The following is a 138785-nucleotide window of genomic DNA, read 5'->3' as shown; positions in this document are numbered from 1 at the left end:
TTCCCTTAGAGAAATTGATGTGACCCCGGGTTGGGGAAGGGAGATAGCAAGGGAGTGAAGAATCTGAATATTTGAATAAATCTGCCATAACTGGAGGATTCTAGAAGAGAAAATAAAATTTCAGTCCCCCTCTTCAGCCCAGTTCCTAACTTCCTCCGAGGGAATTGATCAGGAACACAGTCTGAGAGGTGGGTCGGGGTTTTGCTGTTCCTTCCTTCTGCCCTGGGCCCATCTTTCTCTTGCCTTCCTGGGGGCCCTGAGCTGATTTGTGACTTATTTTTCGTTTTATCTCTCTGCCAGTCCACCTATTTATACTTAGAAGCAAATAAGATTTGAACTTTGCCAAAGTCCCCATTTCTTCTAATCTATTATTCATCTCACTGTCATTTGTTCAACTCTGCCTTCCCGTGACTTCTCTAGCTCTGCCGTTCTCCTCCCGCATATCTGCGGTTCGCTGTTGGGGCATCAGCACTGTTTCTTTCATTACCTGTGGTACCTACTCCATCTTCATCTTCCTCTCCCATCGCCTGAGCTCCTGAGGGGAAGTGATATTTGAGTTTAGTGTGGGGTAGGGCCTGAGCAGACCTAGAAGCTAACCCTGGGTCACACTCACCCCTGAAACTTTGTGTCTTCTCAACACTCATGGCTCCTCTAACCAATTCCAGCTGCTTCTCATCTTTGGACAAGGGTGGCCCTCAAAGTGTGGTCCCCAGACCGTTAGCTTCAGTGTCACCCGGGAACAGGTTAGAAATGCACATTCCCAGGTACCACCCCAGAAGTGCTGAATCGGAAACTGGGGGATGGGGGGGTGACCTGTGATTTAACAGTCCTCCAGGTTGTTGTGATTCATGGAAGTCTGAGAATCCCCAGACCTGAGCTGTTGAGCTCAACCCTGAAAGTATTCCAGCCCAGGAGCAGGTCTTCTCCAATCCCGTGTTCATTCTTTCCTTGAGCTTCTCTCTAGTCCTAAGAAAGACATTAATTCCATGGCCAAAAAAAAATGAATTATAGTCAAGTCATTCAATATCTCTTTATTGAATATCTATTGTACTGAGTCTGGAAAAACACCAAAACGAGTAAGACAGCCCTTGTCCTCAATGAGTTAAATGTGGAGCGCGCAGAGAGACACGTAAACAACTAACCGTAATGCGATGTGATAAGTACAATACTAGCTGCATGCCGAAGTGCCCTGGAAGCACAGAGGAGGGAATGATCAACTCTGAGGGAGAGAAAGAATTCATCAGGAGCAGGATGTGGTGAGAGGAAGAATTAGGATACAAGGCAGCCTGTAGCCCAGGGTATAGGATTTCTAGCTTAACATGTCAGCTGAAAGAGAGGAAAACTGCCCTGGAGGATTGGCACGGTGAGCCTAGTCTGCCTCCAGCAGCGCCTGGAGTACATTCCAGCAGGACCCCAAGCCTGCAGCCGGCGGGGGTTGGCATTCTTCTAGCACTAACAGTGTAAGCTACTTGGGCCTGGCCTTGAGGTCAATTGCTAAGAATAAGGTATGATGTTACTGTAATCTGGATTAGCTACTGCACCACCCTATTGCCAGACTTCAGGAATCTGTGGAAGAGAGGACGATTGAGGATTCTCCGGCTTCAAGAGAGACAGGGGGTCATGAAGCTGGGGGGCTGCTGGCCGACTGAGGAAATGTGAGCATGGAGACCCTGGTCATAGGTGAGGAATGATCTACTCAGTGGCAAGAAACCAGCGCTGGATATGTGTAGGAGAAAAGCAAATAGAAATCAGTGGGAATCTAGAGATGGCAGCAGGGGACACAAACTGAGAACACAGCATATTGTCCAAAAGGCCAGGGAGCTACAGAGCCAGAATGCTTGGAAACCAAGACCTAGAGACACAAAGGTAACAGAGCCTCAGAGCCACATGCTGAACAATGCCAGAGAGCACCATTCACATGGAAGGCTGTGGAGTTGCAACATGGTGGCCCTGTGGGGGTCTGTGATCTAAGGACACCAGTGCCAGCTTGGTTCCTGATCCATATCACAGCATTTCTGGAAACTCAGGACACACAGCATGCATGCTTCAAATTCAATTTGGGGAGAGGAGCATTTAAGTGGCTGAGGTTTTATTTGGGGGAAGAGGAGGTTCTAGCTCCATACTTTCTCCTGGTAATGGTAGGAATCCGCAGAGACATTCTAACAGTTGGACTTCCCTGGAGGGTCTGGCTCCCAGTTGGGCCCCTTTGTAACTTTAACAAAACCTCCAATTCTGCATTTCTCCTGAGCCCTACTTCCTACCACCAGGGCTGTGGTCTTGGCAGTCTCTGGTTCTGGAAAGGAAGGAGGTATGGAGAAGAGAGAAGTGATGGGTGGTGAGACTCGGGTAGGTAGGGAGGTGTGTGCCCATGGACACACAAAGGCAGAACCTTTCTGGCTTCCATCATTAACTGGTTCCATGAAGCTGAACCTGACCTGCTTGAAGGCCAGGGTTGTCTGCCCCTCCCCTTGGGAGGACCAAGTTGGATCCCCAAAGATAAGCCTAAGCAGTCCATGTTTAGGTTCTGTGAAGCTTACAGGGGCCTCAGAGCTACTGTGGTTTGGAGACAGGGTCAGATGGTTAGCTTCTTTGAGTTTCTGCTCTTTGTGGAGTACAAAGATATGAGGCAGGGTTTGCAAACCTCAACAGTTGGGGCCAGGCAGGTAACATAGATATGTGAAGTGGCTGAGTCTGTAGACCATCTAAAGGAATCCAAATCAGTCTTTTTTTTTTCTGAGACAAATTTCACTCTGTCATCCAGGCTGGAGTGCAATGGCGCAATCTTGGCTCACTGCAACCTCCACCTCCTGGGTTCAAGCAATTTGACAGCCTCAGCCTCCCGAGTAGCTGGAACTACAGGCACCTGCCACCATGCCCAGCTGATTTTTTGTATTTTTAGTAGAGACGGGGGTTTCGCCTTGTTGGCCAGGCTGCTGTCGAACTCCTGACCTCAGGTGATCTGCCCACCTTGGCCTCCCAAAGTGCTGGGATTACAGGCGTGAGCCTCCGCACCCGGCCAAAAAATCAGTCATTTAAAAATAGCTTATTGGCCTAGCAAAACACTCCTGGGGGCTAGCCTTGGTAAGTTTGTGACTCCTAGTAAGGGGTCATGGAAACCGAAGTGGGGGCAGGGTGGAACTTGGGTGTAGGCATTTTTGTGGGCAGGTCTGTGCAGAGAGAGTTTGAGTGCTGGAGATGTCCATCCCAGAGCTGAGCTTAAGTGTGGCTGCTGGTTAGGAAGCACTAATCTGAGAGGCCGAGAGAAATGGAATTACACTTGGTCCTGAGGTGTGGACTACTTTCCCGTCTAGAAGCTGAGAGTATTAGGTGACGCTAGTTCAGGTCATGCCTTGCCCACAGCACTCTTTACTCAGGGTGATTCAACTCTGCCCTAGAATATATTTTTATATAAATATTTACAGAACAAATCCAGAGAATCTGTGGGGAGAAATGGTGGATTTTGAATGAGAAGAGTCCTAGGCCTCGTAGAAATTAAGCTCCCTTTCCTTCTACAGGGAATTAAAGCCCAAATCTACAAGCCTTAGACCTTAGCTCTCTTGCATCTCATTAATGCTCCTCCCAAGAAAAATCTTTGTGCACATTTTCTCTTTAGGAGAAAGGGGAGGGGCAGACAACCCTGACCTTCAAGTAGGTCAGGTTCAGCTTCATGGAATCAGTTAATGATGGAAGCCAGGTTCTGCCTTTGTGTGCCCATGAGTCTCACCACCTACCTGAGTCTCACCACCCAGCACTTCTCTCTTCTCCAGACTTCCTTCCTTCCAGAACCCGAGACTACCGAGACTACAGCCCTGGTCCTAGGAAGTAGGGCTAGGAGAAATGCAAAATTGGGGGTTTTGTTAAAGTTACAGACCCAGTCCCCTCCTCCTCTCTTGAATGCTGCTGAATGCTAAATTACACAAGAACTTTGGACAGTAGAGGTTTTTTTTTTTTTTTTTTTTATCCCCAGCAGATATTCTGAACCTCATTTTTTAGTTTTGAGGACAGAGTGTGTTTGCGTAAGTTAGAGCCGTAAGTAGTGCTGGTCCACATTTCCCCAGCCTGGGCCCTAGGCAGGAGCCACGGCTGCTCATCCGTCTGGGATGAGCCTCTAAGACGGTTGAGGAACCTGTGTATGTTCTATGTTCAAGAGGCTGCGATTAAGAGCGTGTCCCCCAGAGTCAGAAAGAACTTTTCAAAGCCCGGCACTGTTTCTTCTGGCTGTGTCACCTTGAATCAGTAACTTAATGTCTTTTTTTTTTTTTTTGAGGCAGAATCTCACTCTGTCTCTCCCAGGCTGGAGTGCAGTGGTGCAATCTCAGCTCACTGCAGCCTCCACCTCCTGGTTTCAAGTGATTCTCCTGTCTCAGCCTCCCCGGTAGCTAGGACTACAGTCGTGTGCTACCACGCCCAGCTAATTTTGTATTTTTAGTAGAGATGGAGTTTTACCATGTTGGCCAGGCTGGTCTCAAACTCCTGACCTCAGGTGAGCCACCCGCCTTGGCCTCCCAAAAGTGCTGGGATTACAGGTGTGAGCCAATGCCCCCAGCCAACTTAATGTCTTTTTTTTTTTTTTTTGAGACAGTCTCATTCTGCCGCCCAGGCTGGAGTGCAATGGCGCGATCTCGGCTCACTGCAAGCTCCGCCTCCTGGGTTCACGCCATTCTCCTGCCTCAGCCTCCCGAGTAGCTGGGACTACAGGCACCCACCACCACACCCAGCTAATTTTTTGTATTTTTTAGTAGAGACGGGGTTTCACCGTGTTAGCCAGGGATGGTCTCGATCTCCTGACCTTGTGATCCGCCCGCCTTGGCCTCCCAAAGTGCTGGGATTACAGGCGTGAGACACCGCGCCCGGCCAACTTAATATCTTTTGTGCAGCTTCCTCATCTATGAAATGGGGACAACAGTGGGCCCTCACCCCACAGGGAGTTATGGTGACGTGATGCATGTCAATGGCAGGGATATGTCACAGCCGACATTTATTGAGTACTTACTAACATTCTCTGTGGCAAACCAAAGGAAACAAAGCGGAGAGAACCATACTGTGTCCTCCTTTGAACTCCTGGGCACTTGCTAAACAGCGTATCAGTCTTCCTGGTGTATCATAACTTTTTCTTAACTCAAGAGCAGAATCTAGGTCTTTTTTTTTTTTCTACAAGTCTCACTCTAAGGTGCGCCCAGGTTCAAGCAATAATCCTGCTTCAGCCTCCTGAGTAGCTGAGATTACAGGCGCCTGCCACTACGCCCAGCTAATTTTTTGTATTTTTAGTAGAGATAGGGTTTCACCATGTTGGTCAGGCTGGTCTTGAACTTCTGACCTCAGGTGATCCACCCACCTCGGCCTCCCAAAGTGCTGTGATTACAGGCGTGAGCCACCGCGCCCAACGAATCTGGGTCTTTTTCTCTCAACTTGCCTACAGGGTATAGTAGGCCATCTTGGGTTGATCATGGGCTCAAAACAGTTTGTAGAAGGAAAGAATGCCACTTTCTAGTCATTATTGCCCATGGGGCCCCATATGTGCTGCCTGCATTACCCTGGGCTGCACCCTGCTGTCTGAAGCACTGAAGCCCATCACCCCTTTCTTCACCCCGCAAACCCGTCCCTCTCTGGCCCGAAGTCGTTGGAGCCTTTCCTGACCACCGCATTGCTCTGAGCTGCTGCTGCCTTCCTGCTTCACTTTCTGTGCTTCTGATGTATTCCCGTCCCCAGGCTTCCCAGGTGGCTTCCCCTCTTCCCCTGGGGGCTGATTTCCACTGAGCAGCCAACCGCAGCCTCTGGCCACAAGGAGAGCGGAGCACAGGTAGGGCAAGAAGACAGAAGGCCCCGGTGGTGAGTGGAGGGCTTGGTGGTCCCTGGACACCCCTCACTGGCCACATTCTCCTTGCAGGAGCAGGAAGCCGCCTACCACCATGAGCAGCACGCTGTCACCCACAGACTTTGACAGCTTGGAAATCCAGGGCCAGTACAGTGACATCAACAACCGCTGGGACCTTCCTGACTCGGACTGGGACAATGACAGCAGCTCGGCCCGCCTCTTTGAGAGGTCTCGAATTAAGGCTCTGGCAGGTGAGGTCAGAGGAGGGTCGAGGTGGGGGGATGCTGGAGGAGGCTTTGTCAGCTCGTCATGAAGAGCCTTTTAACTTTATGGGAAGACTGACTTTTCTTTCTAAGTGGGAGACCCAGAGCACTCTATCAATTCCCTGGTCCCCACATCCAGCCTCAAGAATAGGCTCCAGGCCATTCAGAACTTTCCCCAGCTCTTCCCCCCAAGCATAGAGACGCTTCACTGGCCCCTGGACTGGCTGAGCTGACTAAAACAGCTTCCCTCTCTGGCCTCAGCCCCCGGGTCATGTCCCTTCATCCTTCGGCACTCTTGCTCTTGCCACTCCTTTCTCCGCCTACCTCTCCCTTACCTGTCATGCCCTTGTTGTGTCTTCTTTGATTTCCACTGTCATTTCCCACACCTGTTCCCAGTCTATTATTCCCCTCTGCTCCCTCCCCACCTGTTCCTTCCACCTGCCGCCTGTTACTCCCATTATCTCATCTGCCTGTTCCCTGAAGCAGGTTCCCTCCACCCGCTGCTGCTGGTTTCTGCAGCCGCCCATTCTCCCGGATGTGCTCTCTGCCTGCCTTGGCTCCTACTCTTCCCTACAGCCCAGGGCCTGGGCTCTCCGCTCTGAGCGGAAACTCGTCCAACGGCCTCCCTGTCTTCCGGGGGAGGAGTTGTCATGGCAACAAGAGTGCGGCTGCCACCTGACACCACCAGTGGCTGGCATGGGGCTGACTCACCCACACACCCCAAGGCCACCCACCCCGTCTGGCTTCCTCCTCCATCCCACTCTTGTCATTGCCATTGACCTGCCGGCTGCCCAGCCCAGCCCAACCCAACCCAGTCTGAGAGGTCCCAGCTACTCTCACCGAGAGGTGGTGCTCCGAGTGGGGGTGGGGGTTGGCCACTAGAAGAAGAGAGACTCCAAGGGGGAGGTTCCCAAACCTGGCCACATGTTTTACAGGATCACCCAGGGATGTTTTTTTACAAATACAGGTTTCCAAGCCCCTCTCTAGACACAATAAGTTAGAATCTTGGTCCAGAACTCAGGATTTTTCAAAAGCTCCCCAAGTGATTCTTTTGAGCCAGCTCAGCACCAGTCTGAGGACACCCTTGTGGCAGCCATAGCTTCCCAGGACCCCTTCTCATTTTCTCCTGGGCCTCTCTGTCCTTCTGGTTGGGTCTTCAGGCCGGCTGTGAAACACTCCTACCAGTGCGTCTATACATCAGAGAAGACAGAAGGTGTGGGTTATGGAGAATGTCATGTTTGGGGAAAATGTTCCTGGCACTCTGGTTTTGGATTCATGTAGCCTCTAGAACTGTCATGATGTCTATGTGTGTACAACATGTGCCACCCACCATGTTTGCACACATGACAAATGCCATCCAGGACTGTCACCATGCCTGTGTACATAGGACACATGCCTCCTAGGACTGTCACCATGCCTGTGTACATAGGACACATGCCACCCAGGACTGTCACCATGTCTAGCTGCACATAACTTGGGCCACCCAGCACTGTCACCATGTCTGTGCACACATCTGTGCGTCCTCATGCTCTCATTGGGTGTTTATCTCCACCACCGAACTGGGCTCTCCTGAAGAGGCAGCTCTGCATGGGATTTGCCTAGCACTGTGTCTCCAGCCAGTAGGTGTCAAATAAACACTGAATGAATGAAGATGGGGAAGGGCAAGTGTAGGCTGCATGTGACAAACGCTGGAGCCCAGAGGAAGGGCGCCTGGTATATGTGCCCAGCAGCGGGGCGTCTGGGGGCAGGGATGGCCTGGTGGAGGATGGCCCTGGTGGGCCAGAGGGCAGGGAAGGGGCTGGCACTGGAGGTGGTGATAAGCAAGTGGAAAGGATGGTAACAGCCCCCGTTTCACAGATGAGGGAGTGAAGGAAAATGCCTCGCACGGTGCCTGGCTTTTCCTCTTTGAGGATTTCCTCGTTTCCAGATTTCTCTTTGTCTGTTTCTGAGCTGGGGCTCAAAGCCCACACATCCTGGAGAAGGACCTCCCAGAGTCACCCAGAGAGGGGTCGCCCTCGCTGTTCCTGCAAACCTCTGGGAAACAGGAGTTTGCATTGGGGGCCCCTCTCGTGGGTCCTGTGCATTGTTAGGTAACTTGGGGCCTGATGGGCGGGTCTTGAAGGCGCTGGCAGTGCCCTCCTCCGCCGCCCCGCAGGGCCTGGCCCTGCCCCCGCCGGCCACGCTCCGCCTCTCTCCCCTCCCCAACACTGTCCAACCTGTTTGTCTGGAGCCGCCTGTCTCCTCTCACCGCAGCCAGGCGTGCCCCCACTCTGTCTCAGGAGTTCGGGACACCCCGTAACTCTTTTTGCCACTCCTTGAAATTCCCACCATTCTTGAATCCCCTGACGCTGGACTCCAGCCTGAGGTTCCACTTGGGAACAGAAACTGGCCCCCTGCCGGCGGGGAGCATGGACTCTGGGCCCTGGGCTCTGTAACTAGCAGCTGGCAGCATGAATGGGAACGGAGTGAGCAGGGTGCACGGGAACGGCCTGCATGAGGCCAGCGAGTTTTACTATGAGGCTGTGGAAGGGGCCCACAACCCCGGGGGCCTCCTGCTTTCACCAGCTGCCTTCATCAACCCTGCTCAGTATGCCAGCGTGCTGGAAGGACGCTTCAAACAGCTGCAAGGTGAGGCCCGGGGGCCCCCTGTGGGGACGACTGCGCCTGGGCGAGAGGGACCTGGGTGTGGGGAGAGTGGCCGGAGCTGAGGACCTGGCACGGGACACAGTGTGACTCCAGTGTTTGTGTTGGGAGACAACGTGATGCAGCTTAGAGGGGATAATTACAAGAGGCCGGAAAATACACAGATGTCAACGGAATGGGGAAAGGCTTGGACCTGCTGGCAGGGACCGTGTATGATGGCATGGGTGGGTGTGACTGCCGGGCCTTGGGGTGCTGCATGGAGCAAAGGCAACCAGCCATGGAGGGCGTGGGGGTGCCAGCACCCGGGGAGGCGCCAGCAGTGCCTCTGAGGTGGATCCGGATCTGGCGGTGGAGCGCTCGCCAGGACAGTTAGTGGAGGCGGAGGGGTGAGCCAGGCCCAGGGACCTGGAGATTGTGTTTTCCAGGCTTCTGAGCGTGTGTCTGAATGTGTACACGGGGGCAGTGTGTGTGGAAGCAAAGGGAGTGTCTCGAAGGAGAGGATCTGTGCAAACAGGCCCAGGTAGATGTCTGCGCAGGTGTGTGTTCACTCTGGCACAAGTGCTTAGGTGTGTTTTTGGGAATCACTGTTGTGTGTGTGTGTAAGGATCTAGGGATGCTGTGGGCGTCTTGTGACGTGACACTTGGTTTCTGGTGCTTGGCTTTGCCCATTTTCCTCCTAGTTGCCACTAATTCTGTGTCTTCTGACTGTGTGCCAAAAGGGCCTAACCCCAGGGTGCCCAGCAGTAGGGCAGTGCCCCTGGATCCAGCAATGGCCTGTGACCCAGGCTCCTCCTGGCTCAGATGGGGCCTGTAGACCTGCCGGGAGGCCCCAAGGCACCTTGGTTTCATGGGTGCTGGGGAGCATGGGGCCGTCCCATGTTATTAGGACCCCAGGTTTGGTGCCGGTATAGTGGCTGGAGGTGAAAGACACGGAGCGACGTGGGTGTGTTGCTGTGTCTTATGGGTGAGGTGCTTAGGAATGTGAGATTAAGGGATGAGTCTTTCCGGTTTCTGAGATGCTGGTGCTGAGACGGAAGCAAAAGTGACTCTTCAGACCCCAGCCACTTGGGTTGGGTCCTTGCACAGGGCTCTCTGTGGGAAAGTGGCAGAAATCCTCATCACCAGAGCAGTTTCTGATACTTTCACTTTGTCACTTAGAACGTTCTTAATTTTTATTTTCCTACGGAACCTAGTACTTACTTCCCCTCTTCAGTAGCTCCCCTCCCCTGTGGGCTGGGCAGCAGGGCATTGCCTAACTTTTTTTTGAGATTGGTACCTAACTCTGCCTGGCTTTTTTTCCCCCATGTTTCCTGGTCTCACTGTTTTCCCAGTTCCCAACTCTCAACATCTTGTTCTTCTAAGCAATGGGGTGTTTATGTCCTGGAACTGGATCCCCTTGCAGCCAGCTGAATGTACCGTCCCCAACCCCCAGAAGCAGAGGAGCCTGCCTTTTCTTTAAGTTATCCAAGGACAGTAAGCTGACTCAGGAGGCCTGCAGCCTCTATACCATCAAGTCCTAATGACTGCTTGGAAGAGCCGCTGCAATAATTTTAGCCCACACCCTCTCCTTTGTCTGCAACCAAAAGAGAACAGCCATACCTCCCACCGGCCTGGGCAGCTCTTGCTCTCCTTCGGGCCAGATCACACCACTTTATAACAGCAGCTCACCAAGGAGCCATTTTGTGCCAGGCACCAACTAGTTGTTTTATATACCTTATCTCATTTAATCAACACAATGACCTGTTGAAGTAGAAAGTGATGTTCCCATTTTACAGATGAGACATTGGGGCTCTGATGAATGAAGTCACTTGACCAGCATTCCACTGCTTCCACGACTGCCCCATCCCAGCCCCTCCCTGCATGTCCCATGGTTTCTGAGGATGAAAGGTCTTCATCCTTTCTTCTCAAAGCCTATTTTCTTTTCTTTTCTTTTTTTTTTTTTGAGACGGAGTCTCGCTCTGTCGCCCAGGCTGGAGTGCAGTGGCACAATCTCGGCTCCCTGCAAGCTCCCCCTCCCAGGTTCACGTCATTCTGCCTCAGCCTCCCGAGTAGCTGGGACTACAGGCGCCCGCCACTACGCCCGGCTAATTTTTTGTAATTTTAGTAGAGACAGGGTTTCACCGTGTTAGCCAGGATGGTCTCGATCTCCTGACCTTGTGATCCGCCCGCCTTGGCTTCCCAAAGTGCTGGGATTACAGGCATGAGCCACCACACCCAACCTTCAAAGCCTATTTTCTGTCTTTCATCTTTCTTCTTTACCTTGCTTATGAGCTCATTGCAAGTTACGGGCTTTCCTCCCGGTCATCTTCCTTCCCTTCCTCCTCCTTAGAGGACCCCGCTTCCCATCTCTCAGGCTTCTCCATCCCCCACCCCTGCCAACTGGTGTTTAGAAGCAGGCATACTGAACTCAAGGGACAGAAATAAACCCATGTTACCACCACAGATGAACGAGAAGCTGTGCAGAAGAAAACCTTTACCAAGTGGGTAAACTCGCACCTGGCCCGGGTCACGTGCCGGGTGGGGGACCTGTACAGCGACCTCCGGGACGGACGCAACCTGCTGAGGCTCCTCGAGGTGCTCTCGGGAGAGATACTGGTGAGCTGTGGTCATGAAGGGAAGTGGGGGGGCCTCAGAAAAGTGTCCAAGGGGACCAGCTGGAAGAACAGCCCTCAGAGAGGGTGACGGCACAGGGCGGGAAGCAGTGGCTCCCTCTGCTCAGAGGATGGGTTCATTTCAAGTGCCTTTGCCACTTAGATTACATAGGAGCATTGCTTCATGGAGACAGGAACAGTGGCCCCATTGAAAACATTTCTTTTCCCACCTACTCTGGGTGCAATTAATTCCCTTGGGAATCTTAATCTGCCCAAGCCTCATCTGTAACCTCAGCTTTGGCTCCAGCCCTGGGGCTGTGCCTGTCTGTGTTCCTGAGGTAGGTCATGGGGAAGGTGTGCAAAGCTGGGCCCTGCGAAGGCTGGGGAAGAAGGTGGAAGCCCACAGTCCCGTGCCATTTTGCCCCCGTCCCTCCACAGCCAAAGCCTACAAAGGGCCGCATGCGGATCCACTGCCTGGAGAACGTGGACAAGGCACTGCAGTTCCTCAAGGAGCAGAAAGTGCACTTGGAAAACATGGGCTCCCATGACATTGTGGACGGAAACCACCGACTGACCCTTGGGCTGGTCTGGACCATCATCCTTCGATTCCAGGTACCCCAGCACACTGTCACACAGGGTGTGGTTCCTGCCCTGGCTCTGCACCGCAAGCCGTTCCTGCTGGCCCATGACACAACAAACACAAAGGTGGAGGATCTAGAACCTTATGTAGCAGCTGCCATGGCGGCGCTATCCAAGCACCAGATCAGTGGACTCCCCTCCTTCAGCAGGGTAGAAACCAGCTTGGGTGAATGTCACACCCCTGTGGCAAATTCCCTGTGTTCTGGTCTGTGTATTGGTCGTGTGCAATGGGACCAGGACCACAGGTTGGTCCACAAGAGACTGGAAGTTTTACCAACTGGTCCTTCACCACAAGGGATTTGGGAACTTCTAGAGGGTCTGGTCACTGGTACCAATCCCCTGCCATAAACTCTGCCTGCCTCCCCCAATGGAACAGTCACCCTCCTCCTCCTCATGCCCCAGTGTCCTCATGCCATCACAGCGTTCCTGATCACCCCCTTCCTTCCCGGGTTCTGTCGGCTTCACCTTGGAGAGCCAGCTTTTAGAGACCTTGGAGAGCCAGCTCTCAGAAAATGTTCACTCTTCCGCCTGCAGTTCCCCACCTGGAGGGACCAGCACCCTCCACTCAGACACACCCATTCTTCAGCATCCTACCCTAATCTGCTGCCTCAAATCCCTTGCACTCAGTGTTTTGTGGTCCCTGGCCTAGGTTGAAAGGACCTCAGGCTATGCCTGTCCACCCCATTACCACAGTCTAAAGAGCAGTTTCCTGCCATTTATCTGAGCATCTCTGATAACACCAGGAGTTCCTGTCCAGGGACTGAGGGCCCTGCTTGCTTCCTTCCTAGATCCAAGACATCAGTGTGGAGACAGAAGACAACAAGGAGAAGAAGTCAGCCAAGGATGCCCTGCTTCTGTGGTGCCAGATGAAGACTGCAGGGTGAGGACACCCTGGGCGTGTGGCACTGGAGGGTCAGTGACCCCCAGGCTGTGCTGGGCTCCAGGAACCATGAGCTGGTGACTGCCCTGGAGTCATAGACCAGGGCTCAGCCCTACTCACCATTTTCTGAATCTCTGTTTATAGTTATCCCAACGTCAATGTACACAACTTCACCACCAGCTGGAGAGATGGACTAGCTTTCAACGCCATCGTGCATAAACACCGGTGAGAAGATGGGGTTAGCAAACGCAGCAGAGCTGCTGGGTCGGCTAATGACCTGGGGTGCACATGTGGAGACAGAGATGAGATGAGCTGCACAGCAGTCAGACGGAAGGAATAGCACTCGGAGCAGAACCAGAACATGGGGGTGCAGGGCTGCGCAGAGCACTTGTGATGGGAAGCAGGGGAGGCGGTGTGGGGAGGGGCTGTAAGCAGCAGTGTGGGTTTGGGATGCCTACTTCTGGACAAAATTGGGTCGGTGACTTAGGGATAAAGATTGGTGTGGGTTTCCTCTTCCTCTTCAAGATCTCACATGTTTCTGATCCCTTCTGTCTTGCCTCCCCACCCAGGCCAGACCTGCTGGATTTTGAGTCTCTGAAGAAGTGTAATGCACACTATAATCTTCAGAATGCATTCAATCTGGCTGAAAAGGAACTGGGACTTACCAAGCTGCTGGATCCTGAAGGTGGGGCCAGAGCTATGTGAAAAAGAGGTGGTAGGGTAGAGACAGGAGGTGGACCAGTGGTTGCCAGGGGCTGCGGAGGGGGAAGACATGGAGTAACCACCAACTGATACAGGGGCTTCTTTGGTGGGGGAAGAGAATGTTCTGGAATTAGAAAGTGGTGATGGTTACACAACCTTGTAAATATACTGAAAAACACGTGGTTGCTCACACCCAGCACTTTGGGAGGCCAAGGCAGGAGGATCACTCGAGCCTAGGAATTTGGTACCAGCCTGGGCAACATAGTGAGACCCCATGACTACCCCTCCCCCCCCCAAAAAATGTATATCTTTACACTGAAAACCACTGAATTATATACATTGAAAGGTTGAATTTTATGGTATGACAATCATTTCTCAGGTTTTTTTTTTTTTTAACAAAAGACTGTAGGTAGGAAGAAAGGCAGCCCAGTGACAGAAAGAGCCCTGGACTGTGGGTTGTGTCCCAGGCAGAGCACAGAGGAGCTCTGTGACATACAGCCAGTGGCTAGCCTCTCTGTGGTTCAGTTTCCTCATGTCTTAAAAGAGAGAATTGGTCTCTAAGGGCTCTTCTAAAATTCTAGGATTCTAAATTAAGCTACATGTTGCTGGCCACGGTGGTACCTGCCTATAGTCCTAGCTGCTAGTGAGGCTGAGGCGAGAGGATCACTTGAGCCCAGGAGTTCTAGGCTGCAGTGGGTTATGCTGATTGGATATCCACACTAAGTTCAGCACTGGTGACCTCCTGGGAGCAGGGGACCAGCAGGTTACCTAAGGAGGACTGAACCAGTCCAGGTCAGAATGGAGCAGGTCAAAACTCCCACACTGATCAGTAGTGGGATCACACCTGTCAATAGCCACAGTACTCCAGCTTGGGCAACAGCTAGACCCGTCTCTATTTTTTTAAAACAAATTTTTAAGAAAAAAAATTAAGCTGCATGACCTTCCACTCTCACCCAGAACTGGCCTGTAGTCAGCTGACCTTGCTGATTGGTTCCTGTCATAATGCCGATGGTTCTGGTCATAATGCCGATGAGATCGATGAGATCAGTAACAGCGACTGGGCTCTTTTTTTTTTTTTTGAGACGGAGTCTCACTCTGTTGCCCAGACTGGAGTGCAATGGCGCGATCTCGGCTCACTGCAACCTCCGCCTCCTGGGTTCAAGCAATTCTCCTGCCTCAGCCTCCTGAGTAGCCGAGATTACAGGCGCATCCCACCACGCCCGGCTAATTTTTGTATTTTTAGTAGAGACAGGGTTTCACCATGTTGGTCAGGCTGGTCTCTAACTCCTGACCTCGTGGTCCGCCCACCTCGGCCTCCCAATGCGCTGTGATAACAGGTGTGAGCCCCCGCGCCCGACTGCGATTAGGCTCTTATTTGATACCTGGTTCTGCGCTTGATGTGCTTTAATCTTCACAACACCCCTTTGAAATCAGTACTGTTGTTATCCTCAGTTTATGGAAGAGAAGATGGGGGCCTATAATGGGTAAGCAACTTGCCCAGGTCCTCCGGCAGATGGAGCTCAGATTGGCGTTCAGGCAGCCTGGCTCCAGAGCCTGTTTCCTCCGCTGCCTCTGGGAAAGTGGAGACCAATCTTGGTGCAACCAGAACAGGGAGGAGAGAAAGGCTCGCCTGCTGGAGGTGCTCCTTAAGTTCACTGGGTGGATGTTCACTGGTCTTGGCCATTTTCTCCCTGTTTTCCATTCTACCTGTAGCCCTATCACCTGGGCCTTTTTACTGCAGAATGACACGTGTCAGCGAGCTAGCAACAGACATAGGCTTCATGCAGTGCTCCTTGGAGAGCCTCTGGGTAGCATGGCTGTAATTCAGAACCTGGAAATAAAGCTAAGCATTCTGTAACTTTCTGAGATGACTTCAGTGGCTCCTGCCTGCCCATGTATTTCCAGAAATAGGCAAGAGGCTTCTGGTCTCATAGTCTTACCTTTAGGATAAAATCTGGCCTATTTAAAAGAACCCACAGATTTCAAGTTATGGTCAGCCTCAGTTGTGCGCTGGAAGCCAATTCGGCTTGAAAGACACTCCCCTCCTTGGGCCCACAGCTGAGCTTTAGGATTGAGGTTAGAAACGGCGTGATCACACCTGGAGATGGTGCTGAGAGCTGGCCTCTGTCCCCACTGAGCTGCAGGGATCACAGGGCCCATCGATCTGAGCATCCTAGGTTCAGGAGGCTTAGTTCATACCTTCCGTCCCGCTGCCCCTCAATCCATTGACTTCTTAAACATTATTCTAGCCTAAAAGTCCATGATCCATCCCCACATAGCAATGCTGTTTCTTTTCTTGCTTTTCTTCCCCAAACAACTGATTTTGGTCTCCACGGGGAACTCTGGGTAAAAGCTTCCTTGTGCTTCTGGGGTTTGTGCTCTGCTTGGAGGGCCCTCCTTGTTTCCAGGAGAAGGGGAAAAAAAGATGAGCTTTTTGGTGCCCTTTTCATTTGAATGGGTAAGTTGTCATTTTGCTCTAAAAGGAGATGGAGAGATGTCAGCCTTGGAGGACTGGGCAGGCCCAGGGTTTGGGGTAAGTGATGCAAGTTATGGATGAACTTCTGGGAGGCCTGACCCAAATGGTCCTCTCTTGCAGACGTGAATGTGGACCAGCCAGATGAGAAGTCAATCATTACCTATGTGGCTACTTACTACCATTACTTCTCCAAGATGAAGGCCCTGGCCGTGGAAGGCAAGAGAATTGGCAAGGTACTGTCCATGGGCAGTAGGCATAAAGGCCAGAGGAGGCCCGGCTGAGGGGTCTTACTGCCCTAGTGCAAGGGCAGGGTGGAGCTGCAGGACTGGGCCAGGGACCCTGTGGCTGGGACTGTCACGTCCCTGTCTTCTGCCTCCCAGGTGCTGGACCATGCCATGGAGGCAGAGCGCCTGGTGGAGAAATACGAGTCCCTGGCCTCGGAGCTGCTGCAGTGGATCGAGCAAACGATCGTGACCCTCAATGACCGGCAGTTGGCCAACTCCCTGAGCGGGGTCCAGAACCAGCTGCAGTCCTTCAACTCCTACCGCACCGTGGAGAAGCCGCCCAAGTAGGTGTCCCTGGGGCCCCACCCTTCCCTGAGCTGTGCTCCCACGAGAGGAAGCCTAAATTAGCACAGCCTTCAGGGAGGGAAATTTGGCAGTACATAAATGCAGTGGAGATTTCCCGCACCAGAAGCATCCAAACAACATAGTTGATACAAAATAAAATTTTTTAATGATTAGTCGTTTTTAAAAATCATGCTGTGGGCCGGGCATGGTGGCTCACGCCTGTAATCCCAGCACTTTGGGAGGCCAAGGCGGGCGGATCACCGAGACCAGTCTGGCCAACATGGTGAAACCCCATCTCTACTGAGGTCGGGAGTTTGAGACCAGCCTGGCCAACATGGTGAAACCCCGTCTCCACTAAAAATACAAAAAAATTAGCTGGGCATGGTGGCACACGCCTGTCATCCCAGCTACTCGGGAGGCTGAGGCAGGAGAACCACCTGAACCCGGGAGACAGAGGTTGCAGTGAGCCAAGATCACGCCACTGCACTCCAACCTGGGTGACAGAGCAAGACTCCGTCTCAAAAAACAAACAAACAAACAAACAAACAAACATGCTGTGGAAATGATTGCTATGATGTGTTGAGTCAGTGCGATCCATCAGATAAGATTACTGATCAGGTGTCATGGCAACCCAATCCTAGCATAGGATAGAGGGGACTGGACCTGACAAGCAGGTCACAACCGGCAACATGGGTGTGGCTGGTAACGTGAGAATTGCAGAGGTTCTTATCATTTCAGTATTTTAGCAATTAACTGTTCCAAGTATGTGATTGCTGTTAGGCAATTCTGTTCAGTACCTGCCAAAACGTCTGTGTTTATGCTGTCATGGAGTTCTTTTGGAGTTAATATATATCAGCTCTGAAACTAATATTAGTCCAGAAAACAATTGTTTCTATACATTCCAGGGAATGATTTAAGGTGTACCCTTTAACCTAGGAAGTTGTCTTCTGGACATTAAACAAAGATGTAGCTTCAAGGATGTTCATCAACACAACCACTAGAAAAGAAAAATAAGTCATGGGCAGCCACTGAAAATAATATTAAAGAAATGCATTTATTGACATGGAAAGATGTTCATGAAAAATAAGTGGGGGAAATAGGTTATAAAAGAATTATTTCGGCTGGGCACCGTGGCTCATGCCTGTAATCCCAGCACTTTGGGAGAATGAGGCGGGTGGATCACTTGAGGTCAGGAGTTTGAGACCAGCCTGGCCAGCATGGTGAAACCCCATCTCTACTAAAAATACATAAATTAGCCAGGTGTGGTGGTGCATGCCTGTAATCCCAGCTACTCGGGAGGCTGAGGCAAGAGATTGGCTTGAACCCGGGAGGCAGAGGTTGCAGTGAACCCAGATCGCACCACTGCACTCCAGCCTGGGTGACAAAGCAAGACTCTGTCTCAAAATAAAATAAAATGATGTTCTTTTGGTTAGCCCATATTTTCTGGCTTCCACATAAAAAGTTTATATTGCTTTTGTAAGAAGAAAAGCAACACAGGACACCCATTTGGAAGAGTAAAGAGTCCTTGTGACCCTCGTGGGCTTTAATTCTGACCCCAACCCGGCCTCCTGCCTCAGGTTTACCGAGAAAGGAAACTTGGAAGTGCTGCTCTTCACCATCCAGAGCAAGCTTCGGGCCAACAACCAGAAGGTCTACACGCCTCGCGAGGGCCGGCTCATCTCGGACATCAACAAGGTCCGTGGCTGCCCACAGGCCACCCACCCTCAGGGCAGGCCCTGGCCCAGATGCCTTGCACACATCCCCAAACCCGGGGCCATGTCGACCTTCACCAAGTTCTACTATCTGCTGCCCCAACTTGAAACTCGAGCACTCTGCCCAGCTGCCCACACTGTGCCAGATGTGATTCTCCCATCCTCTCAGGCACACGGCTCCCTGTCCCTTTGTCTGACTCTCCATACGAGGTCACGTAAGGAAATTATGCCCCAAGTTCCTCAGCTTATTAAACCTGTCCCCAACTCACTATCCCTTCTTTTATTTTTTTCACAATATTGTAAGATTACTAAAAGTAAAAATAAGGTTCGCACACAGTCCTGCCAACACAAAGGAATCAGATGGTTTCCACTGTTCGTGCTCCCTCCAGTCCTTTTCCAGAAGCTTCTACATGGCTTCACAGACTCCCAGCGCTGCCCTGTTTCCTGTTTCCACGCCCAGGCGTCTCACCCACTGCATTCCACGGATCCACCAGACCGAGCTTCCATGGGACTTACCATGTGCCTCCAGCCCCACTGAGCCCTCCCCACCCTGTCCCTTCCACTAACCCTGTCCCCACCCCATAGGCTTGGGAGCGGCTGGAGAAGGCGGAGCACGAGCGTGAGCTGGCCCTGCGCACCGAGCTCATCCGCCAGGAGAAGCTGGAGCAGCTGGCCGCCCGCTTCGACCGCAAGGCCGCCATGCGGGAGACCTGGCTCAGCGAGAACCAGCGCCTCGTGTCCCAGGTAGGACTTGAGGCTCCTAGGATGCTTAGGCTGGTCAGAACTGGGAGAGAGACAGGGTGGATAAGAAGCCCCGTGGGGTGGAGAGACAATGAAACACAAAATCCGTCACCTGGGTAAAAAGGCCTAGAGGTCCGGGAGCCAGGGGCCAGAGGGTGGGACAGGAGAGAGGGTTGTTGAGACAGGATGGGGGTGGGATAGAGAGGGAACTTAGAGCCACTGCATGGAGCTGGGATCTTGCAGGCCAAGTGCCCTGCAGGACAGAGGAGCAGGCAGAGGCACTGTCCCTTGGTCTCCACACCTCCTCTCCCTGCCCCCGACACAGGACAACTTTGGGCTGGAGCTGGCAGCTGTCGAGGCAGCAGTACGGAAGCACGAAGCCATTGAGACGGACATCGTGGCCTACAGCGGCCGGGTGCAGGCGGTAGACGCCGTGGCTGCAGAGCTGGCCGCCGAGCGCTACCACGACATCAAGCGCATTGCCGCTCGGCAGCACAACGTGGCACGGCTCTGGGACTTCTTGCGGCAGATGGTGGCCGCCCGGCGGGAGCGGCTCCTCCTCAACCTGGAGCTGCAGAAGGTGTTCCAGGACCTGCTCTACCTCATGGACTGGATGGAAGAGATGAAGGTACCAGTGAGGCATGCTGGGTGGGGTAAGAGTGATCAAGAGTCGAGGGGGCCCCACAGTGGGTGCGTCCGCCCGTCTGCTCGGCCGATCTCTGTGGAGTGTGAACCAGCACAGGGCCCTGTCCCTAGTTGCAGGGAACAAAGTAAACAGGGCCCTGTCCACATGGGGTTCGTGTCCACATGGAGGAGGCTGATGACAAAACCCACGGACCTTTCCGTAAACAAAAGAGCAGGGGCCATAAAACCACTGATGAAACTGGAACAGGGTGGTGTGAGGGGCTGGTCAGACAAGGCCTCTGAGAAAATACCATTTAAGCCGAGACCAGAATAGTGCCAAGAGCCAGCACAGAGAGCTCTCAGGAGAGAACGTTCCGGGCAGAAGGAACAGCCGGCACAGGCCCTCGGCCTGGATCAGCATGGTGTGTTCAGGATCAGAAGGAAGGCCGGTGGGCTGTGAGCATGAGGAGTGGGGGCCGTGGACTGAGATTTGGGAGGGCACGGCCAGCCCACTAGGGCCTTACAGGCCTGGTCAGGGAGTTTGGATTTTATTCAAAGTAACATGGATCCTTTAAAGTGATTTGAAGGGGCCAGGCGCAGTGGCTCATGCCTGTAATCCCAGCTCTTTGGGAGGCCAAGGCAGGCAGATCACTTGAGGTCAGGAGTTCAAGACCAGCCTGGCCAACATGGTGAAACCCCGTGTCTATAAAAATACAGAAATTAACCAGGTGCGGTGGTAGCGCATGCCTGTAGTCCCAGCTACTCAGGAGGCTGAGACAGCAGAATCACTTGAACCCAGGAGGCGGAGGTTGCAGTGAGCCGAGATGGCACCACTGCACTCCAGCCTAGGTGATAGAGCAAGACTCAGCCAAAAAAAAAAAAAAAAGCAGCTAGGCAAGGTGGCTCACGCCTATAATCCTAAGACTTTGGGAGGCCGAGGCGGGCGGATCACCTGAGGTCAGGAGTCCAAGACCAGCCTGGCCAACATGGTGAAACCCCATCTCTGGTAAAAATACAAAAATTAGCTGTGTGTGGTGGCACACGCCTGTAATCCCAGCTAGTCAGGAGGCTGAGGAAGGAGAATCACTTGGACCTGGGAGGTGGAGGTTGCAGTGAACTGAGATTGTGCTACTGCACTCCAGCCTGCACTACAGGAGCGAGACTCCATCTCAAAATAAATAAATAAATAAAGTGATTAGAAGGTTTTGAGAGGGGGAGAGATTTGATTGTACCTTATGTTTGTAAAAAAGTCACTTTGGCTACTCTGAAGAAGGCCTGTGGGCAGGCAGCATGACAGCGAGACCGTTAGAGGTTGCTGCCATCTTCCAGGCGGGCAGCGGCTAGGAGGGTGGATTGGGGAGAGATGTGGAAGGAAGGCTGCTGGGTGCTGGGGCGGAGCGGTGGCGGCAGGAGGGTGTCGATGATTCTGAGGCTGAGAAGATTAGTCACAGCAAAGCTTCCAAGAGCAGGAGTTAGTTAGAACATTGTTCCACAGCAGGGGAATTCAGGATAAGGAGGTCGGGGTGCCAGGGCAGAACTGGGGTATCTCAAGTATGTGTGAGCAAGCAGGTTTCTCACCTGGGTGCAACACCTGGGGCCGTGGAGAAGTTGGAAGAAAAACGCAGCCAGGTTAGCGCGTCTGTGCTCAGGCGGGCATGTGCACTCCATGTGTGCCTGGCAGGGCCGGCTGCAGTCTCAGGACCTGGGCAGGCACCTAGCAGGAGTGGAGGACCTGCTGCAGCTGCACGAGCTGGTGGAGGCAGACATCGCCGTGCAGGCCGAGAGGGTGCGGGCCGTCAGCGCCTCTGCCCTGCGCTTCTGCAACCCAGGGAAAGGTGAGAAGTCAGCGAAGGCACTGGAGAGGGAGGGGCTTGGAAGGAGCACATCAAGAGCCGAGGTGGAAGGGTTGGGAAACCTGGGGACGGGAAAGATGGTGGCCAAACGATGGTGACTGAGCTAAAGCCAGGGAGGGAAGTCCAAGAGAGTGTGGTGGCAGGGAGCAGCCGGAGGGCTGGGTTAAGGCTCTGACCCTCTCCTGTGACTTTCTCAGAGTATAGACCTTGCGACCCGCAGCTGGTGTCGGAGCGGGTGGCCAAGCTAGAGCAGAGCTATGAGGCGCTGTGCGAGTTGGCAGCGGCACGGCGGGCCCGGCTGGAGGAATCACGGCGGCTCTGGCGTTTCCTCTGGGAGGTGGGCGAAGCTGAGGCCTGGGTGCGGGAGCAGCAGCACCTCCTGGCCTCAGCCGACACGGGCCGAGACCTGACCGGTGCCCTCCGCCTGCTCAACAAGCACACAGCCCTGCGGGGCGAGATGAGCGGCCGGCTGGGGCCCCTGAAGCTCACCCTGGAGCAGGGCCAGCAGTTGGTGGCCGAGGGTCACCCTGGGGCAAGCCAGGCCTCTGCCCGTGCAGCTGAGCTCCAAGCCCAGTGGGAGCGGCTAGAGGCCCTGGCCGAGGAGCGTGCCCAGCGGCTGGCCCAAGCCGCCAGCCTCTACCAGTTCCAGGCCGATGCAAACGACATGGAGGCCTGGTTGGTTGACGCACTGCGCCTGGTGTCCAGCCCCGAGCTGGGGCACGACGAGTTCTCCACGCAGGCTCTAGCTAGGCAGCATCGGGCCCTGGAGGAGGAGATCCGAAGCCACCGGCCAACCCTGGACGCCTTGAGGGAACAGGCAGCAGCCCTGCCCCCCGCACTGAGCCGCACGCCCGAGGTGCAGGGCCGGGTGCCCACCCTGGAGCGGCACTACGAGGAGCTGCAGGCCCGGGCAGGCGAGCGAGCGCGGGCCTTGGAGGCAGCCCTGGCGCTCTACACCATGCTCAGTGAGGCCGGGGCCTGTGGACTCTGGGTGGAGGAGAAGGAGCAGTGGCTCAACGGGCTGGCCCTGCCTGAACGCCTGGAGGACCTGGAGGTCGTGCAGCAGAGGTAGGCCCCTCAGGCTGCTAGTGGGACCAGCCTTGGGAGGTGGGGGTGGGGGGGCCAGGATGTGGGTGGTGAGTCCCTCCATAAACTTCCTGCCTCACCCCTTTGAGTCTTAATGGTTGTCCATTTCTAGTTTTAACAAAAAATGTTAACCATACTCACAAGTAGAGACATTTCACCACAAACCCCTCTACACCCGTCACCCAGATTCAGTCATTGCCAACATCTTGCTCTATTTGGTTCTCTGCCCTTTTAAAAAGCAAATCCCCAAGATTAGCACATCCCTCCTACCTTCTTCAGGGTGTGCCCTTTAAGAAATACAAGGAAGCGGCCTGGCACGGTGGCTCACACCTGTAATCCCAGCACTTTGGGAGGCCGAGGCGGGCGGATCACGAGGTCAGGAGATCGAGACCATCCTGGCTAACATGGTGAAACGCTGTCTCAACTAAAATACAAAAAATTAGCCGGGCACAGTGGGGGGCCCTGTAGTCCCAGCTACTCGGGAGGCTGAGGCAGGAGACTGGCATGAACCTGGGAGGCGGAGCTTGCAGTGAGCCGAGATCGCGCCACTGCACTCCAGCCCTCCAGCCTTGGCGACAGAGCGAGACTGTCTCAAAAAAAAAAAAAAAGAAAAGAAAAGAAATACGAGGAAGCATTCTTACCTACAATATATTATTTTCAAATTGTCTGTGTGGACTTAAAATAGCTGAGGCTTTGAAGTTATAAACCTTTTAGACAGAGACACTAAAATAGTTTTATTTACAGAATAAATCTTCAAATCATTTATTCAATAATAAATCTTAATTTTTTTTTTATAGAACCACAATACCATTATCACATAGAACAAAATTAGGAATTTCTTTTTTTTTTGAGATGGAGTCTCGCTCTGTCACCCAGGCTGGAGTGCAGTGGTGTGATCTCGGCTCACTGCACGCTCCGCCTCCCGGGTTCCAGCGATTCTCCTGCCTCAGCCTCCCAAGTAGCTGGGACTACAGGCACCCACCACCATGCCCAGCTAATTTTTTGTATTTTTTTATTAGTAGAGACAGGGTTTCACCATGTTAGCGAGGATGGTCTCGATCTCCTGACCTCGTGATCCACCCGTCTTGGCCTCCCAAAGTACTGGGATTACAGGCATGAGCCACTGCGCCGGGTCAGGAATTTCTTGATATGATCTATGATCAATGTGTAATCAAATTTCCTGGTGTTTAAAAAAATGTAATTAGGTCAGGCCTGGTGGCTCACACCTGTAATCCCAGCACTTTGGGAGGCCAAGGCAGGAGTATCACTTGATTCCAAGAGTTCATAACCAGCCTGGGCAACATAGTGAGACTCCACCTCTACAAAATTTTTTTTTTTAATTAGCCGGGCATGGTGGCAGGCGCCTGTAGTCCCAGCTACTGGGGAGGCTGAGGCAGGAGGATTGCTTGAGCCCAGAGGTCGAGGCTGCAGTGAGCTGAGATCGTGCCACTGCACTCCAACCTGGGTGACAGAGTAAGACCCTGTCTCAAAAAAATAAATAAATAAAAATAAAAATGTAATTAAAGATTTTTTTTAGTTTTCAAGGTATCCTAATGTAGAGGTTAACAAACTGCAACCCTTGGGCCAAATGCAGCCTGCTGCCTGTTTCTGTAAATAAAGTTTTTTTTTTTTTTTGAGACGGAGTCTTGCTCTGTCCCCCAGGCTGGAGTGCAGTGGCACGATCTTGGCTCACTGCAAGCTCCGCCTCCCGGGTTCACGCCATTCTCCTGCCTCAGCCTCCCAAGTAGCTGGGACTACAGGCACCCGCCACCACACCTGGCTAATTTTTTGTATTTTTAGTAGAGACGAGGTTTCACCATGTTAGCCAGGATGGTCTCGATCTCCTGACCTCGTGATCCACCCATCTCGGCCTCCCAAAGTGCTGGGATTACAGGCGTGAGCCACCATGCCCAGTCTGTAAATAAAGTTTTATTGGAACAGAGCTACACTCGCCCTTTTGCGTATTGCCCGTGGCTGCTTTCAGGCTACAGCAGCAGGGCTGAATAGTTGCCGCAGCAGCTGCATGGCTCACAAAGCCTATAATATTTACCATCAAGCCCTTCACAGAAAACATTTGCAGACCCTGCCCTATTAGAACATAAAATGTCGGCCAGGCGAGGTGGCTCACGCCTGTAATCCCAGCACTTTGGGAGGCCAAGGCGGGTGGATCATGAGGTCAGGAGTTCAAGACCAGCCTGGCCAAGATAGTGAAACACCCGTCTCTACCAAAAATACAAAAATTAGCTAGGCTTGGTGGCGGGCACCTGTAATCCCAGCTATTCGGGAAGCGGAGGCAGAGAATTGCTTGAACCCGGGAGGCGGAGGTTGCAGTGAGTCGAGATTGCACCACTACACTCCAGCCTGGGTGACAGAGCGAGACTCCATCTCAAAAACAAAACATAAAATGTCCCTGGAAGAAGTTATCCTTCACATTTTCATCACTCAGACAAATATTTCTGGTTATTACTTCATTTTCTAACACGTATTAGTGGGATGAGACCCAGATAGGCAGCTAAGGGGGAAGTCCCAAGAGGCTGAGCAGCTCTGATAAAGGGTTGGCTCCATGCCAGGGTCTAGTTTGACTTGTGTGTCTGTTCCTGACCTTTACCTTTCACCATCTTTTGAGCATTTCTAGCGATGACAGTTATTCTGCTTGTTTTGGGGGAGTTGTGGGTTCCTTCCTTGATGCACAGATACTATGAACCTCATAGGCTGAGAGGCAGAGAGACTCCTGCAGATAAGCCTCCTGGTGAAGGAGACACCCTCCTGGGTGTTTAAGAGAGGTGGACTTAGGTGGACTGGGCACATCGCTGCCTCCCACAGTTCACGCCTGGCTCTTCCACCCTCTCAGGTTCGAGACCCTGGAGCCTGAAATGAACACCCTTGCAGCACAAATCACCGCGGTGAATGACATTGCCGAGCAGTTACTGAAGGCCAACCCCCCAGGCAAGGACCGCATTGTCAACACCCAGGAGCAGCTCAACCACAGGTGGGTTTGGGAGGGCAGGACCGGGAAACTGACAGAAAAATGAAGCAATGGGGATGGCAGTGAGAGGCAAGTTTTGTAGGGCCTGGAAGGGTGGCTACAAAGGAGGAAGCAAACCAGTCTGGAATATGTTGGGGAAGGAAAAAGGATGAAAGAGATGAGAGAGGGGGTCAAGGTAGTCTGAAGCAGCTGCTGGCCAGAAAGGGAGGAGTGAAGGGGAGCTACCAAGAGAGAGAGAAGCAGGGAAGAAGCTTCCAAACAGGCCTGGCCAGGGCAAGAAGCTGAACCTTCTCCCTGCTCTCAGGTGGCAGCAGTTTCGGCGTCTGGCAGACGGCAAGAAGGCAGCTCTCACCTCAGCCCTGAGCATCCAGAACTACCACTTAGAGTGCACGGAGACCCAGGCCTGGATGAGAGAGAAGACCAAAGTCATCGAGTCCACCCAGGGCCTAGGCAACGATCTGGCTGGGGTGCTGGCCCTGCAGCGCAAGCTGGCCGGCACGGAGCGGGACCTGGAGGCCATCGCCGCCCGGGTGGGCGAACTGACTCGAGAGGCAAATGCCCTGGCTGCCGGCCATCCCGCTCAGGCAGCGGCCATCAACGCCCGGCTGAGAGAGGTGCAGACCGGCTGGGAGGACCTCAGGGCCACCATGCGGCGTCGAGAAGAGTCGCTGGGGGAGGCGCGGCGGCTGCAGGACTTCCTGCGCAGCTTGGATGACTTCCAGGCCTGGCTAGGCCGCACTCAGACTGCTGTGGCCTCTGAAGAAGGGCCGGCCACCCTGCCTGAGGCAGAGGCCCTCCTGGCCCAACATGCAGCCCTGCGGGGAGAGGTGGAGCGGGCCCAGAGCGAGTATAGCCGGCTGCGAGCCCTGGGCGAGGAGGTGACCCGGGACCAGGCTGACCCCCAGTGCCTCTTCCTACGACAGCGACTGGAGGCCCTGGGAACTGGCTGGGAGGAGCTGGGCCGAATGTGGGAGAGCCGGCAAGGTCGCCTGGCCCAGGCCCACGGCTTCCAGGGATTCCTGCGGGATGCTCGTCAGGCTGAGGGCGTGCTCAGCAGCCAGGTGAAAGTCCAGGGCAAAGTCCCAAGCAGGAGGAAGAGCAAAGTAGGGACCCGGGGAAATGTGAAGGAGCAGGATGGGCAGGAAGGACATGCTAGCAAAATGGGGCAGCGCAGTGGTTCACACCTGAAATTCCAGCACTTTGGGAGGCCAAAGTAGGAGGATCACTTGAGGCTGAGAATATCCAGACCAACCTGGGCAACATGGCAAGACCTTGTCTCTACAAAAAAATTTTTTTAAGAAAATAGAAGAATTTTTTAAAAAGAAAAATGGGAGCCAGACAGGATGGCTCACACTTGTACTCCCAGTATTTTGGGAGGCCGAGGCAGGAGCATAACTTGAGCTCAGGAGTTTGAGACCAGCCTGGGCAACATAGTGAGACCCCCATCTCTATGAAAAAAAAAAATTAGCTGGACATGGTGGTGCGTGCCTGTAGTTCCAGCTACTGGGGAGGCTGAGGCTGGTGGATCACTGGAGCCAGGAGTTTGAGGCTGCAGTGAGCTATGATATGCCACTGCACTCCAACCTGGGCCACAGAATGAAACCCTGTCTCAAAAAAAAGAAAAAGAAAAAAGAAAGAAAAATGAGAATGAAAAAGACGTGAATATAATTTACTAAAACTGACTTTAGAAGAAATAGAAAACCCAGTTTGTCATGTAACTGTTAAATGGAATCAGGAGCTAGAAGTGAGATAGAACAGGATTTGGGCTGGGGAATGGAAGGTCCTTCCCACCCAGCTTCCCTGTGACTTTCTGAGGCTCCCATGCTGGCTGGCAGCCTCCCTGTCTTCAGAGCTCTCTGGGCTACCCTCCCTGTCTGCTTGTTGGTCCCTGCCTCTCAGATTTGCCCCTGGGTGGGTCCCTCCTAGGGGGGTGAATTGTGCTGGGGAAAATGAGCTGAATGTCATCCCTCCCACACAGGAATATGTTCTGTCTCACACGGAGATGCCAGGGACACTCCAGGCTGCTGATGCTGCCATTAAAAAACTGGAGGACTTCATGAACACCATGGACGCCAATGGGGAACGGATCCGCGGGCTCCTGGAGGCTGGCCGCCAGCTGGTATCTGAAGGCAACATCCACGCTGACAAGATTCGGGAAAAGGCAGACTCCATCGAGAGGAGGTCTGATGAGGACAGTCCATGAATTAGGGTTCCCAGGGGGGAATCGGAGAAACAGGGTGACCTCAAAGATAAACGTGGCACAGGAAACCCACAGATGGGGCAGGAGCTGACAGAGAAGTAGAGGGGAAGAACTAAGTGGTTGGAGAGGGCTGGGAGATTCCACCCCCAACCAGGGCTAAAAGGAAGTCAGGATTCCTGGGTAGCCTCATTGTGCTCCCGGAAGGCGTTATTCCCCTAGAAGAAATGGAGGCCCCTAGGTTAGCCAAAGGGTCACAATCCTTTCACAGCAAATTCCAGAGTTTCACAAGAGGGTGTCGTTCCAGGCACAAGAAGAATCAAGACGCAGCGCAGCAATTTCTGGGCCGTCTTCGGGACAACCGGGAGCAGCAGCATTTCCTGCAAGATTGTCACGAGGTGAGCCTCCCTGGGGCCCCGGGATATTCCCTAGCCATCCCTTTCTCACCTTGAGCCTAGAATAAGTCCAGCACAAGGTACCGGAGACTGTGAGCCCCTTCCTGGCTTCTTCCCAAGGCGCCCACTTCTCCTGGCTCACTGTGGCCCTGCTTTTATGCCCCCCTCTCCCCTCCCTTGGAAATGTCCCTTCTCCTTTGTTCCTGTTTTATGTTTGGTCCAGCTGAAGCTCTGGATCGACGAGAAGATGCTGACAGCCCAGGACGTGTCCTATGACGAGGCCCGCAACCTGCATACCAAGTGGCAGAAGCACCAGGCATTCATGGCCGAGCTGGCTGCCAACAAAGACTGGCTGGACAAGGTGGACAAGGTGAGCAGTGCTGTGGGGGCTGCCTCTGGGCAGAGTCCCCCATGGTACGGGGGAGGGCCTGGCTCCAGGACGTGGTTTTTGTCATGGTTAGAGATTGTGGGGTTCTGGTGCCACAGCTCCATGGTGGAAAGTTATGGCCTCTGGGAAACAAACGTCTTTGTTGGAGACAAAGAGTGGGACAGTGAGTCCAGAACCTTGATAAAGTACAAATTAGCAGGTAGCGAAACTGCAGCCTGGATTTAACGCCATAACTGTTCCTGAGTTCAAAGCAGGATGGCACTCTTCAGCAGGCTCTGCAAACCTTGTCTGGAAAGGGCTTGGGCTGGATGGTCAATATCTGAGGCTTTGCAGTCCAAACAGTTTCTACTACAACTACTCATCTCTGTCGTTGTAGTGCAAAAGCAGCCTCAGAGAATAAGTGAATGAATGAACATGGCTGTTTCCCAATAAAACTTTATTTGTAAAAACAGGCAGTGGGCCAGATTACCCCGTGGGCTATATGTAGTCTGCCAATCCTTATTTTCGAGTCTTGCCGTCCCTGGTTCTTGGTCTCCCACCCAGCTGTTCCTCAAGAGTCAAGGACAGATAAAGCTTTATATCTGCTCAGCAAGTATCCCTACAGAACATGGTACGTGCTCAACAGTCTGCGAGGCACTGCAAGGTCTACGAAAAGACACTTTCCTTTTCTCAAGGGCATGATGGTTGGGACAAAAGGAGACCAGTGTGCTTTCAAGTGTTTCCATTCGTTCAGCAAATATTTACTTGGTGCTACTATATCCAAAGCATTGTATTAGGCCCTGCGTGGGGTCCGAAAGGGATCCCATGGTAGGCTCCACCCTGAAGGAACAACACTGTAGCCAGGATATGAGGCATATATGCAGGTAGCTAAATCGAATCCAGAGCAGAATCTGATGAGTGCTGTGAGAGTGGCCCCGTTGAAGCCTGGGGAATAAGGAGAGAGGAGACATGGAAATTCTAGAAGCAGCAACATCCAGGGCAGTCCATGGAGGATGAGTAGAATTTGGACAAGTGGAGATATTGAGGAAAAGATGTTTCCAGGTAGAGAAAACCAAACAGAAAACCAGTGGTAGCAGTGCCTGTTTGGGAGCAAGGGGGTGAGTGAGTCCAGCAGCAGCGCAGAATGTGTGCAGGGCCCCATGGAAGAAGAGGTGGGAGAGAAGCCCCGGAAAGTCCTGACCACCACATGCGTGTGCTTCCAAGTGTTGATTGTGCTCAGGGTTGTGAAGCTACCCAGGCAGTGCTAGCCTTTGATGCTCTCCATCCTGACAGCCACAGCCACCTGCAAAATGGCCTGAAGGCAGTGTCTGGGTTCAGCAGACCCTGAAACAATGATTCTAGGGAGGTGTCCCCGGGAAGCATCAGTAGGGGGGTGGAGCCATGAGAAGGGACAGAAGTCATGCCAGTTACCCCCATGGGCATCAGGAGCCCAACCCTCATGGGGCATTCTGCGGGGGTGTAGATGGAACACAGAACACAGCACTCTCACAGCCACGGCACAAGGATGCTGTGTGTTTATCCATCAGCTCCCTGTCTGTCACTGGTTGAGGGCTGCTTCTGGGCTTGTTAACTCTGTGGCTCTTCCAATTTGCCTTCCACACAGTTCAAGAGAGCACACTTCCCTCACCACCCCAGACACAGAAATCCTCAAGCAGAAAAGCTGGAAGTGGGGAAACCAGGTGGGACTCAACTTGCTATCACTGAAGTGAAGAGTAATGAGTTGAGAAATACAAAATGATGGCAAATAACTCAAGTCAATGTGCAGTGTGGTGCCAGAAACCACAGGCACCAAGGAACCCAAACTAAAGAGAGTGCAAGGGCTTCCTCGTTGAAATGCTGTTTGAGCTGGGTCTTGGAGGAGTGGGGTTCATCAGCAGTGAGGGAACAGCAGTTTAGAAGGGATTTTAAACCTCCGTGAAGAGTGTGTCGATAAGAACACACAAGGACTTGGAATTATTGCCCACACTTCAGGTCTCTACTGCCCGTAAGGCCCCTGGTCTGCTCTCAGCCTCTAAAGTTCAGGCTAATTTGGGCACTTTGACATTCTCTGTCCTGCCTTCCAGGAAGGGCGAGAGCTCACCCTTGAGAAGCCAGAGCTGAAAGCCCTGGTGTCGGAGAAGCTGAGAGACCTGCACAGGCGCTGGGACGAGCTGGAGACCACCACCCAAGCCAAGGCCCGCAGCCTCTTTGATGCCAACCGAGCTGAGCTGTTTGCCCAGAGCTGCTGTGCCCTGGAGAGCTGGCTGGAGAGCCTGCAGGCCCAGCTGCACTCGGATGACTACGGCAAGGACCTCACCAGCGTCAACATCCTGCTCAAGAAGCAGCAGGTGTGCTGTGGGCCTTTGATGGGGATGGTGAACAGCAGAAGAAAGGGGTCTGCAGCTTTCAAGATTTGGGAGGCCAGCTGAGGCCTGGCAGATAACACCTTCACTAGCATTTCCCAGAGTCATTTCTTTGGGCAGCCAGTATCAGAATCTCTAGGGATATGTCGCAGTCAGGGTTAGAGTTAGGAGACAGACCCCCTAATAATTTGACGATGAGAACTTCAGTAAAAAGAAATATTAATTAGGCCAGGCACAGTGGCTCACGCCTGTAATCTCAGCACTTTGGGAGGCCAAGGCAGGCAGGTCGCTTGAGTTCAGGAGTTCAAGACCAGCCTGGCCAACATGGTGAAACCCCGTCTCTACTAAAAATACAAAAATTAGCCAGGCGTGGTGGTGCACGCCTGTTATCCCAGCTACTTGGGAGGCTGAGGGCTGAGGGAGGAGGATAGCTTGAACCCAGGAGACAGAGGTTGCAGTGAGCCGTGATCATGCCATCGCACTCCAGCCTGGGCAGGCCTCTGTCTCAAAAAAAAAACCAGAAGTATAAATTAGTAAAAGGTGGTAAAGAGAACTCTATAGCAGGGGTCAGAAAACTTTTTTCAGTAAAGCACCAGATAGTAAATATTTGGGGCTTCATGGGTCGTAAGGTCTATGTCACAGCCCTTCAACTCTGCCCTTGTAAGGTAAAAGCAGCTGCGGATTATATGTAAAATAAGGGGTATGGCCAGGTGTGGTGGCTCACACATGTAATCCCAACACTTTGGGAGGCCGAGGTGGCTGGATCACTTGAGTCCAGGAGTTTTGAGACTAGCCTGGGCAACATGGCAAAACCCCATCTCTACAAAAACTACAAAAATTAGCTGGGCATGGTGGTGGTGTGTGCCTGTAGTCCCAGCTACTCAGGAGGCTGAGGTGAGAAGATTGTTTGAGCCTGGAGAGTCGAGGCTGCAGTGGGCTGTGATCGTGCCACTGCACTCCAGCCTGGGTGGCAGAGCGAGACTTGTCTCAAAAAATTTTTTAAAAAGGGGTGCAGCTGTGGTCCAATAAAAACTTTATAAGGCTAGGCAGTGGGCTGGACTTGCTGGTCCCTGCTCTGAAGAATGCAGAATGGGAAGTGTAGGGAGCAGCTGACACCTCTGGGGTTGAGGAGTCCCCCAGGAAGGAGCAAGATGGCTGAGTCTCAGACCTCCTTGGAGAGGGCGGAGGCCCACTGAATGGCCTGGAAATTTGCTGGGGTATCACAGGCCAGAGCATGTCTGAAGCCAGCAAGCCAAGGCTGGCCAGCAGGAAGTGGCCACTAGAGTGCAGCAAAACTTGCCAGAGAGTAAGAGCCACCGGATCTCTTGCGCACTGTGGACAGTTTTGCTGTAGGAGGAAGAAAAGCACCTTGGAACCGTGGAATGCCCCGCATCTGCTAGGCATTGTGGTGTCCCTCCAGCGCCCTCTGCTGACAAGGCCTAGATTGTGCCTGCTGGCAAAGGAGGAATGTTTCCAGGGGGGCCAGTTCCAGTGTCTCAAAGCAGGGCCACGATGGATTGGGGATGGAGAGACAATGAATTGATAATGGGCACAGTTATCACACTACCCTGGATTTTTAAATTTCAATCTTTTAGATTCGTGGGTGTGGGTGCAGGTTTGTTATAAGTTATATTGTGTGATGCTGAAGTTTGGGGTATAATTGAACCCATCACCCATGTAGTGAGCACAGTACCCAATAGGGATTTTTTCAACCCCTGCCCTTGGATTCTTGTGCATATAAAGTTCGAGATCCACTGATCCAGCCCATGAGGGGATGCTCTCCCTGGGTGAGCTGCAGTGATGAGCAGCCACAGTGGGCTGGATAGAGACTGGTTGGTGTCTCTGCTGGGCATGAAGGCGGAAATGCAGAGCTAACATGTCCTTCCTCCTGGCGGTTTGCAGATGCTGGAATGGGAGATGGCTGTGAGAGAGAAGGAGGTGGAGGCAATCCAGGCCCAGGCCAAAGCACTGGCCCAGGAGGACCAGGGTGCAGGGGAGGTGGAGAGAACCTCGAGGGCCGTGGAGGAGAAGTTCAGGGCCTTGTGCCAGCCCATGCGGGAACGCTGCCGGCGCCTGCAGGCTTCTCGCGAGCAGCACCAGTTCCACCGCGACGTGGAAGATGAGATTGTGAGTCACTGGGGCCAAGGACGGCAAGCTGCCCCCAGCCACGTGGTTCTCCAGCCTCCCTCCTGGATGCCAGGGAGATGCCAGCAGGGCTCTGTTCCCTCTTCTCTTTGGCATTGACCATCTCCCCTATAGGGAGACTTGGAGATGCCTCCCAGAACCAGAGATGACCGTTCCCCACACACAGGGTGGTAGCCCCAGGTGTCCCCACTCCCACTAATCAGTCCCTGCTGCTTGCCTTGCCCTCTGGGCCTCCACTGACCCCCTCTTCCTCTTCCAGTTGTGGGTGACAGAGCGGCTGCCCATGGCCAGCTCCATGGAGCATGGCAAGGACCTGCCCAGCGTCCAGCTTCTCATGAAGAAAAACCAGGTGAGGCAGAGGCTGAAGGCAAAAGAGAAGTTCCCAGGAGCCTGCCCAGACTTGGACGTGTTTTTTCTTAAGACCAGGTCCCCCTCGATGCTGAGTGTAACCCTGGACTTCAGTGGCTGTCTTTCCTCACCTCGGGAGGGTGGGTCCTCTCAGTAGGAGATAGTGGGGGCTGGGGGGCTGACGGGTGTTACCATCGCACCCCCAGGCTAGGAGAGGGAGCAGAGGACCCAGGAAGGAGAGAGGCACAGGGGTGAAGGGTGGTCTCCGGGAGCACGTGGGGCTGGGGCAGGACTTTCAGCATTTTCTCTTCTGTGGCCACCGGCAGACCCTGCAGAAAGAGATTCAGGGCCATGAGCCCCGGATCGCGGACCTGAGGGAGCGGCAGCGTGCTCTAGGTACAGCAGCAGCAGGTCCAGAGCTGGCTGAGCTGCAGGAAATGTGGAAACGCCTGGGCCACGAGCTGGAACTTCGAGGGAAGCGACTGGAGGAGGCCCTGCGAGCCCAGCAGTTCTACCGCGATGCCGCCGAGGCGGAGGCCTGGATGGGCGAGCAGGAATTACACATGATGGGCCAGGAGAAGGCCAAGGTGAGGGCCAGGACAGAGCCCAGTGTATGCAACCAGTTCTGCCCTCCCCCGACCTGATGCTGGATGCCACTGTCCCTTCCCCCAGGATGAGCTGAGTGCCCAGGCAGAGGTGAAGAAGCACCAGGTGCTGGAGCAAGCCCTGGCCGACTACGCGCAGACCATCCACCAGCTGGCGGCCAGCAGCCAGGACATGATTGACCACGAGCACCCAGAGAGGTGGGTGCAGCGGCAGCCCGGCCCAGCCTGGGGGTGGAGCCGGCTGCAGGAATAGGAAGATGTAGGGAATGTGGAGCCTTCAGTGCTGTGTGCACGGAGCCTTCTAGAAAGCTGGAACACAGGGTGGGCGAGCTGTTGGGAGACTCAGAGGGACAGGGCTCCACAGAACAGACCGGAGGTCAGAGCTACACCCCTAAGTCCCACAGGGCCTCCCTCACTCTTCTTGCAGCACTCGGATATCCATCCGCCAAGCCCAGGTGGACAAGCTGTATGCCGGCCTGAAGGAGCTGGCTGGAGAGCGGCGGGAGCGCCTGCAGGAGCACCTCCGGCTGTGCCAGCTCCGCCGCGAGCTGGATGACCTAGAGCAGTGGATCCAGGAGCGCGAGGTGGTGGCGGCCTCCCACGAGCTGGGCCAGGACTTCGAGCATGTGACTGTGAGTGTAAGGAGGGCACCCAGCTCAGATCAGCCGTGGGAAGACTGGAGGACCCACAGGGAGACTAGGACCTCGTCCCAGGCAGAGCACTGAGGGGCTAAGGGGCAAGACCAGGCTGAGCAGGCACTGTCCTCCTGGTTTTGAGGTATATGATTTGAAGAGGCCGGGCATAGGCTCACACCTGTAATCCTAGCACCTTGGGAGGCTGAGATGGGAGGATTGCTTGAGTCCAGGAGTTCAAGACCAGCCTGGGCAACATAGTGAGACCCCCCATCTCTACAAAAAAAAAATTTTTTTATTAGCCAGGCACAGCAGTGCATGCCTGTAGGCCCAACTACTTAGGAGGCTGAGGTGGGAGGATCTCTTGAGCCTGGGAGGTCGACACTGCAGTGATTGCGCTAGTGCACTCCAGAGCAAGACCCTATCATCTCTAAATATATACACACACACACAATTTGAAGAATTGTACAGAAAGGGGACATGAAGCTGAGCTGAGACAAGGGCAAACAGGAAATTATCACTCACACTTTTCAACAGAATTCAACAAAACGGAGTATGATCAACCCCCCCCCCCCAGTTTGGGGGCTTGGACCCTCAGTCGTACAGAAATATGGACCATAGTTAGGGTATCCTTGTCTGAAGCCTAAGGGTCCCAAGCACCTCGAAACGCCTTTGCTGGGGGTGGAGGGAGTCTGTCAAATACAGGGTCAGTGGGAAGCAGCTGCACCTACTCCTTAACCACGGGGAAGAAACCTGTCCCAGCCCCCGTGCAGGGGGGAGAGGTGGGTTCTGAGTTTGGAGTGGAGGACTCGCTCCATCAGGCAGGGACCACATCCCCTAACATCACGGCATGGTCTGTCCATCTGCTTCCTCTACCAGATGCTCCGAGACAAATTCCGAGAGTTCTCCCGGGACACAAGCACCATCGGTCAGGAGCGCGTAGATAGCGCCAATGCGCTGGCCAATGGGCTCATTGCTGGGGGCCATGCTGCACGGGCCACCGTGGCCGAGTGGAAGGACAGTCTCAACGAGGCCTGGGCTGACCTGCTTGAGCTGCTGGACACACGGGGTCAGGTGCTGGCCGCGGCGTACGAGCTGCAGCGCTTCCTGCACGGGGCACGCCAAGCCCTGGCGCGGGTGCAGCACAAGCAGCAGCAGCTTCCAGACGGGACTGGCCGCGACCTCAACGCTGCCGAGGCCCTGCAGCGCCGACACTGTGCCTACGAGCATGACATTCAGGCCCTCAGCCCCCAGGTCTGACCCAAGCATGAGGAGGCTGGGGGAGGCTTAGAGGAGGCCATGGGGGAAATGCCGAGGAGAGTTCCCAGGAGCTAGGGTAGAGCTCAGAAATGCTGGGAGGACGGCACTCTTTCGAGGGCCATTTCGAGACGAGGAAATTGCTCCAAGAAAACATCTCTGTTTGGCCAGGCGCGGTGGCTCTCGCCTGTAATCCCAGCACTTTGGGAGGCCGAGGAGGGCGGATCATCTGAGATTGGGAGTTCGAGACCAGCCTGACCAACATGGAGAAACCCCTTCTCTACTAAAAATACAAAATTAGCCAGGCGTGGTGGTGCATGCCTGTAATCCTAGCTACTCAGGAGGCTGAGGCAGGAGAATCACTTGAACCCGGGAGGCGGAGGTTGCAGTGAGCTGAGATCACTCCACTGCACTCCAGCCTGGGCAACAAGAGCGAAACTCCGTCTCAAAAAGAAAGAAAACATCTCTGGCAGGGGACATCTAGCCACTGCATTCACACTTTTGATGACAAGCCCCCTTGAGAGCCCATGATGTCTTCAGGGGTTCCCAGTGGCCAGGAGACTCTTCATGCTGCGCTAAATCTGCCTGTTGGTGCTTCCCAGGCTTGAGCTCTAGGCTCACACTCAATAAGCATGGATCCTTCCTTCAACCACTAGAACCCATCAGCCCCTGCCTGAATCCCCTTTTCAGGCTAAGTATCACATTCTAGCAATCTCCAAGGTCTATCACATCCTAGACAGGCCTCTGAAAGTTCAACTGGCCAATGGCTCTTTTCCAGATCCTCCCCCAGTTAAGCCCAGGTGTCTAGATGAGACCCAACAGGGCAGAGTGTGGCCAGCCCGTGCCTTCATCTTTCCCAGCACCCCCACTCCCTGGCTCCTCCCCCTGCTTCTTTGGCTGTGAGACAGGCAGGAGGTGAGAGTGGCAGCCAGGACTGAGGCAGGCTGCGGCTCCTTGGAGTCGCCCGCTCTGCCTGACTCTGACCCGGGGCTCCGCAGGTCCAGCAGGTGCAGGACGACGGCCACCGGCTCCAGAAGGCCTACGCTGGAGACAAGGCTGAGGAGATCGGCCGCCACATGCAGGCCGTGGCCGAGGCCTGGGCCCAGCTTCAGGGAAGCTCTGCTGCCCGCCGGCAGCTGCTGCTGGACACCACAGACAAGTTCCGCTTCTTCAAGGCTGTCCGGGAACTGATGCTCTGGATGGATGAGGTCAACCTGCAGATGGATGCCCAGGAGCGTCCCCGGTGAGAATCCCAGGGCCCAGGGCCTCCACGGGTTGTGTGGCTGGGCTGTGATGGGGCTGTGGGCAGCAGGTGATGCTGTTTCTGCCTCCCCCCAGGGATGTGTCCTCCGCGGATCTAGTCATCAAGAACCAGCAAGGCATCAAGGCAGAGATAGAGGCCCGGGCAGACCGCTTCTCCTCCTGCATCGACATGGGGAAGGAGCTGCTGGCCAGGAGCCACTATGCGGCTGAGGAGGTGGGTGAGGCCTGGGTGGCCGGGCCATTCTCACTGTGCAGTGCTGAATGCTGACTTCTTGGCGGCTTTCTGCTTCCTCTCATTCTCTCTTTGCAAGAAACCTTTCATTCTCTCCCCTCAGTGCCATTCACGGGTTTCTCGCATTCTGGAAATCTCTCCCCAGAACCGTCTGCCTCTTGACATCAGAAATCACTGGTCCTGGGCCAGGCATGGTGGCTCACGCCTGTAATCCCAGCACTTTGGGAGGCCCAGGCGGGCAGATCACCTGAGGTCACGAGTTCGAGACCAGCCTGGCCTCCATGGGTTGTGTGGCTGGGCTGTGATGAAACATGGTGAAACCCCATTTCCACTAAAAACACAAAAATTAGCCGGGCGTGGTGGCGGGCACCTGTAATCCCAGCTACTCAGAGGCTGAGGCAGGAGAATTGCTTGAACCTGGGAGGTGGAGGTTGCAGTGAGCTGAGATTGCGCCACTGCATTCCAGCCTTGGTGATAAGAGCGAAACTCCGTCTCAAAAAGAAAGAAAGAAAGAAAGAAATCACCTGTCCCCCTGGATGACTCCCCAGGGGCCGTGGAAAGATCTCACATCCTGGTGCTAACTCATATCTCTGCCCCCCGCCCCCAGATCTCAGAGAAGCTGTCTCAGCTGCAGGCACGGCGCCAGGAGACAGCTGAGAAGTGGCAGGAGAAGATGGACTGGCTTCAGCTGGGTGAGCTGCCAAGGGGGCCCCAGGCCCTGTGGGGAGTGGGGAGCATCCTGCACCCTGTGGGTTCCAGAGTAGGTGAGACTAGGAACCCTGGGTGTGAAACTCATGATGCCCAATCTTCGCGCTGCCTGGCACAGCTCTGGGGCAGTGGCTTTCTCTGTGTCCCTGTTCTTGAGGTTGCCATGGCCACTGTGCCCTGCCAGTGGCCACTCTGACCCACCATCTTCCTGCAACCCCTGATCCTGCCAGTTTTGGAGGTGCTTGTGTTTGGAAGAGATGCAGGGATGGCAGAGGCCTGGCTCTGCAGCCAGGAGCCGCTGGTGCGCAGCGCTGAGCTGGGTTGCACGGTCGACGAAGTTGAGAGCCTCATCAAGCGGCACGAGGCCTTCCAGAAGTCAGCAGTGGCCTGGGAGGAGCGATTCTGTGCGCTGGAGAAGCTTACTGCGGTGAGGGACACAGGACCCCGGATGCCCACTCCAACCTGCTCCCCCGACCCATGCTGGCTTCTGCTTGGAGAAGACATGTATTCTCTCTTCCCACTGCACCAGTGGCCCCCAGATGTGAGCTGAGAGTGCCATTGTCACCACACCTTTAGGAGGTGTCAGTTCCCCTGGGTGATGCCGAGACACCTTCTCCCGCTTTGTTTCTTGTCCCCACCATCTTCTCAAATTCTGTTCTCCTTTTATCATATTTCATCAAATTAGAGTTGAGACATTTCAGCTCTCCCTGTTTCCCTGGCCCTCTTACACGCGACCTTCTACACACTGAATGCAGCATTTTTTGACAGCTAGAGGAGCGGGAGAAGGAGCGAAAGAGAAAGAGGGAGGAGGAGGAGCGGAGGAAACAGCCGCCTGCTCCTGAACCCACAGCCAGTGTGCCTCCAGGGGACCTGGTGGGCGGCCAGACAGCTTCTGACACCACCTGGGACGGGTGAGAGCCAGGATGCCTGGGTAGGAGGAGGCGGCTGAGCCCAGGCCACCCAGGGACTAATGATTCTGTGTTGCCTTTGGTCATCCCAGAACCCAGCCACGGCCACCACCATCCACACAAGCACCCAGTGTTAATGGAGTCTGCACAGATGGAGAGCCCTCACAGGTGACCCCACTGTCCCTCTGTGCCCCCATCGGAGTCGTAGCCCCTCCACCCCCGCACATCCTTTTACAGATTCTTGTCCTTGCAGCCCCTGCTGGGACAACAGAGACTTGAGCACAGCAGCTTCCCCGAAGGGCCGGTGAGTTCCCCTGCAAGTGTGGTGTTGGTAACTGTGAGGCGAAGGGTCCAGAGGGGGTGGTGAGTGCGGGTGGGGGAGTACTGGGGATGGGATGGGAGAGGGCAGAGGCTCACAGGCAGCTTGGGGGCAGGAAGACCAACTCCTGGACACGGAGCTTCCTGGCACCCAGGTTAGGGATCTCCCGTCTCATCCTTTGACACTGACACTGATTCCCCCCCAGGGACCTGGCTCAGGGGACGAAGCCAATGGGCCCCGGGGAGAGAGGCAGACCCGGACTCGGGGCCCGGCCCCATCTGCAATGCCCCAGAGCAGGTCCACCGAGTCAGCCCATGCTGCCACCCTGCCGCCTCGAGGCCCAGAGCCATCTGCCCAGGAGCAGATGGAGGGGATGCTGTGCCGCAAGCAGGAGATGGAGGCCTTCGGGAAGAAGGCTGCCAACAGGTACAGCCTCTCTGGAGCCTGCCCTCAGAGGGCACTTCCCCAGAGCCTCTGCCCAGATAGAGGGAGGGATGCCCTTTAGAGTACATCTTCTGGGCAAAGGGTAGGACTTGGGACCAGAGCGGGGCCTCAGGGGAGGACCAGAGGGTGTGAAGACCGTGGCCTAAAGATGGGAGCAGAACTGGAAGTCCTAGGACACCCAAGAGGGCTCCAGGTTGCGGGCGCCACTGAGGCCGGCCAGTCAGCACCGCGTCCCTCGCAGGTCCTGGCAGAACGTGTACTGTGTCCTGCGGCGTGGGAGCCTCGGCTTTTACAAGGATGCCAAGGCAGCCAGTGCGGGAGTGCCATACCACGGAGAAGTGCCTGTCAGCCTGGCCAGGGCCCAGGGCAGCGTCGCCTTTGATTACCGAAAGCGCAAACATGTCTTCAAGCTGGGGTAGGAACAGGGAACAGTGCTCTCGGGATGGGAGGAGAGTTGGGAGTGACACAGGTGAGCCATGAGTCAGGTCCAGAGGGAGGGGAGTTCCTGTAAGGAGCCTGAGTGGAGTAACCAGGCCAGCCACTTGGGGATAGTGTAGATGAGGGAGGCGGAGATTCTGGTTGTCTCCACACCAAGGGGAGCAGGAGAACCAAGACCCAGGCCTGACGGCTGCCAATGTCAAGGTGAAAAATTACCCAGGGTGGGAAATCCAAAGGCAGGGATCTGGGAAGACCTCCAGGGGCCTGTCCCTGCCTGCCAGCAAGCAGCCGGAGCAGGAGGCCCGGGCTGGGGTGGAAGTGAGCTCCCCCTGCCTCTGCGGCCAGTCAGAAAGGATGTGCTTCTGCACAGTCTGGGGAAGCTGAAGAATGTGCAGAGCGTGTCTGGTCCGGCTCTGAGGGCTGCAGCCAGATGTCCCAGCCCGGTGTTGGGTCATGATTACGCTCTCACCAGCAGCTACCTGGCAGATCCGGATTCTCAGCTCTGCCCTGTGGCCTCTCTCTCCCAACAGCTTACAGGATGGAAAAGAATATTTATTCCAGGCCAAGGATGAGGTGAGCTGTCCTTCGTGTTCCTCTCTGTCCGTGCCATTCCAGAAGCTTCCAGCTGCAGACTCCCCTTCCTTCCCCGTCCTCCCTCTTTTTCCTGGTCTTGTCCTTTGTGGTAAGACTGGATGTGTGCGACGGCCGCACCAGGCCGCACTCCCTGTCTAAGCCGGCCGCATTCTCCTAATAGCATGAAACAGTCAGCTCACTTTCTGCCTCCTCCTCTTACACTTCCCTGCTGTCCACTGCGGCCAACTCAGCACAGTGTCCTTGAAGCTGACTGAGGGTCTTTCCATCCACAGGCAGAGATGAGCTCGTGGCTACGGGTGGTGAATGCAGCCATTGCCACAGCGTCTTCTGCCTCTGGAGAGCCTGAAGAGCCGGTGGTGCCCAGCACCACCCGGGGCATGACCCGGGCCATGACCATGCCCCCAGTGTCACCCGTCGGGGCTGAGGGGCCTGTTGTGCTCCGCAGCAAAGATGGCAGAGAACGAGAGCGAGAAAAACGCTTCAGCTTCTTTAAGAAGAACAAGTAGTTGGGGGCAAGGTCCCAGGCCAACTCCCTCCCTCCGTTCAGGAAACTGCCAGGGACAGTCGACAGGGACCGCCCTCTTGTCAGGACAACTGCCTGCTGCTAGGGTCTGTTGCCAAGGTCAACCCATCACCAGGAACTGTCACTGGGGACAAGTCCATGTTCCCAAGGGCAGCCCTTCTCTTCTGCTGTTTAATTCCAGACTGGTGGTGGGACCCAGGCAACCCCCTCTCCCACCCCCGCCAACTTCTCCCCTTTCCCCAGCCTCGTGCCTCTGTCCCTCACCACGGTGTGGACAGTGCCGCACCCTCAACATAGGCCATGTGGGGAGTGGCTGCCCCTGCCTCAGGGTCATTCTCCTGCCATGCGAGGGCACTCGCCTTCTGCCTTCTGGTTCCTCACCCCTCAGACCAGCCAGGAACCTCTCAGAGCTGAAGCAGGCCCTGGGGGCAGAAGTGCCAGATGACAGTCAGAGGCGCAGGAGCCCTCCCTCCCCACCCCCACCCTGTAACTCCAGCTGCCACTCCATCTCCAGCTGCTCTCAATGGCTTCCAAGGTGTGTTGTTCAGGGACAGCCACCGCCTTGAGTCTGGCCAAGGAGGTGATTAAACAGCTCAGCTTCTCTCACCGCCTCTGGGTGTCTTTGCTTTCCTGACCACAGCCTCTCTGCCCAAGCCTCTGTCCTCTCCTTCGGTTCTGGTCTCCTACATCTCACGTTTCCCCAGCCTCCAAGCTCTTGAAGAGCCATGTCACACTGAGAGCTTCCCTGACCTGGTCTCATTTCCCTCTGACAGTGACCTCCAGCGTGCTGGGTTGACCAATGCCAAGCCTCTTTTTAAACCAAAGTAGTTCACCATGGGTTGGGATGATGTCAACAAGCAGTATTCATGTTAAAAAGCAATGAGGGACTCCTTCCCTGGTGCACAATTTTCTTCACTTGTGATCTCTGAACTGTTTTCAAATTGGAAGACTGGGAAGCATTGCTACAGCCCCAGCCAGTCTCAGCCACTGCTCAGCCCAGTGGTGGAAAGCTGAGCACACAGCGGGTGCTTACTGCCCCCACTTGCCGTCTGCTCTCCAGTAGATCAAGGGACCTCAGACAGGGATCTGAGAAGTGGCAGGTTCCAATAAACTGATCAACAGAATGAAGTCACTCTGGGAAGCTATGAGGTGACTTTACAGCCCAAGCATGTAAATATACACACAGAGAATAATATATATTCTTTTTTTTTTTTTTTTGAGACAGAGTCTCACTCTGTCAGCCAAGCTGGACTGCAGTGGCGCAATCACAGCCTATTGCAACCTCCACCTCCCGGGTTCAAGCAATCCTCCCACCTCAGCCTCCCGAGTAGCCTGAACCACAGGCACATGCCATCACACTCGACTAAGTCTGTTTTTTGTAGAGACGGGGTCTCACTATGTTGCCCAGGTCGGTCTCGAATTCCTGGGCCCAAGTGATTCTCTCACCTTGGCCTCTCAAACTGTTGGGATTACAGGCGTGAGCCACCATGCCCAGCTGAGACTACCTTCTGGATCTGACGAAGTATTAGAAAGGAGCGGGTGGCTTCTCCTTTGTCTCTGGTTTGGCAATCGGAGCTTTCAGGGCACAGTGTTTGTCTCCAGATGTTGATGGAAGTGGGCACTCCTTGGTGGCCTCCAACAGGAAAAGCGTGTTCTTTCATTGTTTCCTATACACACAGACAACGGTTTTTCCAGGAAGGCAGCCCCATCTTTAGTCATTGACTGCGGGCCTATCATCAGTCATGACAAAGACCGAGTGAAGTGTGTGCAGGCCCAGAACTAGCACATCACAGCCCCAGAGTGGGCTCCAAACCGGAGACCTGGTAGACCAGAGAGCCTGCAGGATAATTTCCCCCTTAAGATGGGTAGATTTACTGTTCCACAGCCAACAGGTGGATACGCGTAACTAGAACAATCTGTCATGGGACTAAGTGGAAGAATCCATCAGCACTACACAGGCATCTTTTCTTCAAATACAACTGTAAAATCTCCACTGAAGAGACAGTCATACCTTGGGGGTGCTCAGGGAATCTAGGTATTTGCACTCCAAGCTGGCAAGCCTGGGGGCACTGAAGGGAAACAATAATTGGAAATGTCAGAAGGAAATGTATATGGAGAAATTAATAGAGAAATGATTATTTTAACACGACACGTAAGTGTAAATACGACAGCCAATTAAAGCAGTCCTGCAGTAGGGGCAGGCATTGTCAACGGAGAGGTGAGACTGAAGACTCCGAGCAGCATCTGCATATGCGGCAGCAGGACTTCAGGGCATGATTCCTTAAGAACAGGACATAGAAGAGGGGAAGCATAGTGTCAGGAATTAAGTCAGAAAACACCTTCAGCTGTGAGTGGAAGAAAGAAAAAATTCCAGGAAAGACAACAGGATGGAATGGGGCGGTGAGGGCTATGAGACAAGTTAGACACAAAAATACAATAAATGCAGGCAGCACAAATCAATGGAGAGAGATGGCAGATAAAAATGGATTACTTGGCCGGGCATGGTGGTTCATGCTTATAATCCCAGCACTTTGGGAAGCCGAGGTGAGTGGGTCACTTGAGCTCAGGAGTTCAAGACCAGCCTGGGCAACATGGTGAAACCCCATCTCTACAAAAATTAGCCAGGTGTAGTGGCATGTGCCTGTAGTCTCAGCTACTTGGGAGGCTGAGGCAGGAGCATTGCTTGAACCTGGGAAGCAGAGGTTACAGTGAGCCGAGATCATGCCACTGCACTCCAGTCTAGGCAATAAAGTGAGACCCTGTCTCAAAAAAAAAAAAAAAAAAAATAGGATTATGTAGAGAAAAATATATTTGCATTCTTAACATCACCTACAAGAGTGGACTTTAGGTCCATGCTGTCCACAACAGCAGCCACCCAGCCATGTGTGGCTACTGAGATGTAGCCAAACCAAGTGTGTCATGACTCTGAAACACCAGGTATGAAGCATGGAAGAGGACAACAACTTTAAATACCTTAATTTTTATATTGATTATGTGTTGAAATAATATTTTAGATATATTGGGTTTCAAAAGTATCATTAAAGTGAATTTCAACTATTTTGATTACTTTTTAAATGTGTTTGCTGGAAATTTTAAAATTGCATATGTAGCTAACATATTTTTATTGGATAGCACTGCTATAAATGGGCTCCAGACCTAAATGCAAAAGGTAAAAAATATGTTAATAGGCCGGGTACAGTGGCTCACGCCTGTGATCCCAGCACTTTGGGAGGCCAAGGCGGGCAGAACACCTGAGGTCAGGAGTTCGAGACCAGCCTGGCCAATATAGTGAAACCCCGTCTCTACTAAAAATACAAAAATTAGCCGGGCGTGGTGGCACGCACCTGTAGTCCCACCTACTCGGGAGGCTGAGGCAGGAGAATGGCCTGAACCTGGGAGGGGGAGGCGGAGGTTGCAGTGAGACCAGATCACACCACTGCACTCCAGCCTGGACAAGAGTGAAACTCCATCCCCCAAAAAAACAAAAACAAAAACCTAACGTTAATAGAATAAAATGTAGGAGAATATCTTGTGACTAAGGAGGCTACAAAAGAACATCTTATACAAAAGTTCAAAAGCAGGCCAGGTGCAGTGGCTCACCTGTAATCCCAGCACTTTGGGAGGCGAGATGGGAGGATCACTGGAGCTCAGAAGTTCAAGACCAGCCTGGGCAACACAGTGAAACTCTATCTCTACAAAAAAAATTTCTTAAATTAGCCAGGCATGGTGGCATGCACCTGTAGTCCCAGCTACTTGGGAGGCTGAGATGGAAGGATTGCTTGAGCTTGGGGGGTTGAGGCTGCAGTGAGCCATGATCACACCACTGCACTCTAGCCTGGGCAACAGGCTGTCTCAAAAAAAAAAAAAAAATTCAAAAGCACAGCTTTAAGGTAAAAATTAATTTCATTGCACAGGAAATAAGGATTTCTGTTCAATGAAGGACACCATGGACAGAGTTAATAATTAGTGGAATGAGAGATGGTATTTGAGACCAATAAGAGATTAGAATATATGAAAAAGCCTTACAAATCAACAACAAAAAAGGAGCCTACAACCTGAAAAGAAAGATGGGCAAAAGATATGAACAGGAAATTTACAGAAGCATAAACTCGAAAATTCAAGAGGCCAGGTGTATTTGCCTCACACCTGTAATCCTAGTGTTTTGGGAGGCTGAAGTGGGAGGATCACTTGAGGCTAGGAGTTTGACTAGCAACATAGTGAGAACTCGTCTTTACCAAAAACAAAAAAATTAGCTGGGCATATAGTCCTAGCTACTTGGGAGGCTGAGGGCTGAGGGCTTCAGCCTCCTGAAGCAGGAGGATTATTTGAGCCCAGGAGCTCGAGGCTACAGCAAGCTATGATCGTTACACTGCACTCCAGCCTGCATGACAAAGCAAGACCCTTTCTCAAAAAACAACTCTGGGCACAGTGGCTCACGCCTTTAACCCCAGCAATTTGGGAGGCTAAGGTGGGTGGACCACCTAAGGTCAGGAGTTCGAGACCAGCCTGACCAATGTGAAACCCCGTCTCTACTAAAAATACAAAAATCAGCCAAGTGTGGTGACACGTGCCTGTAGTCCCAGCTACTCAGGAGGCTGAGACAGGAGAATTGCTTGAACCTGGGAGGCGGAGGTTGCAGTGAGCTGAGATCGCACCACTGCACTCCAGCTTGGGCGACAGAGCAAGACTCCGTCTAATAAGAAAAAAAAAAAGGTTGTGCGTGGTGGCTTACACCTGTAATCCCAGCACTTTGGGAGGCCGAGGTGGGCGAATCACAAGGTCAGGAATTCAAGACCAGCCTGACCAATATGGTGAAACCTCATCTCTACTAAAAATACAAAAATTAGCCGGGCGTGGTGGTGGCACACGCCTGTAATCCCAGCTACTCAGGAGGCTGAGGCAGAAGAATCGCTTGAACCCAGGAGGCAGAGGCTGCAGTGAGCCGAGATAGTACCACTGCACTCCAGCTTGAGCGACAGAGCGAGACTCCATCACACACACAAAAAAAGACAACAAGAAGGGATACTTAAAATCATTAGTAACCAGAGAAATACAAATTAAAGCAACAATGAAATATCACTTTATATCTATTAGACTGACAAAAATTAGAAAAGCGGATAATGTCTATCACTGGCAGGGATGTAGAGATACAAGGCCCCTCATATGCTACAGGTGGAAGAGTATGCTGGTGCAGCTTTTCCAGAGAATTCAGTGCTACTTAGACAGGTGAGTTCTACATATACTCTATGACCCAGCAATTCCACCTCTGGGTTTATATCCCCCCAAATTCTCACACAGAATTAGGGCACATACTTAAGCATGTTCACTGCAGCCTTGTTTATAATGACAGAAAGCTGGAAGCAAGCTGAGTGCCCTATGCCCAGAGATGAACAGGTACAATATGTGACTGTACACCACAGAGGACTGCGTTACTCGCTAGTTAGACATCATGCGGCGACATAGCCCTTAGTGGAAAAATAGTAAGACACAGTCAGCTATACAACTCAAAACACACCATTTACATAATGCATACAAATGTACAATGTTTAAGTCCAGATTAGAAGAAATCAACTGTAAAAAGACATTTGTAACAATCCAGGAGAAATTTGGGCATAAACATTAGATAATATTAACATAGGATAGTGCTATTTTAAATTAGCAGCACATATAAGCCGGGTGCAGTGGCTCACACCCGAATCCCAGCATTTTGTGAGACTGTGGTGGAAACATCTTGAGCCCAGAAGTTTGAGACCAGCCTGGGCAACACAGTGAGACCCCCATCTCTACAAAAAAAAAATTTAAATTAGCTGGATGGGGTGGCCCACACCTGTGGTCCCAGCTGCTCCAGAGGCTAAGATAGGAAGATCACTTGCGCCTGGGAGGTCGAGGCTACAGTGAGCCATAATGGTGCCACTGCACTCTAGCCTGGACAACAAAGTGACACCCTGACTCAAAAATAATAGTAATAATAGTTAAGGGCCAGGCGAGGTGGCTCACGCCTGTAATCCCAACACTTTGGGATGCCAAGGCCAGCGGATCGCTTGAGGTCGGGAGTTCGACACCAGCCTGGCCAACACGGTGAAACCTTGTCTCTACTAAAAATACAAAAATTAGCTGGGGGGTAGCGCACGCCTGTAGTCCCAGCTACTCGGGAGGCTGAGGCAGGAAAATGGCTTGAACGCAGGAGGTGGAGGTTGCAGTAAGCCGAGATCGCACCACTGCCCTCCAGCCTGGGCGACACAATGAGACTCCGTCTTTAAAAAATTAAACAAAAAATAAAAATAAAATAAAATTGGAAGGACAGTGCCTCTTCTGAAATGGCTGAGAAACAAAAAGAACTCAGGGAAAGAACATATCCAAGTAGCTGGGGTGGAAGAGGGCAGCCTGGGGAATGTGTCCCAGATGGTATCAGAGAAGCCATTATGGAGCCACTACAATGAGGAATGGTGGTTGACAACCTCCCTGGCAGGCTCTACTAGGAGATAAACCCAATCCATCAATCTCCATAAAAGGCTATTCTTTGTTGGAAAGTGACAGTGGGGAATCAGCCTAAACTTTTTTTTTTTTTTGAGACCGAGTCTTGCTCTGTCACCCAGGCTGGAGTGCAGTGACGCCATCTCGGCTCACTGCAACCTCCGCCTCCCGGGTTCCAACGATTCTCCTGCCTCAGCCTCCCGAGTAGTTGGGATTACAGGCGCCCGCCACCACGCCCGGCTATTTTTTGTATTTTTAGTAGACACGGGGTTTCACCATGTTGGCCAAGCTGGTGTCGAACTCCTGAACTCGTGATCCGCCCGCCTCGGCCTCCCAAAGTGCTGGGATTATAGGCGTGAGCCGCCGCACCCGGCCCGCCTAAGCTTGTTTTTACCGCCAGGAGGTGCCCTTGGACCACAGCTGAATTTTGAATGCTAGACAGTCGGGAAACTCAGTTGCCTAGACTTCCAGCTTGGTGTGTACGAGGAGACCCTGTCCCACCCAGAACTAGGGACCTCGCTGGGCCTCTCCACCAAGTATTCCTCTGGTGTGCTCACCACAGACCCGGACTGTGATGGACACACAATGAGTGAGAGAGAACCAGACCACGGATACTCACGAGCAAACAAAACATGACTAAGCGTAGCCTGGGTAGCAATGCCTCTTAGGTCTGTCCCAGTTCTGCCAGGTTATCTTTCTGCCCCTTGGTTCTCAGTTTCCGTAGCAATAAATAACACCTCTGCAATGACAAACTTTAATGTTTAAAGCGCTACAAAACAATGACTAGTTTTGCTTAAAATGTGGCGCACCTGTATTTTTGAAATGTTGCCCCAAGCTGCCACAGAAGCCGGCCAGCCCGCTACAAAAGCCCCTTTTTAGGGCCCTCGGGGAGATTCCTCTGTCGTTAGCTCCCCGCCCCCCTCAAAGGGCCCAAGAGCAGGACCCATTGTGATGGTGAGTGACTCCCCAAGGCCTCCGCTTTTCTAGGCAGTGGTTGCGTTCAGAGCCCCTCTGACGCAGCAGTGGCGACCCTTTCCAGGGTGGTGACTGGCTGGTTGGGGCTGGGGGTGGGCTGACCTCCGCGGCGCCGCGCCACCACCAACAGGCCCCGCCCCCGTGCTGCGTGGTCATTTGTATGCAGCCTCGGGATTGGTCACTCGGCTCCCGCGAGGGGAAGGGGAGGGAAGCAGCGCGCACTCGCGCGTGCGTGAGCTGGCGCGCGAGAAAGGGCCCGGTCGCGTCGAGGCTCGAGCGGCCGTCGCCATTTTGTAGGGTTCTCTCTGACGTGGGAGCCGCCGTCGCTGCCGCCACCCGGAGGTGCGAGGGGGTCGTGTGTGTGTGATGTGGGGAGCTCGGGGGCGGGTCGGGCCGGGCCTCCGGCAGACTGCACGGCCCGGATTTGGGTTTCTCATTTTGCAGCGAGAGGTCTGGGAAGACAACGGGAGGAGGCGGGGCCGGGTCTCCGGAAGGAGGCGGGGCAGGGGTCGGGTCGAGTCTTTGTTGGGGCGAAGAAGCTGGAGGGTGGGCCGCTGTGGGCGAGGTGGTTGGTCCCCGGTTTGGGGGAAAGGGGACTTTTTTCTTTTTAGAGTATCTTGAAAGGCGCTAGTGCGCGCAGGAGAGGTACACAGATTTCCCTCCAAAACCTTGTTACCAGGCGCACTGCGATTGATGCCCCTTGCCTTTGCTTGGGCTTTTCCCTTTCCTCATTTTAAGACATGAAGCAGCTAATTCTGGTATTTCATTGCGCTCCACTTCACGGAGATGATAGACTGGGCTATTCATGCTGACCCTCGACCTCCTGTTTGCATGTCACGCATAGCTCGCACTTCTCGAGAACAAACCGCCCTTCTTCTATTGAGGAAGAATAATGAATGTCTGTACGAGGGTCTTGAAGGTGCAAGAACTTTGGAGGATTAGACGAAAATGCTGCAGTGCACCGAAATTTCCCACCACACCCCTGACTTTTGAAGTCTTGTGTTTCTCTCCCAGGCTCTTGTCAGGATGGTGAAGCTGTTCATCGGAAACCTTCCCCGGGAGGCCACAGAGCAGGAGATTCGCTCTCTTTTCGAACAGTATGGGAAGGTGCTGGAATGTGACATAATTAAGAATTACGGCTTTGTGCACATAGAAGACAAGACGGCAGCTGAGGATGCCATACGCAACCTGCACCATTACAAGCTTCATGGGGTGAACATCAACGTGGAAGCCAGCAAGAATAAGAGCAAAGCTTCAACCAAGTTACACGTGGGTAACATCAGCCCCACTTGTACCAACCAAGAGCTTCGGGCCAAGTTTGAGGAGTATGGTCCGGTCATCGAATGTGACATCGTGAAAGATTATGCCTTCGTACACATGGAGCGGGCAGAGGATGCAGTGGAGGCCATCAGGGGCCTTGACAACACAGAGTTTCAAGGTGAACTGCTCTGGGCCTGGGTAGTAGCGCCGAGTGGGGTCTAGCTCAAAACAGGCAAGAACACAAGACTATAGAACTTGCTGGGTGGTCTCTTCCATTCTGTTTTAGCTGGAAATAATAGATTATGTTTACCGCTCTTAAGCATAATTTACCCCTGGGGAAGCAAACACTTCCCCTTTTCAGGTTTGCTAAGATGTTGCTCACCGACTGCATAGAATCACAAACTGTGGGTTACTTTACCCTGCGGGATTCTTGCATTGATTCGAGTGCTGTTGGAAGTGTAATCTGCTTGGGGAAACGAGTACCTCATGAGAGAAGGGAGGATAAAGGTCCGTGGCTTACCTGCTTCTTTGGTGATGATCAGGAAGCCTTATATTTGAGGGTTTAAGTGCTTAAGATTTATATTCTTTACTGCTTTGGGTGGATACTGGTGGGAAAGAAGAAAAAAGACATCTAGAGGAAGCCCTATATTATAAATCTGGGTGGCAAGTCTGGATCTGCGGGAGTATCTTTTTGTTGATCAAAGTTGTGCAGTCTCTTCAAGCAGAGTCAAAAAAAACATGCCATGGAGTGTTCTGCTCCACCTGTTTATTTCACCCTCAGAAAAGGAAATTTCTAAATATATCAGACTCAATGGGAATGATGGTCCCGCTTCTGAAGAAATTTCAGTACAAGCATCGTAGAGCATATCATACTATTTATACCGATAATAAAGGTACATATGTTGTCATTAATACCACAAGAGGTTGTCAGAAGACTCTAGAACTGTGCTAATATGGTAACCACATGCGGCTTAGTAAATTGAAATTAACAGATTAAACTTAAAATTCAGTTTTTCAAGTGTATACCAGACACGTTTCAAGCACTCAGTAGTCATGAGGCCTGTGGCTACCGTATTAATAGAGACACAGAACATTTCCATCATCATAGAACATTCTTTTGGATAGCACTGTTCTACAAGTGTTTTGTTAACAGTATCGTCTTGGACCTCATGTTCATAGCCACTTTTGTGGTTCCTAAGTCAACACCTTTTTTGCCCTGAGTGTCATTAAAGGGGTTGTTAAGAAGTACTTTTGGGTCCTCTATTAAAACTAAAAAACAGAATGAGAAAAATAATGGGAGAAGAGGAAAAGTTGACCAGAGAAGGGTAAGAAAGTTTGCATAGTGGAGATGGGTAGAGGAGCACCATCAAGTATCTCTAGCTTCAGCCAGTGATGCCTTGGCCTTTAGCTGCTCTTTAAAGCATAGGGCAAAGGTTGCAGATACTTCCTACCATTAACTAGTGTGTGACCTTGGACAAGTGTTTTAACATTTCTCTGCTTCATTTTCCTCACTAAGATTGTCCCCACTTATGGAGTTAATGATCCCTACTGTACCTCCCTCACAGGATTGTAGTGGGGCTAGAATGAAGAAATCGATGTGAAAGTGTTTTGATAGTAAAAGCTCTTTATGATGACAGGTGATTGCTCTTTGCAACCATGAGTGTTTCTATTCTGGTTAGAAAATTATTGAAAGTGTGATAGCGAAGCTTTCCTTATTGGTTTGCTTTTCTTACATTTGTTTTTCTTTTTCTTATTTTGGAATATTGTTGCATTTTCAGCTTTTAAAAGTATCTTAATTATTTTCATTTGATGGGGGAAATCATCATGATGGACAGTGGAGACTGGGGAAGGAGGGTTTTCTCCTGACAGGTAATGAGCAAAATGTAAAAGAATGTAAAGTTGGGTACAAAATGCAGAGGTATTCTAGTAATGTCATACAGAATGCCCTTACCTTTTAAATATATTTAATACAGGCAGAGTGCGGTGTCTCACACCTGTAATCCCACCACTTTGGGAGGCCAAGGCGGGTGGATCACCTGAGGTCAGGAGTTCGAGACCAGCCTGGCCAACATGGTGAAATCCCATCTCTACTAAAAATACAAGAAAACTAGCAAGGCGTGGTAGTGTGTGCCTGTAATCCCAGCTACTCGGGAGGCTGAGACAGGAGAATTGCTTGAACCTGGGAGGTAGAGGTTGCAGTAAACCGAGATTGTGCCACTGTATTCCAGTCTGGGCAACAGCGAGACTCCTTCTCAAAAAAGAAAAAAAAAACCATATATATATTTAATACAACTGAATAAAAGGAAAAGGACAGGCCGGGTGCTGTGGCTCACGCCTGTAATCCCAGCACTTTGGGAGGCCAAGGCGGGGGGATCACGAGGTCAGAGATTGAGTCCATCCTGCTCAACATGGTGAAACCCCGTCTCTACTAAAAATACAAAAAAAAAATTAGCCGGGCATGGTAGCAGGCGCCTTGTAGTCCCCGCTACTCGGGAAACTGAGGCAGGAGAATAGCGTGAACCCGGGAGGCAGAGCTTGCAGTGAGCCGAGATCGCGCCACTGTACTCCAGCCTGGGGGACAGAGCAAGACTCCGTCTCAAAAAAAAAGAAAAGAAAAGAAAAAGAAAAACTACCTGAAGTTAATAAAAAAAAAAAAAAAAGAAGAAAAGAAAAAAAATCAGTTAATTGGGGGGAGTTGGCTTAGGATGAATATGTGTTTTAATAAGGCAGGTATAATTACTTTAGGATGTGAGTATCTGAATAATGCAGTGGATCCATAAGATTTTTAAAAACATCACTTCCTTAGAAAGTGCAAACACTAAAATGAATTGGAAAAGAAAAATCCTGTATTTGGTTTTCATGTTCTTAACTTGGCTCCTCTGGAGATAGCACTCTCCTCCTAGTTATAGAGACGTTTTTATAACCAGCTCTGGTTATTTTTCTCCCAGATGACAAGAGCAAGCTTAGCACTGGATAGTAAGTTGTAGTTTTACAGAAAATACAGTCTTGGATACCAGTTTGACACGTTTCAATTTAAGTTATTTTCAGTTGTCTACTAATGAAGGTGGCCTCTTAAAAGGGCCACTTGAGCCCGGGTGAGGTGGCTCACTCCTGTAATCCCAGCACTCTGGAAGGCCGAGGCGGGGGTGGATCACCTAAGGTCAGGAGTTCAAGACTAGCCTGGTCAACATGGTGAAACCCTGTCTCTACTAAAAATACAAAAATTAGCTAGGTATGGTGGCACACGCCTGTAATCCCGGCTACTCAGGAGGCTGAGGCAGGAGAATCACTTGAACCCAGAGGCGGAGGTTGCAGTGAGTCAAGACCGTGCCACCGCACTCTAGCCTGGGCAGCAGAGCAAGACTTAGTCTCAAAAATGAACAAACCAACAAAAAAGTGCCACTTGAACATCTTTTGAACCTTTATTTCTATATGTTAATGGCTGCCATTGAGGCTTTTTGCATTGTATGACTTCTAAAAGGAAGTAGCGGAATCTGAGTTTACCTTACTCTTTCAGGATCTGTTTCCTTTTTACAGCCAGCAGTGAACTCAACTTACTTCCTTAGCACACATAGTTTGTATTGGAAGACCTAAAGAAGCTATTCCCAAATAACAATCAGGCAGCTTAATTGGGAAGAATATGTGAGAGTTCAGGTGTCTTTTTTTTTTTTTCCCCTATATGTAAACAAGCATTAAGTCAGAATACTACTCTGTATTAGCTACATCCCCAATCTTTTCTGGATCATGGCACTTGATAGGCGCTCAGAAATTAAGACCCCAAGTTTCCCACTTCTCAGCATTTTAATGCTCTTTTCTGTTACAGCTTTCAAAATAAAACACTTATTGGGCTGGTTTTCTGGAAAATGTTGGCAACAAACTTCAGTAACTTTTGGAAGTCTCAGGAAATCTTAAGCTTTTGGCCTGTCCAAGTGTACTAGAGTAGAAGAATTAATCTTTCATTTTTCTTTGCCCTGGTTCCTTAAGGTATAAATAGACAGGCATAGTCTTTTTCAATTACTATAAGAACTTTAGGGTATTTAAATTTAAAGGCTAGGCTGGATGTGGTGGCTCATGCCTGTAATCCCAGCCCTTTGGGAGGCCGAGACAGGCAGATCACCTGAGGTCAGGAGTTCGAGACCAGCCTGGCCAACATGGTGAAACCTCGTCTCCACTAAAAATAGAAGAAATTAGCCAGGTGTGGTAGCGTGTGCCTGCAGTCCCAGCTACTCGGGGGCTGAGGCAGGAGAATTGCTTGAGCCCAGGAGGCAGAAGTTGAAGTGAGCCGAGATTGCGCCACTGCACTCCAGCCTGGGCGACAGAGCAAGAATCTGTCCCCCCCCCAAAAAAAAATTAATAAAAATAAATTAAAAGGCTAATTATAACCGTTGGAAAGACTGGTTGTTTTGGTTTTTTTGTGGGTTTTTTTTTTTTTTTTTTTTTTTTTTCTGAGACAGTCTTGCTCTATTGCCTAGGCTGGAGTGCAGTGGCACAATCTCAGCTCACTGCAGCCTCCGCCTCCCGGGTTCAAGTGATTCTTGTGCCTCAGCTTCCCAAGTAGCTGGGACTGCAGGCATGTGCCACCATGCCTAGCTAATGTTTTGTATTTTTTTAGTAGAGAGGGGGTTTCGCCATGTTGGCCAGGCTGGTCTCGAACTTCTGGCCTCTGGTGATTGGCTCACCTCAGCCTCCCAAAGTGCTGGGATTACAGATATGAGCTACCACACCCAGCTTGGAGAAACTGTTTGAAAAAATTTTTTTAAACTCGTCACCCCTATTATAGATTTTTTTAGTTCTAGGTTAAAAAATTGGGCCGGGTGCAGTGGTCACGCCTGTAATCCCAGCACTTTGAGGGGGCCGAGGCGGGTGGATCACGATGTCAGGAGTTCAAGACCAGCCTGGCCAAGATGGTGAAACCCCATCTCTGCTAAAAATACAAAAATTGCTTTAAAACCACACCAATGGTGGCAGGTGCCTGTAATCTCAGCTACTCGGGAGGCTGAGGCAGGGAATTGCTTGAACCTGCGAGGTGGAGGTTGCAGTGAGCCGAGATTTCGCCACTGCACTCCAGCCTGGGCGACAGAGCAAAACTACGTCTCAAAAATCAAACAAACGCAACAAAAAAATTGATACCTGCATCCTTTTCACAACTACACAGAGGTAGATTTTGCCACAGATAAACTTGATTTCCCACCCTCTAAATAAAAGCAGGAATGAAGATTGGATTTAGTTAAAAAACATCAAGGTAAAATTGCTGGGTTTTGTTTCTCCAAAAAATGGACCCAGAATCTATAAAAGTAAAGTGCAAATTTAATTGAATTTTTTTGTTAAAAATGTTACTTTTAGGTCTCTGGATTGGCTCCTTTTTAGACTGTCATGGTCACTCTGACTTCACAATTGGAGTATAGTTTGTGTCTGTCACATAGCTTAATGTCACCATGTATATTTGAAAGCCAAGTCATTTATAATCTTTTAGTCTAAATTATAGGGAACTATGCATTTGAGATATAAATTGTGGCAGAAATCTGTGTTTCTGTTCAAAGCACAGTTAGCATTGTGGCCCCTAACATCTAACAATTAGGAGCATTTAAATCTCTGAAAACAATGGGATGGCAAAATGCTTTTAGAGATTTAGTGCCATTTTGGGTATCTGCTGACTCTATTGGTGATAGTGGATGCTGCCTGTCTCCTAGCAGTTGGAGGTATAAAGCCTGAGCACTTTTGTTTCTGCTAGAAACCGGAGTGATAGGACTCTTTGACATTGGGCAGAAGGAATTTGACTAAAGTGATATTGCCGCACTAACCTGCTCCCCTCTCAGGGTCAGTGCATGGCACTGTTCTGGCTGCCGTCCTCAATAGGGCTATTTCCAACAGGATGGTGGAGCACAAGGCTTCCTCTCGCATAGCTGCATCCAGAAGAAAGTCTGTTAAAGAGAGAGCAACTTGCTGATTGCAGAGGGGGGATTTGTTCTCAGCAGTCCTTAAGAGTAATGAGAAGCCCTGTTCTTTTTATCTGTACTGACTGCGTTTTCCTTTTTTTTTTTTTTTTTTTTTTGAGATGGAGTCTCACACTGTTGCCCAGGCAGGAGTGCAGTGGTATGATCTCCACTCACTGCAACCTCCACCTCCCAGGTTCAAGCGATTCTTCTGCCTCAGCCTCCCGTGCATTTTCTTTTGGCTACAATTTGGAAAGCACTGACTTGATCTCCAGGAGAGTCTTGTGCAACCTGGGACTAAATAATGCCAGGAATACTCCTTTTCTTTAACTGCTTTTAAAGACTTCAGATGCTTTCATCAGTAAGGGTCCATGGGTTTGGTGGTTCACAATCCCTGGGCAAAGATTGTTTTCTTCTCTTAGCTGTTCCTCAGTGCTGGTCATTTCCTGGAAGCCAAAATGGATGTGGCCCATTTGTGTGGGTTCCTAGAGGTCTCTAGGCAAATGCTGCATTTTTCTAACTAGTAGTTAATCCCTATAAACAATTGTAAGTTACATGGCAGGATGAAATGCCAGTCATTTCATTACATGTCAAGACACTGTCCCTAAGAAAGCAGTACTGTTTCAAGATCTAATTCTTCTTGTTGAGAGACCTTGGTCAGGTAGCTTTCCACAGTAGCCTTGGGGGGGTCGGGGGGGGGGGGAGGTGGTGGGCTGAACTGAAATCTGAAAGGTCTTGTAACTCCCAGAGATACTAGAGATGAAGCAGATGACAAGCCAGGTATGGTTTGTGTACCCATCATTGGAGCCTTCTGGTGACATGTGCAAAAATAGCTAGAGGAAACAAGATGGACGGACGATTGATGTGGTTTTTAAGCAGTAGTAAATACTCAGGCCTTAATCCTTAGTCAATCAGTGAGAGATGGGCAAGATGCCATCCAAATCTGGCTTAACTGAGGTTTTGTTGGTTGATTTTGGAAGTATTGGCAGAATTTGAATCATTACAAGTAATAACAATCTTAGCAGTGAGAAGTGGAAACTTTTCCAATTGTTGTGTATAAGGGGAAAAAGGAAAGTTGTGGAGACAGAAGCAGGAGGGAGTCTGGTCTATTCCTGGCCTAAGTAGAAAGTATTGACTGGTCTCTGAGGAATCAAATTTTCTAGCTCTCATCTGTATTAAACTTCAACTACTGGCAGGGCGCAATGGCGCACGCCTGTAATCCCAACACTTTGGGAGGCCAAGGCGGGCGGATCACCCAAGGTCGGGAGTTTGAGACCAGCCTGACCAACATGGAGAAACCCTGTCTCTACTAAAAATACAAAATTAGCCAGGCATGGCAGCGCATGCCTGTAATCCCAGCTACTCGGGAAGCTGAGGCAGGAGAATTGCTTGAATCCGGGAGGTGGAGGTTGCGGTGAGCTGAGATTGTGCCACTGCACTCCAGCCTGGGCAACAGGAGGGAAACTCCGTCTCAAAAAAAAAAAAAAAAAAAAAAACTTCAACTACTTTTTAAAGGAGGTTGCTGAAATAGGGTCACAGGTGTGTGCGTCTATGTGTCTTATGACAACTAATTTACTTTTCATTTGGGGAGGAGAGGAAAAAGAATGTCAAGTGAGTTAAAATAAATCTTCTTACATCTGTTCCCTCAAGGCAAAAGAATGCATGTGCAGTTGTCCACAAGCCGGCTTCGGACTGCCCCTGGTATGGGAGACCAGAGTGGCTGCTATCGGTGTGGGAAAGAAGGGCACTGGTCCAAAGAGTGCCCAGTAGATCGTACGGGTCGTGTGGCAGACTTTACTGAGCAGTATAATGAACAATATGGAGCAGTTCGAACACCTTACACCATGGGCTACGGGGAATCCATGTATTACAACGATGCATATGGAGCACTCGATTACTATAAGCGATACCGGGTCCGCTCTTATGAGGCAGTAGCAGCGGCGGCAGCGGCTTCTGCATACAACTACGCAGAGCAGACCATGTCCCATCTGCCTCAAGTCCAAAGCACAACTGTGACCAGCCACCTCAACTCTACTTCTGTTGATCCCTATGACAGACACCTATTGCCAAACTCTGGCGCTGCTGCCACTTCAGCTGCTATGGCTGCTGCTGCAGCCACCACTTCCTCCTACTATGGAAGGGACAGGAGCCCACTGCGTCGTGCTGCAGCCATGCTCCCCACAGTTGGAGAGGGCTACGGTTATGGGCCAGAGAGTGAGTTATCTCAGGCTTCCGCCGCTACACGGAATTCTCTGTATGACATGGCCCGGTATGAACGGGAGCAGTATGTGGACCGAGCCCGGTACTCAGCCTTTTAAAAACTGGAGGTGAGAGATGGGTGGGAATGGTTAAAAGATTCCATTTAGTTCCCTTGAAAGAGACCCATGCTTCATAAAAGTGGCTAGAGCCACCTGTTTGCTCTCCGGACAGTATCCAAAAGGTGCAAATTACATGTTAGTCTTCAATATTTCTCTAGCTTAGGCCACAAGTTCCATTTGGCCTGTCAAGGTGTTAGTGTATGACTCCAACCAACTTGTTCCTTCTGAGAGAACAACAAATTCAATTTGTTAGTGAGAACATTCTTTAATCAGTTGTAAGCATATTTGGGTTACAGAAAAACATTTGAGAGATCTAACATTTGTTATGTGCCCTCTGTATATCATCTACACGATAAGACTGAAATATTTTATTCTTTTACAGAGAAGGGAACTAAAGCTCAGAGAGGTTAAGTACTTTGCCCAAAGTCATTTGATAAATGAAAGGTAGAATCAGAATTCAAATTTGGACCTGTCTGATACCAAAACCCATACTCGCTCTACTACAGAAGTACTGTAGTGGTAAGCTGAAGGGTACAGGTTCAGGGGTTAGTAATGAATATCACAGTGAGAATTTTAACTATTACTTTAGGCTTATAGTTTGCTAATAAAATTGCTACCTGAAGGCAGAGGCAGTGGCTCACTCCTGTAATCCTAACACTGGGAGGCTGAGGCGGGAGGATCACTTGAGCCCAGGAGTTCAAGACCAGCCTAGGCAACATAGCAAGACCCTGTCTCTACAAAGAAAATTAAATTAGCAGGGTGTGATGGGGAGCACCTGTGATCCCAGCTACTCAGAATGCTGAGGTTGGAAGGATCGCTTGAGCCCAGGAGTTAAAAGAGGCTGCAGTGAGCTATGATCACACCACTGTATTCCAGCCTGGGCAACAGAGTGAGACTGTCTCTCCTTTACTTAAAAAAAAAAAACCTACTTCTTGGGTCATTGTCCTTTGTCAAAGGAAACTCTTCTAATATCATATCTACATGCCAGAGGAAGTCCTATAAATTTTAAATGTTTACTTCCAAGACATTTACTTGAAAGTTGAATGTTTTGATGTTCTGTCCCATGGGGTCCTTATTGTAATCTAGACCATCTTGTTCTAGATGGGCACTTAAGCCCTGTTTCTTCATAGCCTGTTATGCTGTCATTTGGACCTGGATGCTTCCTGTTTCTCCCAGCAATTTTTGTTTTGTGTTTTTTGTTGTTGAAGAGAGGAACATTTAAGGAGTTAGATAAACTGGTAATTTTCAGATGTGTAGAAAATTGCATAGGTGGTGAAAGCCAATGCCATAGGCTCTGAAATTTTACTATTTCCTACATCAGGAAATGTGTACCAAAAGTGCTAAAATGCCAAGAATAATTTTGAGTATCTAAAGATAGATAAATCTTTTCATCTGAGTGGAAATGGCATTATGACTTTATATTCTCATGGTTTTCCTTGTACCTTGAAATTGAGCATCACTTGAATTGGAGCCCCAGAAGCAAGGTTAAAGTGAGTTACTACTGAGTTTCTGGTGTTCCTAACTTATCCATTTGGTATATATGTAGAAGATAACAAAGCAGCTGTGTACAGTGGCTCGTGCCTGTAGTCCCAACTATTCAGGAAGCTGAGGCTGGAGGATCCCTTGAGCCCAGGAGTGAGAGACTGCAGTTAGCCACTGCACTCCAGCCTGGGCAAGAGTGGCTCCTCTCTCTCTCAAAAAAAAAAAAAAAAAAAAATTAAAAAGCAAAACCACAGCAATTTGCTCTTTTATGTGAATTGAGAAGCAAATGTTATGAACCTGTAATAAGTTGTACCCTATATGCATGTCAGCAAGACTTCAGATCTCTTGAGACCACCATGCAGCTAGTCTGTGTTTATGTGTGAAGCAAATGATCTTAAAATTTATAGTTTGCCATTAATTTTTACTTTTAATGCAGCTGGATCTAGCATGGGGTGGGACATGCTTCCGAAGTAAGCTGGTATAAATCTATCAGATAACCTGTCTCTTATGTTTCAAAGTTAAATATTAAATTCATATATTGTGGTCTTCAAAAGGTATTGCTAGGACATTTTAAAATGAATTTTGACTGCAAGCAGTGGTTGTTCAACTAACCTCTTTTTAGCGATGACTTTTAAAGAAACTTACCTTCCAGGTGTGAACCTCAAATGGACTGAATAACCCTGAGTTGGTTGCAGTCCCAGGAGCCTGATGTTAATGAGGCTGCCAGGATGAAATACTCCAGAACTGTTGGGGATCCAAATTCGGGTCTCACCCTAGCAGAACTGATCCAAGAACGTCACAACTTTTGAAGTCGATTGGCACAGATCAAGACCAAGATTTGGCCCTTTGTCTGTAATAAGTAGAGGAACTTGGTGTGAGTTAAGTTTTTTTTTCCCCCAGCCATTGGTGTCTGGAGTTCCCATCATCAATAGAAGGATTAGAGAATTCTAGGAATGATTTCTTTTGATTTGGCAAGGGAGATTTGGTCAATTAGGGGAACTACTGGAACTGTGGCTCTCTGTGACAGTGTGACATGTAGGTGTGTTGGAATTGGGTGAATGACTGGCTACTCCTTGATATCCTACCCCTTGTGACCATCATTTCTGAAAGCTTGTTTACTGTGAAAGATTAAAACAAAACACATTTAGAATAGTGCAATTCGCCATATATGACATCTCAGCATCTTCTGCTTTTCCTGGACTCCAAAATTAAATTGCAGTTCTTGAAAATGTATGTATGCCCTTTGTTACAGCAACAGTAGCCTTCTGTCACAGGGGTTATCTTGCCTAAAAGATGGATAAGAAAGATGTATTTATCACCAACACATTCTTCAGCTAGATTGCATCTTGTCCTATATATATAGCCATAAGTGGATTCCTATATATAGCTATTGATAGACTGCTAGGTAATTACATGGGACATGAGTTAGATCCAGTCTGACTTGGTTTTGTTTTGTTCTTTTCCCCCCCCCTGGAATACAGGACGGGACCCAGGGCGCTTGTACTCGGAGCCAGGCTGCTCTCCAGGCATTGTGTAAGCCTCTTGTGTTGTGCTCTCTTTCAGGTAGGATAATTGCGGACTGAACCCTCGGGCTGCGGTCATATATGAGAACTTGCTCCGCGCGGTCCCCTTTGCCGGGATGTTTCCATTGCTTCATGTTTCAGTAAACAAAAGGAGTTTGTGACCAACTATGTTTTCTTTCTTAATTCTTCTAAGTTGACTTTTCTTTCCTCCTGAAACTAGTCTCTGTAGCCTTTCACTCTGTTCCTTATATTCTCAGCCTCTGAGCAGCCCTAGGTAAGGATTATGCTGGCATCCCCTTTTTCCTGTGCAGTGGAACCCCTCTTATCTTGCTTTCCCTAGGAGTTGAATCCTTCTCCCTGCCTACCTGCAGCATCTCCTTTCCCTTTAAAATGACCATGTAGTGGCAAGCAGCCTTTTACTCTTCTGTTAGCTCTGGACTCTTAACACTGAAGTTACTCTTCTGAAATTGCTAGGACCATTGGGGGTTTTGTTGTTTTGTTTGTTTGTTTGTTTGTTTATGTCCGACCTGTGATCGTGGTACAGCATTAGCTGAAATTTACCCTTGTTTTACTCCACTCCTTCATTTAAAAAAAATTTTTTTTGACAAATAAATGTTTCTAACACTTAAATATCTTTTTATGTTTGTCTTTTTATTCTCTCCTAGTTCTTAAGCTACAAAGTTCAAACTAATAGATGTCAGAAATTTAGATATAGAAGGAAGGATTTAAGCCCAGGCATGGTGGCTTACACCTGTAATCTTAGCACTTTGGGAGGTTGAGGTGGGCAGGTCACTTAAGCCCACTGAAGTTCAAGACCAGCCTGAGCAACATGTTGAAACCCTGTCTCTACCAAAAATAAAAAATCAGTTGGCCAGCTGGGCGTGATGGCTCACGCCTGTAATCCCAGCACTTTGGGAGGCCAAGGTGGGTAGATCACCTGAGGTCAGGTAGACCAGCCTGACCAATATCGTGAAACCCCATCATCTCTACTAAAATACAAAAATTAGCTGGGCGTGGTGGCAGGCGCCTGTAATCCCAGCTACTCAGGAGGCTGAGGCAGGAGAATCACTTGAACCCAGGAGGCAGAGGTTGCAGTTAGCCAAGATTGCACCATTGCACTCCAGCCTGGACAACAAGAGCGAAACTCCATCTCAAAAGAAACAAAAACAACAAAATTAGTTGGCCAGGCGCGATAGCTCACGCCTGTAATCTCAGCACTTTGGGAGACCGAGGCAGGCAGATCACCTGAGGTCAGGAGTTTGAGACTAGCCTGGCCAACATGGCGAAACCCTGTCCCTACTAAAAATACAAAAATTAGCCAGGCGTGGTGGCGAGTGCCTGTAGTCCCAGCTACTTGGGAGGCTGAGGCAGGAGAATTGCTTGATCCCAGGAGGCAGAGGTTGCAGGGAGCCGAGATGGCACCACTGTACTCCCATCTCAAAAAAAAAAAAAAACAGCTGGGCATGGTGGTGCATGCCTGTAATCTCAGCTACTCAAGAGGCTGAAGTGGGAGACTCTTGAGCCCAGGAGGTTGAGGCTGCAGTGAGCTGTGATCATGCCACTGCACTCCATTCTGGGCAACAGGAGGCCCTGTCTCCAAAACAACAAAAAAGGATTTAGGTTAGTGCTGTGGCTTCAGTAATAGGTGGTGGGAAGTTAGCCAGATTCTTGAGACACTGCTAAATTTGCTACAGCTGGTGGTGAGGCTACTTTTCTCTAACCAGAGCTGCTCTTAAACCAGTTTAAAGGCTAACAGACTCAGATTAGTAGTGCTAGGAGTAAGCCCTGCATCAGAAAAAGGCTGAGCCAGATTCTCTCCAAGGACCTATCATATTAACTAAATTTGACTTCATAGTTTTCTGGCTCATATTTACAAAACAAAAAGAAAACATATATATATATACACACACACACACACACACACACACACACACACACACACACACACACATACACACACACATTTTTGCCTAGTTACCACCCCTCTCCAGTGTTTCTCCTTTTTTAATTTTTAAAAAACAATTAGGCCAGGCACGGTGGCTCATGCCTGTAATCCCAGCACTTTGGGAGGCCAAGGCACACGAATCACGAGGTCAGGAGATCAAGACTAAAATACAAAAAATTAGCTGGATGTGGTGGCGGGCGCCTGTAGTCCCAGCTACTCGGGAGGCTGAGGCAGGAGAATGGCGTGAACCAAGGAGGCAGAGGTTGCACTGAGCCGAGATCACGCCACTGCACTCCAGCCTGGGTGACAGAGCGAGACTCCATCTCAAAAAAATAAAAAATTAAATTCACTTATGAGCTATTAAAAGAGGTCTGTCTTCCCAAGGTGCTAATATTCTGCTAGGATTAGGCTTTGGCTAAAATATTCATACATAGTACTTTCAGCAGAAAAGCAAATCACATATTAATGATTAGCAGTGACATTTTGCAGTAAAGTATGTCTTCTAGATTATGGACATCTTATTTATCTTTGTTTAGATCCCCATAGAACACATTTAATGATGGACTCAACCCTACTTAAGCTTTATTGTACTTTATATGGAAATGTTGATGTGTAAATTCTGACTACATGTGAAATTTTACCTACAATAATAAAGCATTTACCTCACATATTTTATACTTAATCTTGACAGGTGAAGCAAAAATTTTCCCTTATTTCTTAGGGGAATGGTCTGACAAATCTACAGAAGTTAACCTGTCCATCCCTGCACACATTCCAACCAGTGGTGATGTACATAAGGCTCATGTTAGCGTCAGTATTCCCCAAGGAAGCAAGACTGTCTCTGTTTTACAAAAGGGAAAATAAGGCAAAGATGCTGGGATTTTCTTATGATCTGCAAGGCACTATGCAGAGCCAAGAAAAAAAATTTGCAGGTTTTGCTGGCCTCAGCAAAATCTCTGGTGGTTCTGTGCTAGGTTTCAACCAATTTAACATAGGAAGTTTAACATATGCCGGGTGCGTGACTCACGCCTGTAATCCTAGCATTTTGGGAGGCTGAGGCAGGTGGATTGCCTGAGCTCAAGAATTTGAGACCAGCCTGGGCAACATGGCGAAACCCCATCTCTACTAAAAATACAAAAAATTAGCCGGGCATGGTGGTGTGCACCTGTAATCCCAGCTACTAGGGAGGCTGAGGCACAAGAATCGCTTGAACCCAGGAGGCAGAGGTTACAGTGAGCCAAGATCACGCCAATGCACTCCAGCCTGGGCAACAGAGTGAGATTCTGTCTCAAAAAAAAAAAATAAAAGTATCTTGATTTCTATGTCATTGGCACAAGAAAAAAAATTTTCTGCAAAAGAGTTCTATATCATCACTGCCCAATAACACTCCTGGCAGTGATGGAAGTGTTCCATATCTGTGCTGTCCAATTTGTGGCTACTGTGGTTACTGAGTACCTGAAATGTGGTTTATTCCACTGAGAAACTGAGTTTTTTATTTAATTATAATTAGCTACATGTAGCTAGTGGCTACTCTATTGGACAGCAGTTTAGATAGTAAAATAAGCTGCTCATAGGTGGAGAAAAAGCCCTGCAGAATTGCATAATTTTTATTTTAGAAAACCTTTCACACCAAAAGAGTACTGTTGAGTAGGACAAATGTATTTTTTTGTTTTGAGATGGAGTCTCGCTCTGTCACTGAGGCTGGAGTGCACTGGCATGACCTCGGCTCACTGCAACTTCTGCCTCCCAGGTTCAAGCAATTCTCCTGTCTCAACCTCCCCAGTAGCTGGGATCACAGTCGCGCGCCACCACGCCTGGTGAATTTTCGTATTTTTAGTGGAGATGGGGTTTCACCATATTGGTCAGGCTGGTCTTGAACACCTGACCTCAGGTGATCCACCCACCTCGGCCTCCCAAAGTGCTGGGATTACAGGCGTGAGCCACCACACCTGGCCAATGTTTTTATTCCTAAACCTTACTTCTTATATGATAAATTGCATATTGTGAATACAAAATTCCTTTAGTTCACCAAGTTTCTCACTATAGACCATTTCAGAGTCCCATGAGGCCTCTCAACGTTAAAAGCTCCTGAATTCATTTATCAACTGTTTGAATTCCTACTATGAGCTAGGATGTGGGAACATGGTGATGAATGAGGCATATGTGGTTTCTGTAGCCTCAGATCTACCCCCTTCCTCAGGTTTCCAGATATATAGTGAAGCTGGCATGGCACAGAAAGACACTAGGCCCTCAGGGCACTCAAGGTGCTGTTAGAAACTTGTCCTAAGGGCAGAAAAAGGTTGGCTGCCTGCAAGATGGACCAGAAAAGGGAAGCAACTTGCCCCAGATTGGTTTCATAGCTTGTCAGGATTTTGCTTACAAACCTGGTCCTCAGGAAGTCACCTGGCCTAGGAGATTTGGGAAAAGGAAGGAGGGGAGAAATAAATATTCCTGGGAAGAGCTGTCAGTTTGTTGGAAGATCAATCTCAGCTTTCTTCAGACCAGAGCTAGGCTCTGCCGCTGAGGAGAAATGAAATGCAAGAAATGATAGAATCAGCTCCAGGAACTTGCAGGGGAAGAATGAAAAATCTGATGAGATGAATTCAATCTGAAGTGCCTTAGGTTTGCAGGGCCTTTGAGAATCCAGGCCAAATTCAAACCGTGTATCTGTCACCCCTGCAAATCCACAAGAACCCAATGAGGTAGCATCACTGGCTCTCCCAGCAATTAAGGCTACTGAGATTTAGAAAGTTTAGGCCGGGCACGGCCGAGCGCAGTGACTCACGCCTGTAATCCCAGCACTTTGGGAGGCCGAGGCGGGTGGATCACGAGGTCAGGAGATCGAGACCATCCTGGCTAACATGGTGAAACCCCGCCTCTACTAAAAATACAAAAAAAATTAGCCAGGTATGGTGGCACATGCCTGTAGTCCCAGCTACTCGGGAGGCTGAGGCAGAAGAATGGCGTGAACCCGGGAGGCAGAGCTTGCAGTGAGCTGAGATCGCACCACTGCACTCCAGCCTGGGCAACAGAGCAAGACTCCATCTCAAATAAAAAAAAAAAAAAGTTTAGGCCGGGTGCAGTGGCCTACCTACACCTGTAATCCCAGCACTTTGGGAGCCGAGGTAGAAGGATCACCTGAGGTCTGGAGTTTGAGACCAGCCTGGACAACATGGCGAAACCCTGTCTCTACTAAAACTACAAAAAAATTAGGCAGAAGCCTGTAATTCCAGCTATTCAGTAGGCTGAAGTAGGAGAATCACTTGAACCCAGGAGGCAGAGGTTGTAGTGAGCCAAGATCGCGCCACTGCACTCCAGCCTGGTTGCAGAGCAAGACTCTGTCTCAAAAAAAAAACAAAAAAAGAGACTCACATCTCAAAAAAAAAGAAATTGTGATAAGTACCACAAATTACACAAAATGGGTCCAATGGCAGGGACTAATGGGAGGACATATCTACTAAGCTACAGGTGGTTTGGGAGGGCATTCCAATACTTGATCCTGAAGCTAAGACCTGAAGTTAAGTTAGCTCTAAAGCAGTAAAGAGAAAGGTCCCTTCAGATTTAAAAAAAAAAAAAAAAAAGAGGCCCTGAGGCAGGAAAGAGCTCAGTGTATACAAGGATCTGAAAGGAGAGTCAGTATGGTCAGAAAAGGATAGATAAGCAGGGAAAAGGGCCTGAGATAATAAAGTGTGACAGAGGAAAGGCACGTTCAAACTAAGGGATTGGGCATTTTACTTTAGATAAAAGGGGAAGTTGCTGAAAGGTTCTAAGTAACGAAAGAAACATCTGATTTACATACATTTCACAAGATCATTCTGGCTATTAAATGGAGAATACTTTGAAGACCCAAGGGTAAGAAAAAGATGGACCTGGAGGTCACTGTAGTCATCTTGGTGGGAGAGGATAGCATGGTCTAGACTATGGCTGTGGCAAAGACATGGAGAAAAGAGGCAACGTGTGATATAAACATGATCAAGAGCTGCTAATGGTTGGGGAGGGCGTTAAGAATGACTACCAGGAATCTGGCTGAAAGAGAGAATGGGATAAGGAAGACTGAAGGAGAAATGATTTTAGAGTGGGGAGTCTCAGGAGCTCTATCTCAGATATACCAAGTTTGAGGTGTATTAAGACAACCAGCCAGGTGCAGTAGCTCATGCCTGTAATCCCAGCAAGTTGGGAGGCCAAGGCGGGCAGAACCCGAGGTCAGTAGTTCGAGACCAGCCTGGCCAATATGGTGAAATCCCGTCTCTAAATTTTGTATCTAAAGATACAAAAATTAGCCAGGTGTAGTGGCACGTGCCTGTAGTCCTAGCTACTCAGGAGACTGAGGCAGAAGAATCACTTGAATCCGGGGGGTGGAGCTTGCAGTGAGCCGAGATCGCGCCACTGCACTACAGCCTGGGCAACAGAGTGAGACTCCATCTCAAAAAAAAAAAAAAAAAGAACCAAGAAGAAATGTCAGCTAGGTGTCCAGATCCCTGAATCTTGAGCACAGAAGAGAGGTTTCAAACTGGAGATATCAAGAGTCTTTAGCACCTGGATCAGTGTTACATAACAGAAATACAATGTGAGCCACAAATGCAAACCACATAGGGAACTGAAACAGGTGAAATTAAATTGTATTAATTTTATTTTCCCCAGATAGTCTGGTGGTTAGAAAAAAAAAAAATTTTAATGTATTTTTACCCAATATGTGCAAAAAAATGACCATTTCAACATATAATGAGCATTAAAAACTGAATATATTCTTTTTTTTTTTTTTTTTGAGAGACACTCTTGCTCTGTTGCCCAGGCTAGAGTGCCGTGGCCCAATCTTGGCTCAATAGAACCTCCGCCTCCCAGGTTCAAGCAATTCTCCTGTCTCAGCCTCCCAAGAAGCTGGGACTACAGGCACGTGCCACCACGCCTGGCTAAGTTTTGTATTTTTAGTAGAGATGGGGTTTCACCACCTTGGCCAGGCTGGTTTCAAACTCCTGACATCAAGTGATCTGCCCGCCTTGGCCTCCCAAAGTGCTGGGATTACAGGCGTGAGCCACTGCGCCTGGCTTATATTAATTTTTTAAATCCCATAGGTATTTGGTACTCGCAGCACTGTATATGTCTCTGGCTACCACACTGATCAGCGCAACTCCATATGGTATACAAAGCCAAAGCAATGAATGAAGTCTTGAAGAGGATTTCAAACTTGGCACTAGTGATAACTGGGAAAGGTGCCCCTCCTGTGCATTGGAGGATGTTTAGCCACATCCCTGGCGGGAGAAACCCCCTAAATTGTGACAATTAACAATGATTTCAGGGAATCTCTGAGCCTATTCTAGTTGCCCATTTAAAACAAAACGGAAAACAAAAACAAAAAATGGTCAGACTAGGCCAGGCACAGTGGCTCACGCCTGTAATCCCAGCATTTTGGGAGGCCGAGGCAGGCGGATTACCTGAGGTCGGGAGTTCAAGACCAACCTGACCACCACGGAGAAACCCCATCTCTACTAAAAATACAAAATTAGACGGTGGTGCATGCCTGTAATCCCAGCTACTAGGGAGGCTGAGGCAGCAGAATCGCTTGAATCCAGGAGGCAGAGGTTGCACTGAGCCGAGATCGTGCCGTTGCACTCCAGCAGCCTGGGCAACAAGAGCAAAACTCCATCTCAAAAAAAAAAAAATTTTTTTTAAAGGGTCAGACTAGGTGGCTCACGCCTGTAATCCCAGCACTTTGGGAGGCTGAGGCAGGCAAATGGCTAGAGCTCAGGAGTTCAAGACCAGCCTGGGCAACATGGCAAAACCACAACTACAAAATACAGAAATTAGTTGGGCATGCTGGCATGCGCCAGTGGTCCCAGCTACTCGGGAGGCTGAGGTGAGAGAATTGCTTGAGCCCGGGATGAGGTGGAGGTTGAACACGGCACTCCAGCCTGGGTGACATAGGAAGACCCTGTCTCAAAAAACAGGTGGGGGAGGGGGCAGGCAAGGTGGCTCATGCCTATAATTTTATTTATTTTTTTTTTTTTTGAGATGGAATCTTGCTCTGTCGCCCAGGCTAGAGTGCAGTGGCGCTATCTCATCTCACTGCACCCTCCACCTCCCAGGTTCAAGTGATTCTCCTGCCTCAGCCTCCCAAGTAGCTGGGACTACAGGTGCGCACCACGACAACTGGCTAATATTTTACATTTTTAGTAGAGACGGGGTTTCATCATGTTGGCCAGGCTGCTCTCGAGCTCCTGACCTCAAGTGATCCACCCCCCTCGGCCTCCCAAAGTACCGGGATTACAGGTGTGAGCCACCGCGCCCGGCCTAATCTTAGTAGTTTGGAAGGCTGAGACAAGAGTATAGCTTGAGCCAGGAGTTCCTAACCAGCCTGGGCAACATAGGGAGACCCCATCTCTACCAAAAGATAAAAATAAAAAATAAATTAGCCAGGTGCAATGGTGCATACCTGTGTAGTTCCAGCTACTTGGAAGGTTGAGATGGGAGGACCGCTTCAGCTCAGAAGGTCGAGGCTGCATTGAGCCATACTCATACCACTGTACTCCAGCCTAGGCAACAGAGCAAGACCGCACCTAAAAAAAAAAAAAAAAAAAAAAAGACTAAAAAATTGATCAGGGGCTGAGGATTAACTACAAAGGGGCACAAGGGCTTTTTGGCTGACAAAAATGTTCTGTATTTTGATTGCAACAATGGGAACAAGATTGTAACCATCAGTTACCAAAATTACCAGTACATTGTCAAACTGGGCATGGTGGCTCACGACTGTGCCTATAATCCCAGCACTTTGGGCGGCCAAGGTGGTGGATCACCTAAGGTCAGGAGTTCAAGACCAGCCTGGCCAACATGGTGAAACTCCGTCTCTGCTAAAAATATAAAAATTAGCTGGACATGGTGGCATGCATCTATAATCCCAGTTACTCAAAAGGCTGAAGCACAAAAATCGCTTGAACCCGGGAGGTGGAGACTGCAGTGAACCGAGATCATGTCACTGCACTCCAGCCTGGGCAATAGAGTGAGACACCATCTTTTTAAAAAACAAAACAAAAGGCCCCCCAAAAAAGTACATTGTCACAATGTGTCAAATTGTTTTCAAAATTGGTATATTTTATTGTTTGAAAATAATACTTCAGGCCGGGCATAGTGGCTCATGCCTGTAACCTCAGCATTTTGGGAGGCCAAGGTGAGCAGATCAACTGAGGCTGGGAGTTCGAGACCAGTCTGACTGACATGGAGAATCCCCGTCTCTACTAAAAAAATACAAAATTAGGCCAGGCACGGTGGCTCACACCTGTAATCCCAGCACTTTGGGAGGCCGAGGTGGGCGGATCACAAGGTCATGAGATCGAGACCATCCTGGCCAACACGGTGAAACCCCGTCTCTACTAAAAATACAAAAACAAAATTAGCCAGGCGTGGTGGCAGGTGCCTGTAGTCCCAGCTACTTCAGAGGCTGAGGTGGGAGAATGGCGTGAACCCAGGAGGTAGAGCTTGCAGTGAGCTGAGATTGTGCCACTGCACTCCAGCCTGGGTGACAGAGCGAGACTCCGCCTAAAAAAAAAAAAAAAAAATTAGCCGGGCATGGTGGCGGGCACCTGTAATCCCAGCTACTCGGGAGGCTGAGGAAGGAGAATCACTTGAACCTGCGAGGCGGAGGTTGTGGTGAGCTGAGATTGCACCATTGCACTCCAGCCTGGGCAACAAAAGCAAAACTCCATCTAAAAAAAAAAAAATACTTCAGGGCCGTCTCTTCCTGGTTCTTCCCAGAGTCAGGAAAAACTGGGTTGAAAGGGTGTTTAAAAAAAAAACTCAGAAAAGCTGATTTTTTAAAAAAGTAATCACATTATGACACTGCTTAAAAACCTACAAGACTAGTTGACTCAGAGTGAAGGCCAGAAAGGCCCTAGAAGATTAACTACTAGATCTGCTAACTACCTGACCTCTTCTGCTCCTCTCTCCTCCCACTCACTCTTTTGCCACTGGCCTCCTTACTGTTAGAACACTCCCACCTTAAGACCCTTGCTCAAGATATTCTCTCTACCTGGCGTACTTCTCCCCCAGATACCTGTTGCTAACTTACATCTAATTCAACTCATTGCTCAAATCTCACTTTTTTAAAAGAGGCCCAGGCCGGGTGCATTGGCTCATTCCTATAATCCCAGCACTTTGGGAGGCTGAGGTGAGAATCGCTTGAGCCCAGGAGTTCAAGAGCACCGTAGGCAACATAGCGAAACCCCGTATCTACAAGAAATACGAGTGGGATGTAGTGGCATGCCTGCAGTCTCAGCTACTCAGGAGGCTGGGGTAGGAGGATCAACTGAGACTGGGAGGTGGAGGTTGCAGTGAGCCAAGATCACCCCACTGCACTGAGCCAAGATCACCCCACTGCACTGCAGTCTGGGTGACAGAGTGAGACCCTGTCTCAAAAAAAAAAAAAGAAAAGAAGTGCCGAGTGCAGTGGCTCATGCCTGTAATCTCAACACTTTGGGAGGCCAAAGCGGGTGGATCACCTGAAGTCAGGAGTTCGAAACCAGCAGGGCCAACATGGTGAAACACCATCCCTACTAAAAATACAAAAATTAGCCAGGCGTGGTGGTGCATGCCTGTAATCCCAGCTACTGAGGAGGCTGAAGCAGGAGAATCGCTTGAACCTAGGAGGCAGAGGTTGCAGTGAGCCGAGATCATGCCACTGCACTCCAGCCTGGGCAACAAGAGCAAAACTCCATCTCAAAAAAAAAATTTAGCTGGGCGTGGTGGTATGCGCCTGTAATCCTAGCTACTCAGGAGGCTGAGGGAGAAGAATCACTTGAACCTGGGAGGCGGACGTTGTAGTGAGCCGAAATGGCGCCACTGGACTCCAGCCTGGGCGACATAGAGAGACTCCATCTCAAAAAATAAAAAGAAATTATCTGTAGGCTGGGCACAGTGGCTCACACCTGTAATCCCAGCACTTTGGTAGGCTGAGGCAGGATGATCACTTAAGCGCAGGAGTTCAAGACTAGGCTGGGCAAAATGGGAAAACCTTGTCTCTAAAAAAAAAAATAAAAATAAAAATAAAAATAAATTAATCAAAACTGAGCTGGGCGTGGTGGTCCGTGCCTGTAGTCCCAGCTACTCAGGAGGCTGAGGCGAGAGGATAGCTTCAGCCTGGGAGATCAAGATTGCAGTCAGACATGTTTGCACCACAGCACTCCAGCCTAGAGGACAAAATGAGACCTTGTCTCAAAAATAAAAAAAATTTTTTTTTTGAGATGGAGTCTCACTCTGTCACCCAGGCCAGACTGCAGTGGCACTATCTCGACTCGCTGCAAGCTCTGCCTCCCGGGTTCACGCCATTCTCCTGTCTCAGCCTCCCGAATAGCTGGGACTACAGGCGCCCGCCACCACGCCCAGCTAATTTTTTTTTGTATTTTTAGTAGAGACAGGGTTTCACCATGTTAGCCAGGATGGTCTCGATTTCCTGACCTCATGATCCGCCCGCCTCAGCCTCCCAAAGTGCTGGGATTACAGGTGTGAGCCACCACGCCCGGCCAAAAATAAAATTCTTCTAATAGTAGGATTTGGTGGCATATGCCTGTAGTCCTAAGTACTTGGGAGGCTGAGACGGGAGGATCATTTGGGCCTGCGAGCTACGGCTGCAGTGAGATAGATAACACCATGGCACTCCAGCCTGGATGACAGAGCAAGACCTTGTCTCTAAAATAAGTAATATTTTTAGAGAGGGTCTTGCTGTTGTCCATGCTGGACTTGAACTCCTGGGCTGCTCAAGCGATCCTTGCACCTCGGCCTTCCAAGTACCTGAGACTACAGGTGCATGCCATTGTGCCCTGCTTATTTTTTGCCTTTTTAATTGAGGCATATATTCAAAGTGTGATTCCCTATCCTGGGCGACAGAGCAGGACTCTGTCTCAGAAAAAAAAAAGAAAAAAGAAAACCCATGTATAATTTTTGACTTCCCAAAACTCAGTAGCCTGCTGTTGACTGGAAGCCTTACAGGTCATACGTCAATTAACATATTTTGTGTGTTATATGTATACTGTATTCTTACAATAAAAGCTAAAGAAAAGGTTGGGCGCGGTGGGTCACACCTGTAATCCCAACACTTTGGGAGGCCAAGGCAGGTGGATCACCTGAGGTCAAGAGTTCGAGAACAGCCTCACCAATATGGTAAAACCCTGTCTCTACTAAAAATACAAAAGTTAGCTGGGCGTGGTGGTGTGTGCCTATAGTCCCAGCTACTCGGAAGGCTGAGACAGGAGATTTGCTTGGACCCAAGAGGCAGAGGTTGCAGTGAGCCGAGATCGCATCACTGCACTCCAGCCTGGGTGACAAAGCAAGACTCCCTCTCAAAAAAAAAAAAAAAAAAATCATTAAGTAGAAGTGAATCATCATAAAGGTGTTCATCCTGATAGTATTCATGTTGAGTAGGCTGAGGAAAAGTAGGAGGAGGGGTTGGTCTGGCTGTCTCAGGGGCGGCAGAGGCAGAAGAAAATCCATGTATTAGTGAACCTGCACAGTTCAAACCCTTGTTGTTCAATGGTCAACTGTACAAAGGAAGCCCCAAACTCAGTTTGGTGTCAATCTTCCTTACGTTGTGAAACTGAGAAGTCCCATCTTGTTGCATAGCTGAATACAAACAATTCTGATGTTGGACAGAGGAACTCAAACCAGCAGGCACACACAACCCTCAATGGAACCACCAGCTCCCAGTGGACAGAGTACTCAGCCTCCCTGTTAGCTGTGACAACTTAAGACAAAAATGAGAGCAGTAATAAAATGCTCAATTCACTCATCACTAGCTACGTACTTTCTCCTTTGGTGTCTTGTCTCCTTAAGGGACAGGAAGCACCATCCCTGTTTTGGTGGGGGTGCGGGTGGGGTTGTATGTTTCAGACAGGTCAGGTCTCACTAGGTTGGCCAGGCTGGCCTTGGAACTCCTGTGCTCAATCTTTGCACCTCAGCCTCTGTAGTAGCTGAGACTACGACATGCGCCACCACGCCCGAAACCATCCCAATTTTGTATCTGAAGAGTGCTATTTACCTGCCATAAAGTAACACAAGTCCCTATTCCTGTCAGATTTGCATCTGATGAGAAGCTGGAAGGTTCACTCATGTTAAGCCATCATAATCTGGCTTGACAAAATAGAGTTGTTAGCATGACAAAACTTAATAATGCAAGAACATGGTTTAACAAAGCAAATATTAAGGCTTCAAAAAGTCCCCTGGCCCCACCTTCCCCAGAACCCAACTGCTTTTGCCATTTTAGCTGTTTTTTACCTTTATTTCTGAATAAGATGTTCATAATCCATTTGCCACTTTTAAAAATTTCCTCATTTCAGCCAGGTGTGGTGGCTCACGCCTGTAATCCCAGCACTTTGGGAGGCCAAGGCAGGCGGATCAAGAGGTCAGGAGATCGAGACCATCCTGGTTAACACGGTGAAACCCCGTCTCTACTAAAAATACAAAAAAATTAGCCGGGCGTGGTGGAGGGTGCCTGTAGTCCCAGCTACTTGGGAGGCTGAGGCAGGAGAATGGTGTGAACCCGGGAGGCAGAGGTTGCAGTGAGCCGAGACTGCACCACTGCCTGCGCTCCAGCCTGGGTGACCAAAAAAAAAAAATTTTTTCATTTCTATGAGTTTTGCTCTTATACATATTACCCACCCATCGCCACTTCATCAGATTATTTTAATATTCAGAGCTGCTACGATCATAACTAGGTAAATATCACACACAGTTGAATCTTGCTATAGTTTTGAGTGTTTATGTCCCCCCAAAATTCATGTTAAAATCTGAATCCCCATAGTGAAAGTATTAAGTACACTTTTGAGAGGTGATTATGCCATAGAACAGAGCCCTCATCAATGGGATTTGTGCCCTTATATAAAAGAAACTCCAGAGAAATCCCTCACCCTTCCTGCCTTGCAAACTCAAGACAGAATCCAGACACCAAGTCTGCCACGGCCTTGATCTCAGCTTTCCCAGCCTCCGAAACTGTGAGAAATAAAATTCTGTTGTGTATAAGCCATCCAGTCTTATGGTCTTTTGTTACAGCAGCTCAAACGGACTAAAAAAATCCTCCTGTTGGCGGGGCATGGTGGCTCACGCCTGTAATCCCAGCACTTTGGGAGGCCGAGGCAGGCGGATCAAGAGGTCAGGAGATCGAGACCATCCTGGCTAACACGGTGAAACCCTGTCTCTACTAAAAATACAAAAAAATTAGCCAGGTGTGGTGGCGGGCGCCTGTAGTCCCAGTTACTCGGGATGCTGAGGCAGGAGAATGGCGTGAACCCGGGAGGTGGAGCATGCAGTGAGCCGAGATCGTGCCACTGCACTCCAACCTGGGTGACAGAGCAAGACTCCGCCTCAAAAAAAAAAAAAAAAAGTACTTTCTCTTGCTACAACCTGGACTACTGTTCTCCAAATCCACTGCAGAAAGGGAGTCCTGGGACTTCCCATCACCATCATCCTGGGAATTTCCTTTACCTCAGAATGAGATCATGTGTAAGAACACACAAGTACTGAGAGCAAACTGACCTGGGTAATTTGAAACAGCACTTAATACTAGTGCCAATGATCAATGATCTCACTCTCACTACTCCATCCCCCCTGAGTCTACTTTAGTACTGATGTGTAGCTCTAGGGTAAGGAGCCTGGTTTAATTTAGCATTCACCCAAAACAACCCCAATTTTGAGGATGCCTGGGAAACTTTTGAGACAGGATCCCACTGTCACCCAGGATGGAGTCCAGTGATGCCATCTCTGCTCACTGCAACATCCGCCCCTGGCATCAAGCAATCCTCCCATCTCAGCCTCCTGAGTAGCATGACCGGCTCATTTTTAAATTTATTATTATTATTTTACTTATTTTGAGACGGAGTCTAGCTCTGTTGCCCCGGCTGGAGTGCAGTGGTGCAATCTCAGCTCACTGCAAGCTCCACCTCCCGGGTTCATGCCATTCTCCTGCCTCAGCCTCCCAAGTAGCTGGGACTACAGGTGCCCACCACCAGGCCCGGCTAACTTTTTATATTTTTAGTAGAGATGGAGTTTCACCTTGTTAGCCAGGATGGTCTTGATCTCCTGACCTCGTGATCCGCCCACCTCGGCCTCCCAAAGCGCTGGGAATACAGGCGTGAGCCACCGCGCCCGGCCTATTATTATTAAGACAGACTTTCACTCTTCGTTGCCCAGGCTGGAGTTCAATGCTGCAATCTCAGCTCACTGCAACCTCTTCCTCCCAGCTTCAAGCATTTCTTCTGCCTCAGCCTCCCAAGCAGATGGGATTACAGGTGCCCACCACCATGCCCGGCTAATTTTTTGTGTTTTTAGTAGAAATGGGGTTTCCCCATGTTTGACAGGCTGGTCTTGAACTCTCGACCTCAGGTGATCTGCCTGCCTTGGCCTCCCAAAGTGCTGGGATTACAGGCGTTGAGCCACCACGCCTGGCTGGAAAACTTTAAAGGCAAAGTTAACAGGGTTAACATCAAGTTAAACTCCAAGATCACCCTGAAAACTGCCCTCACAGGTCCTTTGACCCATGCAGAATCAGGCCGAGGCACATGTCATCAATACAAAATAGTATGACCATTCCCACCCCGAACTGACTTCCAAGGACATACCAGTTATTTGTACACCCAAGGCCCAGAAAAGCAGCAGCTTGTGGAGGCACAGTGAGGACAGGCACAATGCCCTATTCATCTTTGTATTCGCCACATGGTAACCTAATTGCAGGTAATCGGGGAGTACCTAGCGAAATACAAAGCCAGCTAGACATTTACTAGACAGAATGAACAGTGAAATGCTATGGGGGAAAAAAAAATCAGTTTATTAAAGCATTACTCTTGAAAAACTACATTTTGACCAGACGCAGTGGCTCACATATAGTCCCTGCAAAAACTCTGGGAGGCCAAGGCGGGAGGATCCCTTGAGCTCAGGAGTTCAAAGTTACAGTGAGCTACAATCATGCCACCACACTGCAGCTTGGGTGACAGAGCTGGATGTCTAAAAAACAAAAAGCAAGAAAAAGTACTTTATTATTCCTAAGGAGTGGCAGCATAACCTTGTCAATGACACAGAGCCAACTATGTGGCTTCCACTCAAAGATACACTTGATTGGAAGCATAAAAACAACTTCATAATACATCGATGCTGAAAATCAGTGAGTTATAGTCAATCTTTTCAAATCACCTCTTAAAAATAATTCGTCTTGCTCTGTCACCTAGGCTGGAGTACAGTGACACAATCAGCTCACCACAGCTTGAAACTCTTGGGCTCAAACTATCCTCCCGCTTCAGCCTCTTAGTAGCTGGAACTTCAGCTGCGTATCACCACAAAGAGCTAACTTTAAAATTGTCTTAGAAATGGGATCCTACTATGTTGCCTAGGCTGCCATTGTTCTTGATAGAGTTTTTCCTCTCAACAAGTCAATAAATAGCTTAAGGCTGGGTGTGATGGCTCATGCCTGTAATTCCAGCAATTTAGGAGGCAAGCGGATCACTTGAGTCCAGGAGTTTGAGACCAGCTTGGCCATGGTGAAACTCCATCTCTACTAAAAATACAAAAATTAGCCAGGTGTGGTGGCAGGCGCCTGTAATCCCAGCTACGCAGGAGGCTGAGGCAGGAGAATCACTTGAACACGGGAGGCAGAGGCTGTGGTGAGCCAAGATCATGCCACTGCACTCCAGTCTGGGCAACAGAGAGACTCTGTCTCAAAAAACAAAAACAAAAGCAATAAATGGTTTAAAAAAGAGAAAATGCAAAAGCATCTAGTATGAATATAGCATTAAGCCAGGCCAGATTCTGAGTCATGAAAAAACTACTCTTACATTGTCTGTTACAGGGAGATCAGGATCTCAAAGCAGAAAGCAAAAATGACTTGCTCTAATAGAATCAAGAAATTAAAAAAAAATTTTTTTTTTTTTTGAGAGAAGTCTCGCCCTTGTCCCCCAGGCTTGAGTGCAATGGCTCCATCTCAGCTTACTGCAACCTCCACCTCCCGGGTTCCAACGATTCTCCTGCCTCTGCCTCCCAAATAGCCAGAATTAAGGCGCCTGCCACCATGCCCGGCTAACTTATATTTTTCAGTAGAGATGGGGTTTCACCAAGTTGGCCAGGCTGGTCTCGAACTCCTGACCTCAGATGCTCCACCTGCCTCAGCCTCCCAAAGTGCTGGGATTACAGGTGTCAGCCACCACACCTGGCAAAAAGTTTTTGAGACAAATTCTTTTTTTGAGACACCCAGGCTGTAGTGCAGTGGCCTGATCTTAGCTCACTGCAGCCTTGACTTTCTGGGTTCAAGTGATCCTCCCACCTCAGCCCTCTGGAGTAGCTGGGACCACGAATGCGCACCACTATGCCCAGCTAATTTTTTAATTTTTTGCAGAGACAGGGTTTCACCATGTTGCCCAGGCTGGTCTTGAACTCCTGAGCTCAAACAACCTGCTTGCCTCAGCCTCCAAAAATGCTGGGATTACTGGCGTTGAGTCACTGCACCTGGCCAAGGACTTAAAATTTTATTTTATAAAATAATTTTTTGAGGAGTTTTGCTCGTTGCCCAGGCTGGAGTGCAATGGCGCAATCTTGGCTCACTGCAACCTCTGCCTCCTGGGTTCAAGAGATTCTCCTGCCTCAGCCTCCTGAGTAGCCAGGATTACAGGTGCGTGCCACCACACCCAGCTAATTTTTTGTATTTTTAGTAGAGACAGGGTTTTTCACCATGTTGGTCAGGATGGTCACGAACTCCTGACCTCGTGATCCACCCACCGTGGCCTCCCAAAGCGCTGAGATTACAGGCGTGAGCCACCATGCCTGGCCAGAGTTAAAATTTTAACTAGTTTTGTAATGCAAAAATATATCATATCCATGTTTATCATGTCACTTCTGAAAATCCTTCACTGACCATCCCCATCTAAACAGAATTCTCTACTTGACATTTCTGCATTTTCTCCTCCCTCAGAATAGAAGCTCCAGAACCGTATGTATCGCCAACACTTAAAACACCACCTTCCAGAGTATCACTCAATAAAATATTTGTTGAATCAATGAATACAGTCTCCAATGTTTGAAATTTGCCAACCCTACCCATCAGATCAAAGGGTATACTGACGAGTAAAAATGGCGTTCAGTGGTGGGTCTGTCCTTTAGAGAAAAAGAAACCAAAGTTAGGTATGTACGACCCTCCAAGAGAAATGGCAGAGAACCAACCCAGCCAGGAAAGGAAAAACTAAAGGAAAAACATTTGCTGGGAAGATTAAATGAGAACACATGAAACACCCAGCACAGGCTTCACATACAAAAATATTCAATAAATTACATGTTGTATAGAGCTGTTGAAATCTTGGTCATCTATGATTATAAAGAATCTAACAGGAGGAAACTATTAATTTAAAAAAAAAATCTGAGAAACTATCGAAGTGAAGACCAGCTTCTTTATCTCCCCATCATCATAACCCAACTTCCCTGAAAGGGTAATGCCTGGCATACAGTAGGTGCTCAGTATTTGTTGAATGATTCTGAGAAATGCTCTGACACAGTCCTGTATCTGTAGAAACTGGAGCAAGAAGGTACAGACCAAACATATGGAAGACAAATAACTGTTTCAAGAAAAACGTGAGGCTAAGAGACGGCAGTTCTTGCACTCAGCCCCATCATTCAACAAGGTATCTAAAGCCTCATATGTTGGGTCATTTCTCCATGCCTATGATTTAAAGGCTGTAAACCCAAGTAATGAGGTGCTAGTGGGACCATTCAGGCATTCTTTGGATTTTGGCAGAGCTAAACAAATAGATGGTGAAAGGCTTCAACACATGTCACTGGCCTAGTTAGCAAAGTACTCTTGGAGCCACAGCTTCATTTTTTCACATGGCACGAAGAGCGAAAACTGACTTCCTCTTCCCCTAAACCCCTCCTTTTCCCTGGAAATTAAGTTAAGCTAGATACACTGACTGGGTGATTGGAATGGTAGTCTTAAGGGAAGGTGGTGACTGTTTCTCTAGAAGAGAAGACCTACATCTGTAAACTAAAAGTAGTTGGTTTTATAACAAAGGTGGACCAGTGGGAAAAGTCTTCATTGGAATAAGGCTGCCTGCCTGGGCTTCTGTATAACCTCTTTCCTCTGGCACCTACAAGTCCTACTTACAATAAACAAAATAACTACAGTGACGTTCACCCAAAGCTGAGTATCTTAAAACTTTATACCCTCCCCTTCAAGGTACAAATGAACCCCCAAACAAGCCCAAGCAAGAAGTCTCGCAAAGCACACATACCCTAAGTTGAAAAACCATTTATTTCACCGGAAAGAAAAAAAGTGATCCAACTCTATAGGTCTAGCCTTTGGACCAAAAAGAGACCCTGGAGCAGTGAGACTCTCACCAAGGTCATTCCCAAATCCAACAGCCGCAGGAGGCACGAGGCAGGGAGGACACAGCACAGCCCCCACCACAGTTTCTGCACACAATGAGGCCTGCTGGGAGAACAGAACATGAATGGGAAGCTACAGAAGTATTGAAGGACAGAAGAACAGGAAAATGGGCAGGAGAGGAAAGGAAAGGAAAGGAAGAGAAGGTCTGAACTTAGCAAGGTAAATTAAGGTCCACGGTTCCTGAGGGACTGAACGCACAGAGCCGAGAACGTCCCGGAGATGGGGTACCACGAAGGGTGTATTCTCATGCACAACCGCAGCTCGGAATTTCAGCCCACACACATCCCACCTGAAAGAGAGCACAATACAGCGGCTTTACAGCAAAGCTCAAAAGGGCTTTCCCATTTAAAACTTCAACATCTCTTTACAAAGTCTGATAACTTGACACTCCTTTTAAGTTTACTTGTACCCTTCTCCCCCAGTATCACAGTAATCTCTAACAATGAAAAGAGCTTGAAGGCCAGAGAGTAACTGGGGAGGCGAAACAACCTCAGACTAAGGTCTTAAATTAATAGCAAATCTTGTTTCATAAAAGTAGGCAAAGAGACATTCCTTGCTCTTGATGATGTTAACATTAGCATTCCTCAGAGAAGGTAATTCCACATCACAAGCTGTCAGCAGAGGATAGGAAAAATGGAAAGGTTCCAATTAGCTCCCTGAGGTTTAAAAAAAAAAAAAATTAACAGTATTTTCTATCTAGGAGTTACTGCCAAGGTCCGAGTTAAAAATCATTCAAAGTCTAGATAGAAGTAGCATCAACTGCACAAGTTTTAAGACCTGAGGACATCCAATTCCAACTAGGGAAGAAACTAACTTTGGAAAGAAGGTGCAGAAGGGCATGTATAAGCTACACATCAAGTCTCTTTTCCAGCCCAATCAGTGACTGCCTACCCAATGACCCTGGGAAAGCCACATACCTTCTGCCCTAACTGCAAAGATGACAGTTACCTATCACTCACACAGTTACTATAATTAAGGATCAATGGTAATGTCTGGGACATACTGGGAGCTATTCAAAACTAAGGGCATTGAGATTTACCCTTAAGTACAACAATAATCTCAAACACCTAGAGCCCAAAGCTGGCAAGTATCAGAAGAGAATATATTCAAGGAGAGCCAAATGGATCATGGGGCTCAAAATGTATGACAGTGGAAAAAGCCAGCGGACTCAGGGTAGAGCTGCTGGCTCAAGAGTATTAAATGCCCAAAACAGCTAGTGAGAAGATGAAGAAGGGAGTGATTTGCTTATGGCAAAGCTCCCAACCCTGGATTTCAACATTACCAAAGGAGTAAAATTAACAGGTGTGCCTGCATTCTTAAAACATATACCCTGAGAAAGTAGATGATGTCAAAACTAGAACTGTGGGAATAGTTACTTAAAAAAAAAAAAAAACCCTAACTGAAAGATATAGCAATGGAGTGGGCACTCTATTCAGGGAATAAATCTGAGCTGGGCAGAGAAGGTGAGTGTTATAGCATCTATGCCCAGACTTCCTTGTGGAACTTTATAAAAGATAAGTTTTGTATTTCTCTCTACCCCAACTTACCATCAAATAAGTTCTATAAAACTCATAAGGGTTGAACGGTTCAGGAATGTCAGAAATACGCTTCAAGATTAAGATGATGCCATTTTGGTAGTCTTCTTAGTAACTGGGACCTGAGCAGTGATGACCAGTTAACTACAGTTATGGACTTTATCATCAGGGGTCATATCAGAACTTTCACACAGCACAAAACAGAACAGGAAACTTGAAGACCTCAGGAATGTCGCACACGTAGGAAACTTAACAAAGGCTCTAAGAAACAAAACACCTGAGCCTGAACGTGTGGGTCCCCAGGTAAGGTTCAATTATAGTATAGTACATAGGTGACCCAAGATTCACCAGCACATCATTCTTTATTTTTCTAGGCACAAATAGAATCAAATTGACTCCCACTACCAGAAGCCCTGAAAAATAGCCATGAGGGCCAAGGAACTCTATGTATTTTAAAGTTAAGCAGTTAGGACTTCTCTCTAGCCTGTGAGCCATCCTAGTAACCTTCCCCTAACCCTGCAAAAGCAAGCAAGCAGGGCAGCCTAATTGGAGCCCTTTAGGCTGCAGGAGGGATGGCAAAACCAGAAGAGGGAACACCCCACCCCTCTCACCTCAAGCTTTAAAAGGCTGAGTACCGCGCCCGATCGGCATACTGCTCCCGCTCATACCGGGCCATGTCGTACAGAGAATTCCGCGCGGCTGCTGAAGCTTGGGACAACTCACTCTCATGCCCGTAACCGTAGCCCTCTCCAACAGTGGGGACTGGGGCTGTAGCGCGACGCAGGGGGCTCCGATCCCGCCCGTAATATGAAGTGGAAGCTGCAGTAACAGCAGCAGCGGCTGCTGCTGCAGCAGCAGCTGTGGCAGCAGCTCCTGAGGTCGGCAACAGGTGTCTATCGTAGGGATCGAGAGAGGTGGAGGTGAGGTGACTGGCCATGGCTGTATTCTGGACTTGTGGCAGCTGGGACAGGGTCTGCTCTGCGTAATTATACACGGAGGCAGCTGCAGCTGCCACTGCCTCATAGGACCGGGCAGCACGGCAGCGCTTGTAGTAGGCATCGAGCGCTCCGTACGCGTTGTTGTAATACAATGAATCCCCATAGCTCATGGTGTAAGGCGTACGCACTGCTCCGTATTGCTCATTATATTGCTCGGTCAAGTCTGCCACGCGGCCTGAACGATCTATCGGACACTCTTTGGACCAGTGCCCCTCTTTCCCGCACCGATAGCAGCCGCTCTGGTCTCCCATCCCGGGCGCAGTCCTAAGCCGGCTGGTGGACAACTGCACGTGCATTCGTTTGCCTTGAAGAAACAGACGCAAGAAGGGTTGCTATCACTCTTAGTCATAGCCCCAGCCCCTACCCCAGACACTGGTCATAGCAATGGCTTTATCTAGATAATTCTAATGCAGGACTCATCTTTAGGAAAAGATAAAAAGGAAAAAAAAAAAGACTCAACATATAGATTCAGTATAATGACCTGATTTCAGGAAAAGACCACTTAGATGAAGAAATATTTCAGCTATAACAACAGTTTAAATGCTTAAGAAATAAACTACTCTTGCTCCAATCATCTCCAAACAGGTAAAAATCATCTCCAAACAGCGGCTCAAAGTCAAAAGAAGTCAAAGTAAGAAACAGTGCCCAAGTCTTTTCTGACACCTCCAATCCTTACTAGCAAGACGGATTTTCATTAAGCAAAGGAATGTAAGTAAAGGCCAGTTCTCCACCCTCCTCAAAAAATTTAAAAGAATCGAATAAAAGACTCCAATGATTACCACTATTAAAGAATGATCTAGACTCAATCCACAGCTGAATGTGGCAAGCAAATCTCAAGGTACATCTCTGGAAAAACCCTCATGAACTGGGGAGACAGAGGGGCACAACAAGTTGAAGGACAGACTTCTCCCTTAACTGGGCCCTTTAAACTGCTGGTTCTGATCATTGCTTTAACGAGGATTCTTTTACAATCTGACAGTTAATTTTAGTGACCCTCTACTAGGGTCAAAGGCAAACGGCAAAAACAGGACAGATTATTCTCAAATGCCTGAAATTTTAGAATACTGTAAAAAACATGGAAGAAAACGTGCCTGAGGAAAGTGGAGAATAACTAGTTATACTAGTCAGTGGACCAAACTGCTCAGTTTAAGCAGAATTAAAGTACTTCTCCTGAAACTACATATCTGAGAGCGTAACTAAGAACATACACCTAATATTTTTCCTGAAAATTAAAATTTGCATTCTGGAAATGAAAAGTATTACTTCTGAAAATGGAATAAAAGCAGAAACTTTTCTAGAAAAGTTAAAACTAAGTTTTAGTAAGTCTCTACAGAATCAATTTCTACCTAACATGATCTACCAGCTTATTGGTAAGCAAAATTCAGAAGAGATCCAAATCCTGCAAAAACTTCCCAATGCAATTGGTTATGATGCACCTAAACATATACCTGTCAAAGGAGTAAATGGTCAAAAGCAAGGGAGAGTCAACAGATGGATCCTCTAACATTAGAGAAAGTGGTAAACACACAATTTTCCTTGCAAAATTAATGTTAGATTCTGGGAGACCAGAAAACACAATAGGGAAACGGGGGTGGAAGGAACAAAATATCAAGGAGGTCTACACAGCCGGAAGTTTAGGTTGCAGGTTATTAAAAGAGAGTAGATACGCAATTATGCACTTAAGTGCCTTAAAGTGCTAGCTTGTCTCTGGCATTTGCCCAGGGGGCCACTTTGGCACCTAACAAAACCAGAGAAAACAAGTGCAACTAAGAAAGCAACTATGCACATTCCAGACATAAAGATCATTAATAAACGCCTTAATCTAAGGAGCTGTTGGTTCTAACGCCAGAAAAAGAAGTTAAATTTTAAAAAATATCTAAAAGAGATTTTAAGTGGGCAAGCAATAGAGAAGATACCCAACACTTGAGAAACGGAAAGGAAAAAAGACCACTCTAATAACTACTGCTCATCAATATACATCTATAACTCTACCAGAACAGTATTAAGAAATGAGAAACGCCAATATTACATAAAATAAGGTAAAAATAACTAAGCATAGGTTAGTGTCAGGGGACCTAGGGTTCAGACACCCAGAGTTTTATATAAGGATAATTTGTCCTGAATCAAGACCACACTGTCCTCTCCTTAAACCTAACTGCTACAAGCAGACACCACCTCTTCTGACTGGGCTAAAGTGTGGGAAACAGTCCAAAAATTAGGTATCACACCATAAACCCTCCACAAGAGCAACCTTTGCTCTCAATTAAGTTGTTGACAAAATAATTCTCAACTTGCCAATTAAAAAAAAGAAAGCAAACTAGACCTGAGAGACCTGTGTCACTTTTCTTTACTAACGCACAGCAATGCCCATGACACAGGGCACCCATTACTAGGGGAAATAATGATCAGACCCTCAGCTCTAAAAAAGCCCAATTTAAGGGAAATGGACGCCAAAGGCAGCAATGACTCTTAACAAAGGTAGTACCCAGAAAAAGAATCGGCAAACTACACTGTCAGAACACAGGTTTGAAATATAGCAAGGAGTCACGGAAATACTCCATAATTTGGATAAGGCTTTTTTTATTTTTTATTATTTTTGTTCAGTCCTGCTTAATTAAGCTAAAAAAGGACACCACTCTTTTTGACACTGGGAACCCAAAGGAGGTGAAAGAAGAGTTCAGATAGCAACTCACCATGATCACCACCCCTGAACTGCCACTGTTGCTTCAGACCTCAGATTTTGGAATATTTGCGTTCTACGTACCATTTTAGCATCCCAAATCTGAAAATTCAAAATCCAAAATGCTCTAACAAGCATTTCCTTTGAGCAACATGTAGGCATTCAAAATGCTGGGGATTTGAGATGCTTCCAAATGAAGTGACAATCCACATAATCACCCATGCTGCCCTCCAGGCACAAAAGATTCATTTGGTTAAGACTCCAAGATAACACAAATCTAAGTGCTCTATTCACCAAAATCTTATAAAGTCCAGCCCCCCAAACCAATGAAATGACAGTCATTACTGCCCCTAAAACCCCAGTGCCTCCTCCCCAGGAAGTCCTAAAATCAGCCCTGTAATTCTAGAGTGGCCTTAAACTCAAAATACAATCCCTTGGTACAGGTATAATATAAAAGCAACAAGAGCTGTAACCCTTTAAAGAGTTTGTGTAAGGTAGGACGGCTTAACAAGGATTCTGGTCCTATAAGTGTCGCTTGACATGTTTTTGAGAGGTTCCTCATGTAAAATGCAGAATTCTGATCCTGTGCTGAGGGCAATAAATTCAGAGTGAGGAACTCTGAACTGTGCTCTACTACAAAAAAATAAAAAATAAAAAAGACCCAGTAAGTCAGAAAGCCTTCAAAGAAAAGGATTTCTGCACTGATAAGCACAAAAGCCGTAGGGGCTCCAAATAAAAGGTGAGTGGCTTTTCTCCAGGAGACATTTGCCTAAGGTAAAGCCCCTAAGTCCCATGCATTCTACATCATAAGAAGTCCATCACCCATACTTATTTCTTCATCACCAGCCAGCCAACAGCTGTTATCTTTACCAAACCTCTCCTTTTACTTATCCAACCATTTTCTGCACATAGCCTTGTGTTCAGCCCTCTACCCAAAGAGGGTGGTTCACCTTGAAACTCTGTGTTATCAAGGCCCCTGATGGCCTCCACTGCATCCTCTGCCCGTTCCATGTGTACAAAGGCATAATCTTTCACGATGTCACATTCGATGACCGGACCATACTCCTCAAACTTGGCTCGAAGCTCCTTATTGGTGCAGGTGGGACTGATGTTGCCCACATGCAACTTTGTTGAGGTTTTGCTCTTATTCTTGCTGGCTTCCACGTTGATGTTCACCCCATGAAGCTTGTAATGGTGCAGGTTGCGTATGGCATCCTCAGCTGCCGTCTTGTCTTCTATGTGCACAAAGCCGTAATTCTTAATGATGTCACATTCCAGCACCTTCCCATACTGCTCGAAGAGTGAGCGAATCTCCTGCTCTGTAGCCTCCCGGGGCAGGTTTCCGATGAACAGCTTCACCATCCTGACAAGAGCCTGGGAGAGAAAAACAAGACATCTGACAAAAGACCTCAGGCCCACATCCGTTCACAAAAAACGACGACTTTCATTCTAATGTATATTTCCAGTTTTCTCTCTCACACGCCTGCACACACACCTCCACACAATAATCAAATGGAAGTGGGAGTGAACTAAGGCCTGCTATAGTAGCCGCCATGAACCTGTAAGAATAAGAAGACGTCTGCAATAGGGAGGTCCTTAGTAGACAAAGGGTTTGGTAAGAACCGATACCTTCCAACAGAAATGGGCATGAAACACAGCATATGAAGAAATGGGGGTACTAGGCTTTTCTATCCACTAGGAGGACAACAGAAAACAAAAGTCTACTAGGCTTGCTGACTGCCTGCCTGAAATTATCAACAGGCTTTTCCTCACGTAGGAACCAAAGCAGCCATTATTTCCGGGAAAATGGGCCTTGTAATAGCTACATTTGAGTTTCCTTTGGAAGTAGTGAACGCGCGACTCAGATGAGACAGCGAGGAGTAGGAGATAAAGGAAATACTGGAGTGGGGAACGCCTCTCTCGGGGCACCGTCCTAGCTACTGCCGAACACTGAAATGCGTGGCCGCGGAAAAGAGCTTCAGATTCATTAACCAGACGATGTCTCACGGCCCGAGAAATTCCCGAAACGAGGATGTAACTGCCAGATATAAGGGAAAGGGGGTTATCCCAGTGGAAATCTCGAGGCTTCCAAGAGCAGCCACGTCGGGCGCGGGACAGGGTGGGCGAAAAAAAGCAAGGTATTCTCAGGGGGCGGTGGGGGAAGGGCTGCTCCCGGCTTACCGCGCAATGCCGAGGACCGAGGTCGACTCTCAGTGACGGGTGTGGAGGCTGCGAACCTACCAGGACACCCCCGAAGCCCAAGGGAGTGAGAGAAGATTTAACAGAGTACAAGAAAGGCAGTGGAAAGGCTCGGAGTCTCACCCGCACAGAAACCAGCAGGGCCTCCTCCTCGCGGCGCGGACGCTTCTGACAAAACGCTAAAATGGCGGCGGCCGCAGCAGTGCTCTGGTAGAAGGGGGAGGTGAGCCTACAACCGGATTGGCCACTCAAGAAAGTAAAAGGCCGGCGTTCCCGCAGATCCTCTTCCTGATTGGTTACCACGGACGCCAATTACCTAAGAGGCCGGCAAGAGGTGGAAACGTCTGTAACCTCGGAGCTTTTATGCGAAAGCCAATGGGCACCAACCTCGCGAAGCCGAACTCGCTGATTGGGCAAGAGATCAGCGTGAGGGCGGACCTACAAACGTGGGCTTCGCCGGCGGGGTGCGGCCCGCCATTAAGCGGAGCGAGCTAGAGCCCCGGGGTAGCAGTCTGTAGCTTCATGGCGCCAACTTCGTTAAGCTTCCACATTTCGCCACCTCCACGTGCACAGCCAGACAGTATTCCGCGCTCCATTTTGCCGTTCACTCTAGGTGTCTCCCTCTAACCTCCCAAGCACCACCCCCCCTCGCGGCCAGGACGCTGTGGAAATAGCTTATGCAGGCACATGCCAGGGAAGAAAAACAACGAAGACCTCCCCAACCCACCACCCACCACTTCAGGAAACCAACCTTCTCCTTGGGCCAGTAGTCCACACTGTAGCCTTGAGAGTCCCGGAGCTCCCCCAAAATCAAACCTCTCACAGGTGGTGAAAGGACCTCTGTAATGGCCTTCCAGAAGTAGGCCCGGCAGAAGGCTGCACTGTCCAGGAGACGCTGAGGACAAGTTCCCTCTGGGAACCAGCCTCCCAGGGTCCACGATGAAGAAACCTTTCTGAGACCATGGAGATTGAAAGTATACCCCGACCCCACCCTGAGAAAAAACTGGAGCAGCAAAGGTTTTTTTGTTTTATTTTATTGGGCGCCATCAGCCAGAGCTGTTTTAATCCCCTAGAACCGACTTTAGAGGAAAGAGCTTAGTCACAACCAGCTGTAAACAAAATACAAAGTAACATTCTCCAGAGGGTCCAGCTGCTGCCTGGTTTTCTCTCATCCTTAGGCTGCTTCATATTCATTAAGCAAGCAACTTTAGTCAAGACCCTTTGCGAAGCAGCTTTTGAAAAGGGTTAAAAGGTGGAGTGCAGGGACTGGATGGAAGAACTTATAACACGAACAAAACAGGCTAAAAGCAGTGCAGAGTTTATGAGGAAAGGGATCATCAGGAGTGAAGATGACACAAGTACCACACACCACCATCCAAAGCAGCTTCTTCACCACCACCCCCGCCCCAAAAAGAGAACGGTTTCATAAAGAGAAAGGTGAAGTCAGAGTTTGGGGGGGGGAAAGAGTGGGTTTTAAAACCCAACACGAGGGCCAGGTGCGGTGGCTCACGCCTGTAATCCCACCACTTTGGGAGACCGAGGCGGGCGGATCACCTGAGGTCAGGAGTTCAAGACCAGCCTAGCCAACATGGTGAACGCCATCTCCACTAAAAATACAAAAATTAGCCGAACGTGGTGGCAGGCCCCTGTAATCCCAGCTACTCAGGAGGCTGAGGCAGGAGAATCGCTTGAACCCGGGAGGCAGAGGTTGCAGTGAGGCAAGACAAGAGTGGCCTGGACAAGAGTGAAACTAAAAAAAAAAAAAAAAACCCAACATGATTCAGGAATCTGACTGCAGAAAACTGGTCAATAATTTATCCTAGGGTAGAAAAAGCTAAGGAACTAAAAAAAGAAAATAGAACATTTACAGATGTGTTGGTCACTAATCTTGTCCACTTCATTGTGGATTCTGATGCACCTCTGAGCCTGTGTAAAGGCCACGGGATCAGTGATGAAGAAAATCAATTTCGTCTCAGCTGCCACGTGCCCTTCAGAGGTGGCCAGCATTAGAAGGTAACGCATATGGTATAGAAATCCTCTCATCTCCTTCAGTTAGATCTCTTGTCTCAACATGTCTGGGGATAAAACTTTCTTCCAAAATACCAAAGTATAACAAGGATCAACTCATTGTAAGTAATAATCTCTCCAGATTGAAGGAGACTGGGAACATAAATCTCAGGATCACAGTTCAAGCCCAGTGTGCGGACATCAAAACTACTAACCACCTCTGCATGCAGCCCAAAACCTAATTACTTGATTTGACCTCTGAAACCCAACTAGGTCTAGTTAGCTATGTAACACTTTACAAGCTCATCCTGAACGAACCGCATTAAATAATCTCCCTGCCTTTTTTTGAGACAGTTCTTGCAATGTCACCCAGAGTGGAGTACAGTGGCACTATCCATAGCTCACTGCAGCTGGAACTCCTCAGCCTCCCAAGTAGCTGTGACTACACGTGCGTGCCACCGGGCCTCGCTATTTTTTTAATTTATTATAGAGACGAGCTCTTTGTTGCCCAGACCGGTCTGAAATGCTTGCGCTCAGAAGCAATCCTCTCGGCCGGGCACGGTGGCTCACACCTGTAATCCCAGCACTTTGGGAGGCCGAGGTGGGCAGATCACCTGAGGTTAGGAGTTCAAAACCAGCATGTCCAACATGGTGAAACCCTGTCTCTACTAAAAATACAAAAAAAATTAGCCAGGCATGGTGGCACGCGCCTGTAATCCCAGCTACCAGGGAGGCTGACGCAGGAGAATTGCTTGAACTGTGGGGGCAGAGGTTGCAGTGAACTGAGATCACGCCACTGCACTCCAGCCTGGGCGACAGAGTGAGACTCCGTCTCAAAAACAAAACCCACAAAACTATGGCAATTGTTAACATATAATAAGCAAGGATTATGAGAATAGTACTTGGGGTGGTTTAATTTAGAAAAAAGGCTGGATAATAGCCAATAAATTTCCTGCCTTTTTTTTTTTTTTTTAAGAGACCAGGTCATGCTGTCACCCAGACTGGAGTGTGGTGTCACAATCACAGGTCACTAAAGCCTTGATCTCCTGGGCTCAAGTGTTCCTCCTGTCTCTGCCTCCCAAGTAGCTGGGATTACAGGTGTGTGCCAGCACACATGGCTAACTTTTTTTTAATTTTTGGGAGATGAGGTCTCTATGTTGCTCAGGCTGGTCTTGAACTCCTGGGCCCAAAAATAATCCTCCCACCTCAGCCTCTCAAAAGTGTTGAGATTACAGGCCTGAGATTACATGCCCAGACTTGGCTTTAATTTTTTTTTTTTTTTTTTTTTTTGAGACAGAGTCTCACTCTGTCGCCAAGACTGGAGTGCAGTGGTGCAATCTCGGCCTCCCAGGTTCAAGCAATTCTCCTGCCTCGGCCTCCTAAGTAGCTGGGATTACAGGCGCACACTTCCACGGCTGGCTAATTTTTGTATTTTTAGTAGAGACGGAGTTTCACCATGTTGATCAGGCTGGTCTCCTGACCTCGTGATCTGCCCACCTTGGCCTCCCAAAGCGTTGAGATTACAGGCGTGAGCCATCGCGTCTGGCCTAGTTTTTTTTTTTTTTTTTTAAGGCAATTGAAATAAATTCAAGCAGCCAGGCGCGGTGGTTCACGCCTGTAATCCCAGCACTTTGGGAGGCTGAGGCGGGCAGATCACCTGAGGTCCAGAGTTCGAGACCAGCCTGACCAACATGGAGAAACCCCGTCTCTACTAAAAATACAAAATTAGGCGGACGTGGTGGCGCATGCCTGTAATCCCAGCTACTCCAGAGGCTGAGGCAGGAGAATGGCTTGAACCGGGAGGCGGAGGTTGCTGTGAGCCGAGATCGCGCCATTGCACTCCAGCCTGGGCTACAAGAGTGAAACTCCATCTCAAAAAATAAATAAATAAATAAATTCAAACTCCTCTCCTTGCACCGTTAAGACCTTACCCCAATCTGGTTCTTGCCGGAATTTCCCAATATGTTTTTAACAACGACTGCCCTTGACCACCAGCTGTGCTCCCTTCAGACATACTGGCCTTATCCCAAGCTCATTTAGACTAGAATATTCTTTATTCAGGTTCTTACACCAGCCACCGATCTAAAAACATCACCCACCCCAACCCTACCTTGGAACTCTATCCTATGACTCCATGTTGTCTTTCTGAATACTTACTACCACTTGAAATCCTATACTTATTCTAAAAAAGCCTGTTATTAATTCTATATTATATCCTCAGTGTTAGAACTGTACTTGGCACATGGTAAGACCCTCAAATATTTGTTGACTAAGTTAACAAGTAAATGAATGAATGAATGTATGAGTTAACTTCTTGATAGCCAAAAGGAGGGAAATGACTTCGGATCTTCAGTCACTATCAGGTTAAAAACCTGGACACTTATCAGTACTGAAAACACGCACCTTTACTCATCACCTAGTACATGTTCCAGTCTTCCTCAAACAGAAAAGCAGGTACCCAACAGCCAGAGGTAACCCAAGCTAACAGATTTTGATCACCACTTTGACAACTGGAACAAAATGAAGCTTTAGGTAGAGAAGTTTGTAGTTCAAGTGTCTTCATACTGATATACACCTACCTGTATTTTACTGAGTACTAAAAGAACTTAATGCTTGCCCCTTAAAAAAAAATATTTTTAACTAAAAGGCCAATTAATCCGGGTGCAGTGGCTCATGCCTGTAATCCCATCACTTTGGGAGGCTGAGATGGGCAGATCACCTGAGGTCGGGAGTTCGAGACCAGCCTGACCAACGTGGAGGAACCTCGTCTCTACTAAAAAAAAAAAAAAAAAAAAATACAAAATTAGCCGGGCATGGTGGCACATGCCTGTAATCCCAGCTACTAGGGAGTCTGAGGCAGGAGAATCACTTGAACTCAGGAGGCGTAAGTTGCAGTGAGCCGAGATCGCACCACTACACTCCAGCCTGGGCAACAAGAGCAAAACTCTGTCTCAAAAAAAAAATAAATAAATAAAGGCCAATTAGAGAGATCTGATCCAAATCCTCTGCCTTACCAGCTCAACTACAGAGAATGACATCAAAAGAGATGTTTTATTTATTTATTTATCTGAGGAGGAGTTTTGCACTTGTTGCCCAGGCTGGAGTGCAATGGCACTATCTCGGCTCACAGAAAACCTCTACCTCCGGGATTCAAGGGATTCTCCTGCCTCAGCCTCCTAAGTAGCTGAAATTACAGGCATGCGCCACCACGCCTGGCTAATTTTGTACATTTAGTAGAAGAGGGGTTTTGCCACGTTGGCCAGGCTGGTGTCAAACTCCAGATCTCTGGTGATCCACCCGCCTCAGCCTCCCAAAGTGCTGGAATTACAGGCGTGAGCCACCATACCTGGCAAAAGGGATGTTTTAAAACCACCTTGTTGGTCAGACACAGTGTCTCATGCCTTCAATCCCGGCACTTTGGGAGGTCAAGGCAGGTGGAGTTCGAGGCCAGCCTGGGCAACATGGAGAAACCCTGTCTCTACTAAAAATACAAAAACATTAGCTGGGTGTGATGGTGCGCACCTGTAGTTCCAGCCACTTGGGAGGCTGAGGTGGGAGAATCACCTGAGCTCATGAGGCAGAGGCTGCAGTGAGCCAAGATCATGCCACTGCACTCCATCCAGCCTCAGCAACCAGAGAGACCATCTGAAAAAATTTAAATAAGTAAATAAAAGCACCTTGTCTGGAACACGGTAGATGCTATTTTGGTGATTCTTAATTTGCTGACTAGGCTACCAAGCTCCTCAGAGAAAGTGACTTGTCCAGTCATCTAGAAAGCTGACATTTTTTCAGAGCCAAGAATAAATATGTAATCTGGCTGCCAATCTTCAATAAAAAGGGCAGTGTATACAGAAATATAACTGAGAAATAAGAGATGAGACTCTTGGAAATGAGGGACAAATACAAACTTAGGGGTAAACACTGGTGACAGTGAAAACTACTTAGACATAAAAATGCAATCTATATGAGTTTTTTTTTTTCCTTTTTTTGAGACAGAGTCTCACTCTGCTGCCCAAGCTGCCGCCCAGGCAGCCGTACAGTGGCTCAGTCTTGGCTCACTGCAACCTCTGCCTCCCAGGTTCAAGCGATTCTTATGCCTCAGCCTCCCGAGTAGCTGGGATTACAGGCACACGCCACCACGCCTGGCTGATTTTTTGTATTTTTAGTACAGACGGGGTTTCACCATGTTGGCCAGGCTGGTCTTGAACTCCTGACCTCAGGTGATCCGCCTGCCTCAGCCTCCCAAAGTGCTGGGATTACAGGCGTGAGCCACCATGCCCAGTCCAATCTGAGTTTTACAGGCTCAAGGACAAATATGTAACTTAAACATCTTAATATAACTTATACATCTAATAAATAACTCTGGCTCCTGGTCCAGAAATGAGTTACAGTTCTGCTAAGGGTGCAAACTAAAAATCCAGCATTCTCCAGGGATGTTCAATGGGAATCAGGCAGAAGGCTTCCTAGGCCTCCAATCCTACAGCCAATGCAACCTCTTAGCCTTCCTTAATGTCTTTGAAAATCCCCTACACTATCAATAACCTTTCTTCTCCATATCCACAAGAATTGCTCCCAGGACACAAAATAGTATTGCCAGAGACTGGAGGTGGCCAAAATTGATGTGGTACAGTAGCCAAATCACTTCTAGGTATCGCTAATTACAAATATTCACTGCCTTCACTATTAGAAGTATGTGCTGCACTCACACCTATATCCAAAATCTTTGGATCAGCTGTGTGCTGCTCCACTAGGCCATCCCAGTGTCCCCAGAATGTTCTAACTCATTTATATGAGATGGCTAACATTTCATGAGAAGTGACTATATACACGTGTCACATGTCCTCATTTGACTCTCCCAACAGCCGTATAGCATAACGATTATAAACAAAGCCCTAGATGGTTCCAATGTCTGGTTCAGTTCCTTGAGCCACCAACTTTGTAGCCATTTGATCTTAAGAATGGCCAGGCATGGTGGCTCACACCCGTAATCCCAGCACTCTGAGAGGCCGAGTGGGAGGATCATTTGAGGTCAGGAGTTCGAGACCAGCCTGGCCAATATGGTAAAACCCCATCTCTACTAAAAATAGAAAAATTAGCTGGGTGTAGTGGTGCATCCCTGTAGTCCCAGCTACTCAGGAGGCTGAGGCAGAATTGCTTGAACCCAGGAGGAGGTTGCAGTGAGCCAAGATCGCACCACTGCACTCCTCCCTGGGTGACATGAGACTCCATATCAAAAAAAAAAAAAAAAAGAATAGTCACTTAACCAACAGCCTCAACTCCCACATTTCCAAAATAGGTTTAGAAATAGCTAATGTTGGCCAGGCGTAGTGGCTCACGCCTGTAATCCGAGCACTTTGGGAGGCCAAGGCGGGCAGATCACGAGGTCAGGAGATCGAGACCATCCTGGCTAACATGGTGAAACCCCATCTCTACCAAAAATACAAAAATTAGCCAGGCGAGGTGGTGGCAGGCACCTGTAGTCCCAGCTACTCGGGAGGCTGAGGCAGGAGAATGGCATAAACCCGGGAGGCGGAGCTTGTAGTGAGCCAAGATCGCACCACTGCACTCCAGCCTGGGCGACAGAGCAAGACTCCGACTCAAAAAAAAAAAAAAGAAATAGCTAATGTTGGCAGGGCATGGTGGCTCACACCTGCAATCCCAGCACTTTGGGAGGCCGAGGCAAGTGGATCACCTGAGGTCAGGAGTTCAAGACCAGCCTGGCCAACATGGTGAAATCCTGTCTCTACTAAAAATACAAAAATTAGCTGGGCGTGATAGCAGGCGCCTGTAATCCCATCTGCTAGGGAGGCTGAGGCACGAGAATCACTTGAACCCAGGAGGCAGAGGTTGCAGTGAGCTGAAATCGCGCCACTGTACTCCTGCCTGGGTGACAAGAGCAAGACTCCATCTTAAAAAAAAAAAAAAAAAAGAAATAGCTAACACATGTGAATTGCTATGAAGATTAATATAATTGTGTTGGCTACACTAATATAAATTTAGTTTGTTGTATTAATATATTTAATTTACTGTAGTTAGCTATTATCCTCATTTTATAGGTAACAAAATAGAGGCAGCGTTCCTAATATGTCCAAGATCACACAGCCAAGAAGAGGGAGAGCCAGGATTCAAATTCAGGAAACCTCCTGTAGTCCCAACTACTTGGGAGCCTGAGGTAGGAGGATCACTTGAGCCACGTGTTCAAGTGTAGCCTAGGCAACATAGTGAGACCCTCTTAAAAAAAAAAAAAAACTTAAAAAAACTGATTAAAGAGACAACAGTCACTCTTGTCTATACCAAGTCGGTTTACTTTTTTGTTGTTGTTTTTATGTTTTCCTCAGACGGGGTTTCACTCTGTTGCCCAGGCTGGAGTGCAGTGGCATGATCTTAGCTCACTGCAAACTCCACCTCCCAGGCTCAAGAGATCCTCCAGCCTCAGCTGGACTACAGGCACTACTGGTACGTACCACCACGGCTGGCTAGTTTTTTATTTTTTGTACAGATGAAGTTTACCCATGTAGCCCAGGCTGGTCTTGAACTCCTGGACTCAAAAGGATCCGACCACCCCGGCCTCCCAAAGTGCTAGGATTACAAACGTGAGCCATGACACCTGCCCCAAGTCAGTTTTTAAATCAAATCATTTCTCCAAAAAATTTAACTACCTGGGATTACTGCCACATCCTCTCCCTCCTTACCTACCATTTGCCTATCAATACTTATTCATATAAACTCGCTCACTGAGGTAGGTCCTGCCTCCCAGACAATAAATCCCTCAAGGTCAGCCCAAAGCCTGCCTCAGCTAGCTGAGCAAGGCATTTGTTTGTTTATTTATTTGAGACAGGGTCTTGCTGTGTCATACAGGCTGAAGTGCAGTCGCATGATCATAGTTCACTATAACCTCCAACTCCTGAGTTCAAGCAATCCTCTTGCTTCAGCCTCCCAAGTGGCTAGAACTACAGGTGCATGCCACCACAGATGGCTTTTTTTTTTTTTTCTTTTTTCTTTTGGTAGAGACAAGGTCTCACTGTATTGCCGAAGCTGGTCTCAAAATCCTGGCCTCTAGCAATCCTCTTGCCTCAGCTTCCCAAAGCGCTGGGAATTACAGGTGTGAGCTACCACACCTGGCCACATTTGAAGCACTACAGACAGATACATGATTTAAATTTAGACATGAAACCCAGTTTTAAGAATTATTTTCTGGAAAACTATAGACTTTTACCCTTTATGACCTTTCAAAGGTACCTATAGATTGTAAAATTCAGTTTTCCATCTGTTACATAGTATATACTAGGTCCATAAATCCAGTAAATCTGTTTTCATGATGACCTCATCCATCCCATGATGTCCACCTATTTGGCTTAATAGGACAATATGCCTGGAGGACCAACCGTCTGTGCAGACTGTGGCAGAATTTAAGTGATGGGTATGACTAGAACGGTAGCCTACCTGGATAGGCTGAACCCCTCAGTGATAGTCCCATTACCTCCATTACGAGAGAGTCTCAAGCCCACCATGCACACAATTTAAAACAAGGTCCAAACCTCAGAAGAGGGCAGGCTGACAAGGCTAAAAGCCTCTAGGTGGTCTTGTTCCAGGAATAAGCCAACTAAAACTTCTCCAATGAAGGCCAAGTTGTAGAGGTGATAGGTGGAGAAGTTGAAAAATCTGAAGATAGAGTCCATTTTTCCAAAACACACATTCAGTGTCTGTCCTCCCATTCACTCAACCTAACTTTCCCCAAGTTATAGAACTTGAAATCAGCAATCCACAAAGCAAAGAAGCAGGCTATAGGATTAACACAAGTGGCATAATTAAAATAAAAGAGGGGAGGGAGATTTTAAAACAATCTGCAAGAGAAAAATGACAAATGATTTGGCTTTGTAGCTCCTTCTGGCTTGAGCAGTTAGGAGCCTGAGGGCTAAGGCAGCAGGGGCAGCAGGACCTAAAGATGACAAGCAGGCAGAGCTCATCTGGGCCAGGTCACTTTCAAGAGCTGGGGCTGCAACACAGAACATCACCACTGGCCCTGAGAGCACATTTAGCTGTTTTTTGCAGGAACCAAGGGATTGAGACAGTGGCAGAACCCTCACTGGAGAAAAAGGAAGATGACAGAAAGCCACACTGACAAAGAAAAATTGCAAATACACAGGCCACAATCATAACCCTACCATCAACCCTCAATTTTCCAGGGTAATAACCAAAGGTAGGCTTATTAACTTGGCCCTCAGACCACCCCATCACCACGCAGAGAACAAGAAACTTATCAAAATCCTCCTCCCATGCTTTCCCAGTCCTGCAAAGAAATAAAAAGGAGCAGCTAAGCACCTGAAAGCAAAGCAGAGAGCAGAAAGAGAAGCAAGGTAAAGAGCCATGGCCCCAGTACTCCCTGAGATTACCCCAGTTAGCATCCACAAATAAGAACTCACGGTCGTAAGATCGAATGCTTTTGCACGATGGCAAGAGGGAAGAGGACATCTAGGGCAAGATATTCTGTCACAGGCAAGTTCACATGAAGCCAGTGAAGGAGGCAGAAGATAACCCACCTGACCTCCACTTGACTAACACGTACACCTCCCCAAAGTCGCCTTGCCCCAGTAGGCTCCCAAATCGAGTCTTTAAAGCACCTTTTCCCAAAAGAGCATCAGTAAGTTCTCCCATTATCATCCCACTCAACCAGTCTTCCATTTACCCATCACTAAGCCCAACCTCCATTTTGTCCCTGGTTGGAAATGTCATATTTTTTGCCCAGATCCTCGATCCCCAGCCCTACAATAAAAGCACAGAAAGAGTCCTCAATTCCCCACCCAACCCTAGCATCCCTATTTGGTTAGCTTGCACCCCACCCTTTCCCAGATTCTATACCTTCAAATATAAACCCAGCGAGAGGACATCTGAAAACCCTAACAGATAGGGATAGGGAAAGGAGTCTCCGGTGACTATAATGGCAGGGGTTGGCAGGACACAGGAGGATGCTCCATGGTACAGCTCAACAGGCAAAATACGAGCTCTATGGCCAGAATGCCCCATACCTGCTTCAAGTTTTCTCTGCCCTTCCTTATTCCAACCATAGGGCAGTATCAGGCAACGCCATTACCCCCACTCCACTACTGGTTCCTTTCTGGGTCCCAGCCCCAGCACTCATTCCAGCCTACTGCCTAAAGGATCTACTAGCCTGTAAATAGCACGGCAGCCCATTCCCCACTTCCTAAGAGGCCAAACCCCAGAACCATCCCATTGGAACACAGGTTATTCTTGAACTGGAGAAAAGTCAGTGAAAATGGTCAAGCACAGGCAGAGGAAAATGGGCATCATTTACTGCATTTTGGTGTGACTAACTCAAGTTGAGGGCTGAGGACCAGGCCACCTGCCCTGGAAAGTCTGAAAGATGGCAGGCTAGCAGGACGACGATGAGCTAAATCCTTCTGGGCCATAGGGCAATCCTTCTAATTCCCAAGTTCAAACCCCTTTCCTCACCAGTCCTGGGTTCTCTGACTGCCTTCCCTTTAGCTATCATGTCTTCCTGGATGTCAAATTGGCTCCTTTGACACTGAATGCAATCAAGACAATGACAACCAGGTTTCCAAACTGCAAATTGCCCCAAGTTTTATTTGTAGTCCATACAAAAGGGAAAAAAAATTAAGGTTTTCTAACACCACCTACTTGGGGAGATGGGGAAGTGGGACTGTGCCGCTCACCATCAGCTAGAACATTAGTGGTCAGCAGGGACTTGGATACATACCAACTGACTGTCCCAACAGGAACTCAGTCTCAACAGTCTACAGAGGGACAGTCAGGGTACCCTGGACTGCTGGCACAGCTTGGCACATAGGAAATGGTTAAGCTGACCCTTTCCTGGCCTCCTTCCCATCTAAAAAGAAAAAGGCGCCGGCGACCTCAGCTGCAGGTTGCTTCCCCATCCAGACGACCTTAAATATCGCGCACAAAAATAAAAGGGAGCCAGGAAAAAAATAAAAACATAAAAGAAATTCCCATTCTGGGGAGACAGGAGGCAGGGTAGAGGGGAAACCGCAGATCTAGAGCCAGTAGCAAGATTTGCTGCTGAGGCGAAGCAACAAAGTAGGTTACTGCCGAACACTTAACAGGATCATCTCCTGGGGAAGGCCCACATGGTAGAGGGGATGAAAAACCACAACCAGGAAAGGTATGGGCCAGAGTAGTTATAACCTGGATCTGTAACCCTACCCACCTCTTTTCTCCCTCCCTCCCTGTGGTGCCCCATCCCAGGATGGCCCTACATGCGGCGCTGGTAGCCAGAGTGCATCTGAGCCGCCCGCAGGTAATCATTATAGGAGCCCGAATAGCGTGCGTAATCGGAATGGGCATCGGGCAGGCGACGGTAATCCAGCGAGGACTTTGTCGGCGAGCGGCGGAACGAAAGCTGCGACTCTGATAAACGGCGGTAATCAGAGAGCTCGGCTAAACGCCGGTCGGAACCATACCTAGTCGAGAGAAGAAGACAGTTGGTGAATGAGACAATTGAGGGGAGGACTCCAGGTGGGCATTGGGGAGATGCCAATGGGGACAGGGAGGGTGTGATCACAGTGGTCTCCAAGAGATTGGTCTCCTTTTGTCAGAAGGCTCATCACCCTATCCAGGCCAAAAAAATCAAGCCTGGCTTCAACTCAGTGGGAAATCAAACCCTCCACTGAAGTCCTCCCCTCTGAACTAGCCAAGGTGGATTTTGGTCTACATTCCCACACCACAGCAAACTATCTCCGCCCCTGGGCCCTGCAGAGAAAGACCTTGGTTGTTTATCAACAGAACGGCGGATGAAAGCGAGGTCCCCAACTTCCCAGAGTGGACGCACCTTGTAAACTTGCCTTTAGCCAGTGAATGCCAAAGGGACTACTCTTTAACCCACATCCCTGCCAAAGCCAGGACAACCACGTAATAGGCTTAAGGATCCTTGAGACAGTGGGAAAGGATATGGGCCACGGTCCTGCAGGCAGTAGCTCCAATGACACTTGGGCTAGCCTAGACAGGTGACACTGTGCCTGGCCTGACTAGCAGGTACCACCCCAGGCTGAGCACTATGCTCCACCTGAACCCTGGTGACCAGGAAAGTTCATAGACACTGCTCCCCTCGGCCTCTGGACATCCCACAAAAATAGAGAAGAGAAGACCGAGGGAGGGGCCGATGCCTCCAGTTTCCCTCCCATGCCAACCTCAGCCCCTTGCCCTAAGCCCCAGCTGGGGGCAGAGGCGGGGGGGCATACAGTACCTTTTCGACATGGCGACAGCCTTTTTGTAGGGATCGTCGTAGCTGGCCCGGGGTGGGGAGAGGCGGGTACGCTCATAGGGCGGCGGGGTGCTGTTGGCGTTGGCAACGGCCCCCTGGGACATGGACAGGTAGGCTGCAGACGGCTGACCTGCCCCATCGTAGGCATTGCCTGGCTGGCCGCGGTAGGAGGCAGCAGCCTGGGGATGCTGCTGGGCAGCATAGGAAGCAGCCAATGAGGCTGATGACTGAGTGCGGTAAGGAGCTGCCAGGGTGGCAGAAGGTTGGGCCCCGTAGGCTGCTGCGGCACCATAGGAGCCAGTGGCCGCAGCAGCCGACTGAGCCCCATAGGAGCCTGAAAGGCCCATTGATGCTTGGGCCCCGTAACTATTCAGCTGGGTCTGCACAACCGGCTGGGCCCCATAGGAGCCAGCCATTGGGGTAGTGGCCTGTGCGGCGTAGGCTGCTGGCTGGCTGGCATAGGCAGCAGCTGTGGCTGGCTGTGCCACATAGGCAGCAGGTTGGGAAGAGTAGGAAGCAGCCTGCTGTGCAGCATATGGGGCAGACTGGGCATTGTAAGAGGCCGAGGGCTGGGCATTATATGAAGCTGCCTGGGCTCCATAAGCTAGTGAGGAGGCTGCAGACTGGGCCCCATAGGAGGCTGCCTGAGCCCCGTAGGAGCCTAAGGAGGAAGCTGCTCCCTGGGTGTTGTAGGAAGCAGCAGCTGCACGAACCCCATAGGAAGAGGCAGCCTGGGCGCCGTAAGAGGATGGCTGGTTACCATAGGAGGCAAGGGAGGAACCCTGAGCCCCATAGGAGTTGAGCGAAGAAGCTGCAGCTGCCTGACCCCCATAGGAGGAAAGGGCCGAGGCTGAGGGCTGGGCTCCACCATATGGGCCGAGTGAAGAAGCTGCAGCAGACTGGGAGCTAGGACTAGCCAGCTGGCCCCTGTATGGTGCCCCAAGGGAGACAGAGGGCTGAGCGCGGTAAGAGGCTGCCTGGGCTGTCATGGGCTGAGTCCGATAGCCAACACCCAAAGAGGCAGAAGGCTGGGCCCTGTAGGCAGCTCCCAGTGACACTGACGGCTGGGCCCGGTAGGTAGCTGGCTGGGCCGTCAGAGGAGCCACATAAGAGGCTCGGGGAGGTGAACGGCGCAGAGGGCTGCGGTCGCGACCAAAGAAGGGTGGTGTGGGCTGACGGGCTTGCCCATCAAAGCCACCAGTGCTGTTGCCAAAAGCCTGCTGGTAGTCGAAGGTGGCAGAGAAGCCACCAGTTCCAGGGAAGGCCGTATCCCCAGCCCCTGGTTTCTTGGTCTTGTCCCCAGACTGGACAGCCAGGCCAGGCCCCTTCTTCTGACCCTTGGTGGAGAGTTCCACGTTGATGCGCTTGCCCTTCACTTCTTTGCCGTTGAGCTGCGCGATTGCGGCTTTGGCATCTGCTTCCTTCTCCATGTGAACAAACGCGTAGTCTGATAAAGCAGCAGACAGAGGGTTAGCAATTAGGGGGGCAGGGCATGCTACCTGATGGATCCCAAATTGGACACACAACAGCACCCAGCTGTTGCCAGCTACCTCCAAGGCCTCCAAACCCTCCTCTCCAGGAGTATGTCATAAAATGTAGCTCCCATATAACAAAGCTTCTGACTGTCCCAAGCAGTCATCTTTGCCTACAGCCTTCTTCCCATTCTCCCCTTTACAAACCCTGCCACCTCACCCAACTTCCTGGTGAGAGAAGAAGGAGCAAAGATGAACTGCAACACAGGATAAAAATCTTCACATCTCCTGAAAGTACAAACCAGCAGAACAAAATGCAGAAAGCGTTCCTAGATCACTCAGTTCTTCAGTGTTCTCAACCCAAACTCACCAAACAGCTTTGAGGCCTAGCTCACTTTTGAGGCCTAACTCTCAAACACTGGAAATGACCATTCACGTTTTGGTATGACCCATCTCTCAGCCCATGTCCAATTAAGGCAAGAGAGTTAGACTGCAACAAGCAAGCAGTTCACAACATTCCAATATGATCTCTCCGCTTTTTCACAGTACTTCCCAAGTTTTCAAAGCACTCTTAGGTACAGGAGGACCTCATTTGGGCCTCACAATCCTGTGAGGTAGGCAGGGCAAAGAATCATCACCTCCATTTAACAGGTGGACATACATGCTCAAGAGTTTTTATATGGCTTGCCCCACTCAAAGTGTGTTAGAGTCAGGACCAGAATCACAGCTCTTCCAATGCCCCTTTGCTACACAATCTATCCCTGAGAAGTCAAGGTATAAGGCAGGACTGTGTAATATGACTAAAAATTTAGGCTTAGAAGCAGAGAAGATGGACCCTGTGTAAGCCAATGAGGTATGGGAATAGAAACTAAGCCCACTGGCTGAGTTCATGCCCAATCCCCCTGTCCCAGACCACACTGCATCCTCCACTGTTTCCTCTTTAAGGGACAGAGGTATACCTTACACCTTGGGCTTCTGTTCACAGAGCAGACTGCTTACCAGAAAGATCTGGTTTCTCACCTATAAGGTATGAAGCTGCAATTACTGCAGCTAACAGGCTCTGCTAACCAGGTTACCCCTGCAGCTCTCATTATGACCTGAATAAGCTGTGGTAGGAGAAGACAGGATGCCGGTCTCAAAGCTATACTTATCTACTACACAGAAGGAGAAAACTTCAGGGAATGAAGGAATGGAAAGAAATTCTCATGTCCACACTCACAAAGCACAGGCAGAATCTGAAGGAGAGAATCCTGCCCCTAGGAAATAAGGCTCTAAGCTTAGCTCCATTCTCGACCTGTGGCTACTCTTAGATAGCATCCAAGTACCAGGATGCTATCTGTCACATCAGTTTAAGAAACAAAGAGCTACCCAGATGACAATACTAAGATAAGAAACATTCTTAATAACCTCCAAACAAGGGTCCTCATTTTTAGAAATTTCGTACTGGGATGCCTTATCTAGCTGCTCCTACAGAACAAGTCATTTCCCTGGATTTGAAGACAATGACACAAGACTCAGGATAATGGGGAAAAAAATGCAATCAATAAGTAGAAGTCAGAAGTGTGGCATAGCACAAAAGGGATCCTTAATTAGGAATTCAATGGTCTCAGTTCCAGACCCAGGTATCACTGACTTGTTATAAGATCTTAGGAAACTTACCATTTAAGCAGGTACAGGGGCTCATGCCAGGGCTTTGGGAGGCCAAGGCAGGCAGATCACCTGAGATCAGGAGTTCAAGATCAGCCTGACCAACATGGTGAAACCCTGTCTCTACTAAAAATACAAAAATTAGCTAGGTGTGGTGGTGCACACCTATAATTCCAGCTACTTAGGAGGCTCTGGGGCAGGAGAATCACTTGAACCTGGGAGGTGGAAGTTGCAGTGAGCCGAAATGGCACCACCGTACTCCAGTCTGGGTGACACAGCAAGACTCCATTTCAAAAAAAGAAAAAAAGAAAAGAAACTGGCCAAGCACGGTGGCTCACGCATGTAATCCCAACACTTTAGGAAGCCCAGGTGGGTGGATCACCTGAGGTCAGGAATTCGAGACCAGCCTGGCCAACATGGTGAAACCACGTCTCTACTAAAAATACAAAAATTACCAGGGCGTGGTGGCTGGCACCTGTAATCCCAGCTACTCCAGAGGCTGAGGGAGGAGAATCACTTGAACACGGAAGAAAAAGAAGGAGGTTGCAGTGAGCCAAGATCACTGCACTCCAGCCTGGGTGACAAGCGCAAAACTCCGTCTCAAAAAAAATAAAAAGAAACTTACCATGTATTTCCTCCGACACATCTATCCTACCTACCTCAAAGTTAAGAGGTTCAAGAGAAAAGACAAAAGTGCCTTGTAAGATACGAACAGCTACAGAATAAGGAATTATGATTATTCAAACCTAGAAATAACCAGAGATTTATTTCCCTATAGAATATTATCTTTCATCTCAAGCAAAACACAATGCCATGCAAACTTAGAAGCTGGCACAGACGATAAAAGAACACAATGAGACCAGGCGCAATGACTCACACCATAATCCCAGCACTTTGGGGAGGCCGAGGCAGGCGGACCACCTGAGGTCAGGAGTTCAAGACCAGCCTGACCAACAAGGTGAAACGCCGTCTTTACTAAAAATATTAAATTAGCCGGCTGTGGTGGCATGTGCCTGTAATCCCAGCTACTCAAGAGGCCGAGGCAGGAGAATCACTTTAACCCGGGAGGCGGAGGTTGCAGTGAGCCAAGATCGTGCCACTGTACTCCAGCCTGGGCAAAAAGGATGAAACTCCTTCTCAAAAAAAAAAAAAAGAACAAAATGAATTATCACAACTCTGTCCTCAACACTCCCATGGCCAGAGCCTTATCTACCACCTGTGAAAAGCTACGTGTTTCCTTTGGCCTAGCCATAAGGCACTAAAGTTGTCCTGTGATCCTTCATCTCCACTTTGAATAGAGTAAGCTTAAAAAAAAAAAAAAAAAAAAAACAACCAGCATGTGGCCTAAGAGCCCTTTAAAAGCAGAGGCTGGGCCAGGCATGGTGGCTCCCTCCTGTAATCCTAATACTTTGGGAGACTGAGGTGGAAGGATGGCTTGAGCTCAGGAGGTCAAGACTACAGTGAGCCACAATCACGCCACTGCACTCTGGCCTGAGCAACAAAGCGAGACCCTAAAGAATGAATAAATATTTTAAAAAATCTTTAAATAAAAAATAAAAATAAAACCAGAGGCTGAGGTAATCCTCGGGAATAGCAAAACCACCTGGAGATGGCAAGCAGAAAGGCCCAAAGTGAAGGGGAAGCAGAGTTGCTGGAGCTCATAGGCACTTGTTGCAGGGAGGGGCCTCCAGACATTCTGAGGGAATATTAAAGAACAATTCTAACAGTCCTGATTATTCTATCCACAACTTCCTGACACTAGAATGAGACAAAAACTTCCATGGGCTTACAAGAGCATTTGGACATCCCACTGTCTGTTTCCCTCCTTAGTGAGTTTTATTCAGACCAAGTGGTGAAATCTGAAAATTGAGATTTCACATGTATGATTCAAATGACTACCCAAATGAGTTTTATAACTGATCAAAAAATTTAAAAACCCAAGCTGGGCATGGTGGCTCACACCTGTAATCCCAACACTTTGGGAGGCCGAGGCAGGAAGATCACCTGAGGTCAGGAGTTCAAGACCAGCCTGGCCAACATAGTGAAACCCTGTCTCTACTAAAAATTCAAAAATTAGCCAGGTGTGGTGGCCTGTAGACCCAGCTACTTGAGAGGCTGAGGCAGGAGAATTGCTTGAACCCAGGAGACGGAGGTTGCAGTGAGCCAAGATCTCACCACTGCACTCCAGCCTGGGCAACAGAATGAGACTCTGTCTCATAAAAAAAAAATAATAAATATATAAATAACATAAAAATAAATACAAAATTTAAAAATCCATCTGATACAATTATAACCAAATTGTATCAGGAAGTTTCTAAGCCTGACATTGGAGGGGAAAAGTGTGAATAAGTTGCCCAGCTAACTCAACTGCATCCTGTAGTGAGAAGCCCCATCACAGTAAGTGCAAAGCACAGACCTAGCTAGATTAAAGATGCCCTAACACCCAAGTACTCCTAAGACCATTAAAACCAGAGATCTGAAAAATTCCAGGAACCTTCTTGCCCACAGATCTAATTCAAGGAAAACTCTGAAGGAAATCACTGCATTGGGACTATCAAGTAATGTTTTACAGAGATCTCCAAATGGTCTGGTGGCATCACAAGTCCTCCAGTAACAAAGTTAAGTGAATCCAGAAAAACAAGTTCTCCTATCTTAAGACTAAAAATCTTAAACTTGAGGGCTAGGCGCGGTGGCTTGCGCCTGTAATCCCAGCACTTTGGGAGGCTGAGGCGGGCGGATCACAAGGTCAGGAGATCGAGACCATCCTGGCTAACACGGTGAAACCCCGTCTCTACTAAAAATACAAAAAATTAGCTGGGCGTGGTGGCGGGCGCCTGTAGTCCCAGCTACTCGGGAGGCTGAGGCAGGAGAATGGCGTGAACCCAGGAGGCGGAGCTTGCAGTGAGCCGAGATGGCGCCACTGCACTCCAGCCTGGGCGACAGAGCCAGACTCCGTCTTAAAAAAAAAAAAAAGAAAAGAAAGAAAAAATCTTAAACTTGAAACTACAGAGCTCTGTATAGGAAGAAGAAACAGTCACTCACAAAAATGAAGAGAAGATATTTTCCTCTTTTGTCTTTCAGATCTCCCCACAAGTCTGTACATGTTTCCAGAAGCTGTTCATCTTTGAACACCCAATAGGAGGAAGCTGTGGAGTGGTTACAATCCACTGTTGCTATTGAGATTTCTGTTCTACAAATCCTATCTAAGCTCCTGGAGTAACCAAGCAACTATGTTGTTTTTTTTTTTCCTGTGAAATAAAACAGAGCTGGTTGTCTGGTGCAACACCAAGCTTCTGTGCTTTTCAAAGCCCTGTCAGCCAACACAAGGAGACTCAATCAAATGACCATTCCCAGCATAAGAAATGAGTACACTCTTTAGAGAGCCAGTCGCTTCTACTACACTCCCAACTTTCAACCCTCACTTTCCGTCATCACAAACAGATAAAAAGACATCAGTGGAGGATATGATGTTCAAATCTTTCCCAGTCTCTTACATCAAAGTATGTCAGGAGCTCTGTTACACAACAATGTAACTGCAAATAGTTGACCACCACTCCCGGAGTAAGTCAATGCATTTTTGCTAATCAAATGTTTACAAAGGAACAAAATGCACAAAACTCCGTCTAACTCTCACAAGGAGTCAGCCAGGAGTTCTAAAAATTCATGTGCAGTTATGCACTTCACCCGCATCGTCACTTGGTGTTGGGTCCCAAGCAAATTTCAGGCAAATTTTTGACTTTCTCTACCACCTGAAAGCCAGCAAGAAGCCTGAGTTCCAGGTAGACTGTCCCTTCAGATGTTTGACTCTAGACTCTCAACCTAGTAGCCACTCTACCTAACAACCACAAAAGAAACTTGGTAAGTCAAACACAAAACTCTCACAAATGAGACTCATATACCCCATCCTTTTGCTGGACAAGTACCCAATCTGAGACCCTCCCCCACCACTCTTTTACTCTAAACAAAAGCAAAAATCCATGCACCATACAGCCTGCCTCAGAGCACCCAGCAGGAAAGCCCGATTCCGGATAGTCGTGGACTTGTATAACCTGAGTTGAGGAAAATAGAATGCAATATTAATGCAGAACAAGGACTTGTTCCTAGTAGTGGACACTATGACCCTTTATATTTCCCCCACTTAAAGGACTAGGAATGGCCCCAAACATGTGCCTTTCCAGGACAGCAAATGAAATATCTTGGTGGGATAAATAAACACTTGCACCCACATTTATTTCCTATCCCTGAAACTTCTCACACAGGCTATGAGCAGGTATGAACCCACCAGGAGTAGGGCATCAGATACTCCCAGGCTGCATCTTCCAAAATGACAGGGCAAAGTTAACTCTGATCTGTTCCCAAGTGGAGCAGAGACTGGCCACATACACAAGGGCTGTCCCACCAAATCTTGCCAATGTAAAAGATAAAGAGCTTAAGGGATAAAAACTCAAGCTATGAAAAAGTCAACTGGGTCCCTAGTCAGGCTTAAATTATGGTGACACATTTTTCTCGAAGAAAAAGCACCGGGATCTGCCCTGAGAATCAGACTACTCAAGCAATGACTACTACTGATTCAGTAAACCGTGTTTAGCCACTGTTTAATGAAGAGCTCTCACAGACCCCTCCCCAGGACCCCCTCAGCCAGAGTATGCCCCCCTGCAAAGTCACCAAGCTTATAAAAGAATGACACTGCCCTAGGGCACTGGCTTGGCATGTAAAGACTACGCAGAAGGGGACTTCATAAAACAAGCTTTCTCGCACATGCAAAAGGCTGGGGTTTCCAGTTGACAGATGTAAAATCGAGCCCAAAGAAAAACCCCAAGTTTGAGGGAGGAGAAAAGCACAGAGCTGCCACGCCTAACCTACCTAATATTGAAAGGCCAAAGTGATTCGGAAGGGGCCCCTCTCGTACTCACGTGTAACTGTGCCCATGAGTAGACCCATGCCAGACAAGACTAAAAGACCCCAGCCCGAGAAACGTCCAAGGGCCCCGTTACCTTCCGCTTGAGCACATTCATCGGGAGGGAACAGGAGGGCGGCCTTGGGGCGTCAGCCCCCACCTTTTCCCTCTTCCCTTGCTCTGACCGACGTCTGGAGAGGAAGTGGGGAAGTGGAGAAATCTTCCCCGCTTCATGATCCGGCTTGTGCCCGTCACTTCCCAATTTCCGCTGGGTGCCAGGCCCAGGAGACCAGGAGAAGGCGCGCCCCCGGAACACTCGCAAGGCTCTCAGGCGCGTCCCCGGCCCCGTAGCTTGGCTCGCAGTGGCCGCCGCACCCACCCAGAGCCGCTTCCTCCTACTTGGTGGACGGTTCCTGGACCGCAGGGGAGGAGGGTGGCTCTACCCAACGCGCCCCCAACACCTCCGACCTGCTCCCGCGCACTTCCCCACCCCTCCCAACCGCGCAGTGACCGACCCCCGGGTAAGGGGCGTGGCTAACAGGCAGAGTGCCCCGAGCGCGCCCCCGCCCCCGAGCGCGCCCCCGCCCCCGAGCGCGCCTCCGCGTTACCTTTCACCACGTCACACTCGATGACGCGTCCGCGGCGCTCGAAGAGGCTGCGCAGTTCCTGGCTCGTGCATGCAGCCGACACATTGCCCACGAAAATCTTCCAAGTATTAAGAGGCCTTGGGCGCGACATCTCCACCACGAGCGCGCGCCCCGGCCGCAGCTCGTGGCCGTGCAGGGCTTCGATGGCGCGCAGCGCGCCCGCGTTCTCGCGCATGTGCACGAAGGCGAACTGTTTCATGACGGCGCAGCTCATGACCGTGCCGTAGGGCGCAAAGAGGGCTGCCAGCTCCTCCGGAGTCGTATCCGCCCCGTCGACGTTGCCCACGAATATCTTCATTTTGTCGCCGCAGCCACCTTCCTGGAGAGCGGGGACCTCTCCTCCAGCGACAGGCAAGACGTCCGAACGACCGGCAGTCCTCCTCAGGAATGGCTGGCGACCGAGAACCCCGCCGCGCAGGCGCCCTGGCCTAGCCAATGGGGACTCGCATCCCGCGCGTCCAGCGACCAATCAGAAACGCTGAGGGAAGATGTGCTCAGGCACAGCCAATCCCAGAGGGCCTAGAGCCCGCTCGTTAGCTGAGGGGGTGGGAAAGGGACGACCAACCGCCACAGCCCGTGGCGGGAGGGGGGGTTGGGAAGAAGAGGGAGGGCTGAAGAGAGGAGAACGCGCGCGAGCGGCGCCGGCGGCAGAGAGGCCTAGTCTGTAAGGCGGCCTCTGGCCCGGGTGGGGCTGGGACCGGCGGGCTCCCAGGAAAACTTTGTTCAATTGGAAGTCAGGGCTCCTCCCATTCTGGAAGCCCTGTCCAAACCCGCGCCTGGAGGTGGCCGCGTGAGTGTACGGGGGAAGGCCGGGCCTGGCGGGAGAAACCAGGACAGGCGCCTTGAGTCGGCAAACGGCTCCCAGGACTGTGCTGAGCACCGCGAGGGGACCTGAGGCAGGCCCCGGAGAAGCCCTCGTGCCATTAATTGATTCTTTGGAAACATTCCCTGGGGTTGCTGAGGTCCTGGCAGCCGGTGAAAAATCAAAGGCCTCTGCCCTGATGGAATTCCCAGTCAAGAAATAATGGAATGACGCTATTGTATGTTGAAGGTTTTCATAATAAACAGTTTAATAAACGAGAAAATTAATTCTGCAGGAAGCAAAAGTTGAGCCTTAAAAAAAATTTTAGTCCGGGAGCGGTGGCTCACGCCTGTAATTCCAGCACTTTGGGAGACCAAGGCAAGCAGATCACCGGAGGTCAGGAGTTCAGGACCAGCCTGGCCAACATGGTGAAACCCCGTCTCTACTAAAAATACAAAATTAGCCGGGCGTGGTGGTGCGCGCCTGTAATCCCAGCTACTTGGGAGGCTGAGGCAGGAGAATCACTTGAACCCGGAAGGCGGAGGTTGCAGTGAGCCAAGATCACGCCACTGCACTCCAGCATGGGCGACAGAGTGAGATTCCGTCTCAAAAATTTTTTTAAACAGATTTGAGTATGTAAATAAGATTGTTGCATGGCAGACAACATCAAAAACATAGACATGTGACAAACTCAGGGAAATATTTGCCTACGTGTTCAGTCAACAAATAGCACCTACCATGTGGACACCACCAAGAAGAATATAGCAGTGAACAAAAAAAAAATGACAGAAATCCCAACCTTCTTGGATCTTATGGTGGGGAGAGACAGGCAAGAAATAAGTAAAACATAAGCGTGTTAGATGGTGATGAGGACTTGGAGTAATCAAGGGAACTAAGCCATCCTCTGAGGGAAGATCATGCCGGCCAGAAAGTACAAGTCAAAGAGTGCTGGGGCAGAAGCAAATCTGGTTCAAGGAAGAGTCCAGAGCCAGTATGGGCCAGGCCCGGTGGCTCACACCTGTAATCCCAGCACTTTGGGAGGCTGAGGTGGGCAGATCACCTGAGGTCAAGAGTTCGAGACCAGCCTGACCAACATGGTAAAACCCTGTCTCTACTAAAACTACAAAACATTAGCTTTGCGCAGTGGCAGTATCATCGCCAATGAGGTTTATCCGAGGCGCAATTATTGCTAATTGAAAACAAAACATTAGCCATGCATGATGACTGGCACCTGTAATCCCAGCTACTCAGGAGGCTAAGGCACTAAAATCACTTGAACCCAGGAGGTGGAGGTTGCAGTGGGCTGAGATCACGCCACCACACTCCATCCTGGCCAACAGAGCAGGACTCTGTCTCCAAAAAAAAAAAAAAAAAAAAAAGAGCCCAATATGGCCAGAACCTGGAACAGACAGCAGAATAGGAGGGTGGGAGTTGTGTAGCACAAGGCCATTGAAATGGCATGTGCTTGGGCCAGGCGAGGTGGCTCACGCCTGTAATCCCAGCACTTTGGGAGGCCGAGGCGGGCGGATCATGAGGTCAGGAGATGGAGACCATCCTGGCTAACACGGTGAAACCCCGTCTCTACTAAAAATACAAAAAATTAGCCGGGCGTGGTGGCGGGGGCCTGTAGTCCCAGCTACTAGGGAGGCTGAGGCAGGAGAATGGCGTGAACCCGGGAGTTGGAGCTTGCAGTGAGCCGAGATCGCGCCACTGCACTCCAGCCTGGGCGACAGAGCGAGACTCCGTCTCAAAAAAAAAAAAAAAAAAGAAAGAAAGAAAAGGGGCACTACTCTGGTATCTCCTGAAATCCAAACTGCTGGCAGTATTCCCAGAACAGGATATCAGCAAACCCCTAGCTACCCAGTAAGGATAGCCATTTTATTTATTTATTTATTGAGACAGAGTTTCACTCTTGTCACCCTGGCTGTAGTGCAGTGGTGCTATCTCGGCTCACTGCAGCCTCCGCCTCCTGGGTTCAAGCAATTTTCCCTGCCTCAGCCTCCCGAGTAGCTGCGATTACAGGCACGCACGCCACCACGCCCGGCGTAATTTTTGCATTTTTAGTAGGGGTTTCAGCATGTTGGCCAGGCTGGTCCCGAACTCCCTACCTTGTGATTCGCCTGCCTCGGCCTCCCAAAGTGCTGGGATTACAGGTGTGAGTCACCCCACCCGGCGGGTGGGGTCTTACGTTAACACAGTGAGACCCATAGGTGCTTTTAATTTTTCTAGTAGCTGCATTTTAAAAGGTGAAAAGAAACAGGTGAAACTAATTTTAGGCTGGGTGTGGTGGCTCATGCCTGTAATCCCAGTGCTTTGGGAGGCTGAGGCAGGTAGATCGCCTCAGCCCAGAAGGTTGGGGACAGCCTGGGCAACGACCAAAACCCATCTCTAAAAATTTTTTTTTAAAAATTAGCCGGCGGCCGGTCGGGGTGGCTCACGCCTGTAATCCCAGCACTTTGGGAGGCCGAGGAAGGCAAATTATGAGGTCAGGAGTTCGGGACCAGCCTGGCCAACATGGTGAAACCCCGTCTCTACTAAACATACAAAAAATTATCTGGGCGTAGTGGCGTGCGTCTGTAATCCCAGCTACTCAGGAGGCTGAGGCAGGAGAATTGCTTGAACCCAGGAGGCGGAGGTTGCGGTGAGCTGAGATTGTGGCCACTGCACTCCAGCCTGGGTGACAGAGTGAGACTCCGTCTCAAAAAATACATACGTACATATTTGTGTGTGTGTGTGTGTGTGTGTATATATACATATATATACACACATATATACATATATACACACATATACATATATACACACATATACATATATATATACACATATATATACACACACACACACATATATCTGCGGGTGGTGGTGCACCTGTAGTTCTAGCTACTTGAGAGACTGAGGGGGAAGGAATCGCTTGAGCCCAGGATTTTAAGATTATAGTGAGCTGTAATGGTGCCACTGCACTCTAACCTGGGCAAAAGAGTGAAACTCTGTTTCTAAATACATAAATTAATTAAATAGATGTAAAGAATCTTGCCAAATTTCACAGATCTGGCAAATCAGAATGCTGGGGCTTGAATAAGGATCTGACTCCTTGATCTAGAATAATGGAAATAGCATTAAATTAGCCCTAGTTCAGTTTTATGGTCCAGGTGGGCAACCCTCTTCGCTCCTGCAGCCCTCACTGAGTTTCTCACCTGTAAAGTGTCTAGCTTGGCTTGGCTGATCTCAAAGAAAAGTTTGCAGGTTTTTTCTTTGTTGTTGTTGTTTGTTTGTTTTGGTTTGGTTTGGTTTTTTGGAGACAGTCTCACTCTGTCGCCCAGGCTGGAGTACAGTGATGAAATCATGGCTCCCTGCAGCCTGGACCTTCCGGGCTGGTCTTGAACTCCTGACCTCGTGGTCTGCCCAGCTCAGCCTCCCAAAATGCTAGGATTACAGGCATGAACCACCATGCCCAGCCACCCCCAGATAATTTTTTAATTTTTACTTTGTAGAGACGGGGGTCAATTTGTTGCCCTGGCTGCTCTCAAACTCCTAGCCTCAAGTGATCCTCCAGAATCAGCCTCCCAATGTGCTAGGATTACAGGCATGACCCACCACACCCAGCTAGATTCTTTACACATATGAGTATCATCTTACCTATAAAATAACTGGCTTTACCACATTTTTGTTTTTAGGTTTAAGAGTTTTTTAATTGTAAATTTGGGGATGGGTGTGGTGGCTCATCCCTGTAATCCTAGCACTTTGGGAGGCTGAGGCAGGAGGATCACTTGAGCTCAGGAGTTCAAGACCAGCCTGAGAAACATAGACCCCCATCTACATGAAAAGAATTTTAAAAATTAACCAGGTGTGGTGGTGTGTGCCTGTAGTCCCAGCTACTCTGGAGGCTGAGAGGGGAGGATCACTTGAGCCCAGGAGGCTAAGGCTGCAGTGAGCTGTGATCGCACCACTGCACTCCAGCCTGAGCAACACAGTGAGGCCTTGTTTCTAATAAAAATTTCTCTTGGCAGGTATGTATGAAGGATAAGGCCATTTTGAGCAATAACAAGTGTTGAACACAATGTAAGACACATAGTAAGAAGTTTGGCCAGATGCAGTGACTCAATGCCTATAATCCCAGCACTTTGGGAGGCCAAGGCAGGAGGATCACTTGAGCCCAGAAGTTTGAGACAAACCTGGGCAACCCAGGGAGACCCCACGTCTCAAAAAATATAAAAATTAGTCCCAGCGCAGTGGCTCACACCTGTAATCCCAGCACTTTGGGAGGCCGAGGTGGGCGTATCACTTGAGGTCAGGAGTTCAAGACCGCCTGATCAACATGGTGAAACCCCATCTCTACTAAAAATACAAAAAATTAGCCGGGAGTGCTGGCGCGTGTCTATAATCCTAGCTACCTGAGAGGCTGAGGCACAAGAATTGCTTGAACCCGGGAGGTGGAGGTTGCAGTGAGCCGAGATCATACCACTGTGCTCCAGCCTGGGTGACAGAGTGAAACTGTCTGAAACAAAAAAAAAAAAAAAGAAAAAGAGCAATTAGCCAGGCATGGTGATGTGCACCAGTGGTCCCAGCTGGGAGGCTGAGGCAAAAAGCTTGCTTGTGCCCAGGAGTTTCAGGTTGCACAGAGCTACGATAATCATGACGCTGGGCTCCAGGCTGGGCAACAAACTAAGAGATCATGTCTCAAAAAAAAAAAAAAAAAAGAAAAAGAAAAAGAAAGAAAGAAAGAAAGAAAGAAAAAAAATAGGTCAGCTGTGGTGGCTCACGCCTATAATCCCAGCACTTTGGGAGGCCAAGGCAGGCAGATCACTTGAGGTCAGGAGTTTGAGACCAGCCTGGCCAACATGGCAAAACCAATCTCTACTAAAAATACAAAAAAAAAAAAAATTAGCTGGGCGTCATGGCACATATCTGTAATCCCAGCTACTCAGGAGGCTGTGTCAGGAGAATCACTTGAACCCAGGAAGCAGAGATTGCAGTGAGCTGAGATCATGCCACTGCACTCCAGGCTGGGCAACAGAGTGAGACTCCGTCTCAAAAATAAATAAAAAAAATAAAAAATAAGTTAGCTGGACATGGTGGTGCATGCCTGTAGTTGCAGTTACTCAGAAAGCTGAGGCAGGACTGCTTGATCCCATGAGATGGAGGCTACAGTGAGCTATGATCACACCACCATACTCCAGCCTGAGTGACAGAGCAAGACACCATCTGAAATATACATAAGTAGTGATTTTTCACCTACAAGGGTATCCTGTGGGCTATTTGGTGCAGGACTATCCTGCACATTGAAGGTTGGTAAGTATCCCTAGTCTTCCCCCAATACCAGCAGCATCCCCGCCCCCACCTAGCATTGTCACAGCCAGAAGAAATAGCCCTCACAAACTTCCATAGGGCCATACCATCCCCACTGAGAACCACTGATCTAAATCAAATTTTGTAAACTTAGGTAAACTTAGTTTTGGGTAAAAACAATCTCTGTAATAAAGCAATCTGACAAGTAAAGTCCTTATCTCTTTACAACGAATGGAGAGAAAGGCTAGAGAGAAATTCTGTCATGGAAACTAGAGTACCGTCAAATTTACTTATGAGACCTTTTCCTAAGTTAATTGTATCAATTTACCTGTGGTTTACTAGGTCACTGTAGCAGGTTTATTAATGGCCTCCAAAGATATTAGGTCCTAATCCCTGGAACTTGTGAATGTTACTTTATGTGGCAAAGTCTCTGAAGATGTGATTAAATCAATGGCCCTTGCTAAGAAGAGATTATCCTGGATTACTCTGGTGGTGTTAAATGCAATCACATGTATCCTTGTAAGAGGGAGGCAGAAGGAGATTTGACACAAATACACGGAGGAAAAGGCCATGGGAAGACAGAGCGGACTGAGTGGATGGTGCTGGCCTTGAAGATTGGAGTGAGATTCGGCCACAAGCCAAGGAATGCCAGCAGCCACACAAAGCTGGAAGAGGCCAGGAAGGGATGTTTCCCTATAGTTTCTGGAGGAAGCAAGCTCTTGTCCACACCTTGATTTCAGCCCAGTGATACTAAGTTTGTACTTCTGGCCTCCAGAACTGTGAGAATAAATTTTTGTTGTTTTAAGCCACAGTTTGTGGTACTTTGTTACAGCTGCCACTGTTACAAAGGAAACTGATTACAGGAAACTGATATGAGTTAGTAACAACACAGATAAAGACGTTTTCACAGCTAACTTTCATTATTCCATTGCATAGGTGTTCTTCTCTGCTAGAAAGGAGCTTTTCCCTTTTTGGTCTCCTTCCTTCCAGCTTTCCACCCTATCATGTGAATGTGTGACAATGGGAGGCTTGGTGCTGTGGTAATCACCCTTGCCACCAAAAGGGGAGAGGGGACATGAAGAGAAACACACAGTTCATGATGACAGTATCCTGACGTTGCCACACCACTGGACCTGCTCTGAATCCTCAAATCTCCAGACTGTTGATCTGGTGACATAATTAAATGTCTTAATTGCTTTGGCCACTATTAGGACTGTATTACTTACTGCAGAATTCATCCTAATATAGAATTCCACAGACAATATCAAGACTGAAAATAAGAAACAATGACACAGTCATGTTATTTAAAAATATGGAGGTGTAGGCTGGGTGTGGTGGTTCACACCTGTAATCCCAGCACTTTGGGAGGCCAAGGCGGGCGGATCACAAGGTCAGGACCTGGCTAACATGATGAAAACCCATCTCTACTAAAAATACAAAAAATTAGCTGGGCGTGGTGGCATGCACCTTTCTTTAGTCCCAGCTACTCGGGATGCTGAGGCAGGAGAATCGCTTGAACCCAGGAGGTGGAGGTTGCAGTGAGCCGAGATCACCCCACTGCACTCCAGCCTGGGCAACGAGAGAAACTCCATCTCAAAAAAAAAAAAAATTTTTTTTTGGAGATGGGGTTCTTGCTATGTTGCCCAAGTTGGTCTCGAACTCCTGGCCTCAAGTAATCTTCCCATCTTGGACTTAAATTTTCCTTTTCATTTATTGATTTATTTTTGAGACAGGGTCTCACTCTGTCCCCCAGGCTGGAGTGCAGTGGCACAATCATGGCTCACTGCAACCTTGACCTCCTGGGATCAAGCAATCCTCCCATCTTGGCCTCCCAAACTGCTGGGATTAAAGGCCTCTTTTTTTTTTAATTATTTTTATTTTTTTAGAGACAAGGTCTTACTCTCTCAAGCAGGCTGGAGCAGAGTGGCATGACCATGGCTCACTGCCGCTGCACACTCCTAGGCACAAGCAATCCTCCTGCCTCAGGCTCCTAAGTAGCTGGGACCATAAGCCTGTGCCACCACACTCAGCTAATGTTTAAGTTATTATTATTATTATTATTATTATTTTGAGACAGAGTCTTGCTCTCTCGCCCAGGCTGGAGTGCAGTGGCGCGATCTCCGCTCACTGCAAGCTCCGCCTCCCGGGTTCACACCATTCTCCTGCCTCAGCCTCCCGAGTAGCTGGGACTACAGGCACGTGCCACCACACCCAGCTAATTTTTTGTATTTTTAGTAGAGACGGGGTTTCACCATGTTAGCCAGGATGGTCTCGATCTCCTGACCTCGTGATCCACCCACCTTGGCCTCCCAAAGTGCTGGGATTACAGGCGTGAGCCACCGCGCCCAGCCTTTTAAATTATTTTTTGTAGAGACAGGGTGTTGCTTTCTTCGCTAGTCTGGTTTCTAACTAGCTTCAAGCAGTCCTCCTGCCCTGGCCTCCCAAAGTGCTGGGATTACAGGCATGAGCCACTGTTCTTGGCCAAAACAGAGCATCTTTGCCTGCAGTTCCACTTCTGCTTTGCAAATGAGGCTTCAAGATGTTTGAACAGTGTCCTGTGATTTAAAAATAAACTTTGAAAAACCACACAGCCAGAAGTTCAGAAGAAAAGCTAATGAGGATGTTGATCTTTTTTTTTTTTTTTTTTTTTTGAGATGGAGTCTCGCTCTGTCGCCCAGGCTGGAGTGCAGTGGCACCATCTCGGCTCACTGCAAGCTCCACCTCCCGGGTTCACGCCATTCTCCTGCCTCAGCCTCCCAAGTAACTGGGACTACAAGTACCTGCCACCATGCCCGGCTAAGTTTTTGTATTTTTAGTAGAGACGGGGTTTCACCGTGTTAGCCAGGATGGTCTCCATCTCCTGACCTTGTGATCCGCCCGCCTTGGCCTCTCAAAGTGCTGGGATTACAGGTGTGAGCCACCACATCTGGCCGATCTCCTTTTTTTTTTTTGAGATAAGAGTCTGGTTCTGTCACCCAGGCTGGAGTGCAGTGGTGTGATCTCGGTTCACTGCAACCTCTGCCTCCTGGGTTCAAGCAATTCTCCTGTCTCAGCCTCATAAGTAGATGGGATTTCAGGCACTGTAATCCCACTACACCTGGCTAACTTTTGTATTTTTAGTAGAGATGGGGTTTCGCTATGTTGGCCAGGCTGGTCTCAAACTCCTGACCTCAAGTAATCCACCCACCTTGGCCTCCCAAAGTGCTGGTATTACAGGCGTGAGTCACTGCACCCAGCCTGCAGTGAGTCTTGATTGCACCACTGCACTCCAGCCTGGGCAACAGAGTGAAACTCTGTCTCAAAAAAAGGAAAAAAAAAAAAAAGAAGGCTAATAGAGTCGTGTCATGGTGAACCGTTTAGGCTTAAAAAGGTTAAAACCCAGGCATCATTCCAGAATGGAGGTGAGAGGATGTCAGGGGTTAGCTGTGGGCAGAATCCAGGATGAATTTCTGCAATGACTTGGAAGTGGGGAAAGACAGCCTGAGTCTGGGCTTAAAAGGGTTTGGCTCCCAGCAACCACAGGGAGCTGGAAAAGAACCAGCATAGGTTTGGCAAGAAAGAGCAGAGTCCAAGGGTTGGGGCTAGAGGTGGAACCCACCCACAGCCTTGAAAGGGAAAACAGACAGGGACTGGGGAATGGGATCCGAGCCAGGGGCTCTGCCTCGAAGCCAAGGACAACTAACTGCGAAACCACCCACCCAGTTCCAAGCAGGCAGTGTAGGGACAACGTTTGTAGTCTGCCAGCTTGGGGCAAAGTTTGTAGTCTGCCAGCTTACCCTGTCATAAAAGCAGCTTTGTCAAGGATGAGCAAGGCACCCCATGGGGATGGGGGTACAGGGAAATAATAGACAAGTAGGGAGGCTCTGAACCCGAGGCCCCACAAACTGTACCCTGGTTAGCAGCTCATCCAACCATAGGAAAGGGGAGCTTGGCTAGGGCTGCCTCCGAGGGTCCCACGCAGCCTCAGAATCATAGCTGCTGCTCCCTTAACTTTATATGACAGGCTGTGTGCCAAGCACTTCACTTATGTTAATTGATAATTTTTACTTATGACTGAAAGGAATAAAGTCAGAATTTTTTTTGTTTGTTTTTGGTTTTGTTTTTTTTTTTGAGATGGAGTCTTGCTCTGTTGCCCAGGCTGGAATGCAGTGGCGTGATCATGGTTCACTGCAGCCTCAACCTCCCAGGCTGAAGCAATCCTCCCACCTCAGCCTCCCAAATAGCTGGGACCACAAGCATGCACCATCACACCCAGCTAATTAAATTTTTTTTTTTTGTAGAGACGGGGTCTTACTCTGTTCCCCCCAGCTGGTCTCAAACTCCTGGGCTCCAGAGATCCTCCCGCCTTGGCCTTCCGAAGTGCTGGGATTACAGGTGTGAGCTACCGTGCCCAGCCTCAAGCCAGATTATCTTAACAGGGGGATGCATTAGGAGGATTCGGGAGTCTCTTCAATCCCAGGCAGGAGGCAGCTGGCCTCACGAAAGGCTCAGAGAGGGGACTCCAGAGTGACTGGGATTCTCCAGCAACTCTTAGATTCTCCCTGCCTCATTTTTCCTCCTTAGCCGACTGGCTTTTTCTGATGCTCAGTCAATAAGGCAGGGAGAAGAGGACCACCAAAACTTCCCATATTCCCATGTTATGGGTCCAACCACAGGAAAAAACTAAAGCTGGATCTGCCCTGATTTCTCAGGGAAAGCATGGGCCACCATGGGTCAGGTGTCCATTTTGGTTCCAATCAGCCATAGTGAGGGGTTGGGGGAGGCCACAAACAGAAATTTGACTGTAGTGGCTCTTCATTATGGCTCCAAGGAGGAAGATGGGGACTTCAGTGTGTGTGTAGGTTTGAATTCAGGTTTGTTTGGCTCCAATGCTAAGGGGTGGCCCTGATACAAAGGAAAGAAGCAGAGCTATGTTCACCAAGCCCATAAGGGGCATGGAGACAAGCACAAAACACCAAGTCCCAAACGAAAATAAAACTTTCATTTGCCAAGGGAACACCACAGCAGCTCCTGCCCTGTACTGAGCTCTCCAAAGACTGGGCAGGCAAAGTCCCTCTGGCCCCCTCTGGAAGTGGAAAGTGCTCGCCCTGGAGGACAGCAACAGAGCCAAGGTGAGGTCCTGCTCAAAGGTGGGCAGGGGGCTGGGCCGACTCCTTTCGGCCCTTGCCAGCGATGGGCCGGCCTCGCTCCTCCCAGATGGTGAGGCCATCGCAAGAGCAGATCTGCTTGGGGTTCTGGAAAAGGCCAGCGGAGCGTGCAATGATGCCACAGGCCAACCTGCAGAAGAATGTGTGGTCAGGGGTGGGTACCTGTTTGGCCCCCACCCCTGGGTTCCTCATGCACCATCCGCAGAGCACAGCCTCCTGCAGGGGCCGACACCACTCACCTCTCCCCGGAGTTCCCTGTGATCTTGGATAAAGGATGGCCTCCCCGGCCCAGGTCATCTTCTCCCTCATCAATAATCAGGCTGCGGCCAATCACATCCCACACCTTTGAGGGGAGACGACAGCTTCAGATGATGGACCCTGTTAGGAAGGGTGCCCACCTTCTTTTCCACCTTACCTTCAGCTGCTCATCCTCCATTCTGAAGATGGCGCGGCCGTCAGCATCAGCACGGACATTGCCCAGGTCTCCGCGGTGCTGGAATGAGATCCAGTGTGTGTATAGGGGATGTGTGCCACGTGGTGCCAAGCTGCTATCTTCTGATTTCCTGATTCCGATGCCTCTTCCTGCTTCCCTAAAGTACCCATTTCCTCCTGTGGGTACCAGTCTCGTAGGATCTGAGCTCCCCAAGGACTGGGCAGGCAAGGTCCTCTTGGCCCTGTCTGGAAGTGGAAAGTGGTCCAGGAAGTCCTGGACCATCTGAACACTCCCTCCCTGGAACTGAAATCCTGGGCAGGATGACAGTGGGCTGAAAAGAGCCAGTGGAAGTTTCCCCTGCCTGTGCAGTCATTCCCATTGGATCAGACTGTTTTTCCGGCGAGGCAATTGCCCAGCTCTGCTTCTCAGCCTCCAGTTAGCTCAGTTGTGCAGCCTCCTGATGGCTCTGTGAGCCCTTGGCTGTCTTCAATTCCTATAGGCTTAAGTTGGCCAAGCTTGGCTTCCCTGACCATCATAGGCAGCCAGTGTCATCTCCCTGACTCCCAGATTCCAGGAACAGAAGGAAATGCAAGGGGCAAAGGGCCTGTCCTAGCCCCTCGAAGCTGGCTCTGCCCTCCTTCTCCTTTGACGGTAATAAAAATTGTCATAACACACCTATGAGCACCTCCTAGGTCAGACATACTACCCAACATGGCAGGGAGTATGCAGGTCACCATCCTCAAGGGACTCAGAACATGATGGGGGCCCAGATACAGAACAGACTAGGGGTGATGACACACAGGGTGAATACAACAGTTGGTGTGTTTTGGGGTGACAAGGCCTTACTAGTGAACCACAGAAACCCACATCTGTGCAAATAAATTGTCCCCAACCTGACATTTTGGGCAGAAACAAGTGCCTGTGCCAGTACAGGTGGGCTCCCATGACCTTGCTGCTGAGTAACCAGGCATCTCACTGTGCCACCAACTGATGGGCAGGAAGAAGTGGCAGTTCTGCTTTATCTCGTTTTCCAGAGGGATATCTGCTGCCTGCACCTGGTACTTTTTTTTACGCCCTGCGTTGGAGATTTGAACAGTAGAAAGATCAAGAAGGGGGAGGGGATACAGAGCCCTGAAGAGCAGTTTTTTTTGCTTGTTTTGTTTTGTTTTGTTTTGATACGAAGTCTCATTGCAATGCCCAGGCTGGAATGCAATGGTGTGATCTCGGCTCACTGCAATCTCTGCTTCCCGGGTTCAAGCAATTCTCCTGCCTCAGCCTCCCAAGTAGCTGAGATTACAGGCACGCGCCACTATGCCTGGCTAGTTTTTGTATTTCTTTTAATTAATTAATTAATTAATTAATTTATTTATTTATTGAGACAGAGTCTCACTCTGTTGCCCAGGCTGGAGTGCAGTGGTGTGATCTGGGCTCACTGCAACCTCCACCCCCCAGGTTCAAGCAATTCTCCTGTCTCAGCCTCCCGAGTAGCTGTGACTACAGATGCACGCCACCATACCTGGCTAACTTTTGTTTTGTTTTGTTTTGTTGAGATGGAGTCTTGCTCTGTCGCCCAGGCTGGAGTGCAGTGGCGTGACCTCGGCTCACTGCAAGCTCCGCCTCCCAGGTTCACGCTATTCTCCTGCCTCAACCTCCCAAGTAGCTGGGACTACAGGCGCCCGCCACCACGCCTGGCTAATTTTTTGTATTTTTAGTAGAGACGGGGTTTCACAATGTTAACCAGGATGGTCTCGATCTCCTGACCTTGTGATCTGCCCGCCTTGGCCTCCCAAAGTGCTGGGATTACAGGCATGAGCCACTGTGCCCGGCCCAACTTTTGTATTTTTAATAGAGACAGGGTTTCACCATGTTGGTCAGGCTGATCTCAAACTCCTGACCTCAAGTGACCCATCCGCCTCAGCCTCCCAAAGTGCTGGGATTACAGGCATGAGCCATTGCACCTGGCCTAATTTTTGTATTTTTAGTAGAGACAGGGTTTCACCATATTGGCCAGCCTGGTCTCAAACTCCTGAACTCAAGTGATCCGTCTGCCTCGGCCTCCCAAAGTGCTGGGGTTGCAGGCGTGAGCCACTGTGCCCAGCTGGAGGAGCGGCCTCAAGGCAGGGGGCAGCCTGGACAGTGTGGCTGGAGGCATGACCCAGCAGGAGTTCAGGGAAAGGCAGCCTTTCCAGGCTGTTTCCTCAGCACACAGGCAGGAGCAATAGGCCGGGGGAGTGGGGTATTGAATGTCCACATCAAGAAGCTAGGCCCAGCTTGTACTCTCAGGCACTGGGAGCCAAGACAAGTTTCAGGCAGGGGCATGGCCTGGTTACTCCAGGCTTCAGAACAATCCTTCTAGTGCAGTCTATGAAAAGTAAAGACTGGAGCAGGGTGAGGAGAGAACAGAAGGGAGCTTAGAGATCAGTTAGGAGATGTGCAAGGGACAACCAGGCTTGGATGCAAATTCCCACATGGAATTCTTTTCCACCTGGGAAAAGCAGATGCTAAAACCCAACAGCAACTTGCCAGTCACCGTGGCCTTGGCTGGTCAGCTCCTGCTCAGTTCTTCCTTGTCTAAGTGAAGGGATTGGGTGAGGTACAGCTGCTGATGCCAGCCCCTTCTGATTCCCTGCCCCACCTAGGGCCCAGGAAGAAAACACAGGTCACAAGGCAGGCTCCTGCCCTTCAGAAACACTCCCTGCCATTCCATGCCTTGAGGGCTTTGCCCGGGCAGTTTCTTTTGCTGGGCTTGCCAATCCCACTCTTACCCTCTTCAATGCCTACTTCCTGCCCATCATCTTTCAAGGCTGCATGAGGCGAATGGCCTCTATGATGCGCCTCCCTTGAGTGTGGGCTGGACCTAGCGTCACTTCTAAGATTAGGTTACAAAAAGAATGTGGCTTGAGTCTTGGACGCCCTCTCTCAATCTCAATCTCTCTCTCTCTCTCGCTCATTCACTCTGAGAGAAGCCAACTGTCGTGTTGTTAGCTGCCCTAGGGAGAGACCCATGTAGCAAAGAACTGATGTCTCTGGCCAACAGCCAAGGAGGACCTGGGGCCTGCCAACAGCAACATGAGCAAACCTGGAAGCAGATTCTCCTCACGTGGGGCCCTGAGATGACTGCAGCCCTGAGAGAGACCCTGAGCTGCAGGCACCCAGCTAAGTCACACACAAATTCCTGCCCCAGAGACAGTATATATTTGTTGTTTTAAACTCCTAACTTTGGAGTCATTTGATTTGCAGCAGCAGATTACTAATCACTGAGCATAAGCATGGCACTGTGCAATGGACTCTATAAGGAATGCCTCTCCAATTTCCCAGAACAGGGAGTAAAAACTTTTGATCATTAGAAGTGTGACAGGGTGGTTGGGCACAGTGGCTCATGCCTGTAATCCCAGCACTTTGGGAGGCCAAGGCAGGCGGATCACTTGAGGTTGGGACTTCAAGACCAGCCTGGCCAACATGGCAAAACCTCGTTTCTACTAAAAATAAAAAAAAGAAAAAGAAAAAAAAAAAAATGTGACAGAGGCCAGGCATGCTGGCTCATGCTCATAATCCTAACACTGGGAGGCCGAGGAGGGAGGTCTGCTCAAGCCCAGCAGTTTGAGACCAGCCTGAGGAATATAGTGACACCCTATTTCTACCACCAAAAAAAAAAAAAAAAAAAAAAATTAGCTGGGCATAATGGTACATGCTTGTGGTCCCAGCTATCAGGTGAGGTGGGAGGATTGCTTGAGCCCATGAGTTCAAGGCTGTAGTGAGCCATGATCACAGCACTGCACTCCAGCATGGGCAACAGAGTGAGATCCTATCTCGGAAAGGAGAGGGGAGGGGAGGGGAGGGGAGAAAGGAAAAGGAAAAGAAACAGAAGAAAAGCATGATAGGTAACAGCGCTGTGAAAAGTCCAAAAAATCAGTAACATGCATTAAGCAACACATACCATGGTTTCAATTGTTTTGTGGCACAAGGTTGCAAACCCATCAAGATAGAAAATAGCCCAGTCAGAGCCGGGCACAGTGGCTCACGCCTGTAATCCCAGCACTTTGGGAGGCTGAGGTGGGTGGATCACTTGAGGTCAGGAGTTCAAGACTGCCTGGCCAACCTGGTGAAACCCCATCTCTACTAAAAATACAAAAATTAGCTGGGTGTGGTGGTGTGCACCTGTAGTCCCAGCTACTAGGGAGGCTGAGGCAGGAGAATCGTTTGAACTTGGGAGGCTGAGGTTGCAATGAGCTGGGACTGCGCCATTGCACTCTAGCCTGGGCAATAAGAACAAAACTCCATCTCAGAAAATAAAATAAAAAAACCAAATGATTGAGTAACTAAAAATACAACTAGTACTCAGATAAGGCAAAAATCATTAAGGCAACACGCAATTCCCTGAAGATTGGGAAATGATTCTCTGCTGAAAAATGAAACTCCAGGACCGGGGTGTTAGGGAACGCCAGGGACAGCCTTTTCAGTTTAGGTAAAACCCTCAACTTCCATATTTCACTTCCTCCCACTGCCCCTGCCCCTCAGGCAGATGAGCTATTCACTGTGGGCTCCAGGACCTCTTGCAGGCTCCTGCAAGGATGATCTCACTGCCTGGAAACCATGGAATTCAGTAATCTCCCCCAGAGACTGTGTGCTCCTTGGGTCAGGCACTGGGGCTGTAATCTATTGTATCCCCTGGGCCTTGATCACAGAAAGTGTCAACAAATGTTTCCAAACTCAGCAAAATAAAATGAGAGGAAAAGACTCCACCAAAAAGGAATCACACTGTTATGATCCCAAGAGCTGCCTGCCCTGCCTCTGAGACTTTGGGTCCTCTCTCAGCCCAAGCCCAAACCCAGACAGACACTTACCCGGTCAGAGTCCTGGGGGCCCCCATGAGATGCTCCATCAGGGTTAAAGTGGTTCCCACAGCTAAGAAAGAAAGGAAACAGGTGGGCAGGAAAGCAGCTCACAGACCAGGTGCTCTACCCTCTCATCTATTTATATTTGCTTCATTCATTCATTCATTCATTCATTCAACAAACAGGCCTACTCTGTGCTGGGCTTTGGGTAGAGGGCACCGAGAAGAATCAGACATGGGTCCTGTCCTGAATAAGCTTCCGGCTCAGGGGATTCACAGATGAGTAAACAACTAGTTATATCACAGCATGACAAACACCATGGCATGGGGACCCTTCCTTTGCTGTGTCCAGAAGTCCCCTTCCATCTCAGAGGCAGTAAGGTGGTTATAAGCAGGACCTTCAAGATCAGATTTTATTTTTTTTCTTGAGACAGAGTTTTGCCCTGTCACCCCTGAGCTGGAGTGCAGTGGTGCAATCTCAGCTCACCACAACCTCCACCTCCTGAGTTCAAGTGATTCTCCTGCCTCAGGAGATTACGGGCCTCCCTAGTAGCTGGGATTATGGGCACATGCCACTGCACCTGGCTAATTTTTTTTTGTATTGTTAGTAGAGATGGGGTTTCACCATGTTGGCCAGGCTGGTCTTGAACTCCTGACCTCAGGTGATCCGCCCACCTCAGCCTCCCAAAGTGCTAGATTACAGGTGTGAGCTACTGTGCCCAGCCAAGGTCAGATCTTGACTCAAATCCCAACTCTACCTTTTACCTGCTCTGGACCTTTGGCAAGTCATTTAACCTCTGTGAGCCTCAGTTTCCTCATCTGGAGGTTGTGCCTGTGTGTATGTGCCTCACAGAGTATTGGTGAGGGCCAAGTGTGAAAATGTGTAGCTGAGAATGCTACTGGGGAGACTTCAGACAACTCACCTGTTGCAGTTGTTTGTAAGGTCCCCGTACTGATGGACGTGGAGTCCATGCAGCCCAGGCTCCAGGCCATCAATAGTTCCCTCGATGAGGCAGCGCTCAGGGGTCAGCTGCAGGAAGCGCACCACCCCCTGCACGGTGCCAGACCCCCCCAGGATGGCCACTGCTGCCCCCAGATTCTCTGCAAGGTATTAGACACTTGGGCTGGCTTGCCACCTCACCCAGCACACCTCTTCAGCAGCTCGGGAAGGGCAGGGAGTCTCACATAATTTGCACACCTTCCTCAAAGCCACTCCAACCCAGAGCCCGAGAATCCTATGATTAGATTTGTACCAGCTCTGAGCCACCTCCCTCCCAGAGGGGCCAAGGCCACAGTGGTCACTCACGCAACTGGCCGCTGCCCATGCCCTTGAGTACCGCCTGCCGCCCCGTGCCTTCCAGGAGAGCCTGCACCTCCTGGCTGGGCAGAGTGGTGTGTACCAAGACCATCTGGTCCTCCAAGTGCACCTCCACATCCGGGACACCTGGCAAGAGAGAGAGGGAAGAGGGCAACAGAGGCTGGCACCCAGTGCTGGCAGCAGGGAACAGAAAAACAGACAGCAATTCTCCCATGGTCAGAGGCAAGCTACTTTGTAACTGTGTAACCCTGAGTAAGCCTCTTCACTTCTGAGTCTGTTTCTTTTCATATAAATGGGGATAATGCCACCTTGCCCCCAGGATTTCTGTGAGTTCTAATACACGCCAGGCATTATTTATAACTTTGGAAACATACATCATTCTTTTTAAAGCAGTGTTTTTTTTTTAAGTGGGCTATCCATAGTGGCATTATTCACAATAGCCAAAAGATAAAAATAACCCAAATGCCCATCAACTAATGAACAGATAAAATGTGGTATCCATACAATGAAATACTATTCAGGAACGAAGTGCTGATACATGCTACAACATGGACGGACCTTGAAACATTATGCTACAAGAAAGCCAGTCACAAAGCCACATATATAATGCCATGTATATTAGATATCTAGAATAGGCAAATCCACAAACAGAAAATATTCTTCCCGTAGGAGATAGCTTAAAAAAAATTTTTTTTTTTTTTGAAACAGAGTCTCTCTCTGTTGCTCAGGCTGGAGTGCAGTGGCACGATCTTGGCTCACTGCAACCTCCACCTGCTAGATTCAAGCAATTCTCCTGCCTCAGCCTCCCAAGTAGCTGGGACTACAGGCATGCACCACCATGCCCGGCTAATTTTTGTATTTTTAGTAGAGATGGGGGTTTCACCATGTTGGCCAGGCTGGTCTCGAACCCCTGGCCTCAGGTAATCCACCCACCTTGGCCTCCCAAAGTGCTAGGATTACAGGCGTGAGCCACCATGCCAATGCACTCCAGCCTGGGTGACAGAGCAAGACTCCGATACGGAATAAAACAAACAAACAAAAAGAACAAAATAGGCCGGGTGCGGTGGCTCACGCCTGTAATCCCAGCAGTTTGGGAGGGCGACATGGGTGGATCACCTGAGGTCAGGAGGTTGAGACCAGCCTGGCCAACATGGTGAAACCCTGTCTCTACCAAAAATATAAAAATTTGCCAGACAAGGGGGTGCACACCTGTAGTCCCAGCTACTCGGGAGGCTGAGGCACAAGAACTGCTTGAACCCAGGAGGCAGAGGTTGCAGTGAGCTGAGACTGCACCACTGCACTCCAGCCTGGGTGAAAAAGTGAGACTCCGTCTCTAAAATAAAATAAAATAAAATAAAATAAAAGGAAAGGAAATCCTATATCCCTTAGCTATCACCCTCCTATTCTCCCACCCCTGCCACCAATCTATTTTCTTTCTCTATTTTTTTAAATTTATTTTTTTATTTTTTTGAGATGGAGTCTCGCTCTGTCACCCAGGCTGGAGTGCAGTGGCACAATCTCAGCTCACTGAAACCTCCATCTCCCGGGTTCAAGCGATTCTCCTGCCTTAGCCTCCCGAGTAGCACGGACTACAGGCACACACCACCACCATGCCCAGCTAATTTTTTTGTATTTTTTTCTTTTAGTAGACATGGGGTTTCACCATGTTGGCCAGGCTGCTCTCGAACTCCTGACCTCAGGTCATCTGCCTGCCTCAGTCTCCCAAAGTACTGAGATTACAGGCATGAGCCATCACGCCTGGCTGTGGCCTAGGATTTCTTCATGAAGTGATAAAAATGTAAAACTGACAGTGGAGAGATGGTTGTACAACTCTGAAAATACTACAAACAGATGAACTGTATCCTTTAAATGGGTGAATTTTTTTTCTTTTTTTTTTTTTGAGACAGAGTCTTGCTGTGTCACCCAGGCTGGAGTGTAATGGCACAATCTCGGCTCACTGCAACCTCAGCCTCCCAAACTGTTGGGACTACAGGCGTGAGCCACTGCGCCTGGCCTAAATGGGTGATTTTTATAGTACATGAATTATATCTTTTTTTATTTTCAAGATGGAGTCTCGCTTTGTCACCTAGGCTGGAGAGCAGTGGCATAATCTTGGCTCACTGCAACCTCTGCCTCCTGGGTTCAAGCAAGCCTCCCAAAGTGCTGGAATTACAGGCGTGAGCCACTGTGCCTAGCTGCCCAGCCTATGAATTATATCTTTTTTTTTTTTTTGAGACAGAGTCTCACTCTGTCGCCCAGGCTGGAGTGCAGTGGCGCCATCTGGGCTCACTGCAAGCTTCACCTCCTGGGTTCACGCCATTCTCCTGCCTCAGCCTCCCGAGTAGCAGGGACTACAGGCGCCCGCCACCAAGCCCGGCTAATTTTTTGTATTTTTAGTAAAGACGGGGTTTCACCGTGTTAGCCAGGATGGTCTCAATCTCCTGACCTCGTGATCTGCCCGCCTTGGCCTCCCAAAGTGCTGGGAATACAGGCATGAGCCACCACACCTGGCCTTTTTTTCTTTTTGAAATGGAGTCTCGCTCTGTCACCCAGGCTGGAGTGCAGTGGCACAATCTCGGCTCACTGCAAGCTCCACCTCCTGGGTTCTAGCCATTCTCCTGCCTCAGCCTCCCGAGTAGCTGGGACTACAGGCGCCCGCCATCACGCCCAGCTGATTTTTTGTGTTTTTATTAGAGACAAGGTTTCACCGTGTTAGCCAGAATGGTCTCGATCTCCTCACCTCATGATCTGCCTGCCTCAGCCTCCCAAAGTGCTGGAATTACAGGTGTGAGCCACTGCGCCCAGCCGAATTATATCTTAATAAAGCTATTACACGCATAAAAGGCAGGGACTATTGCCATCATTAGTAGAGCTAACACTTACTGGGCATGGACGGTGAGCGAATCCTGTGTTTTACCTGTCTTAACATACTTGGTACTCCTACTAAGCCTCTAAGTTAGGTACAATGATCCCCATTTTACAGATGAGAAAACTGAGGCACAGAAAGATGAAGAAACTTGCTCAAAGTCGCACTGTAGTAAGTTGTGCAACTGGACCTCTGACCATGCAGCCTAGCTCCAGAGCCCCAGCACTTAACCCAGATATTGTACTCACCCTAGGAAGCAGCCCTTAGGCTCCAAGCTGGGTTAGGACCACACCCCTTGTGGTCCTGTAGCAGCTCACACTCCCCCTCCTGTAATTCACATTGCACTGACTACAGTCCTGTTTCACTCCTAGGCCGCCAGCTCTGTGAGGGCAGGAGCTCTGTGAGGTCCACAAGGGTCAAGTTCAAAAGTCAGTTGTCGGCCGGGCGCGGTGGCTCATGCCTGTAATCCCAGCACTTTGGGAGGCCGAGGTGGGTGGATCACAAGGTCAGGAGATCGAGACCATCCTGGCTAACACGGTGAAACCCCATCTCTACTAAAAATACGAAAAAGTTAGCCGGGCATGGTGGCGGGCGCCTGTAGTCCCAGCTACTCAGGAGGCTGAAGCAGGAGAATGGCATGAACCCGGGAGGCGGAGCTTGCAGTGAGCCGAGATTGTGCCACTGCACTCCAGCCTGGGCAACAGAGCGAGATTCCGTCTCAAAAAAAAAAAAAAAAGTCAGTTGTCAGATGGCCAGGCGTGGTGGCGCACACCCATAATCCCAGCACTTTGGGAGGTTGAGGCAGGTGGATCACATGAGGCCAGGAGTTCGATACTAGCCTTGCCAACATGGCAAAACTCCATCTTTAGTAAAAGTACGAAAATTAGCCAGGCATGGTGGTGCACACCTGTAATCCCAGCTACTCAGGAGGCTGAGGTGGGAGAATCAAATGAACCGGGAGGTGGAGGTTGCAGTGAGCTGAGATGGTGCCACTGCACTCCAGCCTGGGCAACAGAGCAGAACAAGACCCTGGCTTTTATGTGCAAAAGCTATTAGAGGGGGCAACAGAAGCAATGGGGAACCCATCAAAGGATGAGGTTCTTACACAGGCTAGGGAGAGGTGGGGTGGCCTGGAGCAGTGTGGAGGCCTAAGTATGTTTTGGACACATAGCAGATAAGATGTCCTGATGACAGGCCTCAGCATAGGAGGGTTCCCAGACCCTCAGGTCTCCAGAGAAGAGCTGATTCTCTGCTCCTGAAGTGGGTAGTTCCTTGTCACTATGTACCTCCTGAATTATTGACTGAGTCTAAACCAAGAGGGAGGCTGGTACCTTAGCCAAGCAGCCATTCAGTTTGCTCCTTGAGTTAAAACTGGTAGACCTTGGAATGTAGCCAGGCCCACCCTTGGTTGGCTCAGAGCCCAGTGAGAGAGAAACAGAAGGCCACAGAGAACACCAGGGCAAGTGATAGAGATTCAAGGGGGTGAGCCTTGGGCTGGGGGCTCCTCCTGCTTACCTCCTGAGAAGGCCTTCCCCCAGGCCTCCTGAGATGGCAACTCTCTTTCTCTGTGTGTGTGTATTCTAGAAAACTACAGCTTCCCTCCCTGGCCCCATGAGAAAGCCAAGCCAGACCAGAAAACACAGAGTCACCAGAAGTCTTTATCTGTTGCCTAAGAAACATGCTGAGGGCTGAAAACTGCTCCGGGTCCAAGAGAAAGGCCAGCTGTCTGCTCTCCTGGCAAGCAAGTTGTACAGGAAGTGGAGGGCCCATTCACCACCCAAAACGCGTAGTCTAAGCAAACCCAGCTTCAACATTGTCCCCTCCAGCCTTCTTCCATCCAGATCACCACCTGTAAGCCCTTCTTCTCATAATCCCCTAGGATTTACTGGGCTGTTATTACATGCCAAAGACTTTTCTAAATGCTTTTTTTGTATTAACTCGGTTACTCTTCAGGACAATCCTCCAGATTAGCTTCTATTATCATCCCCCATTTAACACAGAAGAAACAGAGACACAAAAAGTAACATGCATGAAGTCTTAGTGCCATTAAGTGGCAAAGAGGGGGTTTGAACTCTAGAGCTCATACCCCTAATCACTTTACAGAGTCCACCACTACCAGGGTCCCAGCTTCAGAAGCCATCTTATCTCATTCCCTCTCACCATTGCTCTTTCCACGAAGCATTCTGCGAATGCCATCCAGGTAACGCTTGCATGCTCATTTCCACCTGAGTGCAGGGGATGTGCCTGATACCCATGAGAACTCTTCTCCCTAAAAAGCCCCAGTGTCTGGTCCATACCTGCCAAATGACTGGGTGAACTTGTTTTTTTTTTTTTTTTTTTTTTTGAGAGAGGGTCTCACTCTGTCACCCGGCCTGGAGTGCAGTGGAGCGATCCAACTCACTGCAGCCTCCACCTCCTGGACTCAAGCAATCCTCCTGCTTTGGCCTCCCCAGTAGCTGGGACTACAGGAGTGCACCATGACGCCCAGCTAATTTTTGTATATTTTACAGAGGAGGGTTTTCGCCATGTTGCTCAGGCTGCTCTCAAACTCATGGACTTGAGCAATCTACCTACTTTGGTGTCCCAAAGTGCTGGGATTACAGGCGTGAGCCACTGAGCCTGGCCTGGATAAACACTTAACAGAATCAAAGGAAGCCAGTTCCCAGAGCCATGCTGGTGGCTCTACCTTTCCAGATCTTTCTCATTGTGCCAGGTCACTTCCAGACCAGCTGGCCTTTTATTTATTATTATTATTTTTTTGAGATGGAGTCTCGCTCTGTTGCCCAGGCTAGAGTGCAGTGGCGCGATCTTGGCTCACTGCAAGCTCCGCCTCCCGGGTTCACGCCATTCTCCTGCCTCAGCCTCCCAAGTAGCTGGGACTACAGGCACCTGCCACCACGCCCGGCTAATTTTTTGTATTTTTTAGTAGAGACGGAGTTTCACTGTGTTAGCCAGGATGGTCTCGATCTCCTGACCTGGTGATCCACCCACCTCGGCCTCCCAAAGTGCTGGGATTACAGGCATGAGCCACCACACCCAGTGGTATAGAAAGCTACCCAGGATGGTATAGGGCCTGCGCTGCTGTTTGCTTTGTCAAGATTATGTTGTTTCCCAAGCAAAAACTGCCTGTTTTCCAAGGAACTCCCTCAGCCTAGCTCCTCAGTCTCTGGGGCACCTGAGGTTCAGGACAACAAGACAGGCAGTTAGAATCTGTCAGGGCAAGCTGGACAGCTGTACTCTAGGCTCTGCCTCCAGGTCTGTGTGTAACTCTGAGAACATGCCTTTCACTCTCTGGGGTTCACTTTCTGCATCTGTAAAATGGGAGTAGGGTTCGCCTAATAGATTCGCCTAGTCCCTCCCAGAGGCTTCTGGACTGTCTGCAGAAAAGTTTACCCTGTTCTTACCTGCCACCCCTTGCAGGGATTTGCGCACCGCGTCCACACAGCTCTGACAGGTCATCTGCACCGCGAACTCCAACTGCAAGGGCGGCAGGGACCAACCGATGATCGCTGGGGAAGTGCCTTGGTATGACTTTGTTTCACCACCAACCCTATGACCACCGCAAGGGTCTGGGAACAAGCCCCACTTAACCCCTCTTCAAGCACCTTCTTCATGATCTCTCATGACCATTCCAGGACCATGGGAGTCACCCCCCAACACTCACGCGGGGCCCCTGCTACCCTCGCACCCTAGTTTCATCCCATGGCCCCAGGCCCCAACCCAAGTGCCCACTCCTTCTCCTCTTCCCAAGGTAACGATCATCCCAGGGGCCGAGGCTCTCTGCCCGGCGAGGCTCCACACGAAGCCTCGACCCTCACCGTGCAGAGGGTCCCCTGGTTCCCCGAATCCGAAGCCATTCTGGACCCAGTCACCACCCCGAGACGCAGAACTCCTCCGGCGCAGGAGCACCAACCAGCGCGGCGTCGCGGGGACTGAGCCTCTAAAGCCACCCTTAACTCCTCCTCCTAGTGCGTGCGCACGCAAGGCCCTGCTTCGTCAGCTACCGGGTGGCGGCCGCGCAGGCGCACTCGGGCCGTCGGGCTCCTGGTTGCCTTAGTAACCCCTCGGCTTTCTGTTCCCGGACGGTGGCGGCCGCCGGCTCTAAGATGGAGCCCCCGAAGCCCGAGCCTGAGCTCCAGCGGTTTTACCACCGGCTGCTGCGTCCGCTGTCGCTCTTCCCCACTAGGACGACGTCCCCAGAGCCTCAGAAGCGCCCCCCGCAGGAGGGCCGGATTCTGCAGTCCTTCCCTCTGGCGAAGCTGACGGTGGCGTCGTTGTGCAGCCAGGTGGCCAAGCTGCTGGCCGGCAGCGGGATAGCAGCGCGAGTGCCTCCTGAGGCCCGACTACGTCTCATCAAGGTCATCCTGGACGAGCTGAAGTGCAGCTGGCGGGAGCCGCCCGCCGAACTTAGTCTGAGCCACAAAAACAACCAGAAGCTGCGGAAGCGGCTCGAGGCCTACGTGCTGCTGAGCAGCGAGCAGCTCTTCTTGCGCTACCTGCACCTGCTGGTGACCATGTCGACCCCCAGGGGGGTCTTCACTGAATCAGCCACCCTCACTCGGTTGGCCGCCAGCCTCGCCAGGGACTGCACACTCTTCCTTACTAGTCCCAACGTCTACCGTGGCCTGCTCGCCGACTTCCAGGCCCTGCTGAGGGCAGAGCAGGCCTCTGGAGATGTGGACAAGCTGCGCCCTGTCTGCCCCGCTGGGACGTTCAAGCTGTGCCCTATCCCCTGGCCTCACAGCACTGGCTTCGCCCAAGTGCAGTGCTCTAACCTCAACCTGAACTACCTCATCCAACTCAGCCGTCCACCAGAGTTTCTCAGTGAGCCAGGAAGGATGGATCCAGTGAAGGAATTGAAGTCCATCCCTCGGTTGAAGAGGAAAAAGCCTTTCCACTGGCTGCCCTCCATAGGAAAGAAGAGAGAAATCGACATCAGTTCTTCACAGATGGTGTCGCTGCCCAGCTATCCTGTGGCCCCCACCAGCAGGGCTTCCCCCTCGCCTTTCTACCCTGAGCTCCGGAGAGGCCAATCCATGCCCTCCCTGCGTGAGGGCTGGAGGCTGGCAGATGAGTTGGGCCTTCCTCCACTCCCATCTCGCCCCTTAACCCCGCTGGTCTTGGCTACAGAGAGCAAACCAGAGCTGACTGGGCTCATCGTGGCTGAGGATCTGAAGCAGTTGATAAAGAAGATGAAGTTGGAGGGGACTCGCTACCCACCACTGGACTCAGGCCTGCCTCCTCTCCTGGGGGTTGTGACCCGTCACCCAGCTGCAGGGCATCGCCTGGAGGAGCTGGAGAAGATGTTGAGGAACCTCCAGGAGGAAGAAGCCTCTGGGCAGTGGGACCCCCAGCCCCCCAAATCCTTTCCACCTCACCCACAGCCAGTGACCATTACTTTGAAGCTTAGAAATGAAGTCGTGGTCCAGGCGGCTGCCGTACGGGTCTCTGATAGAAACTTCTTAGACTCTTTCCACATTGAGGGGGCCGGAGCCCTGTATAACCATCTGGCTGGTGAACTGGATCCCAAAGCCATTGAAAAAATGGATATTGATAACTTTGTTGGCAGTACTACCAGGGAGGTCTACAAGGAGTTGATGAGCCATGTCTCTTCTGACCACTTACATTTTGATCAAGGGCCCCTAGTTGAGCCTGCAGCAGATAAAGACTGGTCGACCTTCCTGTCCTCAGCCTTTCTACGTCAAGAAAAACAGCCTCAAATCATCAACCCTGAGCTGGTTGGACTTTATTCCCAGAGAGCAAACACTTTACAGTCCAATACTAAGAAGATGCCCTCCCTCCCATCACTCCAAGCTACCAAAAGCTGGGAGAAGTGGTCAAACAAGGCCTCCTTGATGAACTCATGGAAAACCACCTTGTCTGTGGATGACTACTTCAAGTACCTCACCAACCATGAAACAGATTTCCTTCATGTCATCTTTCAAATGCATGAAGAAGAGGTTCCTGTGGAGATTGTGGCCCCTGTCAGAGAGTCCCTAGAGATTCAGCACCCTCCCCCATTGCTAGAAGATGAAGAACCAGACTTTGTGCCAGGAGAGTGGGATTGGAACACTGTGCTAGAGCATAGGCTAGGAGCTGGGAAGACACCCCACCTGGGAGAACCCCACAAAATTCTGAGCCTGCAGAAGCGTCTGGAACAACTGTGGTCTGTGCTTGAGGTCCCTGACAAGGACCAGGTGGACATGACCATTAAATATAGCTCCAAAGCCCGCCTGAGGCAGCTGCCTTCATTGGTGAATGCCTGGGAGCGGGCCCTGAAGCCCATTCAGCTGCGGGAGGCATTGCTGGCGAGACTAGAGTGGTTTGAGGGACAAGCTTCCAACCCCAACCGCTTCTTCAAAAAGACCAACTTGAGCTCCAGTCACTTCCTGGAGGAGAATCAGGTCCGAAGCCATCTCCACAGGAAGCTCAACTTAATGGAGTCTTCTTTGGTTTCCCTCCTGGAGGAGATAGAGTTAATCTTTGGCGAGCCAGTGATCTTCAAGGGGCGGCCCTACCTGGACAAGATGAAGAGTGACAAAGTGGAGATGCTCTATTGGCTGCAACAGCAGCGGCGGGTTCGCCACCTGGTCTCGGCCCTGAAGGATCCCCACCAGTCAACCCTGTTCAGGAGCTCAGCAGCCAGCCTTTAGTAGCTCCTGGGAATACCCCTATTACGCCTTGACCAGGCCCGCAAATGCCTCCCTCACCCCTAAATGGCCAGCAGCTCATCTAGACCTCTTTACTGCTTTGGAAGAAGAAATATTTGTCTATATCTGGGAGTGGAGGGTTCAGGAACATTATGCTTCCAACTATGAAGGGATTGAGACTAAAACTATTGTTTTCTTAGTGAAATTCTCATGAATGAATCCCCAAGCCTAGTAGTCCCATTATGTCAAGCCTTGCACAATACAAGCCAAATCTCCTATATCAAAAGAACTGAGACCTTGGAGTTAATTGTAGTGGGAAAGGTCAGAGGCAAAGGTGATCTTTGGAACAACTCACTTTAGCATTCCTATCACACTACATTAAATTGTCACCTCTTTTAGTTCTCAAACACTATTAGGAAGAAGAAAATTAATTAAATTTTTACCAGTTATGTGCACATGGTACAAAGTATACCAGGATGTGTACTGAAAAGTAAGCCTTCCCATACCCACCTCCAATGTCTGTTTCGTGCTGTGGGGATAAGTGTTACAATTTTTAAATTTAATTTAATTTTTATTTATGTATTTATTTATTTTTTGAGACAGAGTCTCACTCTGTTGCCCAGGCTGGAATGCAGTGGTACAATCTCAGCTCACTGCAACCTCTGCCTCCCTGGTTCAAGCGATTCTCCTGCCTCAGCCTCCTGAGTAGCTGGGATTACAGGCACCTGCCACCACGCATGGCTGATTTTTGTATTTTTAGTAGAGATGGGGTTTCACCACGTTGGCCAGGCTGGTCTCAAACTCCTGAGCTCAGGTGATCCACCTGCCTCAACCTCCAAAAGTGCTGGGATTACAGGTATGAGCTACAGCACCTGGATTTTTTTTTTTTCAATTTTAGAGACGGGGTCTTGCTCTGTTGCCCAAGCTGGAGTGCAGTGGCCTGATCATAGCTCACTGCAGCTTGAACTCTTGGGCTCAAGCAATCCTCCTGCCTCAGCCTCCTAAGTAGCTGGGACTACAGCTGCTCACCACTGCACCTGGCTAATTTTTTGAGTTTCTTAAAAAAAAAAATATATATATATATATACACACACACATACACACACATATATATGTGTGTGTGTATATATATATATGTGTGTATATATATATATTTTTTCTTTTGAGAGGGAGTCTCACTCTGTCGCCCAGGCTGGAGTACAGTGGCGCAATCTCGGCTCACTGCAAGTTCCGCCTCCCGGGTTCATGTCATTCTCCTGCCTCAGCCTCCTGAATAGCTGGGACTACAGGTGCCCACCATCACGGTCAGCTAATTTTTTTTATTTTTAGTAGAGACGGGGTTTCACTTTGTTAGCCAGGATGGTCTTGATCTCCTGACCTCGTGGTCCGCCCACCTCGGCCTCCCAAAGTGCTGGGATTACATGCGTGAGCCACCGTGCCTGGCCCCAAATATATATATATATATTTTTTGAGCTAGGGTCTTG

The 138785-nt window shown here is 49.6% G+C and overlaps 6 protein-coding genes and 1 pseudogene across 25 annotated transcripts in view; 4 read left to right on the top strand and 3 right to left on the bottom strand.

The window, feature by feature from the left end:
- SPTBN2 (spectrin beta, non-erythrocytic 2) overlaps positions 1-41924 on the top strand; it is a 44037-nt gene extending 2113 nt beyond the window's left edge. For 2 of the 5 annotated variants that reach the window (XM_003828700.6, XM_034933095.3), the window contains exons 2-38: positions 5710-5800; positions 5888-6066; positions 11165-11316; positions 11751-11924; positions 12740-12831; positions 12976-13056; positions 13401-13516; positions 16130-16242; positions 16390-16577; positions 18156-18273; positions 18876-19034; positions 19357-19659; positions 21337-21490; positions 21706-22576; positions 25446-25583; positions 25885-26641; positions 27559-27761; positions 28085-28175; positions 28396-28542; positions 30624-30887; positions 32805-33029; positions 33307-33396; positions 33722-33982; positions 34068-34198; positions 34428-34632; positions 35512-35886; positions 36888-37132; positions 37228-37366; positions 37992-38076; positions 38323-38519; positions 38861-39003; positions 39093-39168; positions 39254-39304; positions 39525-39745; positions 40005-40178; positions 40732-40774; positions 41068-41924. In XM_003828700.6, the coding sequence (XP_003828748.3) occupies positions 5910-6066; positions 11165-11316; positions 11751-11924; positions 12740-12831; positions 12976-13056; positions 13401-13516; positions 16130-16242; positions 16390-16577; positions 18156-18273; positions 18876-19034; positions 19357-19659; positions 21337-21490; positions 21706-22576; positions 25446-25583; positions 25885-26641; positions 27559-27761; positions 28085-28175; positions 28396-28542; positions 30624-30887; positions 32805-33029; positions 33307-33396; positions 33722-33982; positions 34068-34198; positions 34428-34632; positions 35512-35886; positions 36888-37132; positions 37228-37366; positions 37992-38076; positions 38323-38519; positions 38861-39003; positions 39093-39168; positions 39254-39304; positions 39525-39745; positions 40005-40178; positions 40732-40774; positions 41068-41301 (7173 nt within the window). In that variant the 5' untranslated portion in view covers positions 5710-5800; positions 5888-5909 and the 3' untranslated portion in view covers positions 41302-41924. Of the gene's footprint in view, positions 1-5709; positions 5801-5887; positions 6067-8513; positions 8707-11164; positions 11317-11750; positions 11925-12739; positions 12832-12975; positions 13057-13400; positions 13517-16129; positions 16243-16389; positions 16578-18155; positions 18274-18875; positions 19035-19356; positions 19660-21336; positions 21491-21705; positions 22577-25445; positions 25584-25884; positions 26642-27558; positions 27762-28084; positions 28176-28395; positions 28543-30623; positions 30888-32804; positions 33030-33306; positions 33397-33721; positions 33983-34067; positions 34199-34427; positions 34633-35511; positions 35887-36887; positions 37133-37227; positions 37367-37991; positions 38077-38322; positions 38520-38860; positions 39004-39092; positions 39169-39253; positions 39305-39524; positions 39746-40004; positions 40179-40731; positions 40775-41067 lie in introns of those variants that run through there. The other 3 variants (XM_008954135.5, XM_034933096.3, XM_055094554.2) reach the window with 2 other exon arrangements.
- A 6866-nt stretch (positions 41925-48790) lies between these two features.
- On the top strand, positions 48791-61913 carry RBM4B (RNA binding motif protein 4B). Of its 5 annotated transcripts, XR_608901.5 has the most exons (5): positions 48795-49109; positions 49782-50205; positions 57611-58287; positions 60413-60634; positions 61242-61913. XR_608901.5 is itself a non-coding variant. In XM_034933094.4 (4 exons), the coding sequence occupies exons 2-3, from the start codon at positions 49794-49796 to the stop codon at positions 58276-58278; spliced, it is 1080 nt and encodes a 359-aa protein (XP_034788985.1). In that variant the 5' UTR covers positions 48795-49109; positions 49782-49793; the 3' UTR covers positions 58279-58287; positions 60413-61913. The 5 variants fall into 5 exon arrangements, 4 of the variants coding, with proteins under 4 accessions (XP_063464667.1, XP_034788985.1, XP_003828747.1 ...); XM_034933094.4 differs by having other exon boundaries at positions 60413-61913; XM_003828699.8 differs by lacking the exon at positions 60413-60634 and having other exon boundaries at positions 61324-61459.
- RBM4 (RNA binding motif protein 4) lies at positions 58524-88346 on the bottom strand. 10 transcript variants are annotated; one of them, XR_008620212.2, is made up of 4 exons: positions 88159-88346; positions 86787-87210; positions 69659-69782; positions 58524-60610 (listed from the first exon to the last, which is right to left on the bottom strand). XR_008620212.2 is itself a non-coding variant. In XM_003828694.7 (4 exons), exons 2-3 carry the CDS (start codon positions 87196-87198, stop codon positions 82778-82780), a joined length of 1095 nt encoding a protein of 364 aa, XP_003828742.1. In that variant the 5' UTR covers positions 87199-87210; positions 88159-88346; the 3' UTR covers positions 80471-80912; positions 82770-82777. The 10 variants fall into 10 exon arrangements, 8 of the variants coding, with proteins under 8 accessions (XP_057155163.1, XP_054950532.1, XP_008952380.1 ...); XR_008620213.2 differs by lacking the exon at positions 58524-60610 and adding an exon at positions 60943-61046; XM_003828694.7 differs by lacking the exons at positions 58524-60610; positions 69659-69782 and adding exons at positions 80471-80912; positions 82770-83460.
- An 11270-nt stretch (positions 88347-99616) lies between these two features.
- RBM14 (RNA binding motif protein 14) lies at positions 99617-111528 on the bottom strand. Of its 3 annotated transcripts, none has more exons than XM_003828687.5 (3): positions 109924-111528; positions 101282-102746; positions 99617-100499 (listed from the first exon to the last, which is right to left on the bottom strand). In XM_003828687.5, the coding sequence occupies exons 1-3, from the start codon at positions 110258-110260 to the stop codon at positions 100292-100294; spliced, it is 2010 nt and encodes a 669-aa protein (XP_003828735.1). In that variant the 5' UTR covers positions 110261-111528; the 3' UTR covers positions 99617-100291. The 3 variants fall into 3 exon arrangements, with proteins under 3 accessions (XP_003828735.1, XP_063464658.1, XP_063464659.1); XM_063608588.1 differs by having other exon boundaries at positions 102636-102746; XM_063608589.1 differs by lacking the exon at positions 101282-102746.
- A 368-nt stretch (positions 111529-111896) lies between these two features.
- LOC112441337 (U4 spliceosomal RNA) lies at positions 111897-112007 on the top strand (annotated as a pseudogene).
- A 9005-nt stretch (positions 112008-121012) lies between these two features.
- CCS (copper chaperone for superoxide dismutase) lies at positions 121013-134601 on the bottom strand. Its single transcript, XM_003828685.5, has 8 exons — positions 134470-134601; positions 134056-134128; positions 127774-127911; positions 127391-127568; positions 126478-126538; positions 121616-121693; positions 121440-121543; positions 121013-121330 (listed from the first exon to the last, which is right to left on the bottom strand). The coding sequence occupies exons 1-8, from the start codon at positions 134506-134508 to the stop codon at positions 121177-121179; spliced, it is 825 nt and encodes a 274-aa protein (XP_003828733.1). The 5' UTR covers positions 134509-134601; the 3' UTR covers positions 121013-121176.
- Positions 134602-134744: 143 nt separating this feature from the next.
- Positions 134745-138353, top strand: CCDC87 (coiled-coil domain containing 87). Its single transcript, XM_003828686.5, has one exon. It carries the CDS (start codon positions 134758-134760, stop codon positions 137302-137304), a length of 2547 nt encoding a protein of 848 aa, XP_003828734.3. The 5' UTR covers positions 134745-134757; the 3' UTR covers positions 137305-138353.
- Positions 138354-138785: the final 432 nt, after the last annotated feature.

The sequence above is a fragment of the Pan paniscus genome, chromosome 9, assembly GCF_029289425.2.
Source record: "Pan paniscus chromosome 9, NHGRI_mPanPan1-v2.0_pri, whole genome shotgun sequence".
Taxonomy (NCBI): Eukaryota; Metazoa; Chordata; class Mammalia; order Primates; family Hominidae; genus Pan; species Pan paniscus.
The sequence above is the reverse complement of the archived record's forward strand: the minus strand, read 5'-3'. Positions and strand labels throughout refer to the sequence as shown.

What these genes read in the sequence shown, in the direction of transcription:
- RBM4B (XM_063608597.1), top strand. Translation starts at nt 49,794, where the DNA reads ATGGTGAAGCTGTTCATCGGAAACCTTCCCCGGGAGGCCACAGAGCAG. An exon ending in TGACAACACAGAGTTTCAAG is followed by an intron (nt 50,206 to 57,610) that starts GTGAACTGCTCT and finishes TGTTCCCTCAAG; the next exon opens with GCAAAAGAATGCATGTGCAG.
- RBM14 (XM_003828687.5), bottom strand. Translation starts at nt 110,260, where the DNA reads ATGAAGATATTCGTGGGCAACGTCGACGGGGCGGATACGACTCCGGAG. An exon ending in CGAGTGTGACGTGGTGAAAG is followed by an intron (nt 102,747 to 109,923) that starts GTAACGCGGAGG and finishes CTGCTTTATCAG; the next exon opens with ACTACGCGTTTGTTCACATG. An exon ending in GCTGTCGCCATGTCGAAAAG is followed by an intron (nt 100,500 to 101,281) that starts GTACTGTATGCC and finishes TCTCTCGACTAG; the next exon opens with GTATGGTTCCGACCGGCGTT.
- CCS (XM_003828685.5), bottom strand. Translation starts at nt 134,508, where the DNA reads ATGGCTTCGGATTCGGGGAACCAGGGGACCCTCTGCACG. An exon ending in CATGGGCAGCGGCCAGTTGC is followed by an intron (nt 127,569 to 127,773) that starts GTGAGTGACCAC and finishes AATACCTTGCAG; the next exon opens with AGAATCTGGGGGCAGCAGTG. An exon ending in ACAGGGAACTCCGGGGAGAG is followed by an intron (nt 121,331 to 121,439) that starts GTGAGTGGTGTC and finishes ATTCTTCTGCAG; the next exon opens with GTTGGCCTGTGGCATCATTG.
- CCDC87 (XM_003828686.5), top strand. Translation starts at nt 134,758, where the DNA reads ATGGAGCCCCCGAAGCCCGAGCCTGAGCTCCAGCGGTTTTACCACCGG.
- RBM4 (XM_003828694.7), bottom strand. Translation starts at nt 87,198, where the DNA reads ATGGTGAAGCTGTTCATCGGAAACCTGCCCCGGGAGGCTACAGAGCAG. An exon ending in TGATAACACAGAGTTTCAAG is followed by an intron (nt 83,461 to 86,786) that starts GTGAACCACCCT and finishes TGTTTCTTCAAG; the next exon opens with GCAAACGAATGCACGTGCAG.